Genomic DNA, 139428 nt, shown 5'->3' on the forward strand with positions numbered 1-139428 from the left:
CCTTCGTGTCATTAGTACAGCAGTTGCAAAGTTATGCAAATGCAAAGTTAAAATGAAAGCATTAATGGAAAAGCATAAAATGGTGAAGGCAGAAGTAGACCTCAGTACAAAGAGGGTGTAAAAATGATCACATCCTCATATCCCACAGTCATAGTAGCACTTCCTATTTTGGAATCAACAAATTGATTGACGACATCAATCATAATCATAATCACAGTGAGTAAAAAGTGCACAGAATAATTGCCAAAGGTTTTCTTTGGTACAGTCAGTGTTTTCATGCAGTATGTTTTCAACAATCCTTTTGTTTGCAGATTAGATATCATTTTGTCTGCAATGTTTAGCAAGCTATGTTGTGGTCAGCGTAATGCAGCAACACATAATAGTTTAGTGTTGAAAGGTCATCATACGTGGGGCGCTGTCGTGTAGGCTCAGAGCGGAGACTCAAAGCCACACCACAATAATTTCTAAGTTTTAATTGTGTCAAATTGTTCAGGAAAATCTTCCCTCGAAGTCCAGTAGAATCATCAACAGGAGACAGGATTCTGAGCAGCAAAGACTTTAATGCCGGCAAAAAAGGGAAAAACCGTTCACAAAGCACACTAGGTACACATGAAGGGTCTCTCACAAAATGACTGGTGGCTTCACATTGGGCTTGGACCTTTCCACGCCTATTGTCCATCCCTTTTGCCAACTTTGTTTTTATTACACCAATAGGTTTCTCTTTTTGTCCTGGATTGGGTGGTGACTTTTTACACCATTAGGTAGGCCTGCCCTAGGTTTCCTGGGGACTTTCCACTGGCCTTATTTTGCACCTGTTTATTTATTATTTTATTATTATTTTTTTATGTGCTTCTTAGCACAGTTTACACTGGCCTTATCTTTGCACCTGTTTATTTATTATTTTATTATTATTTTTTATGTGCTTCTTAGCACAGTTTACACCATTAGTTCTCCTCTCTGAGCTGCCTTCAGCTGGCACCAGTCACTATTATCTCCAGGCCTCTTTCTGTGCTATTTTATAAAAATAATTGTTTTATGCAGGATTACAATAAATGTTCTTTTTCAGGTTTACAGCAGTTAAAATGAGATTACATTGACAGTGTATGGCTATCATAGACAGTGTTTCACTACCATAAAACAGTTTCACAATTACAGTTTTACCTTCTATAGCTTACAGGCCCTTAACCAGTTGTATCCTTTTAATACAGCTGTATCTTTCTTTTCTTTCAATCTTAATGGAAACATAACATGACTACTTCATGCTATCATATTGCAGTGCATACTATAACTTTAGCTCATCATAACTTACTTAGAAATATACCACAGCGCCACATATGTTTAGTGCCACTCCGGAAAAAGAGGACTCTGGAGATATTTTATCTGTTGTTGTATGTTTTATTTTGTTAATCTGTCAAAAGAAATACGTGAAAGTCCTGCCTTAACAGAAGACTGAATTAAATTTTATAATAGATCATTCAATAAATTGATCAATAAATAAATAAACCAGTCAATCAACCAATAAATTTATTTACAGAAAATGTCTTGATTTAGATTGATAACTATAAAGCAACAAAGCGAAAATGCTCACTGAATGCAGCTTCTCAAACATGACTGCTTCTTTCTGTCTTATTTGTAAAATACAGACTTAGGTAAGTTTGCATATTTTCCATGCAGTGCTATCTGTGTTCAGGACAAAGAGATATTGTGTTTGTTCATGTACATGTGCATTCCTTCACTGCATGGGTAGCATTCACTTCAGTTCCGTCCACAGGAAGCAAGGAGGCACACCTCCACAGCTTTAATAAGGAAATGGCTGAAGGAACATGTGGACATGAACATAATGAGAGGACAAATATTTCCCTCCAAGTTGTACTTAACTTACATTTTCAGTTTTACGCACAAAGTAAAGACCACAGAAGTCAGTATTAAAATGGGCAACTTCAGGGCAGTTCTAGCAAGAACGAAAGTATCTGATATGGTTTTCTGTGTACTGACACATGTTCAAAAGGATCGAATGTTGAGGTAAATTTTATGTTTTCATGTTTTCATTCACAATATTTTAGTTCATTTTACGCTGTTGGTCTTAATCTGCCCGGTGCCCTAGCATTGACTTTTGAATTGTACAATTATTGTGCAATGTCCCCCTGCCCTATGAAGCGAGTGCCTGTATGACTGACTCTCATTTATCTTGTTTTCAAAAAACATTTCTCAAACGTCTCCCTTAGCTTATCTTTATGACCAGTAGATTATGGTAGCACAAAGTTGTCATTACAGTAATTCAAAACTCTACAGCAGGTCTCAGGTGCTTCTTCCTACCTGGTAATTGTATATTGTACAGTAATATAAACTAAGTTGTGCAGAACGACATTTTTGATGTTTGTTTTGCTACTCCGATATTGGTTATTTGAGCCCCTTTACAACACAGAATTGTACTTCCTGTTGTGTACATGGTGAGGTAACCAGCCTATAATACACTTTAAGGGGAAGTAAAAGATTCAAGAGGTGCTGAAAGAGACAAACAATAGAAAGTTTTAGCACTTGTCCTCATCTGCTTTTGAGTTATCTAGGTATGTGGCTTCACAGCAGCTGACTTAGAATAATAGTAGGTGTGATTAAATGACAATCTTTTTGTTCATCGCTTGGGTTCTTCCTCATCATTTTCCATGTCACTGGTATTTCTTACTATTTTTTTTGTTGCTATTATCTTAACTTGTCATATTGCTTTGGCATTCTGCCCACCGCTGCTTCCTCCTGGCTCGCAGTTTGCAACAGAAGTTTAAGAAGTGCAAGTTTAAGAAGTTAAGAGCTCCTAGTGAAATACGGTTAAACTGCTGTGCGTCTGTGGTGTCTGAATAGATGCAGGAAAGCAGACAATCAGATGTTGAAAGGTCCAGAGGTGAAAAGGTAACCTCATTGAAACCATCAGCTTTATCATTAGTTTCAGTTGTGAGACATATGGAAAAATAGGTGTGGCTGCTCTGTCACTGAGAGTAAAAATGCTGTCAGGTGGAGGCCTCAGGCGCACACATCAAAGGCTTTTCTAAGAACGGTACTTATTTTGAAAAATGAACAACACCTAAAGAAATAGCAAAAAAAAAAAGCAAAGTACCACAAAAACACAAATATAAGGAGCAATCCACCACCAAACACACCCCACCCAAACAAAATCTGGTCTAATGACCCATGACACACTCTTGCAAAATGTGTTATATGCAAAGCCAAATTATCCACAGAAATATTTAGACTGCCAGTTAAATAAATAGCTGAGTTGAATATGTGCACAAATATTGAAGTACAAACACTACAGAACATATTTTCCTTTTAACCCTGTACTATTAAATTTTGTGGCCTGGACAATAAATTCATTCGACACTTTGGCAGATTAAATATTCAGTCAACCCTTTGATATTTACCAGTCGCTCACTGACCAGGAAACAAAAATTCAATAACTCTTGTGTTACTTGTGCGACCAGTGATAAAATCTGATAAAACTTGTTCATCCAAATGTAAATGGGTAATTAAAGAAAAGCGAAGAACCCGACAGCTTCAGGTTGGAGCTTGGCTTAATCACATGGCTCGACTTCATGTGATTACAAAGCAAAAATATATGAATTTGTGAGAAATGATGACAATCACGAGCGGTCTCTCACACTGACTAGAATTCTGAGGCTAAGACGAGGCCTACAGCAGTGAAAAAGATGCGGTTTTGTGTTCCTCAAACTGGCTTTGACTTAAGCAAGACACTAAAAATGAAAATAACACAGCTTTATATAACCCCTATAACAGTATAACCTTATGCTATACTGTAATACTAATGTATTGCTGTTTATTTGATGGCATGAGATTGGCTAAATATTTCTTCAGGTTTCAGTAAAGGTGCTGGCTGTTAAACCTGTTGAACAAAGACTTGCGATTTCCAAGAAAAAGTACTTGGGTTCTTGCAATGAAACTTTTCAACCGTTTGTGCCAGCTAATGTTCGATTGCGTGAGTGAGTTGAACTCAGACAGGACGTCTGCCAAATGAAGGAGCAATTTTCTCTGCCCTTTTACTGACAGTTCTTTCTTTTATCCACGGATGTTTCCTGCAGAACTGATTCTGTTCAGTACTATTTCATATTTGCTCACGGAGCCCTCACTGTTTCACATGGATGAACACTTAGGCTCCTTCACTTGTTCTCTAGCTTTTTACATGCATTCATAAAAAAGGGTTTGATTCAAATGACTGAAAACATCTCATCAGTAATAGAAAAAGCCCCACTTCCTGCATGTTGGAAACTCCTTTTGGTGTGTAATCTGACTGACGCCTGGACTTTATTGTCTCCAGTGCTAAGTTTACTGCTTCCTTATTTTGTTCATGGAATAGGTGAAGTCTGCATTGTCCAACTTTGTATACTAAGTTATTGTTATCAGAAATGGCATAAATGACTCATGCAGTGTCCAAAACAGCTCTGCTTCCTGGATCATCTGGAATTCACTAATTACCAACAGATCTATGAGACATTGTTGGAGCAGCCTGGTATCTGCCAATTTGAATCTGTTATTGCTTAAACAAGTTTTGTTCTTATGGCTGTGCAGAATAATTGGTTGATTGTAAAAGCACAGTTTCCCAACAGCACGCTCCTGTCAAATACAACCGACAGCTCACCCCTTTCTTGCTGAACCCTGTGGTTGGTTGACCAACAATGTTTCAGCCACTGCTGTTAATTTCTGCTTCTTTTTTTTCTTTCTTTTTTTTGTGTTCTGATGAACCGCATATATAGTGCAACTTTCCTGTTAATGTTGCAAACACAATGATTTGAACCCAGCACTCTGTTAAAAAGACAAACTGACGTCTCGCTGAAATTAATGAGTAATAAGTGGTTCAAAATATTCTTTCTCCTGCATGAAAGTGATGAAATGTATAATATGCAATCTGTTCCTCCACTTTTTAACTATGTCTATTGTGGCAAATGAAGCAATATTAAAATTTGTATACTTAAAATTTGTTTATGAATAATATTAAAGCAAAGAGGGATTTTTTGTGCAACTCCAAATCCATTTTTGAAATCTGTGGTTTTTTGTGTCTCACTTTAGTTTAAATGAAAGGCTGATCGAACATTCAAGTCTCTTCCCTTCTAATTCAGCACATTCAGTCAGAAGAGTCATAATTAAATGCTATGATCTGTCTTTCAATACACTATAGACAAAAGCATTCAGACAGACCTCTTTATTGAGCTAGTTGTCAGGGGTTGGGCTCAGTCACTTACTTCCAGTGAAGGGAAATATAAATGCTTCAGCATACCAAGACTTTTTGGACAATGCTATGTCTTTGTAGTAACAGTTTGGGGAAGGCCCCAAATTGGATGAGTTTGGTGTGGAAGAACTTGACTGGCCTGCGCAGAGCCCTGACCTCAACCCCACCAAACACCTTTGGGATGGACTGGAACGAAGATTGTGAGCCAGGCCTTTTGGTCCGACATCAGTGTCTGACCTCACAAATGTTGTGCTGCATGAATGGGCAAAAAATCCCATAGAAACACTCCAAAGTCTTATGTATGGAAAGCCTGCCCAGAAGAGTGGAAGCTGTAAAGCTGTCTATGCATTTAGAATATAATGTCAGGTCAGGTGTCCCAATGCTTTTGGCTATATAGTGTACTTTATGTTGTTTGTTTCTCACAGTTAGTATTTTTAATATTTGTTACTTTTTTTAAAAAAAAAAAATAGTTGTTGTTGTCTAAAAATAGTACATGGCCATATAGGTGATGTAATGTTTTCTCAAACATATTAATCATTATGTCAGTGACAGTCACTTATTTATTGTAAGTTGGGTTCTTCATGGTTCATTGGCCTTTTCTCAACCTTCCCTTGATTTGTTATCAGTGACAATTTTGCTTGACAACAATGAAAAAGCCTTGGTATATGCAGTAACCACAGGATTCCCCACCCAAACACACAGTTTCAAAGTAAACTTATGTCTGACCGTATATCTATCTTTCCTTTTCCTCATTGCACAACGATGTCTCACAAATACAACCTATTACTTATTTACCTACACTGCTCTGTGGTTAACAGCTTTGGTTGGTTAATAAAGCACTGAGTTGAACTAGTAACCTAAATTTGCTAAAAACAAAAAAGATAGAGAGATACACGATTTCTCATTTCATTTAGAGGCTGAACTCAGAGGAATAACTCTTACTTTTATGAAGTGTAAATTTCTTCCTCTTTTCACAATCGTTCTCAAGTTCATCAGTTTCTCTGTGGTAACACCGACGGCCTTCAGCCACAAAATGGCAACACCATTAACAAATCCTGTCATATTGCCGCTCAATCAAAAAAAAAAAAAAATATGCACAAAAATATCAAAAAGCTCAAAATGTCTTCCAACAAATCGGACTCAAAACATTTTATGCAGTGAGAAACAAATGGATCCGGTGAAGTCAAATAATACAATGAAAAGAATGATGTGCATGTGTGATATACACAAAGATCAGGTTTAAATAAAATGTAGACCCAATAATTTCCATCCCTTAAAAACACAGATATCAAAATTTGTAACAAGAAGTTTAATCATTCATTCAATCAATTCATAAAATGCACAAAAAAACAACCACCACAATAATCACAAGTATATTACACTGACTGCTGAAATGACCGATTTTATTAGCGTTACTGATAAAAACCTGTCATGCTACTTATAAATCAAATATAGTAAATAAGAATATCATTCCTATCAGTTAATCGGGAACAATAACTGATAAGAAAAGGATTTCCTTCAGCACAGAAAGAAGGAAGAAGGAAATGGTCTTTACTGTAGCTTCACCTGGACAACCCACAGGGCGAGGCCTGATATCCTCGCACAATATAAGGAGCAGCGAAGATGTTCGACACAGCATCACAACCTCCTGGTAACCAAGAGCATCTGAAACCTTCACAGCTATCTGCACAGACACAGGTAATGAGATTCTGTTTTCTTGTGCTTGGATATCTTTCATGTTACATGGTGCTTCAGAAGTATTTTTTTTGCACGCCATCTGACAAATACAGTGAATATAGTTTTTATATTGACTTTTGTGTGTTGTGTTTTAGAGATGCTTCTCTCTGTCCTTCTTGTGCTGGGCATCAGCCTGGTGCCTACTCACTCCAAACCAGCAGGTAGGCTGCAACCATCAGGCTGTGGACACACTTCTAATTTTATATCTGAATTTTTCTGTTTCCTCACTGGCACAGTTTAAGATAATTCTGATGAATTATATGATGGGTGTGTTGTTTCTTTGCAGGCGAATATCTGGGCAGTCCATTACTTAAAAGATGTTTTCAAGAGGCAAAAAATCTTGTAGATGATGCCTACACATTCTCCAGAGAAGAGTGAGTTGATCTTGTGGGTTATTTCAGATAATAATTATCTCTCAAATGAATTCAACATACACGTTCACTGAAAGGGTTTTTGCTTAGCATGCAAGCAATTTGGTACGGCAATTCTGTAGCTCGGTAATTGTAATAAAACGCTGCAGAAACCAAACCACAATTTGGAATTTATTGTTCAACTGTGTGACTTTTTCTCCACCAGGAGTCTGAGACGAGTCCGCAGGGAGGTGGTGAGCCCTCACGACGCCCTTCGTCTAATGAAGCAGCCTCGTGGTGACACACGCTCAGCTGTGAGATCTGCAGACTACATGGCGCAAACCCTCCGTCTGCTGCACGAGAGGGTGCATCGTGTGCACAAGCGCTCACTCAACGCAACAGGTCAGACATGCAGCACCCAAACAAAGATGTCACATACAGACACAAACACAGTGCCCACAGTGTTCTCTCAGTGTTTTTGTGACAGCATTTCCTGGTCATGTTTGGGTATAGTGGATCACTTCAGGGCTGGGACTACACATAGATGTGCATACACACTGTGAATCCATCAGATGTGTCTTTCCCATTTTTCAGATTTGCTCTCTGCAGAGGACTTGAGAAAGCTCTCTGAAATATCTGGGTGTGCAGGTCGAGTCCGCATTCCACAATGCCGCACCACGCAAAATCTGAACAAGTATCGCACAATCACCAGTCTCTGCAACAACCTGTAAGTAGCAGCTTTTTCTGTATTTTGACTCTTGTAACTCCATCTTTAACATAAAAACATAGATATTAGAACTTTTACATGCATTCTTATTAACATACCGTGACTTTGTGCTTTCCAAAATGACAGTGTCCTGCATATATGTTGTGGGACAGAAAAGCAGTTGTAGGGTTTCTTTCCAAAAGCAAGCTATGTCGAATTGATGGAAACAGGGTCTGTTGGATTGAGAGGTGCTTGCGTTCAGAGAAAATGATTATGAAATACATCTAGACATCTTAGGCCATACACCGCAGAAGATGTGTACACTTCGCTTTCTCAAGCAGTGTTTCCAAATCTGCACATCTCTTCCTTGCTTTTAGACAAAACCCTCGCCTCGGAGCCTCCAACACCCCTTTCACCCGCTGGCTACCATCCGAATATGAGGATGGTGTCTCTGAACCGAAAGGCTTCAGAAACCAAACAGTGAACAACTTCTGGCTCCCACTGGTACAGCCTTGAAATTCCACCCACTTCATTTTGATCAACATACATAAATGCTGATTTAAATTTAAAACTGCACAATTCTCCTTCACCTTCAGGTGCGACAGGTGTCGAACAACATCCTAAGCACAACCGATGCAGGTGTGGTTAACGACGGAGAATTCACTCACATGGTGACCTTGTTTGGCCAATGGAACGATCATGACCTCACCTTCACGCCGTTCTCCCCCAGCATCCGCTCATTCAGCAATGGGCTGAACTGTGACGAGAGCTGTGAGAGAACTGAGCCATGCATCCCCATCAGGGTCGGTCTGAAACTCAAGCCCAAACACTAAAATGCTGTATTCACTGATTCTCTCCATAACCTTTTGGCCTCTCTTTTCATACAAACAGATTCCTCCTGGCGACCCCCGCTTGCCCTCTCGCCCAGACAGCTGCATCCCAGCATTCAGATCTGCTCCTGTTTGCGGAACGGGAAACTCGGCCTATAATTTTGGTGGAGAACCCAACAAGAGAGAGCAGATCAATGCTTTGACAGCCTTCCTGGATCTCAGCCAAGTGTACGGCTCCGAGGATAAACTTGCCCAGTTTCTTCGTGACCTTGAAAACGATAATGGCCTGCTGCGTGTGAACACCGAGTTTAGAGACAATGGGCGTGAGCTGCTGCCCTTCCATCCTCTCCAGGTGAACATGTGTGCCACTCGCAGAAGAGTCACTAACGACACCAACGCCAGAGAGGTACCCTGTTTCATCGCAGGTTAGTCTTCTCATCAATATCATCATAAATGTTAAATACAAAAAGTATATTAACTAAGCCAAACAAAAGAGAAGCTGGCTAGAAGATATATAGCAAATCGAGTCTTCTTGTTATCTTGATGTGTATATTTCTTTCTTTTAGGTGATGTCCGCGTGGACGAGAACATCGCTCTGACATCCATTCACACTTTGTTCATGCGTGAGCATAACCGCCTGGCTCGTGAACTGAAGAGACTGAACCCACACTGGGACAGTGAGACCGTTTACCAAGAGACCCGCAAGATCATGGGTGCCTACACACAGGTAGCTAAACCTGAAAGTCAAAACAGGTCTCTAGTCTCCAAAGCATGAGTCATACACTCCACTCTCTTTTATTTAAAATAAATCTCTCTGTCTCTCTCAGGTGTTTGTGTTCAGGGACTATCTGCCACACATTGTGGGCACTGATGCGATGCGCAGACAGCTTGGTCGTTACCCTGGCTACAACCCCAACACTGACCCCAGCATCTCTAACGTCTTTGCGACAGCAGCTTACCGCTTTGCCCACTTGGCTATCCAGCCAGTCTTATCCCGTCTGGATGCAAACTACAGGGAGAACTCCCAGTTCCCCAGTGTCCCCCTGTTCAAGGCCTTCTTCACCCCCTGGAGAGTTGTCTTTGAGGGTAGGCTGTACATAACGGAGTGGCGCAACTTATTAGTCACTCTATCTTAATAGAGTGACCCTAATCACCCTAATTTTTATTTGAATGTTCAGGTGGCATCGACCCTCTGCTGCGTGGTTTGATCGGCCGTCCAGCTAAACTGAACACTCAGGATCACATGATGGTGGATGCTCTGAGGGAGAGGTTGTTCCAGTTTGTGCAGCATCTGGCTTTGGATCTGGGCTCTCTCAACATGGAGAGAGGACGTGACCACGGCTTGGCTGGTACATCCCTCTCTCTGATTTTCAGCTTTATAAATTTTCCTCCAGTTGTTTCATCTCTTTCTGAATTGCCCTCATTCACTAACTTGTTTCTTTCTCCTCTAGGCTACAATGCCTGGCGCAGGTTCTGTGGCCTCTCACAGCCCAGGAACCAGGCACAGCTTGCTCAGGTCCTGAACAACAGTGACCTGGCTCGCAGGCTGCTGCAGCTCTATGGCACCCCTGAAAACATTGACGTCTGGCTGGGAGGCGTGGCAGAGCCATTTGTCCGTGGTGGCCGCGTGGGGCCTCTGTTTTCCTGCCTCATTGCAACACAGTTCCAGAGGATCCGCCAGGGCGACAGGTCAGTATGCGTGGTGACATATAAAGATGGATGATCTGTGTCTTGCACTGGTGACATCATTTGGAGCTACTGTGTTTTTATTTGTACAGTAGCTGTTTTCACACAATAGATGCATTTTAGATACAGTCTCTGATGGTACAAATCTCTTTCCCTTGTCCTTTTTGCTTGAAACAATCAGGCTGTGGTATGAGAATCCGGGTGTCTTCACCCCAAGTCAGAGAGCCGCTCTGTCCACAGCCTCCCTGTCCAGGATCATCTGTGACAACACCGGTATCACATCTGTCCCCACTGATGCCTTCAGCATCCTCTCAAACAGGAACAGGCTCGTCCGCTGCTCCAGCATCAGGCGCTTGAACCTGTTACCCTGGAGGGAGAGACCCTGTTCAGGTAACTTAGGTGAAACATGGCTGGATTAAAGTTTATGACCTTGGGGGAGGGAGGACTCATCATTTTTCATTCTGAGTTTAACCTGGTGTTTTTTTTTTTTCTCTTCTCCAATGGCTTGTATGGAAATCGTTCTTCACATGGGGTGTTTGGTCTTGCAGGCCCAGGTTATAGCTGTTCTAAAGTAAGTGGAAAAGAAGTGGCTTTTATGTACTAACAAGTGGTAGTCACATTTTAATTGGACTGTTAAGCTATACGCCCTCCTAAAAAGTGCAGATTCAAATAATTTATCACCTGTTATTCTTTACTACATGTCATCTTGGTGAAGGCGTTCTTTACTACAAAAGAAGCCATTCAGGGTTAACTAAAACAAACACATTTAAAAATAACAATCAATAACAATCCTTACATTATGAGGGTAATTAAGTTAAACTAATACATCTTTTTCAAACACAAGAATCAGGAGGATCCCCTGGACCAAGAGGACCAAGAGGACCTAGGGGGTATCGAGGACAACGAGGTAGTATATTCACTTTCAGTCTTTAGTACAGTGTAAGTCCAAATAGCTTAAAAACAATTTTACCACACACACAGCAGTTTAACAAAAACATTATCATAACAATACTTTATTCTGAATGCATTATTTGAAAGGGTAACAAAGCAGGCTATACTCAACACAACAAATATATGAACACAAACAACAAAGTCTTAATTAGTATTGCTCAGCTAGGACGTGTATGCTAATTTATGTGGAAGCCAACAAAAATTAAATATCTTAAATACAAAAATACTTGGTAGTTTAAATATGGGTAAGGGTAACAGTGGAATAAAAAGTACAATATTTCTATATAAAATGTAGCAGAGTAGAAGTATAAAGTAGTAGAAAAAGGAGGGATATACTCAAGTATAGTACAAATATCTCAGAAGTATACAGTCAATGAGTAAATGTGCTAATAATTTCCATTTCTGGATAATTCATAAAAAATAAGGATTAGAGGCCTACAATGTGCTGTGAGTTTTCAAGGTATTCTGAAATAATCTATGCTTTTGTTTCTGTGCAGGTCCAGTAGGACCCCCTGGCCCAAGAGGCCCTCCAGGACTGCCAGCATTCAACTTGACTTCCTCTCAGCCGCAATCTGCCTTCTCTGTCCGCTTGGGCGAGTACAGCTCCTCCTCCGAGAAAATCATTCATTTCCAACAGGTCATCTACAACAAACAGAACCTTTACAGCACTAAGACTGGCCTGTTCACATGCGTCATCCCCGGTGTCTATCAGTTCAGCTTCCTCTGCTCGTCCCTCATCAGTGCCAGAAGTGTGGACCTGTGGCGTAACAAAGAGCTGGTGCTGCGCAGTGGCAGCGTGTATCAGGGAGGACGCCACTTGTCATCAGGGGACACTGTGCTGTGGCTGGAGGCGGGAGACAAAGTGTGGCTGGATGCCGCCGGCGGGACCACCGGCCTGAGCACTGAAAGCTTCTTCTCGGGACACCTGCTCTTCACTGTGTGACACCAAAGCTTCTTCTTCTTCTTTGCTCTGAACTGCCTTCATCTAACGCACCAGCAGTCCCTCTGCTTCAGGTGCTCTCTGCACTTTATGTTACATTAATCAGGTTAATAACAGTATATGTTATTGATAATTCATTTTTCACTGTTTGGGGCAATCAACCAGACTAGGGCACACCATACAACTATACACTTTATGCAGTTTTTTAAAAATATGAACGCATTTTTTTAGCAGCCTTTTACCATGAAATGTGAAAACAAACTGTTACAGTACGCAGTCTACTAGTTAATTCAGTCCGTGGTGCACTGTGATGGTGATATTTGCTCTTATTATGAATATTTTATGCATCGATGAAATTTAAGCATGCCTTGAAAATGTTGTGTGTCGTGCTCGTGCCTGTGAGGCTTGTTTTACTGTAACTTCCAAATCTGTTGTATTCAGAATTCAATCAATAAACTAAAAAAACACTGAGCCACAGCAAAATGATGTGTTCATGTGTTCTTATTTATGACACATAAAGAATTAATTCAGAATAATCTAAAAAGAAAAAAAAAATCCAGTTTAGCCCTGTGCTAACTTAAGGGGATAAAAACTATTTCATCATTTGGCTCTTTTAGACTTCCCAAAAGTTATCGGAACAAGTGGATAGTGAAGTGAGTCATTTTGTGTGGGCTGTGACATTGAAAAAGCTGCATCCACCATTTTACACCAGTTTCCTTTTTGGTGCCGTGATGTTGTGATTACACAGTTTGGCACACTTCCTGGGTGCTTTTTACAAATCAGAAGTTGTCTGAACTTTCAGTACTGCAATATTGGCTGAAAATTAACAATTCATTTTGTTATCAATGACACTGACTTTTAAATGTTGAGGGGGAAGGACTTACTCGTTGTGTATTTGTTAGAAGTTGTTTTTGTATTTGTTTGTACACAACAGCTTTTTTTGAAACAGTTTTGACCCAAGAGAGACTTTTGGTTCTCGTTTTAAATGTCATTACATACTCATATGTACACTCAGTGTACACTCATTCTTGTGAACCTGATATCTCAGGAACACCTTGAGGGAATTTTTTCAGATTTGGCACAAAAAAATGTTTAGATTTTGGTGTTGAAAAAAGTTGAAGTCGCTGTGACCTCAAAAAACACGTTTTAAGCCATAACTCAATAATTCATGCACAAATTATGACAAAATTTGACTCACATAAGTAATAGGATAAAAATGATAAACTGATGACATTTTCTGTCCAAAAGGTCAAAGGTCAATTTCATTGTGACATCTCTGCTAAAACACTTTTTAGCAGCACAATGGGGACCATCTTTCACATTTGGTCAGATGCTGAATTGGTGACACGAATCTGTGGTGTCCACCTTGAAGCTGTGTTGATTGTATAGATCTTCCGTGTCGCTGGGTTGAATATGTGCGTGAAGCATCCATGTTTCAGAATTTGTATCTTCTTCGCGGTAACATCCATATTTGAAGCACTGTAGTCCACTACAAGCTCATTGGTGCTGATGATACCGAGCTTCAGGTGACGACGCTCTCTCCAACCGCACTGCAGTTTTCTGCTTTTTTTTTTGACTGAAGTGAGGCCTTGGTCTAAGCCCTTATATGTTTTTGTTCTTGATCCACTGTTGGAGCATCAGTGCCAAAGTGGGAGACAGATTGTGGCAGATTTAGTTTTCTCCTTTCCTCCTGCCCACTAACTTGTCAAAGAAGCCAGATTCCTTGATGCTCTGTTGCCCTAATTACTGGACTACATGTAAGATGGTAACCGCACTCAGATATGCGTATCTGACCTGGGGCCTCACAGTACACCACAGTGGGTGGCCCTCTCTCCAAATTCCTGGACTCCACTCCTTGGTGCAGCTGCTGTTTTGTTTCTATGTGTTTTGTCTCTGCCTGTTTTCATCCTTGTTGTTTGTTGCCGTACCGCAACTGGTGAAGCTTTGTGGCTCAGCCCAGCTTAGAAGGAACTGAAGATGTCCTTTAGGGTATTGTTTTGCATAGTTTTGTTTTAATGTTTACATCACTAGTCTATATGGAAAAACAAAATGATTATAATGTACTGAATGCCTCCTGTAGATGGAGCCATTGTTCTTTTTAAAACAAAATGAATTATTCACAAGTAGGCCTCGAAAGCACTGCATCTATTCCAATCAAAGTCACACTTTTCATTTCATATGAAGTAGGCTAGCAAGCAGGTTGTCAAAACAAGTTGTGAGCTACATCGAATGCTCTACCTCAGTTTCACAGTTTTATTGTATTCACTATTTTAATCGTGTCACGGTCATTAAAGTTCAGAGAAGGCTGGAACCAACCCACCATGAGCTGAGTATGGAAGTAGGATAGACAAACTAACACACTAACATTTATGCTTGTGGTTCACTTACTGTATATTTTCCAGCCCACCTGGGCTACATGTGTTCACACTGTTAAAGGCGTCCAGAGGAAACGGAGGTGAAATAAACATGCAAATGCAGGATGGCTCAGGGGTGAGTTTTGAAGTCAAAACTCTCTTGCAATGACACTAGTAATCACTGAGTTTGTGTCTTTAAAGCAAATGTTTGACATTTTAGGAAATTGCAGAGAGCTAGATGAGATGGTAGATACCACTCTCATTTCTGTCAGGTTAGCTTAGCTTAGCATTAAGTCTGGAAAGAACAAGTCTAGTTCTTTGCACTGATAACATAACCTGCCTCTGTAGCAAGCACATCTCAGGCTTGCTACTGAACAAAAACCTCAAAAACCTCAGCCAAGAAATAGTCTGAGTAAGGAGATGAAATGTTAATTAGTTAGCATTATAGATGCTGTTAGGTGGATTTTTAAAATGACAGAGTCAAGTTGGTTGTTTCCCCTCACTGCAAGTCTTTTTGCTAAGCTAAGCTAACTGGCTGCTGGCTACAGATCCATGTTTAATGTACACATATGAAACCGATCTCCTCATTTAACTCTGTCAGAAAGTGAATAAGCATGAATAAGCAAGATGACAAACTGATCTGATTTAGTTTGTCATTAAGTTCACAGCTTGTTTCCTGTGTGAGCAAAGAAATCAACTACGGCAGGTTTAAATTTGACTAAAAATCAGATAACTTCACATGGTAATTTTTTAAAACTGCAGTTTTGAGGCTTCAACCAAACAAAGTTGATTTATAGTGTGATTTTTGTTATCCAGGCAGCTTGTTCTGTTATTATCTTGGCAAATACAGAGACATATGAAGCACTGTTAAAAATAATTAATACAACATCACAGTTCATAGAGGAGCAAATAAATCACTTTATCACTGGATTAACTGGAATTTCTCCCTGCACCTCTGGGGTTGTGGGATGAGAGGAGATACTGGGAGTGAAAATAAAAAGAACATCTGCCTGAATCATCGCACAATGTAAAGTTTTCTGGGTTGTGTCTTGATAAAGTGCTCCTCCTCCTACTGGTTGCCGAGTCTGTAGTGCATGTGCAGAGTGCCACGTAGTCCTCCGACTCTGTGTGTGTGTGTGTGCGTGTGCGAGTGTGTGTGTGGTGCAAGCTCTAACTTGGTGCTCCAAGAGTAATGGAAACCCAGTATTTATGAAAGAGGAGAAAATATTTGAATTGTCTGCTTCTGTCATAGAGCTGAGCTGAGTCTGACCTTATTTGAATAGGCAGAGTTTTGCAAATGGGTGGAGGGAAAATCTACTACTAGAAGGAAACAAAAGAGTGTAAAGAGCTGTAAAAGAGATTAACAGAAGCAGAGATGTTATGGGATAGAATGTGTGTGGTTTAAGAAGTAGGATGTGATCGAAGAGTCTTGGTAATAGATTAGAAGAAACAGACCGTGCCATGGACGTTTTGAGAGATGTGTGTGGTCCTGTTTGACCGTGATGAGATCACAATGAGGACATGAAAGTGAATAAATGGGTAAAAAATGAATATTTACTTCTTTTCAAGCTGAGGTTGACATTTTTTCAGCAATCCTTTCGAAGAAACGAAGCCACCAAACCTGAAGTAATGTTGATTTTATGTCAAAGGTGTGATGGATTACATGCTCATAAAAGCATATTTAACATTTATCTCTGCCTTAAATCTAGACACTGGCTGCTGTAAATGCTTAAACGTAGGCTTCATACCCCAAGCAAAGTGCCAAAAGTCTGCCAAATGTTGACTCAGTGATGGCGCTGAATAATTGGTGTTGGTTTTACGGTAAATTTAGCATCATGAAAAGATGGAGATCTTTTTTTTCTCCCCTCTTTACTAAATGATGACGCTCATGCAGGAGGACCTGTCTCTACTTTATTTCCTTTCCTCCTTCTTCTGCAACTCAGACGTAGGTTTATTCCAATTCTTTTAGCTCAGTCTAGTGCCCAAAAATCAGGAATGGGGGTGAATTCCAGCAACGTGGACAAAAGAAGTTGGCTAATTCCTTGCAGATGTGTCTCTGAACTGTGTGAGGGAATGTTGTGCTGCCCGTGCTGGAGCAGAAAAAGGACTCTGCACTGGAGAAAGTTCAGTAAATTACGAGTGAAAAACATCAGTGACCCAGTACAGCTGGATATGACTGTCTGCTTTTAGAAGGAAGAGAAAAGAGGCAGCCCAGGAACACATAGCTTTCACTCTCTGGAGGAACTGTTGGTATGCAGAATCACAGGCGTGCATGTTAGTCATCCTCAAAGCAAAAACAGAATCATGAATTGTTTTTTTTAAAAAAGGGCATTACTGCTGTTTTATACTGGAGACAAATCCTTCCACAGTTGAATGGATGTAACTGCTAGAGGACATCTTTGAGGACACAACAGGAAAAACTTGCTGTGATTCATTTTGGAAAGATTTTTGTGTGCGTCAAAAATCTCTCATTCACTTCTTTTTGCTTTTTAAGCCTCATATAGTAATTATCCCCAGTTTCACAAATGCATCTGCTAGTTTAACTGAATGATGGACCAGCTGGCATCCTCATCCTGTTTCTATATCAGACATCTATGTCTTGAACAACTCATACAGGTCTGCAGGGAGGATTCATTTTCAGCAGCTTGTATAACTCCACTTGGCACTGGTTTGCCCTGACACAAGCTGAAATGTAACCTCACGTGACTGTGAGATGATGTGTGCCCTGTTACCCAAGAACAATTCAACTGCTTTAACTGTAATTTACAGCATGATTTAACTAGTGTATACTCTACCATTAAACAGAACCCATTCTCAGACTATTATGTATTTTTAGTCAGATCTTGGTCCTTGATTTCTTTGTCAGCTTTTGTTTGGGTGGGACAGGGTGGAATCGTAAAGGTTCTTGTTGATTCATACCCTCACCATCACACTGTGTTTTACAGCTTGTGAAAACTTGGTTTCATTTTAAGATTTTCTCAGTAACAAAGAAATATGCAACCACCAAACTTTCACTTAGTGGACGACCTGTTTCACTGAACACTGAATGCAAACACAATTTTGTTTGAAACTGAAATGACCTGTTTCATCTGAGTGTGGTGGGGTGATAATGGCCTGGCGAAACAAGGAAGCAGCCCCAAAATCAGACCTGTACATTTCAAACCCAAGTGAGGAGCAATGAAAAAAAAAACAACTCAGCAGGTGATTATGTGAGATTACACAAATTGTTCTCACTGGACAGCATCACTCATATCACAAAGGTTAACTGAGGAAATATGTTACGCAGGCCTTTAAATAAACTAGTTCATGAGACGTGCTGTCCACCCACGTCCAAAGGAGAAGTGGATAAAGCTGTTCCAAGCAGCTTTGCAGAGGAAGGAGGGAGAATAGAGACGGGGCCTCCTGAAAAGTTGGAGCAAAGCCTGTCATAATAAAAATGCAGTCATTGCTCAAATGAGGATAACAGCACACACTTTAAAGGCAATTATGGTGTTTCACTCCTTTGTATGTGTGAAAAATGTCAGGAGTAGTTGTATGAAGAAGTAAAAGAAAGTTTGAGAGAGAAGTTAAAATCCAGCCTACTTCCTCATCTCGACGCAGTCGGTCAGTGTGCGAAGCGAGTGTGATTGTCAGATTGTTGTTTTCAGAAAGTCACAGAAATGGTCAGATGCTGTTCAGCCACGTTACAAGCACTTCAGCTGAAGCGTATCGAAACATGTTTATTCCCTTTCTGGTGTAGAGAAGATTGTTACAATCTCGCTGTTAAATATGAAGCTACAGCCAGCAGACTTGAAAGATAGAAACAGATTTCTTGGCTCTTGGCTTGCATCTTGTTTGTTGAATCTGTACAAAATTTAAAGTATAAAATCAACAGTTTGTGGTATTATTACATTAGACAGAGCCAGCTGTTTCTCAATTTCCAGAGAATGGTGTCAATGTTCTTGTCTAACTCTCTGCCAGAAAGCAAGTGAGTGGATTTGACAAAATGTCAAACTTTCGCTTTAAACCACAGAGAAGCAGGTTTGTGACCAGAGTAGAAATGACAGGATGAATTTGAGCAGCTAAAGTGAGAAACCACCTCTAGACCCTGCCTCATTAAAACCACTGAGGCCCCTCTGAGGAAGACCTTCAACCCTCAGCAGGTCCAGATTCTCTGCTCAGTTCAGACTGTCATTATACAAGAAACTTTCCAGGAGCACATGTGGGTAAATGTGTGGGAGTGAATGGGACGTTCCACAAAAAAAAAAAAAAAGAAAGCTTTGCTCTCAACTTACTACTTACTTACCCACTACTCTGGATAAATAAAGGTTTATGCCTACTTAAAAAACAACAACAAATTACTCTACATTTCATAATTTTTCACAAGTTTCTAATCAATGCCAGAGCCACTTGACTCCGTCCAGTGTCTCCGCAGGTGCCACCAGTGACTACTTTTTGAGTAAGTGTGATGCTAGACACTACTTCATTCTCAGACACCAGAAACCCCCAAAATCTGGAGAAATAAGATTAGAATGTAGAGTTTGTCAACTTATTCTAAGACAAGACCATAATCTCCCACTTCCTAAACGTCTCCCAAGGGTAAGAAAATGACGTGCAGTATTAATTGCAGTCATCTGCCCCCTAGTGTGAGGATATGGGACACTGTTATTGATCTGTTACTAAATCATAAGGGGGACGGTTATTTCATTTTTGTCTTGCATCCACTATTCTGCATCTGTCACATATTATTGCACAACAGAAGAAGCCTTTGGTGCTTCAGCTAATTTTCCTTTTCTCTTTAGCTCCATTTTGAATCAAGACCCAAAACCTGTAATGCATATTATTTTCTGTTTGGTTTTATAAGGACTACTCATAATTGGTTAAAGGCCTATATATTGCGAAACAATACATTTTTCACATATAATTCTTTTTTTTGTTTGTTTCTAAGCCAATAGCTCTCATAAAACTCTGTGCTCTGAAACACTGTAAAACCCTTCTGACCATTTGCTGTGGTTTAACAGCAGCTACCCAGGGGTCAATTATGTAGATGCTAGAAAGAATTTCCTGGTTTGCTGGACACAATAAAATGAAGGCCTTGGATTAAAATATTCCAAGCTATGCATTATACCTCTGCTGTTAACAGCAGGGCAGTGATTTGACTGGGTTGCAGCAAGTGACTTAGATTTATCAGGAGAGGAGCGTGGGGGTCATCAGTCTGCCAAGGCATGCAGTAACGCTGATATCAAGTATCACCACAGCCTAATTTGGTTTTTGGCTCAGAATAGCTTAATTATGACCTTATAGAAAATTACTATGAGATGCATGTGATGAGGTTTTCATGTTGTCAGCAAAGCTCCAGTACAGACAGGACTGAGGCGCGGCTGGGGTGGAGGGGGGTTTGTGGGAGATGGTTTCCTCGGGGCCATCAAAGAGTCATGTTTAGGTTTCTGAAATCCTCCTATGAGAAAGTGTAGTGTAAAGACTTCTGGCAGAGTGTCTTGCAATTTGGTTGGGAGTTCATCCAACAGTCAGGGAAAAAAACTATTTATCATGAAATTTTGTTGATCTGGCAAAGAAAGAAAAAAAATAAGACAATATAGAGTAGTTTCTAGGGAACTGGTTATTATCCACATGCTATGTCTATATAAGATGGATCTCACAAGAATGTTTGCATCTGTTTTCGATACAATTGTCGTGATTCAAAATATGCATCAGTTTGTGATGAAGAAAATAACTTTTCTTGCTTATTGCGAACACACATTAGCCATATTTGAAATAGCCAGACTCAGCAGTTATCAAACACACTTGGCTGGGCAGGATCAGACATCACGTATCCATCCAGTGGTTATATGAGCAGCAGAACCAGACTTGTGTAACAGATTCAGAAACTCCAAATACTGAACTCCTCCTCCTCATCATCATCATCGTCTCACTGGACGCATCTGCAGGCTGCAGGAGCAGAGCGATATGAGTTTACACGGATGCATTCAAACTTAGATTTTGTCCTCTGCTCATTGAATATCCTTCAAACAGATATGAGGGACATTTAAGATAAAGACAAGCGACAATCCCGGCTCATTTGAAATATTCATCTTGTCACAAAAAAAAAAAATCTCTTTTGAATTCATAATGGGATTACGCATATTTGGCACGCCACTTTACGCATATGCGTGCGCCTATTTCTTTGTTTTCATCCTGCAAGCTGCCCAGTCTCAGAGGGACCCGGGGACACAACAAAGAAGTAACCAAAGAGCGGCTCTCCGGCAGACGCTACAGTGGTCGCACAACGGCAAGGTTTTTAGCATTTTAAGCCAAGGCTCGGAGTATCAACCACCGAGGCGAAGGGGCGCGCCTCAGGAACAAGTGCAGGCGCGACCTGTCACCATCATCCGTGATGCAGACGTGAGACATACAGACACCTCAAACCCGCCGGTGGCCCAGCAGCAGCCTCCCAGGCCAGCATCCAATCCGCGCAGCTCCGTTGGCCTCCCTCCTCCGCTCCAAAGGCTCGTGAGAGGGCACGAGCACCGCCAGCATCACCATGACCGCCCGGGAGAGCGCACGGGGACGCAGAGGAGCAGCCCAGCCAATGAGACCCACGAAAAACCCTTCGTCAGTCCGCCTTTGCCCAGGAGAGAAGACATGATGGTCGGTGATGATCCCTACGACCCATACAAGTCCATTGATGGTGATAATCCATATTACAATTATTATGACGTTTACGAGAGACCGAGGCCCAGGGCGAGACCCGGATATGGCACAAGGAATCATCAGTACGGTGAGAGTGGAGACATTAAACAATATTAAAGTCATTAGTACGATGGATATGGTTCACGTATTAGTGCCTAGGATGCTAAAATGCTGTCAGTGGACCAATTAATCATTTAGTGAGTCCTGCTTGTTTGTATTTGCCATCTCTTGGTTGATGATTGATTTATGCGCTGACATACCTGGCTGTTATCACTGTTATAATGTTGTTGTGTTGTGTTAGGTCTCCCTGATCTCGTACCTGACCCATACTACATTCAAGCCTCTGCTTATGCCCAGAGAGTCCCAATGTACAACCTGAGATGTGCAGCTGAGGAAAACTGTTTGTCAAGGTAGACTGCTGTCAGAATTTACCCACATGAAGTAAAAAAAAAAATAAAATAAAAGGGTTTGCAGCCAAGCCTGGGTGTGATTCAGAGAGCTTTGAGCCATAGCAACCACCTAAAGTGTTTGTGGGTGAGGGCTGCCCAGTGGAATCATGATGTAAAATTAACCGAGTCCTGCCACTGATGGTGAAGAGGGGTGGAATGGTGGATTTCTGTAAAGTTTAATCATAGTTTGTCTGAGGAGAGAAAGCCTGAATGGTAAACACATTATCGAAAACTCACCCAAACAACCACATGCCTTCAAACTATTTTCCACCCACCATTTACACATAGGCACTCAGACACTGAAACTGTGCTCCCCTCAGAGGAGGGGATATAGCAGGAAAAACAATCTCGGTGATGTAATTATCTCCATCTGTGATTTTTTTTTTTTTTTTTTTTTTACTTTGGTTTGTGCCTGCAGCTCAGCCTATAGGTCCGGCATTCGAGACTATGACACCCGCATGCTGCTGAGGTTTCCTCAGAGAGTCAAGAACCAGGGGACAGCTGACTTCCTCCCCAACAGGCCACGTTACTCTTGGGAGTGGCACAGCTGTCACCAGTGAGTATAATGTCATGTCAGCGCTGTCCACCTCACCATCACAAGCGTCTCTCTGACTTGTGGCTGTTCCCCTGCATCATTTGTTCTCTCTGGCCAAAATGCTGGCACCAATTAGAGTCATTTGCACAGAGAGTCACGCATGAATACATATCTGGGCTACTCTGCTCTGAAAGTGGTGTGGGAAGTTTTGAAGAGACATGTCTGGAGACTCAAAGAGTTGAAGCACGGCGTCTGGACTTGTGAAGATTGACTTGAAGACGTTTCACTGCTAACCCAAGCAGCTTCATCAGTTCTGATCAGAACAACCTTCACAAGTCCAGTCGCGTCGCTTCAACTCTTTGAGTGAATATGACCTGGATGACTGAGAATCTCCACAGATATGTCTGGAGACATGTCAGGCTTAAAGCAAAAAAAATCATTGTTTTATTCACATGTGTTTGGGAATGTCAACATTTCTTTGGACATTGCAACTCAAAAGATAGATCCGTGTTGTTGTTTTGTTTATCAAACGTAAAAAACGTATCAAACGTAAGCAATCAATTGTTTCCGAGGTATATTACTGTCCCTACACTATTTGTCTTTTCCAGTGTGCAGTTGTGGCACCCCCTGTTGAACCACAGTTGTTTTACTTTTGGCTGTTGTGTAGTTCTTGTTAGCTGCTTTATTGTTTTATAGAGATTTTGATATCAGGATTGACATCTCAACATGTTTTGTTGTTATATCCACAGGCTTTTAAAGATGTAATTTTCTATTTTACTATCTTAGCATGAAAATTGCAAAACCCACTTTGATCACTCAAAAGATGACAGAGCTCCATTTGACCTTTGAATTTAGGTAATTTACAACTGTGAAGACAGATGCTGTAAAGTGAGCTTGTGTGAAAGGGATAATGTGCCAAAAAAAAGGAAAAAATGCTATTTTTTTTTCTTTACTGAGCAGATGGAAAAGTTCCCAGTTTTCCCCGATTCTACAGAAACGACCTCACTCCATAGTTATGTATTGAAACAACCTGTCCACTGTACTAGTCCCCCAAGATGGAGCATATTTGGCAAGAATCTCATAAACTGTACATGCAGACTGTATAGATTTTTTTTTTTCACTGTTTTGAATGTCAGCTTATGTTAAAATCCAGACTGTTGCTGTCCCACTAAACCAACTCTGTGTTTAAGATAATGGAGTGAAATCGTGTTGTTGAACGCTGCTGCTGCTGCTGCTGCTGACCCACAGGCACTTCCACAGCATGGATGAGTTCAGCCATTACGAGCTGTTGGACGCCAGCACCCACCATTCGGTGGCCGAGGGTCACAAGGCCAGTTTCTGCCTGGAGGACACTTCCTGTGACTATGGCTACTACAGGCGATTCGCCTGCACCGCACATACCCAGGTCTCAATGATACCTGCTGAAGAGATATATAAAAAACTTTAAAAAGCTGTTTGATATTAACCACAGATCACATGACTATTTGTATGTGACAGGGGTTCTTGTACAGCAGGAAAGCAGCATTTTTACATCAGTGTGTTTGTTTTGAAAGAGACCACAATGACCAAAATGACAAGATGCTAATCTATAAAAACACATACTACATGTTCATATTCATGTCGCCTTTTATAGTAGTAATCATCTCCAAAAGCTGTAGCATCTAGTAGGTGGAAAAATAGACCATTTTTCACTTAGGGCCTACTTGCTTTGTTACTAATAACATTAACAAAGGCTCTGTTCTGTTCAAGGCGTGACAGTTAGACAGCAGGAAGGATACCAGGACCACGAAACTGAAGCAGCTAAATGGAATTCAGTGTCACTCATTTTATTATTTACACCTGTGCCTTTCCTATCGTGACATGTCAAAATATCCTCTGTGGAAAAAGAGCCGTTAAAACTGTTGCAAAATGAAAGTCCACCTCAAGAAGTTTAGGTAGAAAGGCAACTGAAAGCTGCAGTGATCCAGTGTTGCACATTCAAACCGCAAATGATTTTGTTTCACTTGGGTGCACAAGAGTTAAGAGTTATAATTGTTCTTATTTTAATTACATGATAATCTAATAAAGCATTGATGTCTTTGTTAAATTTACAGTTTATAAATATAAAAGAGCCTTAATAAGAAGGTTTTTTTGTTTATATAATGTTTTATATGGATGCTGTCCAACGTGCAGGGCCTGAGTCCGGGATGTTATGATACCTACAATGCAGACATTGACTGCCAGTGGATTGACATCACAGATGTGAAACCTGGAAACTATATCCTCAAGGTTCGTTAGAAATACCAGATGAGGCCTCCTGAGACACTAAACCCCTTTAAACGAGTTGTGTAGAAGCACACTGCATTCTTGAACACTTTGGTAGAGTCTTTGCTGTTGAATTGTTTCATTTTTTTCATGTGTATGTTTTGTTGTCCTCATCAGGTCAGTGTAAATCCACAGTATCAGGTCCCAGAGAGTGACTTCAGCAACAACATTGTGCGCTGTGATGTTCGCTACACTGGCAACTACGCCTACGTGTCAGGTTGTCACATGTCGACGTAAGTATCATGCCTCATGTGACAAACGTTTCTTTGATATTCCTCGCGTCTCTCGTTAATCGTTTTGGTGTTTTTGTTCTTTTCTTTCCTGTTTTTCAGGTATTAAGAAATGACAGCATGTTCATTCGCAGCATGTTCTGAAAATGACAATGAAGAGGACTGCATACGAAAGCTTTTAAAACATGAAGAAATAAATCTAAAATAGTTTTAAATTGTTTATAATTTAAAATAATCCCTTTTTTTTGGAAAAAGTAGTATCAATCTGACAACATAGCGCCAGATAATGTTCAATTCTTCTTTGCTTAGTGGGAAAGCAGTTTATTTTCTCCTTACTGATAAATATATTCATATCTCTTCTCCTCTCGTGAGATATTTTTCGTTTCTTACTTCTATGTTAGCGTATGCTTGTATTTTACTTTTTGTTGTTGTTAATTGTTAAAAAATAAAATCCATGAAATTCCTAAGCTCGAATAGCAAAATACAAACATAAAAAAGCTTTTCCTCATTGTTAAGTCAATATCAGTTATATCAAAATTTTAAAATGAACCAGCTCTTTAAAGGAAAATGTATTTGTTATATATTTATAAACAAAAGAAGAAACTCTTTACTAAAGCTTTAATAAAACTCTGTGATAATGTATCACTTTTTAAGTGACCTCACTTCTGTCTTGCCTTTTCTTCTTACTGTGTTCTGTCCTATTGTCATCTCCACATACACACACTGAATCACAAACAAATTTTGATAAATAGTAAATAAAATGTCAGAAAATAGTGAAAAAAGCACACACACACACGTTCCCAGAGTCCAAGAAGAGGAAATCTGCATATGGCCGTAAGTAAATGCTCACGTTGAGAAACTGGAACCTGCTGCTTCAGCCAACAGGAGCTCACTGATTAAATTTGGTAAAAATGTTGAGCTTGCTTAATTAAATTAACTGAGTTTTGATCACCTGTGGGCAGCAGAAACTTCCACATCCAGCACATATGTGGTAACATTTCTAGGTACCAGGTATGAACACCACTCATTGGTTACATCTAAAATGTTGAGTATGGCCCGTAGTCAGCTGGGATAGGCTCCAGCCTATAGTGGAGTTTTAAACAAGTATTTAAATAAATATCAAGTTGTGTATTTGCATAATTTATTTATATGATAATTTGCATAATTATCGGACAACAATTCGGAGCACAACTTTGTGTTTTGTAACCATAAAATTCCAAAGTGGCCACTTGCAGTATTCTCCGCTCCACCAGGGGGCAGCACTGAGACTGTATTCATGTTGTTTGAATCCTGTGATTTTTATCAGGCTGCCAGACAAGCTGGAGTAAACCACCAGCGCCGTGTGGATGAGTGTGTGAGTGAATGAGTGTGTGTGCCATAAGATCAAATATTACCCACAGAACTCTGTGTTTCTAGATCAAAATGCATCCGGTCAGAGTGTCGATTCCGTCGTTTCGGTCAGAAAACAACTCGATGGAGAAAGGATACACGGTAAGCTGCTCAATCATAACCCTGTTTGTGTCTGTCGTCTGCTCTGCTGCTGTCATCGTTTTTCATTTTAACTACGATGTTATTTATGTACCCTTGAAATAGGAAACTGCCCTGCCGTTTAAAGTCCGGCAGCGTAAATGTTAAACGTTAATATAAGTTTTTATACGTGTTTGGTCGTGTGTTCAGATGATTCAAATCAGCGCTGAACTCGCCTTGTTTTATACACTCTCTAAATTCCTGCGTTTTAAATCGGTTGATCAGTGAATCTAAAGAGTAAATACAAACTCCTTAACTCTGGATTTTATCGTATTGACTTGAATGCGTATTTGATTAGAGCCACTGAACATATGAATCAACCCACGTAGTCCTGTAGGTCAGAGGATCCCCGCAGCTGTCTGACATAAATAAACATTTGAATAAATGACATCGTTCATCATTTACGGGAACCTCATATTAACTGCTAATTAGACTTTTAGAGTCATGTGTTACCCCGTAAATCCCTCTTTAAAGTGGTATATTTGGCTTTTATTTCACACTGTCGGTAGAGATCCGAAAAGGTTGGGTCCTACATTTCCCATAATGCACTCAGTAGCTTTTTAGTTAGGCCTAAACCTAAACCCATATTTATATCAAACTTCATACTTCCAGATTTTAAGGCAGGCTTTCATAATTTAGTCCAAACTCCAGTACCTTCACTCAGAGTGTATGCTGATACCGACCCAATCCCTGTGTGCTCTTCACGCCAAATTTAGAAGAATAATTTGGCATTTTGAAAAATGTGCTTATTTTCTTTTGAGTCATTTTGTGACAGTCAGTCAGAGTTTCCCCTTGTTTTCAGTCTTTTTACTGAGCTTAGAAAACCTGCTCCTGATATCGGACTGCTGGGAGGTTGCTAAGTTGCATTAATTCTCTCATCTACCTCATGGCAACAACACAATTAACCCAATTTCCCAAAATGTTTAACTGTCCATTTGAAGTGACGGTGGAATTTTTTTTTTTGTAATGACTCTGACAAAGAAACTGATTTCATGTGGTTTAGTCACGTCATAGCCGGACTCCCTGAGCTGTTGCAAGATTTGTTAATAATTCTTACTTGTTGGCTCTCTGTTTTGGGAAATGCAGTATGTGTTTATGCTGTCCGTCCAAAATTACATGAACAGCACTGACGTCCTGTCAGAATGGATTTCCTCTTTTTCATAATGCAGGCAAGAACAGCTGTGTCTGCAGCTTTTACGGAAGAATCCAGTCGAGTGAGGGGAAGTCTGTTCAGGGATGTTAACAGCAACTCTGACAGATTAAAATCTTTTTCAGCAGTCAGATGCTTCTTGTTGGTTGACTAGCTGACAGAAACGTCACTGACACGATTCTCTCAGCTTACTCCCAACAGCAAAGTCGTGCTAACTTTGTCCTTTCTTCAAGGTCTTCAAAATTGAAGTGCTGATGAATGGCAGACAACATACTGTTGAGAAACGCTACAGTGAATTCCACACGTTGCATAAAATGGTGAGAGTTTATGATTATTTATTTCATGTTCGTGAACACAGTGCGTGAACAAAGTCCATGTTTGTCATGTCTTCAGAATTGGTGTCCTTTACCTTTGATAAGAGAAAATCTTAGCTTCATAGTTAGTTCAGTTAGACAGACCTCTGTAAATTAATCAATTATCACTTTAAGTAATTTCTTAAATGCCGAACACCTTTAGGCATCAGCTTCTTCACTGTGAGATTTTCCTCTCATCTTTATTAACTGAATGCATTTGGGCTTTTTGTCTTTTTCTGTCAAAAGAGATGACACTTTGTCTGAGAGCTTAGAGAGTGAACAAATGATTGGCTATTCAGGAAACAATACATACATTAACTGATAATACTAACCATTGATTGCAGGGAAAATTGTATAAATAAGAAAAACCAAACTTTATTCATGTAGCACATTTCATACAAAAAGATGGAATACAATTTGCTTCACAAAACATGGGGGGAACAAAAGTTAAAAAGTGGAACATGATGACTTTGGTGATCCCTGATTGTTCCTCTACCACCACCAGCAGGTCAGATTTTTCCATTTTCATGTGAAAAGAAAACACTACACGGTTGGATAACACATTATTTAATAGTGACATCTTGACAAATAAATAGTTAAATTAAAGTTAATGACAAAATTAAAGACACTCCTTAAGCCTCAGCTCAAGTTTGTGTTTATTGCCAATTAGCAAAACTTAGCATGCTAACATGCTACAGTGAGATGTGTTAGTGTTTAAATCAAAGCACTGCTGTGCCTAAATACAGCGTCAATGTTTTTTTTCATAGTGTGTTTAAATTCTTTCAGCTAAAGAAGTGCATTAAACCACCTGAGATCCCATCAAAACATGTTAGGAACTGGGTTCCCAAAGTCCTGGAGCAAAGGAGGCAGGGCCTGGAGCTCTACCTGCAGGTACTCTGACACATCTTCACTCCACGTTGCTTAAGATAAAGAAACAAAATACTTCTTTATTTATATGAAGTCACTTTCCTGTCTGTTTTTACCTAATACAGATTTTGTCGTACCCAAAGTTAACACACAAACTGCAGTGCAGATGTACGGGAGACTAAACACATTCAAACTGTTCACCAGAGAACGGTCACGCAGGTCACTTTAGTTGTGTACCAAATGCTTCATGTGCACGTTGTAATTTGCCTTTTGTTTTGTTTGTTTTGCCAGACTATAATTATGGAAAATGGGGTCCTTCCAAAGATATTCCTGGATTTCCTGAATATCCGCCATTTTCCTTCAGTGCCAAAAACAGAAAGCTGTGGGTGAGTTAAAAATGCAGGTTTTCTATGAAATAAAAGAGCAGTTTGTGGCATTTTTTTTAAACTCTGCGGGCGAGTTTGTTCCCAGGCTGCTGGAAATCTATGTGGCTTAACTTCTATTTTTCCTCTCCAAGGTCATTCGATACAGAATCAGAGGAATCGAGGTGAGTCGTTTTTTTTCTGTTTCATTCAATATTTTTTAAAAAATTGGATGAACCAGCAGCTTCTGTTTCTTTGCTTTGCACCGCTTTGAACCAATTAAAACTTGCATCACTGTTTGCACTGCACTTGAACTTCACCCGGCATGTCAGTGACACCACCTACATTTCTTCATCCTGTTAATTTATATGCAGCATGTAGCCACCCACAATCCCTCTGACTTCTCCTTTTTGGCCTCTTCTCAGTAAACTTTCACACCAGCCAGTCTTGCTGTTTCTGAGGGACCCGTACCTGCTGCCATCTGCACACGGTGAGTCCAGGCTACTTATGCATAATATAATAATATCCCCATCTAACGCAACTTCATCGCTCTGATAACACAGTTGAAAAGATGAATCATTTATGGTAAATTAATATAAAAAGGTGGGCATGAACTTCATACTAATGTAAAATTTTGGTTTCTTGATTTCAGACACATTTTCAAATGTTGTGATTGAAGGTGTGATACATGGAGTTTTCTACCCAGATCTTCAGCCAAGGTAGATCTGCAGAGCCAAAGCCGAGAGCATGTCACTACAAACAGATGCTCCTTATTTCACACCATTTTAGGTGTGCATCAAGAAGAACATAACATGTTACACTGAGCCTCATTTACAATTTCCAAAGCATAAAACAAACAAAACAATGATGCCTAATCTCTCAATAAATCACTGGCACTACATTTTAAGACATCCATTAACTTTACGCCAGCAAGCGGGTTGTTCTTAAAATAAACAATACTGACCCACATTTCTATGGATTTCAACCCTTTGAATCCAGCTTGACAGCAATAAATTGCAATGATATGTGAAACATTCTGGCAGGTTAATGTAGAGATTAGATATAGAGATTAATAGATTGTAATAAATAAGCGTATAATTTACTTTTTTCTTAAGACATTAATAAGTGAAATAAGCATACTGGATTTGTCACACACAGAAAGGGGCCTGTAGTGACAAAGTGCAGGGCTGGATCATGGCCTGTAAACAGGGAGGTGCCCCTGCCTTTGTAGGACCAGTACTGTGGGTTTTGAATTTGTTCTGCGCTGCCAAATCGAGCCGTCTGAGGGAGAGCTGTGTAGAAGAATTTCGAGGCTGCATTCTGGTGGGATTGACATCCATGTGCCACATGTTAGCGTGGAAATGATTAGAGCTTTTTCACAAGCCTGGGGCAGTGATGTGGACTTTCACTGAGCTTCAGATGTGTAGGACGACGGTGGGTTTTACACACACGCTTGTGAAGAGCTGCCGCATTAGCAGCCCAGTCTGGTCAGATGATGAGCTTGAGGTTTGGGGCACAAAACTTATTTGAAATGTATTGTGGCTGACAGAAATATGTGGCACGACCGAGCAGTGCAATTAAAAGAGCACTCCACCGATTTAGCAAGTTTACCAATTTCACACATCCTTCCTTTAACCTGGCACCTACATTTACCCACAGTGCAATTGGACCATAGTCATAGATTTAGGTGGGCCTCAAGTTGCAAGCTTCAGGCTGAGAGTAGGAGTTTTCTACATCATTTCACTTCTTTCTAACTCCACTCTCCCTTTTCTTTCACCTTTTTTTAAAATCAGATTTCGTACAGCTCCTTCTGGAGCCACAAAAAGATTTACACAACTTTTGCACATATGCAGAAATACTCTCCAAAACCTGTAAACAGACTTTGATGTGTAAAATTGGTGGTGTCCCCCTTTAATTTGCATCTTCTCCTCCCTCTAAAGCTCTTGCCATGTGTAAGGAAAGATGTAGTCATGAAATATGAGGGCTGATAACAAAGCTGGCCAAAGGGCCTGTTTGAACAAATCACAAGGTTTAACCTTTTTTGTTGCTGTCCCACACGACTTGCATGGCCTCTCACCTAATTAGAGGACAAAGAACAGCCCCACATTTGAAAATAGCTCCAGTTTGTCATTGTCATCAAATCAGAGCAGAAATCCCTCTAATTGTCTTATTGTGCAAGAATCACGCTTGATTTGCATATACCAGTAGGAAAAAAGGCTTCTCATAACACTTACTAGGCCAGTATCTAAAACTAATATCAATCATGTTACATATAATGTTGAATTTACACGTAATATAGAAGGCCAGTTTTTCACTTGTGGTGATTAGAGGCATAGAGCCATCATATAAAGGGATGCAATGTGTGTTTTGTTTTGCAGAGTATTTTTAGACAGAGAGATGATGATTTAAAAGACCTACAACCAGTAAAACTGTGCAAAATCGCAGAAAACACGACTTGTCTTTACGTGGATCCCTGCAAACGGATGTATGTGAACCAATGAAATGACCTGTAGCTTTTGTGAAACTAAATAATATTTAATAAATATTACATTATAAATATTTACTAATAATTTCGCTTGTTACTTCCTGGGCAGTAACTGATGAATTAACACTCCATTTGTGACTGGACCACCACTACAGCACAGTGACAACTGCACATTTATACTGAATGAACCGATTCCTGAGTAATTAACTTGAACTAAACCAATCATATTTTTATGTTTTAACAAAGTAAATCATTTCATAGACATCCGTGTAGATTTATACGTATTTATACCGTGTAACATTGTACTGTGTGTGCTCTGACTATGTGAAACGTGTCATTTATGTGCCATAATGTCAGCCTACAGTGAACACTGGAATTCTACTGTAGCACTTTAAGATGGGCGATATGTAAAATACTGACACCAATAAAATTAATTATTTCCACAAAGTTCATTTGTCACACTGATTGATTTTTTAATTCAGATAACAGGAAATTTATTGACACCAAAAGTTCTTTATTAGAAAAGTGAATAGAAAAGGCTGTCAACTGACAAGGTAACAGTTTTTTTTGTTTGTTTTGTTTTTTTTGCATTTCTGTCAGTCACTTTTTCTCACATTATAGGGTTAGCATAAAAGTTCAGAGAAGTATATTCCCGGAAAACAAGAGTAAACCTCCACGTATCCTACTGAACCTGTGAAAATGATTCAGTTAAAACCACTGACATTAGAATTAATTACCAACAGGAGGAGGAATCATCTTGATCCTGTTCATGTCAGTATGTTTGCTGAAATCTGTCCCTGGAAAATTAAAACCGTTCAGTAACATCCTTGTTCCTTGGGCATTTTCATCCAAAACAAAAAAACAAATTTAAGTGTAATAGTTTAGCGTGATCTCATAGCAGATCAATGTAGACTCCATCTATCGTAGAGCATTTTTCATTAACTGTCTTGATATTTCTTTTTGGTCAGGACTTCAGCTTTGATCAGGTTATTTTTAGTTGGGTAATCTTGCACAGCCAAGCAGTGCCTGTCTGTTAACATGGGGTATTCTTGTGTGCTGTAACAGAAACATGTCCTCTGTGTGAATTCATATTCAGAATCATCGCAAAATACTAACCTTAATCTGAAATGCACATTATTTCAGAAGCGTGCAAAGTTAAAAATCCGTTGATTTCTTGGCAGCAATGCCGCAGTAAAAGTCAAGTAGTATCGTCACACACACACACACACACACACATCAGTTAGGCGTGTGTGATCCAGCACCTGCAGGCAGTCAACCAGAGTATCTTTGGTCCCAACAGCAGCTTTAAAGTTCTCCATGACCAACTTCATCTTTCAGCCTTTCGTCCTGGCTGCCATCTGCCTGGGGTGCTTTCATATTGGCGAAGGCAACTTCTCTTGTCAGCTGTTCGAGAGGCGGAAGACCCACCGCAAGGTTTCTCATAGCAATGGCTGCCATCAAGAATCTGAAGGAGATAACATCATTTAATTTCACGTTTTTAGCGTAAATTCAACCTACCTGGCAAAATACCGAGCTGTTAGAGGACAACACTCACCCTCTCCGTATTGTATAGTACTTTTTCACTGCAAAGCGTTCCAGTCGCTCCAGCACACCGGCCTCCCTGCGTTTCTTCACCTCCTTCATGCGGCGCTGCCTCTTCAGGAACAGCTGCACAATGGGGTCCGTGGCGTTGACCTCTGCATCCTCTGCAGCAATAAGAGGCTGCAGCTCAGGAGGAAGCGGCTCAGTTTCTGCGGGATTAGACTGTCCTGTCAGCATCTGATGAATGTTTTTGAGCTCTTGAGCAAACAGGACTTTTTTGCATTTGGATGAAAACTGTTCTATAAAACAATATCCCCACAGTGAGTGGTACCCTTCCTGTTGTTAACTGCCTTATGAGAACACGTTTTCACCTGTCCCGTTGCGAACACGCTCCTGGAGTTCGAACAGCTTGGTGAAGTTCTCCTGTAGTGCCGCTTCTGTGGTGTTGACGTAGATGTACATGTAGCAAGACGGGTCCTCAGACACTGTGTACACCTTATGGTAAGCCCCAGCAGGCACCTACACACGTGCACATTACGGTAAATGCTTAAGCGTGCGCGGGTCAAACTGTATAATCATAGTGATAGCATGTTCACGTACCTTGATCTGCTCACCAGGTTGAAGAGTGTAGTTCTTTTTCTCCTCCACCACCTCAATGTTCACTTTGCCCTGCAGTACATGGATGCTGGTGTTGCCCAGATCTTCACTAACAAAATTTTCTAAGTGGAGACCTAAAAGGTAACATTTGGTCAGTTAGCACAAAGCCAGCCTGAGAATCAGTAACACTAAGCAAAACAACAAACTGTAGACAGAGCTATACTTTTCTATCTAAACCAAAGACAGAACATGGAGAAGCCTGTAACCTGGGAAATCAGCGATAAAGACGATCTCGGTCTGATTGTCCAAAGTGCCCTCAATCTCCTGGAACTTGGTCCTCCAAGGTGAGAGGTCCACCAGCAGAGGCATCAGCCAAGAGTTGGGCCGGAAAGGTGACCAAACAGCTTTCACAATGTCCACACGGGGATCAAAGATCCTTAGAGAAAAGTCCAGAGCGAATTTAAAAATGCTCACTCTCACCGTGTTTATGCTGAGAGTGACTGTATTTATTTATTTATAACATCACATACCTTTGCTGGAAGCGTTCATTGATGGACACCCAGATGTCAAAGTAGATTTCAGGATCAGAGATGTTATAACGAGGCAGGAACTGACTGAGGCACGTGGCGTACTGTTTCAGCATGTCTCCATGGTCTTTCCAGCGGCGGCTTTGTGCGAACACCTTTCATACACAGACAGTGTAATTACATTTGTAGAAATAAAGAGAATATCACAATCTCAAATGTAAAGTCAGAAAGTGGAATGAACAACTATAACAATGACAAGTAAAAGGCAAAAATGAGATCATTTAAAATTTTTCTGTCAATATTTACTATTTTTGATGTCAATTTTTCCTTTTCCTCAGACAAACCTTAACAGTTCAACTTAAAAAACTAAATCTCTGCAGAAATACTCTACACAATGATTGCCATTGTGCTACACTGATATACCATTAAGATAAAGTCAATAAATAGATCTCACATACTGTATTCTTTGTAACTCACCCCTGGGTTCAGATATCCAATTTCTCCAGTTTTCCCATCTTTGTAGGTGATCTTTACATGCTGATGGCTGCGGGAGTGAACCATCATGTCCCACGAGTAGCCGTACAAGCCATTAGTCCAATTGTTGTAACCCTGCATGAGAGCTAAATATGAGGACGACTTCACGCTAATAAAAATCACAGTGTAAAGAAAAACGTAACATTTCCACCTGTTTTTTCTTTTTTTTTTTTAAATTCAATCTCTATGTGAATGAAGACTTTGAATTCATGAAGAAGAAGACAAATGTTCATATTAGAGGCTGATGATGATGATGATGATGAGTATCTACTTCTTCAGAGCTTTTGACAAAAGTCTGGGCTGTTGTTTGCTGTCGATTAATGACTGACCCTGATTGATTGGTGACTCAAAGGCTTTTGCTGACATCAAAGCTAACTTAACTTTCAACTTAATAAACAGAATAACATTATGCAACAATTTAGTTGAGAGATGTACCTGTGTGATGAAGTGGGAGTAAGGCATGAAGAACTGTTCAATTATGTAGAGAATTGTAAAAATGGCTCCCAGCTTGTGCTTAAGTCTCAGTTTGGGAGCTCTGGTGATAGGCGGGGTCTCCTGGCGTTCGGTGCTGGTGCTAGAGACCTCACTGTAAACACAGGAGGTACTGGGCTGAGGGTCCACTGAGGTGAGTGGCAGGACAACCCTGAGGAATTCTGGGAAACGTGCAAAAAATCTTCTTGGCCAGTCAGGGTAGAAGAACAGAAGACTGGTGGCCAGCATCGTGTAGGGAAACATCCCTGTGGAGGATTAATATTCCTGATAAGATGAAGGTACAAGTGATACGGCAGCATTAAAATAAAGTGTTTTCAAGGAAACAAGACAACACACTTACCAATGCTGAAGAGCTGAGAGTTCATACAGTGGAAGTAGGAGACAAAGAAAAATCCATATGGTCGTGTGACATCAAAAAACAGCAGGTAACCAGCAGTCAGATCCAGAACAAGACCGCCTCCATGCACCACCAGCAGGCTTACTAACTCCACAGGAAGGATCGCTCTGAAAAATAATGAGTAAGATCAGAGTGGGAGTACCAACTTACAGCTGTCTGTGATTCAAGGCTAAAACATCTTTGAACTAAGCAGCTGGACAAAACCTACTTGAAAGGATCAAATAGCCAATGGTGGGCCAAGTATGACATTGAGTATCCCTCCACCCAATCAGCATCCAGCTTTTTGATTCCAGCGATGAAGTATACAATAAATATCTAGAACGAGCAAAATAAAATGACATTATCAGATCACCTGCAACCAATTCATGTTCACAAATAAACCAAGTTGGGAAATATACAACGTTAGCTGTTAAATGTCACAAACCTGTGTCCTCAACACAGTGTAATTCCACAGAGGCACATGAGCGTTTCTTATAGAAGGCCGCCGCAATCCATCGATTGACCTACAGAAAGACACTTGCTTAGAATCTCTGTTATCTGGTTTAGATGTATGTGGCCATATAAAAACATAGATGTGGTGCACATAGAAGCACGCTGTATAAGCAGGAGCGTGTATGGTGAGTATACACGTGAATAAGTGTGTATATGTGACTGCTATGTGTAAACTGACTGAGCTGTTGGGATAAGTAAGGGCATGGGTTCATATGTCTGTATATGGCTACTATATCCAGGCTGATTCTGCTGTCTTTTCCAACACTCAGATACTCCCCATGTTATGTTTTGTGCCCAGTTGGCCCATGTATGTCACATGCTTAATGGTCTTCTTCTGCTGAGCTCACAAACAGAGCTGTAAACTTCCTCTCACCAGTATCTGTTGCCATCCATGAGTATGAACTGAAATCCGATGAGGCCATAGAGGTACGAGTGATTGTTCCAAGCCGTTTTGTCCAGAAAGAAGATGTACCAGTACGTGGAGATGAACATGAGGCAGGAGAGGCGGTAGAAACAGCCAAGCATGATGCCCAAGGCCCCTTCGAAGAGAAAACACAACTTCGGTAAGTAATAATAATATTAATAACAATGATGGGTATAATGTTACAGTATTGCTTTATGGGAAGTATAGCTTGGAGTTTGACAAGGGACCAGTCAGGAAGCCTCTTCTGCTTCAGCATTCTGTTTCTTAGAAGATTGGTGAGAATAATTTACACTGTAACATGTAAAATTACATGCCTTATAATAATTGAGATTATTGCCTTATTGAATGTGTTGTAGTTTTAGTTGAAAAGACAAATCTGTACAAATGTAGCACATACAAACAATATTATTGTAGCTACAATATTCTAATAGTTATATTTGAAGTTTCTATCTGGTATGAAATCAGGGTGAATTTTCAGGAGAAACGAAACATGTTAACTAACACTGGTGATGCTGAGAATCAGAGTAGAACGTGGATTTGTACCCAGGCTTCTATACTACTCGGTTTGTAGCCCTAATGATTTCTTTATCAGTATTTATTTACTTATTCTCATTGTGTTCTGCTTTTCTGTTTGCATTCTTGCACAAGCTACAGTGAATGCTCTACTTGCATTAGTTGTCTGAAATTTTGCAAGACTCAAAACCTTGCATGAGTTAGTTGGCTTGTGGCAACAATATAAGTGAGGAGTTGCAGGTCTGGTGTATGTGCTTTAACCTTAACCATAGACAGCACCCCACAGTGACAGTCTCCTATAAAATCTTTGCATCCGGTAAGACTCAAAAAGAAGGGGGGCGGGCTGGGGGCTTTCCTTAAGAGCCTTTAAACCTGTCACCTTCTGAACATAAGTCTCTAACATTAAAAAGGGGAACGTGACCCACCGAGAAACATCACCACATACACCAGGTACATCCAATCCAGTGGCAGTGGCTTTAGAAAATTGAAGAGCGGAAAGCGGCACACAGGGGCACCATCCAGGTACTTATAGTCCAGGTGACTGAGGCCACGTTCCTGTGTGACATCGATAGCCATCAGCAAACCTGCACGGAAGACACATGATGAGGCGGCACACGGATTTGCTGCAGAATCACTTAATCGAAGTACACAGTCTGAGCAAATGGCGGCTTAACTTACCAAACAAGCAGCGAAAGATGCCCAGCGACGCAGGGTCAGTGGGACGATTCAAGAGGGCCACCAGGTTACGCCAGGAGGACAGGTCCTCTTTCCTGAACCCAAAGATCGTCTCCATCTTGCTTTTGATTTGTGGTTTATCATTCTTAGGAGTCGCATCCTTCTTTGCCGTTTGTTCCTCTCCATCACTGCCCACAAGAGCACCTGGAGATCGAACAGGACCATGAAAGTACCACGGTGTAGTATTATTTACGAGCGAGAGCAAAACACGAACACTATTTTACGAACTTGTATTTTATTTATAAAGCATGGAAATCCGTGCCTGATTTACAAAACATTCACTTCCTAATAACACAGCAATGGTTTAGATAACACCGTGTCCTCTAAATGCTGTTTTAAGTTAACATACCAACAGACTGTCACTGCTAACCACAACCTCACCTGCAGTCGCGTCTCTCGCTTCCATGCTGCCAAAATGTTCAGAATAAAACGGATCTTGGTCGGCAACAGGGGGTCAGAAAAGTCCTCTCTCTGCTCTCCCTGTCCCAGGTGGAGGTGTCCTGCCTGGTCACGTCAACGAAACGGACAAAGTTACGTGTCACTGTCCACACACACATACACACACAGGCTAGTCAGGGTAGGGAGAGGAGGAGGATGGTTTGGGAGGGATTGGAATGTTGTGAAAGAGCAACTCGTCGATTATTGGCTGCTTCTGCGAATGACCACGCCCACTAAGGGAAACTCCTCATGCGTCACTTCCTGCCATAGGTCCAGGTAAACGCCGAAAGTCTCTGGTGCTCTTTGTCTTAAAGGATGTTTAAAATATTTTTCCTTACACGACCATTTCAACAAAAGCAAGTGCACCAAAAATATATGAAATAATACAAATAGCAGTAATGAAAAAAATAAACAAAACAAATAAGATAACACAAATACAAACAACTATGATATGCAAAAGGTGAACCGTTTGGTCCTATGTGTATTTCTACATAATTTATATTGGATTTGGCAAAAAAGTCTGTGCGGGTAAATTACATATTCCATGCCACATTTATCATCCCTTTAAATCTCACTTTCCTCTGTAAAGAACAAAAATAAACATCTAAACCGAAAAAAATGTCACTTTTTATGTCCCTGATGTCAACATTTATGTGTTTTATAAAATACTAAATAATGCAGTGAAATGCTTTGAAGGTGATAAAGTCCTTTATGAATAGTGCATTTAGCTTGTTTTTATTTCACTGTTTCCACAAAAAGCACAATTTCATTTAATAAATTAAGAAAAAGTAATTGCTCTCTCTCCAAGCAGAACACCACACATACCACTAGAGGGCAGTCAAGTATTGTATGTTCGTATCTGTTTGCCACTACTTTGCTTATTGATTCAGAGTAAAGGTCATGCTGTCAGGGATTTGATATCAGAATTTTAGGAAGTGGACAGTCACATGTGTAGGATTGGTCATTCGGTTTTGAATTTTCTGGGATAATAAATGTCTTTTTTAAAGACTTATGGTAAATGTAAGATATGGGTGCAGTATGAAGAAGTGATTAAACCAGACATATTAGGAACAAAGTGCAAAGAAACAAAACGATTTGTGATTGTACTGTCCTTGTGTAACGCGTCCGTCTCACAGCAGGTGGCGACGGTGAGCAAAGGAACCCTTTTTTGACGTTCAAACGACACACGAAACCATCGAGAGAAGAAGAATAACAAAAGCAGCCACAGATTTTCAGGGAAGTTACACATCTTCTCCTGTCTCTAGGTCTACATTTGCTTTAATTTAGAAAAATGTAACTGGAAAGATATTTCTGCGGTGTGGAGGCTTGTGTGGAGTAGTAGCTTCTCAAGACTAACGCTGCTCTTATTTCCGTACTCGTTTTCGTTTGTAAATTCGGCAGCTAAGCTAGTTTTGAGGTTAACCTAGCTCCTCTCCAGCTGGCTCGTCTGAGATAATCCGCCGGTGTTTATCGTCCAAATTGAACTGATACCTCACCCTCACCTTGTCCGGTGCTAGTCATCAGGTAAATGAGCTCAGTCCTTGTTTTCGTTAGACAGACTGAACATCTGCTTTGCATATGCAGGGAGCCACTGCATCAAACTCTGTTATGCACAAGTGTAGCCGTTTCTGTTGTTGTAAATATTAAGTCCTTTTTAGACAAATTTAGCCACATTGTAACAGCACCACATTTACCAAATTTGCTCTACTTTCATTGATTTTATTCTGTAACATTTAATTGAATAATGCCGTGCTTGATGAAGATATTTACCACAACACATTTTTGAAAAATTTGGAATATTTTGCCTAACACTGTGTGAATTTGCTGCATTTTTTGTCTTATATATGATATTGGGTTGCTGTTTAGACAAATAATTTGAAGATGTGAGAAATAGAGGTGGGCATTTTTCATTATTTATATTATTTTCTGACAGTTTAGAGGCTAAATAATCAGTTAATCAGAAAAGTGAATCAAAAGATTAACCAGCACTGAAATTCATTGTTAGCTGAAGCCCCAAGAAAAGTAACAAAAAACTCATCTTTATCATGAGACTGCAAAAGCCAAAGTCCCTAACAGTATCTGTTCTCAGGATTCCGATTCTTTATTGATTCAGCACTTCTAGAAGCTCTGTTGCAATACAGCACAGCTGACATGTTATATTGGCGATTGTTTGTTTGTGTTTTAACTCTTAGAAAGTGTAGAGATGGGGAATCTGAGCAGCAGGTTCCGATACCCCTCACAGGGACCAGATGAGGTTGCAGAGGGCACAAGTAGTAAGCATGGATGTGAGTGTAAGAAGAGGAAACGAAATGCCCAGTGTGACTGCGAAAGTGAACAAGAGGAGGATGATGCCATATTAGACACACCTCGCAGGCAAGTCTGATTCAACAGAAACACACTGTGTGTCAGTTTAGTGGCAAGCTTCTTTAAGTCGTTGTTATTTAGTCTTACATTTGTTTTTGTCTCTCTTCTGTTGTTTGTTTGTATTTTCCGAACTTGAGCAGGAAGAAACTGAAAAGCACGTCACGATATATTTATCAGACCTTGTTCCTGAATGGTGAAAACAGTGACATTCGCATCTGCGCTCTGGGACAGGAATGGAACCTCCACAAAGTGTACCTGTGTCAGGTAAAACAATGCAAATACAAAAAAGATTCATTCAAGGGCTTATCATTGTCTGTCATTTAACCCTCTTCCTTCTTCTCTTTCTTTTTTCTCTTCATCCGTCATGTGTCTTGCAGTCAGGATATTTCTCCAGCATGTTCAGTGGCTCTTGGAAGGAATCCAACATGATGGAAATCAACTTGGAGATCCCAGACCAGAACATCGATACTGAAGGTGAGGGGGCCTCAGTCTTAGCAGCAGTCGACTGTGTTTCCGTATGTGTTTTACTGACAGAACTTTCCTGTTTTGTATGTGCAGCTCTGCAAGTCGTGTTTGGATCCCTGTACCGGGATGATGTTCTGATCAAGCCCAGCAGGGTTGTCAGTATTCTTGCTGCCGCTTGTATGCTACAGCTGGTCAGTACACTGAATGGTGTCAGCTATTGTCTAAAATTTGTAATTACCATGTTGATTTTTGCCTGTGCGGTCATATGATACAAAACCTAATCAAGTCTCGTGGTTTGTTGTCATCTACAGGATGGTTTGATCCAGCAGTGCGGCGAGACCATGAAGGAAAACATCAGTGCGAAGACTGTGCGTGACTATTTTGCTTATGCCAGTATCTATGGCTTGGAGTCGGTCACGAAAAAGTCAGATTTTAATTCATTTCAGTAATTTCAAATCACAGTAATTAATGGCTAAATTCATCTTTCATGTTACTTGCATCACACTGTGTATTTCTGTATGGATTTCTTTCTGCAGGTGTCTTGAGTGGCTTCTTAACAACCTGATGACCCACCAAAATGTTGAACTGATGAAAGAGCTTGGGTATGTGTCCTCAGCAGAGTTACAGAGATATACCGTGGTATTAAAATTCAGTTATCATACCATGTACATTCACTTATCTACTGCTTTGAATTTTACAGGATTAGTGACATTGAAAGATACAGAAATATAGGGCATAATATTTTGTTAAATTATGAGAAAGGGTTTGTTCAACCAAAAACAAAACAAAACTCTTCTGTTTTCATTCCTGTATTGGTCATTGTTACAGACAATAATAACACTAATAATCTTCAAGCTTATACCTTTAATGAGGTTTTTTAACTTTTCTGATAATGAAGCCGTCAGCTCTTAGTGAATCAAATGGCTGTTTTGAGCAGTATTATGTTTCAGTAATGTAAAAATATTACCTATGACTATACTCACCATTTACAGAGTGGAAGTGATGGAGCAGCTCATCCAGTCCTCGGACCTGTTTGTCATGCAGGTGGAGATGGATGTATACACTGCTCTGAAAAAGGTACATGCTAAATTCTATATTTTATGCGATACGCTCGCTGTACCCTCAGGCCTGTTTCTAAGAGCTCTCTTTGTAATTTTCTCTCTCTGCAGTGGATGTTTCTGCAGCTCAATCCTTTGTGGGACGGCCCAATCAAGCAGCTTCTGGCTGACGCTGATGCCTGGCTTTGCAAACGCAGAACAGGTACAGTAAGGCCAGGTCTTGGAAGCACTAATCTTCATATGCTGTTTTTTGTCTTTGTTTGACTCACTTTTCGACTGGCTTTGCTCTACAGACCTGTGTGAGAAAGAACCCTTCTTGAACACAGAGGAGGGTGCAGCTTTTCGCTCAGTGTTCAAGCATGTTCGTCTCCAGTATATCATCAACGATTTGGCATCCGCACGCATCCTGGAGAGAGACAATATTTTGCCCCCTGGTAAGCTGTTGCTCTGTCTGCCATAATTGAATCATGAATTTGCTTCTTCTGTGCTCTGGAAATTGAAATCTTTAGTTTCACTGCCTAGTGTTAAAATGAATTATTTTATTCAAATTCAGTATTCATGAATTTTTTGGTTTATTATTCTAGAAAAAATTAGCGCAGTTATGTAGACAAATATTTGATTTCCATCTTTGCGCTTAATTCAGTTTTTCATCTTGTCTTATTTCGTTCTAAGTGGTGTAAAGACTTTGACAGACTTGCTTAGATTTTACTTAGAATTTACAAAAACCTGATGAGAAATTGTAAAGCAGAACATTTTTGATGTTTATGTGTCGATCATTTCCACATATTTATGTGCTGTTAATATATTATTTTCAAACTTATTCCAGATTGGTTAACATCCGTGTACAAAAACCAGTGGTTCGCTATGCTCCGGACAGAATTTGACAACGACAATGGGTGAGAACCAGCAACTGAACAACTGGAATGTCACTGTTTGATGTAACCACAAAAATGTGTAGAATAAGATTTTAATGTGCCTGTCTGTCATTAGTCCCCATGAAGCTAACAAAGAGGAGTTTGAGCTGAGCAGCATGAGGTGTGGCAGGAAACTGACTAAAGATGGAGACGTGAGTGAGACAATCTCGCTGCTTCAGTAAATTGTGCTCCTGTTCAACTTGTTGTGTTTAATTTCTACATTTTAAAAACTGGTATTTTCCTCTCATTAGTACTGCTGGCGGTGGACGGGCTTTAACTTCGGTTTTGACCTGCTGGTAACCTACACTAACCGTTTCATAGTCTTCAAAAGAAATACTCTGAGTCAGCCATGTGGGGGTGCTGTGAGTCTGCAACCTCGAAGGCATCTGGCATACAGGTCTGTAGTGCAGTCACCTTTCAGCATGTAAAGTTGAGTCTATTTTATGGACTTAAGGGTTTAGAGCAATCTAACAGGATCATTTTGCAAACTAGGCAATAAAGTTTACAAGTATGAAAAAAATCTTGTCTGTAAGAAGAGTCTCAAAACAAATATTTAGTGTCACTGTGTACATGTTTCATCTGATTTTAAAATGATGGGTAGTTGTCGTATGTGTTTAGTAATTAAGTGATAATCAAGTGACTGTAATAGAATTTGAATGTTGTTCTCTGGAATTACACAATAGAAACATGCTACTGCTTTTTGACCACAGGCAGTTTTGCATGACTGAGCTTATTTGGTTGTTATAATACTTATATACTGAAGCCAGGTATTTGTTTGTTTGTTTAAAGGAATAGTGCAACATTTTGGGAAATGGATTTAGCGAGAGTTGGATGTTAGCCCCCCCCCCTTCCAGTATTTATGTTAAGCTATGTTAATGTTAATCAACTGCTGGCGGTAGCTTCATATTTACCTTACAGACACGAGAGTGGTGTCTCTCTTCAAGAAAGCAAATATCGACTTTTTTTTTATTTGTTCAGGTTACGCCTCGCCTCCTTTGACAGCCGCGGAAAACTGGTCTGCAGCCGTTCAACAGGTTACCAGCTTCTCACACTTGAAAAAGACCAGGTCAGTGAACAGCGTTAACCTGCTGAAGTAGATCTCTCAACTGTCAGTTCAATTATCTTGTATGAAATGAGGATCTTGACTCACTTAACATTCCTCCTCAGGAGTATGTGGTGATGAACCTGGACAGCCGGTTGTTATCATTCCCACTCTACGTGTGCTGTAACTTCCTGTATACGTCGCCTCATTCGGACCACCGTCCAGATTTGTCAGAACAAGAGAGCACTGCTCAAACCGTGTCTTGATACACACTTCAGCAGCCAGTAACAGCTGCTGTTCCTCTGGTAATACTGAGACACTGACAAGTTTGTATGTACAATCCACTGACACGTTTATCATCACTTTGACTTCAGGCATATCATGTGCATGCCGTGTAACTCAGTGAAATGTTTAGGGAAAATGTTTTGTATCCACGTATTCAGTGTTTTGGCACATTCAGAGTTAGCAGCTTATACTCTACCATGACCAGGAAGGATTAGGTCACCCTTGACCTTCAGAGCAGCTTCAAACCTGGTACTCTGTCATGACCTCTCTGCGCTGTAGTGTCGGACTTTTTCTCGAGATGGGAAAACCTGCAAGTCTCTGGACTCTTTCAGATCTGACGACTGTGTGACCTTGGAAGAGTTACACTTTCATATGAAAACCTCTGTGGAGGTGGTTTATCTGTGTTGTCTGGGCACATATTCACTCTGGAATGTGGAAACATCATGAGAACAGTACCAGAAGGTGTATGGGAAGTGTCATATCTGTTACTCCTTCTAACCATATAACAATGGACTGTGGGTTGATGGTCAGAGGTGTGGCCCTTGGCTTGACTGATGGATGCACTCAAAAACTCCACCAGCACAAGTTTTCCACTTGATTCCTAATCGTCATGCAAAGCAGCACCCATAGTTTGCACTGCCTTGAATCGATGGCTCCATGTAGGAAGTGAACAAAATACCACATATACCGACAGTGTCATAAACCATATAGACTGATAATTGTATTACAACATTTCTCATGACTCCGTTTGGCTGAGTCCAAAGGAAAAGGCACTGTCCAATCTCTACCAAGACTTAAAAGTTGTTTAAAAAAAAAAAAGACCAAAGTCTGACACAGCATTTCTACCACCTGTTGCTTTTTGATTATCAACTATCAGACTACAGTCAACAGTTACCACTTGTGAATGTTGAAAGATGCAGTAAAAGCAGGATCCACTTCTTTAGTGAACTGGAGAAATCTGGTATCACCTCTGCCAACGTTAAATTTATGAACGAAAACATTGCTTCAAGTAATAAAAGTAAACTAGCGAAGCCCAGTAATCATGCTGAGTGTGTGCAGCGGTGTACAGCTGGGGGATTTTCACCCATGTAAAGCAGACATGTACTGCCAACTCATTCTAATCAGCCTGTATAGCTGTGCCGTAACTGTCATTGAGTTCAAAATCTAAGGTGTTTTTTTTGTTTGGCATTTATTTATTTTTTACTTCATTTGTATGAATTTATTTTTGCAAAAGGAAATTGTAAACAATTCTTGACAGCCAATAAAAGTGCCCGTTCATATGGGCTGTGGTGCTATCACATGATCAGTTTTTCCAGCATAGGTCTTCGCTACAGATAGTTACACATGTATTTATGCGTCTATAGATGAAATAGCTACAGTGTATTATTATTTTTACTCCTAAAGATGGTGACTCAATTTGGTGCTCAACCTCATTGTTGCCTTTCCCCTGTGCTGAGGCCTGATTTTGTACTTAATGGTGTTCATTCGGACATTGTTACAGTTGGAGCTGCCCAGCTATTTAATTCTTGTTCTGTCAGTGATTGCGTTCTGTAAAATCCCACATGAAATAACCGATCACTTAAGACTATTCTCACAGCTCGTAATTAACACCCTGTCATGATGACTGCTTGTATTGCTCCTTTGCTCATTTATTGTCTCATTCTCAACCACCCACACATGTTCTCTCAAATGTTGCAGATTCAGTTTGATTTCCCCCGTTCTAACAGGCAGATCTGTTTGAATATAATTCAGCAGTCTTAATTCTCAGCTTTGCTTGTCTATGTTCCTATGCTGTTCTTTACTGGCTGTACATTGATTCTCTTCAAAAAGTGGCTTGTCATTACTGCAGAAATTTATTACTTTTCGTCCATCAGATTAGCTGCATAATTAAAATGGCTTCGCTAAATGTTTTACTTAAATTCAGATATTTTCTAAAAGCCCATCGACAGTACATTAGAGTTGGACCAAGTAAATGGGTTGTGGGATTTACATCACACCAACAATGTGTTTACTGTGTGCTGCATTTTGTTCATGTACAAAGTTCCCCTGCAGTTACTCAGATTGCCACCTTTCAGTGCTGCCTTTCTTGTACAATTATTTGTATATAATTGAGAATATTCTCATTAAAAGTAAAACTAAATTAAAACTGTAACAAACGCATTACTGGCATTGTCATTTGTCAGCTCGTGTTGTAATTATAGAAGTAATACAGTCCAAAAACAGGTATGTGTACAGTACTTTTAATCCAGATATATAAACATATCTTGCATTAGGAGGTCAGAAAATCACAGAACAACTCGCAGTAATAAGAATGAGGGATCAGCGGGCTCATACTGGACAAACTTCAGAAATTTATTACGGCTAAGAGGAGTTGACCGTGAAGGACACTCACAAATTTATACATGAGTAGGTGCACAACTGAATTAGGATGCTCCTCCGTGTTTTAAAATTTGATTTGCACCGAATGACCACTGTTAAAAATACTTAACAGGTCTCTTGAAAGCTGTTCTGAGCCGATCTTCACACGCAATGACGTGAATCCAGGTGCATCCCCAGAGACACCAGATCACACGTAGTACAATTACAAATCTCACAGTGAGCAGTTTTAAATGTCGACGACAACATCAATGTTCAGGGTCTCAGCCTCTTAACACAAAAATAGCACAAACCATTTTGAACTTTGCTCCCCCCACTCTTGCATGGTGTTCCAGCCCTCTATTCTTCAGGTGTTACTGGTCAAACTGGCTGAGTTGACTAACCCTGCGCTGCTGTATGTATGCTTGTGATGAGCTCAGGCTGTCACCAGGACGGGACTACAGCTGCACATCCCGCTGCTCACTGCTGTATAGAGTCCAAATTCTCTTTGAGTCTGCGGGTCATGCTGGGGATCAGGTTAATGTGGTCGTCCACACAGCTGCCTACACAGCGGTCCATCAGTGATCGAACAGCTGGCTCCTTGGCGCCGGAGTCAAAGAGATCTTTGGCCTTATCGTTACAGTGCATCGTGCATCTGGTGAGACGGTCCTGAGAGGGCAAGGAGATGAGAGAGAAAATATTTTAGACAAAAAACACAATGAGGGAAGCCCTGTAGGCATACTTCGAAATAAAGGTGAAAGGTGACTAAGCATTTTAATTTATATGGATGCAGGGGAACTAGTACACACATTGTGGATATTTACTATAGTATTCTGTCCAAAACCTTACCTCATCTTATGGTGTATCTTGTAGAAGGGACCGTTATGAAAAAGTAGTTTCAGTATCTACATTACTCAGTCTGTTATTGTGCTCACATGGTGCATATAAATTGTTTATATTGACTGATATTTTTTTTTTTTATCTCAGGAACCCCAAGTGGGTTAAACTGATGGGTTTGTGGAGTTAATTATAACACCTCTGATCTAAATGCCACTGGAAAACATAATCTTGTCGTTGAAAGGATGCTTTTGAAAATGCCACACTCTCAAATGTGGGCAGGGAGGAAGAGCTTGCACGGTGGTGAAAGTGGATATCATCCTCCTCACCTGAAACTTCTCCAGCTCTGAAGTGACCAGTCCCTGAGCTTGGGCCAGAGGAGTGTGACACCTCTCGATACACTGATGCACCTGGGACATGGAGTCTGAGGGACGACTACAACACTCTGCACTGCAGCTGAACATGCGACCCTGCAGCACAAACATACATGTAAGACATGTGATTGACAAGATGCTACAGAGATCAGACTGGTGGAAAGAAACGAAGCTCTGTACGCGCAGTTATACACAGACAAGACACTTACCTGCATTTTACGGATGTGGTCCCTCTCCAAGCTTTGGACCATTTCTTCCACCACAGTCTGCATGCGTGCTTGGTGTGCTTCTGCCATCTCTGTTTGTCCCGCGCTCTCCACAAAAGTCTTCACTGATATCCAAGAGGAGTTCAATTTATAAACTAGGCCTGACTGGCTGTATCTGTGGTATATACGGCAAAACTGTCGCCAAGTTGCTTTACTTTGTAATAACTAAGGTCACCTCCATTCAAGCATGGTCCAAGGCGAGATTACACCACTTCCGCTTTACTTCCGCGTTAGGTTTCATCAAAAACAAAATCCTCTTCCGTTTTGTATGAGCAGAGTTAAATTTTTCTCCAAGCAGGGTTGGAAGATAAACAAGCTGAATGATACAGTATACTCTCGCATTCATACATATATTTTTCATCACTATTGTAAATGAACTATTTTTAATATTTCTTTATCTTTTCGCGAGATGATGACAACTTCCGTCCGCTCAATTGTATTTGTAATGCTTTTATCGTGAAACTCGAACGTAAACGTGCCCGGAAGTGTGTCTTAATATTTAAAGACTTTCACGGTTCTACGACGTGATTCAATTGTTAAACAAGTTAAGTTAGTTATCGTCAGTTTCTAGTTTCATTATAGTTCTTGTTAACAGCTCAGTTTTAGTTTCAAGCAGACCGGTGGAGGTTTTACTGACCTTTGAAGTTATCGTTTAGTGTAGCAGAGAGGTTAACTCTGTGAAAGCTACGTCTGGACCAACAGCAACCTTCCTGTAGTGACTTGAAATGGTGAGTCCACACCAGTTTATTGAACGCTTTCTCTTTATAAAGTTTAAAATGTTAGACTAACATGATAGGGTTTGCTTCGGCTATACAGTAAGTTTTATTACTTTTTCATTTGGTTGTGTTTTCATGAACGTGAAGCCCTGTAACCTTTGACCAAGACTGATAGAGACTGTTGACTTGAATTTATTAGCTTGCTTAACTTATCATAGGTCGTGTTTATTCCTCCTGTATAGATGCTCCGTAGTGCAGAGTATTAGATGCCCACGATGAATGCACAAACCATGTCACTGAGAGCGCTGCTTTTTCTGGGGCTTTGGCACACTGGGAGAAGAAGTCTCGCCTCAGCCCCAGAGCTGCAGGATCAGCCCAAAAAGATAGGTAAGCAAGTCCTAGGGGTTCATGAATAAAACAAACAAAAAAACCCACCAGTCATCCTTTCTGCAAATACTTCCTCTGTTTGTTCTGATGCTCACGTCCTCTTTCTAAAGTCTGTTTTACTGGAAGATAGCCAAGCGCCTTATTATGCACATGGAGGTTTGATTTCATATCAGATTTCTGTGTGGAGATCTCACCCAGAATAGACAGTCATGGGATGGGTTTTTCATGGCATGATGCAAAGATATTAGACAGTAGTCAGTCGTTTTTTTAAATAAAAAAACCCTTTAATTTGACTGAATAAGGATCACAGCTCACTTCTACGATCAGCTTGCCTTTAGCAAAACTATAAGGCCTCCTGAGAGGGAACTTGATTTTGAGAAAATGACAAACCGTCATTATAACAGATTAATCAAAACTATTTGGTAGGAGAAATGCCAAACATTTGCAGGTTCCAGTGTTTCCAATGTGTGGATTTTTTTTTCTTCATTTAAAAGAATCATAAATTGAATATCTCTGGCCTGTTGTTCATTATTTAAATAAACAAAACTATTTGAAGATGTCAAATTGAGCTCTAGGAAAATGTGATAGACATTTTGTAGATTAAATGATGATAATCTATACAGTTTGTATTTAGCTGTAGTTTAAAGAGGACACAGTGTGATGTGACAAAAGTAAAGTTGAATGTCAAATAAAATAGAACTGGGGAAAGAAGATTATTTTGTAAATTTGGCTGTGGACCTACAGCATAAAAAGTTTTTATGAATCAATTAAATGCACAGGTGAAATCTAAAAATGTTCACTCATATACACTTACACACGCAGTAATCTCAAGAGAACAATTTCAGCCAAGAGTAGAGTTGGAGAGTGGTTTGATTCTGCTATCACTGCTCCTTTAAAGCTGTGGTCGGAGCAGGCATCGGTGGCACAGCTGCAGCATATTACCTCAGGCAGGAGTTTGGAGCCAGCGTGAAGATCGACGTGTTTGAACCTGCCGATGTCGGTGGGCGACTGGCGACGGTGACGATTGGAGATTATGAGTATGAGACGGGAGGTTCAGCCATCCATCCTCTGAACCTACACATGAAGCACTTCATTGAAAAATTAGGTAAAATCTGTCAACATTTGTTGAATAAACAGACTCAGAACAAATACATGAATAAATGAAACCATAATTGATATGTAGTTCATTGTATTTGAAACTTGAACCCATCTTATTTGTCCTATTTGTTTCAGGTATTTCTTCGCGGAAAGATGTCTCCTCTAAAATGGCAATCTTTGATGGAAAGGAGCTCACATATGAAGAGAGTGACTGGTTTATAGTCAATTTTTTTCGCATGCTCTGGCGATATGGCTTCAGCTTCCTCCGAATGCAGATGTGGGTGGAGAGTATTTTGGACAAATTTATGAGGTGAGGAGGAGAAAAGCAATTGTCCCTTAAATCTCGTTTGTTTCGCTTTAGATATGGGAATGTCAAAACAGAATCACTGTTCTTTTTACTGCTGGCTGTCTTAATGATCATATAAATCCTTTCTCTTCAAAGGATCTACCAGTATCAGCAGTATGGTTACTCATTCTCCAGTGTGGAGAGGCTCTTGCATGCCATGGGCGGCGATAGTTTTCTTACCCTGATGAATCAGACTCTGGAGGAAGCAATGATGGGCGAAGGATTTTCACAGGTCTTCCTCAATGATATTGTTACACCCATCACACGTGTCAACTATGGCCAAAGTGTCCGCATCAATGGCTTTGTGGGTATGTTTTCCAGTGTAAGAGGTTGAATTGGTTCATCACATATTTAATAAAACAATTCTTTTGTAAAAAGCTGTAAAATAGAATTAATTAAAATTTGCATGCTTTGTCATCCAGGGGCCGTGTCACTAGCAGGAGCAGATTCAGGCCTGTGGGCAGTGGATGGAGGCAATAAGAGAGTTTGCTCAGGACTATTGTACCACAGCAAAAGTGAGCTTATCTCTGCCAGAGTGACCTCCATTTCAGTCAAAGTTCGACCATCCAAGAAGGGTACCTATCACGTTCTTTCATTTTGGTCATTCTCTCTCACTGATGGATTTCTCATCTTGTCATCTTAACTTCCCTTCACTTCCCATTTCCAGGCGCCACGACCAGTTATTATGAGGTCAGTTACGTTGGAGAATCAGGCTCAGCGCACTCACTGTATGACATAGTGATAATAGCAACACCACTTCACCAGGGAAAGTCTGACATCACCTTCTCAGGGTTCTCTCCTCCAATTCCGTCTCACTATCCGGGGCACTACCACCAGACTGTCTCCACTCTGATCCACGGCATGGTGAACATATCCTACCTCGGGACCACAGAGCCAGCCTCGGAGTTCACTGTATCTGATGTCTTAACCACAGAGGGCTGTGCCATCCACAGCCTGAGCTCTCTTGACCCTGTGCACATCCCTCAGGGTTACAAGCGACCCCCTGCCAGCCAGACCAAAGTCTGGAAGGTGTTCTCCCAACAGCCACTGTCCCAGGAGCAGCTGCGGGACATCTTCCTCTCCTGGGATTCGGTGTCTGAGACCCGGTGGCTAGCTTATCCCTCTTATCGCCCGCCGCAACGCAAGACCCCTCCCTTCATCCTGCACAACCGGCTGTACTACCTCAACGCTGTGGAGTGGGCGGCCAGCGCCATGGAGATGAGTGCCATCTCTGCCCGCAACGTGGCCCTGCTGGCACACCACCGCTGGCACCAACAGGTCAGCAAGATTGACCAGGAAGACCTGCACACCCGACTAAGAGGTGAACTCTGAATAGGTAGAACTAAAAACAATAAAATAATTTCAATCAAGTACAGTATACAGTAAAGCCACAGGCTTGGTGCACTTAATAACACTCCTGTCAGGGCAAATCCCAACTCTCTTTCAGGTATCTGGGGTGCTCTGAGCTCTTTTAACTTAAAGGGCCATTCCAGTTTTTTAAAACTTGGATCTTACTGTTGTGGTTTTTAATAATAATTTCTAATAATTTCTACCTTGTACCCAAAAATTACAGCTGAAGACGGCAACATAGCTACAATGAAGTCTGACAGGGCAACAAACATGACCTGCTGTAAACGATCAGCAGTTTAACCAGATTATCTAGACTGCTGTATTCTGAAGTAAAACCCTCAATGCACATGAAAACTGTTTCTGAACACACATATACTTTTAAATATGGGATTTTAGAGCTTAACCAGAAAGTCGTTTCTCTTTGTCTTCATTTTCTCTTCAAATTAAGAAGCTAACCTGCAGGGTTTGTTTAAAACCTGTCTGATCATTTGATTATTCATGTTTCTTGTCCTGTCTGACTTATATTGTCTTTTTAGTCTTCCCAGATCTCAGTAGTTAACTTGGTGAGTACAACAATATTATTACCAATAGTATGCTTGAAACAGAGAATAAATCCTTAAATCACGGGCACAGTTCATTGTTCACCAGCAACAGCAACACAAATCACACTAAAAGGCGGCTTAAACTTGTGCTGTGCTGAATTTTGTAATCACTGTGAAAATGCTGCACTGCAGGTAGACACATACTCTCATTCAGTAAGTGGTCCTCACATGGGTGTCTCAAACAAATCTATTTTATTTTTTTTATGTGCGTTCCTGCTGTTATGAACACGGTACAACTAACATACAGGAAATGTTTGCTAATATAAAGAGGTCCTTTTCAAGTGATGGATTTATGTGTCTTCCAGTGATCTCTCAGTCTCTCTACCTCCTCGGCAGGCTACTGTATACGTTGCTAGTGAGTGCAGGTAGCTGTCAGCGAGGGAGTTGTGTCACCACAACATTTTTCTTTGTAAATTGGATATTGTTGATGTCACTTATGATCAAACTATTGCAGTAACAGAGTATAAATTCCGCTTTTGATGATTATTTAACGATTGCGCCTTAACGATAGAACAATTGGCTCATGTCCTTATTAAATAATAACCCGGTTTTAATGTTACAAATCATTTCTTGTTCCTATGTCATTTTTAATGATATGAAAATAGCCATCAGTCAGTACACCAAGACCTCACTGAAAAAGATGCATTTTTTTGTATTTTGATGTCACATACAGAGGAGAATCTGTTCTGAAGTATTATGTACTTGTGATTTATCAGATGTTGGGTCACTTACACCACTTTCATGCTCTTTAGCCACTTGGGGAACAAATTTGTAGGTTGCTTCCTGTTTCTTAAGCACTTTTAGAGGTGTATTTTTCTAGATTTTTGAAAGATGTTTTCTGGTTGTGAAGACATACTGTAACACAAATATTAATAGTTTAAGTTTAAGTGACAGAAACGTTTTGCACTGAAGTCCATTTGCGAAGGCTAAAAACGACCATGTGGAGTATTTACACTGGCTTCTTCTGCACAAATAAAATTAGGCTTTTAATGACAAATCTGAACTTTTGATTTCGAACGGCTACTGGATCAGACTGTATTTTGCAGGTGTTTACAATCACAATAAAGTGATGAGGCCTTGTCTCGTCTCTGCTCCTATTCACTTACTTGTACTCTTACTTATTTATTATTTTATTCCAAAGCCTTCAGCTAAAAAGTATGAAAGCTATGATGTCAGCTGTGAAAGGCAAACATATATTGTTTGCACAGACTGAAAGCTCCATCAAATGAATTTAACAAAAATCAAGTCCACAAGTGAACTTTATTTTTTTTTACATTATTTATAGATTTGCTTTTATTCTTGTCTTTATACGAGAAACTCTCACCCAACTTGTACTTGTTTTTTATTTCTTTCTGCCTCATATCACTTTTAAAATCCAGTTTAATCTCGCTCCATCAGCATCTTAAATTCAGTTTTATCTAATTTAAGGATGAGAAGAATAAAATGTTCTCCAGTCTTTGCAACAAAAGATCAAAGACTGAGGAGACAAGAAAAAAAACAGTAACGGCGGCGGCTGTTTGAATTTTCTCTTTGATCTGCTTGATTAATTGAGGAATTGTCTTCCTGAGCGACACTGTGACCCATCATTCCAAAGCCAAGGATGTAAAGCATTGTTTTCAGCTCAGTTTGCAAGGACTCCCTTTTTTTAAAAAAAAACAAACAAAACAAAACAAATCAAACAGACACAGTAACATCCTAAATAAAGGCCCGCGTGACTGAAGCGCCAACAATGGACAGCATTGATGGCCTGAATAAGGATACGTCTGTGTGGTGATGTGCCACCCAGCTGTCCTCTCAGGTAGGGAGGGACAATGGTACCAGAGCCGCTTGTCCATGCAAAACATGTGATGTGGCCGAAGATATAAGAGGCTGGAAACTGACAACAACAGTCAAAAGTTGAGAGGGACATCCAGAATCCTCAGTCCACAGCCAGACCAGCAGCCAAGATGAGATTTCTAGTGCCAATATTTGTTTTCGTCACTGTGGCAGCATTTCAGTCTGGTAAGAATGATTAACTATTTATGATTGTCAACAGAATCAGAGCGTGACTGATTTAAAATGTCATCATCTCCATTGATGGAGGCTGGGAGGTCAAAATCTTGAAACAAAAGTCAATGTGTTTTACTTGTTTTTATATATTTACTTGACAATGTGCCTCTACAGAAAACCAATTCCTGCTTAGCTGCGAATAAGACAAGATGTATTTAGTTGTATTTAACTGAAGTCTGATTGAAGTACTTGTGATGAATTCTAGCTTTCTCAGCATCTCTGGAATCTGCAGAGAAAGAGGAAGCAGTTGCTCAGCACGGTGAGGAATTATCAATAATAATTATCATCAATAATAATTATGTGAATGTGATGATGCTTACATGCCTTAAAATAGATGTAATTCAGTGCAATTGTCTTGTTTTTCATGCAGATGGGTTGACTGAACTGCAGAAAATAGGTATTGGTCCAAATGTTTGATGTTTGGTATGTTTTATTTTGTGTTTACGTCAGTGTGTTAATCCACCAGGATGCAAGTGAGGCAGCCTTCTCATTTGCTTTATAATCACACAAGGAGACCAGACAGATTCATTTCTCCATTTGTTTTCTGTAACACTACATTTCTTCATGTCATTTGTTCTCTTCGGCTCTTGTAGTTTTGCTTCAGTTTATCTGTCTGTTTCTCTCCTCAGATCAGATGGAGTTTGAAGCCGCTCAGAAGAATGAGGCCGCTCACACGAATGGTAAGTTTGTTCGTTTCAGCCACCGTACGTAAATAAGCCTTTCATCCATTGTGTTAAATGCAGTATACGAAACAAGTCATAATAATTTGTATTCTTTCCTTTCAAGTCACAGAGGAACAGAGTGAGGACATCTGCTGTGTTGGTAAGGGGAACCGTACGACCTTTTGACATTCAAAACTAATAACAGCTGATTCAGGTGCAGTTTGTGATGAACTCTTTCACATATTCTACACGCAGAGGCTTTTGAGGATGGATCTGGTAAGTTAAAATTGATGATGAATTGATGAATACACTCAATACTGATGGTGTGTTGGATGTCAGAATCACCTGTTGAAATGTTTCCCACAGTGGAGGAGCATGTTGAAGCTGAAGGTGACAGCACAGGTGTGTAAAAAAAATAAATAAAAAAATAACAGACTACATATCTTTGTTTACGTGGAGAGCGTTAGATAACTTTAAAAATCCTCCTCTGGCAGAGGGAGGTCAAAGCACCAACTGGTTTTACTGTTTGAGTATCAGCCTGTAGATGGCAATAAAAGACTTGTACTAACTTGGACACTGATGGTCTTTGTTCACCACAGAATCAGAGTCCTCTGAGGAAGCAGATGGTGAGTTTGGGATGTTAGATTTTTTTTTTTTTTAACATTAGAGCTGTAATTTCAGCTTTGTGACAATTTTTTGTCTCATTTCTGACAGGGAGACAGAGGAGGGGTAAGTGTTGAAAGTCTACACTGAAGTCAATTACTACTAAAGCAAATACTACATTACCAAGACTCTTCAAACAAAATCATCAAAATCAAATATTTACAGTTTTGAGCAATTTTTAAATAAGCGGAAGAAAGAAAACACTCCAGTCTTGCAAAGCTTTTTACTGTATCTACCGGTAGTTATTTTTTGCTTGAACTCTGAGTCCATTTTAATGTCTTCCCAGATCACCATGAGGCAACAACCAGTGTGGGTAAGATCTAGTAAACTGGTCACTGTACTGAATCTCAAACTATAACAACTAGCCGTAATGCTCCTTTTCCCATTTCTCCTCTGCAGATGGATTCAGTCAAGGCTCAACCACCCAGCAAGGTGAAAATGTCTAAATGACACACACACACACACACACACACACACACACACACAAGATCTCTGTCTAAGTCTGAGTGTACCCCTATCTGTTTACTGTCATTATCCCATTAGCTACTGGTCTGAGTTCAGATGGTAAAAAACACTTTTTTTAAGACAGAGTCACAGTACCTGCCGATCAAGCTTGTGGTAAACTGTTTTGAACAACACAGTGAGAGTTAAATTGTAGGTTATGCAATACAACGAAAAAAAAAAAACAAAACCAGTCTCAACCAGTCTCAGACAGATTTAAATGGTGTTATAAAGCTTTATAGGTTGGGTTGAGAATAAAGTAGACAATAAAATGTTGCAAGACCAATTATAAATTTATAACTTGTCAGCTTGTAAAAGCTCCAGAGATGGTATTTTTTCCCAGTTCCGTGCATCCAAACGTTCAAAACAAAAGTCCTAGAGCTATATTTTAGTTGCCACAGATTTGACAAAGTCTATTTACTGCTTGACCTCAAAAATAAGATGCCAGCGTTGTTTATTTGCACCCGGTCCACCTTGTGAGTAAATCTAGGACAAGAATCCAGGGCACTCCGAGACGTCTGTCCCCAGGTGCTTATTGTGCTTGATTTATACTGTATCATCTGATTCAGGTTATTTTAGGACCAAGGATGCACTGTCCCTGCCCTGAAAGACGCTGAAGGGATCATTTTAAAATTGATCCAGAGATATCAATGCAGTGATAAAGGTTGTCTTTATGATTATTTAATGTTAGATAAGTCCAAAATTTCCCAGAAGGAAAACCTTCATCCTGTGGTGTAAAAAAAAAAAGAAGAGAGAATCAGCCTGAAGCAGTAAATGCTAATCCTTTTAGTATAGAGCAGGCCTCGCTTTATGCCTTACAGCAGTAAAACCACACACTGGTGCAGTCATTCATCAGTACGTGGACAGGAGCGAGTCATATTAGAAAAACCTAGAGCTATTGTTCATAAACACACTTGGAGAGCCCTGGAAAATTACTGAATTTACTGGTGTGTTTGCAATGTATAACTAGCGTAAAGGAATCCTCTCTGTCTGCCCCTGTGTCACAGATGTACTGGAGTGAGAAAGCACAGAAGCATGCAGGTCCTAACGCACATTCGTCACCCAGTGCCTGAATAGCGCAATAGAATTTACTGACAATAAAAAAGGGAACTATTCCACCTACGTGTACAACCTGTCTTCTTGTGTTTCATTTTATATGCACTTAAGTTACACATAATTTTGGAACTGCTTTTTGAAAGTCCTTGGGTAATATAGGATTATTTTAAAGTTCCTCTGAAATTAGAAACAAAAACAAGTTGAACACCAGTAATTCACTTTTTTCTTTTTTTTTTATTTATTTATTTTTTTAATCCAACACTGTGGAGTAGAGTATGTTGATGTGCATTTAAAAAAAAAAACAAAAACAAAAGAACTCTTTTCTTTGGTACCTAACGGAAAATAAAACAGTTAAGGCAGCTATAGCATCTATAGGTCTAAATGCATTTAGTACTGCAGCCAAATAACCACACGCTGGTGGCATGCAACTTGTCTGTCCTCGTTCAAACGAGACCAGATCAGCTCCAACCCAAACCACCACATAACTTCCAGTTTTAAAGAATCCCCACCCCCCGATTTACAACCTTATCCAGCTCTTCAGGGCCAGGGCAGAAAGAGGAAAACTAGAGCAACCCAAATGTCTATATAGGTGCAAATTCCACTGAAGAAAAATCATACTGGGAAGTAGATGATACAAGGTGAATCAGAAAAACATGGCTGAAGCAGTCCTAAAGCATTTCACCTCCAAGGATGATGCAGTCAAGTTTTAGCAGGAGACTTAAGGTCTTGTTTGAGAGAATATGCTCATGGTAGTTGACATTCTGTTACATTTCTCAAATTCAAGTAACCAAGTTATTTCAGGCAGTTACTTCTGCACTGATCAAGAACATAGAGCCTCAGGAGATCCGGATGAAAGAAGTTGAATCGCAGGTTGGCCATCGATTTAAACCATTTGGGTTTTGTCATTTCCGGCCAGATGTGTGCTGACTTTTTAAATAATAATGAAACTGTATTTTGTATGTATCGTTCTGCATGTGGTTATCCAGTGTGTACAATTAGAGCTTCTACCATAGTAAATTATTCTGCTAGTAGTGTGTCATAAAGACAAAACTGCAGTGCTGTGAACATGATTACATAATTTGTATGTATGGTAGAACACCAACCACGATGAATTTACATTTTAAGGTCAATGTTGTTCTAACAAGAGAAAGGAAGATAGATACCCCATTTTAAGGGATACCAGGAAGCCAGATACAATATTAATTCATCAGTAACAAATACTTTGAATTGGAGGAAAAAACAAAAACAAAACACAGATACACACCAATAACCTTATTTTCACTTAAAAATACTCCTTTTGCATCTACATTACTTTCAGCATGTGTTATGACTGAAGTTACATCTGGAAAAGGCTAATTGTTCATTTCTTTCAAATGTAAAACAAAATTAAAACGGCATGGTTTTATATACATAACTGTAAATTAAAAAAAAAAAAAAAAAAAAAAAGTATTAGGAAAAAACAAAAACAAAACAGTTGATGCTTTTAGTTGATAGATATGAAATATGAAAAAGTAAGTCAAAACAAAGAAATGCAAGATTCCCAATGGAAATAATGTGGCCCAACTGGAACAAAGAGCAAATTCTAGGTTGAAATTGATGCAGCCAAGAACCACAGGCCCATATCACAAAACCTTCCAAACATTTCTATTTTTTTCCTTTTTCTTTCAAAAGTTGTTGGCTTGAGGTAAGCGATATATTTTGGCCTTCCAACTTTACTCCCTTTCTCCTGGAGCGGTTTTTCGTTCTCCTCCCCTTCTTGGGGTGCACCCAGATGCTCACAGGATGCCATAGATGAAGATGGCCATGATGGCGGCACTGATCAGGCCCGAAATGGGCACAGTCACAAACCACGCCATGAAGATGTTTCTGAACAGACGCCAGTCTACTGCCTTCCTTGAACGCAGCCATCCTACTGCAACCACAGACCCCACCTGGAAACACAGCAGTTGTCAGATAAATCCTGTCATCTTCCTTAAACTCGTGAATTTGAAGTATCCATCTGCATGCCTGAAATGTTAGGTTTTATTTATGTTGCTCCACGTTTGGACTGTCTACCAGACTGGTACTATGTTTGCTGTAGCCTCCCCCATACTAAATGGTCTCTTTCCCCATGTCTCAGTCTAGTTCCCAGACCACAGTGTTGATCAGCTTACCTTGCAGTGGGTGGTGGAGACAGGCAGGCCAATGTTAGAGGCTACCACGACAGTCAGGGCTGAGGCCAGTTCAATGCTGAAACCACTGCAGGGGAATAAAAACAACACTTGTATGTCTAAATTCAAAGACTGATGAGGTCTGAGGAGGATGTGGTTTTAGGGCTTAAGGGAAACAGGTTCAACACTGTCTGAAGTCTATACCTTGACGGGGTAATGGGGGTAAGGTCCCTGCCCATAGTCTGAATCACTCGGCGACCCCACACCCAGAGTCCAGCGCAGATGCCCACACCACCATACAGCAGCAGCCAAATGGGTGTGGGTTCATTTGAAGTCACACTGCTAGTTGTGTAAACCAGCCACAGAGCTACTAATGGTCCGATGGCATTACTGCAGAGGAAAGAATGAGGTTATTTCAACACTGGTCAAAGATTCTGACTTTGAATGGAGTTGACAAGTTAAACAGAGAAACAAAAGTGTCATCTATCTGCCGGATTACTCATAATAACATGGGATCAGCCTGATGACTACAAACAATCAACTTGATAATAACAAGATCTCCGTTAAGGAGTTTGCATACCTAACGTCGTTTCCTCCGTGGGCAAAGGATCCGAAGCAGGCAGTGAGAATTTGGAGGAACTGGAAGAGAGTTGAGACTTCTGGCTTGTCTGACTCAAGCCTGTCTTCATCCAGTGAGCTTTGGCTACTGTCGTCTTTCCCCATTTCTAGTGTCACATCACCCTCTCCCAGACCTTCAGGGGTTGTGTGCTCTGCCACTGCATTGCAGTAACTAGTGTAACTGTCCATGCGCACACGCTTTCGGTCCTGACCACCTGACCCTGCACCTTTGTCACCATCCTCACTGGCACGGAAGTCCCCTTCTTTGTGTCTGAAGTCTCCATGCATGCCGATGATGGCCATGGTGTAGGAGGTGTAGCTGTTATTGCGCCTGATAGGTCGGTCACCCCCCTCACCCATGCAGTCACCAACTTTGGCCAGGTGGAGCTTGTGCAGTAGGTCCTTGTAGAGGCCGGAGTCCTTGTGGACCGTGTGGTACTGGCTGTAGCCATTACTTGGTATCTGCGCTGGCCTGTTGTTGAACTGAACCTGGTTATTAAAGTGGACCTGATTGGAAGAATTTGTTGAACCATTGCTGTGCAGGACCTGCTGGTTGTTGTCCTGGACCTGACTGTTTGATAGAACCTGTTTGGGGGCTGCAGGAAAAATATATAATAATATGTAAATATAATCTTTTAAGTCTTAGGTTGCATCAATCTCGTGTATGTGTGGATTTTATATATTTATATATATATATATATATATAGAGACAGATTTTAGCACAAAAATCAAATAACATTAAAGCTACATTTTAACCAAATAATTATATTTATTTCTTGGTATACTTACCACCATTTGCAATGCTGTAGTCTGTGTCATCGGAATCTCCAATGTCAAACGCCACCCTGCGTTCCTTGACATTGTCAATATCATCAGAATCTCCGATGTCAAATGCCACCCTGCGCTCCTCAGGGGCAGCCTGGGACTGAGCAGAAGGGTTTTGATTGGCAGCTGGTGTGGTAGGCGGTGCAGTCTGTTTCAGGATTGGACAGTGAGCCTCTCTCAACTCTCTCTTCTCCATCAGGGGGCTCTCAGAGGGGCTGGAAGACTTGATATCTCCTAGTTTGGGGATGGTGGGAGAGATATTGCTTGGATCATGCCCAAACATACACAGTACAGCAGAGGAATACTAGCACAGCACACAGGTTTCCTTTCAACCTAAGCTGTAGGGAGTTATAAGAATTGCATAACCAGAGAGTCAAAAAAACCTTTGACCTATAAATGCAACATTACCTGTGTTCAAAAGCAAGCTGCTGTGTTGACAGGATCAGATAAATGGATTATGACCTTGCAAGGAACATATTTACACTACAGCATGCGGCTCGACTAATGAAAGACGATAAGACTTGACACAGCCTGTGGCTCACATGACATTTGTTTATGGTTTTGAAGACAATGAGACATTTTGTACCAATATTTTCTATGAGATAAGCCAGGGAGTATTCTGACCAGCTGGCTACATTGCATCACTCAAACTAGCCAAAGAGATCAAAGAGTCAGTCACCCTGAGCCTTCTCCCCACATATGCAGTGCAAATGCCATGTGTCAACACCTTAAGTCAATGTGGGCTTATTTTAGTCAAGGAGGTAAAGACCAATTAGTGGATCACTATGACCCAATTAGGCTGCTTGTCTGCTGGATGGTGACGGATTTAGACAAATCATAATTGGTCGGTTAAATCTGTCGCCTCTCAGTTTAAGAGACAAAATTTGACAATCTGACGACTCAAAAAAAAAAAAAAAACAACAAAAAAAACACAACCACACTATTGGTGTGTAAATGCAGATGGAGTTTTACTTTAATCCAGGATTATACAACAAAAACTGCTGACAACCTTTTTGGATGATTTTCATCAAAGCAATTCTGTTATGAGGGGGAAAAAAAAAAACCATCATTGAGCTCTATTTGCTGGATTAATTTGAGCTGCAGTGCAACTATGCTGACATTACATGTGCAATGCTCAATCCCTCTCTTGTCCACTGGCTCAGGTGACCACCGCTGACCACCACTGCAGTGGTCTGCAGCACCGAGTAACTGAGTCACGAGGTAGCCAAAAATAAAATGGATGCAACTTACGTTCGATCTTCTTCTTGAGGCGAGGGCAGACGAAAAACCAGACCATAATGGCAGTCAGCAGAGAAAAGCCCAACGAGATGAGCAGGGTGCCCCACCAAGGGATCTTGTCAAATCCCAGCACTGAAGGGCCACCAGATGCCACACAATCACATACACACAAAAGGCAAACAGAGAAAGGCAGTTTTTAAAAAACAAGGCAGCGGGGGCTACCTTTCTTAGTAGACAACAGAAAGTTGACTGAAATACCATGCTAAAAATTGAGCAGTTGTTTTAACTTAAGTTAAAACTTAACTGCATAAAATGTAAGAAAAATACCATTTACAAGTCATCCTAACATAAAAGGAGGAACTTTTCTCATTTAAAACATGAAAACTAACAATGACTTGAAAATTAACTTAATCATTTGTTTGAGATTGTGGCTCTAATTGTTAACATTACAGGGATGACTGACTTGCCTCATTGTGTCACATCCTATTTAAGTATGGAAAGCATGTTGTGAACCCCTAGTTGTGAACAGTTACATAACACCGAAAAAGGTGAAAGAGTAAAAATGTCACCATGACCCCAAAATGCCCTGCTAACATTGCACATAGACAATAAGTTCCTTAAAAGGCAACACTAAAGAAGGAAAAGGAAAAGAAAGAGGGAGTCATTCACTGGAGCTGTTTGCTGTAGCAATAAAAGCACACTCTTGCCAAGACTGCAGCAAAGCCGGTGCAGCAGAGGTACATATAATGCAGCACATGCTGGCAGAAAGCAACTGTTTAAATTTCCCTGGTGAAGCAGTCATCTTTATCATACAGGGAGGATGCAAGACAGTGGTGTGGTCAAGAGAAAACAAAAACAAGAGCTGCTGAAAATTCCAACACCATCGCCTCTGGTGAAGTGACCTTCACCAGGCGTAATTTAAAAAAAAAAAAAAAACAAACAAAAAAAACCAAACACTTACACTGACTGGGGACTGTTTGAGAAGATAAACAAAAGGAAATGAGGGCCAAGGCTAAGCGATAAGTGTCTCGGTCGCCGTGTTCGTTTGAGGGCAGAGTCCACAGTGCACTCTCTCCACTGAGTCACACTGCAGCATGAGACTGCAGAGCACCTAACTGATGTTTATTTAGTTACGCAATGGAAGCTCACTCCCTTCAGGACAGAGGAGGAAGAGGAGGAAAAACCGGCAGATAGCACTGTAAAAGCTGAAGCCTGTGTCTACCACTGGAGTACGTCAGCACACATGCAGTGCGAGACATCCACAGACAGGTGTGATTCAGCTAGACATTACAGTTAAGTGACACTTCAGGGCAGGGAATTCAAAAAATTAAAGGGACAAAGACAACCCTGTAAAATGACAACAGGGGCCTGACAGCATTCACATGAATACTCTTTGTCATAGTGACTTGTAGGCAACTTCTTACAAAATATAAGAGGATTTAAAAACTAGCCTAGGTCAAGCAGTCTGAAAACACTCCCACACAAAAGGGGAGAGTTTTACCACAGCCACGCACTAAGATGAATAACACTGCGTAGGAAATTTAACTTAACCACAGCTGCATTCCAAAAACCTCCCTGAAACTTCTGTATCCCATGGCCAACATCACACAATAACATGGGTTTGTTGGGGGTTTTTCCACTACTATATGTATGCATCTCACCACTAACCTAACAGTTAAAATGGCAACATATGACTCACTTCCTAAAGAACCTTTGGTTATTTGTCCTCACTTGTCTAGGACCCAATGTGGCACTTACCAAGAGTATTAGGATTACGTAGCAGCTGCACTGAGAATCAGCAGTGAGGGATCTTTAAGACTAGTATTCCTTATTATATGCATCTATCCATGACAATAGCAGCATTTGAAGACACTTAGGATTTTGTTTCCGGACTATGGTTCAGGTTAAAAATAAGTCATGTATACAGAGATGTGAGTATCAGGTTTATGTTGTTGAATGTCTGTCCCCAGAGCAACCAATGCCAGCAGGTGTTTGTTTTTTAGAAGCTAACCCAGGCAGAAAATCTGTATCCAGCTAAATGCTTTGAAGTCAATTGAGGCTGTTGTGTGGAGGGTCAAAATACACTGTCACTATGACAAACAGCACTCTGAAACATACACTGGGTTGCTTTAAAAAACTGTTTGGAGCTGCATGTCAAACAAGCTGTGACATTTCAGAGGACCTGAACAGAATCCAGGGTAAATGCAGCAGATGGGAATAGTTCCTGCTAGTACATATGAGGTGCCTATTTGGCAAACATTTGTGGATCATTTTAAGAGGGTAGGAATTATCAGTCTGTTTCTGGGCAGATTTTCAATTTACAATGAATGGAGCTTCACTGGAGTGATAGCAGAGTGATTTATGAGGTGTTAATAACCCAAGTCACACCAAGCCTCATCTGTAAAGGATCAACAGCTGACACTCAAAATTCTTAGCCCCAAATTGCACACTAATGCTGACTTGAGGTCTCTAGCATTGGTGCATATTTTGAGTATAGGAATGTGCTATGGCATGCCTGGTGTCCAATCACACCACTATGAGAGGATCTAGATCAGGGGAACATCGAGTCCTATCACAGGAAACCAAACATACTGTACTCATTTGGCTGCAGATACCATTGTGGCATTAGACTGCATATATCAGCAATAAGCTTTTGTTGTCCTGTGTGGCACTGTAGAACACCATGTAAAACTGAGCCGAAATTGAACATGTCAGACTTTGAGGATTGAATAATCATTAAACTTAATATTAAATGACGGATACTGACTGAGTGATTCATGCCTGTCTCACTATGGGAATAATGTCTGTGCGAGTATGGTGACGATTTATCTACATCTACAGAACCGATGGATACTTTGATGTCTATGTGAATTTAGAAATAAAAAATGAAATTCTAAATCAGAACTTAAATTTACATTCAACGTAACAGAATATGCAGTGAGATTGTTCAGGTGTCTGAAATGTAATGTCACACCTTTCTTATGTGAGGTACCTCAGTATAGGTCCTCATGTACAGTCTGTTGTGGTGCGAGGGACTTCACACAACTGTACAGAATGTGCCTGACTAAGCAGGGGTTTGCTCTATGGTGGATCTGCAAGTGATCTCCCCTCTGAGTGTGCTGCTGATGTGCACGCACACATCAGCACACCATATCTGGTCAAACTCTGGCCTGTAGCAGCCATTTAATGGCCCAGGCCAGCTAACATCTTGAACTGTTAGGCCCTGTAGAGAGAAGAGAACAAAGGAGCAAAAAAAATGCTCATTTAATGAAGAGACTCTGAAAGATGAAAAAGCCAACAAGTATTCAGAGTATTACTACACACATTAAGTGCAGCAATAAAACTATGGGCAGAGTAAAACTGTGACCATCTTGAACACTCTTTACTTCTCTTTTCCTCCTTTATGTCTGAAGGACACAGACAATGACGTCAAGAGTTAAGTGAAATCTTATTTCCATGTCCCTGTTGTGCTCCACTCTAACACTTCTTTCCAGCTATGACCCACATAGAACCACAAGCAAGAGAGCCTCAAAAAACATGTTAAAATAAACACAGCCTCTGTGAAAATGGTAAACAGTCTGGTTCAGTCTGGAATACATGTGGGCATCCGGCTGTCTGAGGGAGCAGTTTATTTTTAAGCTGTGGCTTTGGGCAGGCATGCAGAGCAAAATGACTCAAACAATGATACTCACTCGGCGCTCCAGTGAACATGATGGAGAACAGGTTGATTCCCATAGTCATGGCATAAAAGACAGGCAGGGCCCTCAATCCATTAGGCACAGGGTCTTTCTACAGATACAAAACAGAACACCGAGTTGGAAATACAAATTGCACTGTATGAATAGAAATGCTGCATATTGCTGCCAGGTTACAGCTGGTGCCAAAACAAGGGCAAGGGGGTAATATGAACCTTGCTGCATGATATGAATAAGGAACTACTTCAGAAAACAATAGCTTTATTCTTGCTACATAACATGCATTTCCTCAATTTAATTTTGAGCCTGGACCACAGTTGTTAACCTCTGTCACTTCAGAAGGTTCTTGTCTCACTCACAAATACACATACAATAAACAATCTGATAACCAACTTACCTTGTGCAAGATGAACATGCGCACAAAGTAGAAAACAATGCCTGACATTATTCCAGACAGCAGGGGACTCAAGAACCAGGAACCAACTGAAAATTAAACAAACATAATCATTGCCATTTAGTGGGAATGTAATATCTGTAATTATGTGACAAGACCATCCTCCAAGACCTGCTTAAAGATGTGACTTTTCTTCTAGGAAAGACACTGCTGTATTTTGAACAAACATGATTCTAATCAAGAAATAATCTTGACAAGTAATTTCCTTGGTAAAGTGGACAATCTTTGGCTATTTTGGTAACATGGCTGCCTGTCACATGAACAGGCAAGGTGGCTATTTATAGACTTCATTTAGCCCAAATTTTAGATGCTTCCTGTAACTGAATGATGCAAACATATCATTATTTGTGATTCAGTCTTGTTGCTTTTCTAAAAAATATCAAACAGTTTATATCAGCTGTAGGCTTTCTGTACAGGAACACATGCTGGAAATCCACCACCTAATGCAACAAATGCAACTTGTGACATTAGTCCTGCTGCTGTACATTCGAGTGAGTAATGCTGACTTCTGAGGCTCTCTGACACGCCTTCAGAGCTTATCAAGTATCTTGTCTTTTCTACTTGGACAGCCCACACACATTCCATATTGACTGTTCTGTGGATTTAGCTCAGAACCTGGAAAAGTCATTCATAAATTTCTAACACTGGACTGTTGACCTGGATATTGAAGGTACTCAGCACTGACCAACCACTGCCTAATTCACTATGAGAACATTGCATTACTGGTCACACCCTCCCATTACATTATATAGTCTGTGATGCAATTCAACCAAACACTGAAATCATTTATAGGTCATTTGGTAAGAGTGCCCGACTTACCAATACGAAGGAGTTCAAGCCACTTGACTCCCTGCTGCCCTCTGGCAACCAACGAGAAGCCGATAGTAGCACCAACAATGCAGTGTGTTCCAGAGATAGGGAGCTTAAGGAAGGAGGCGGCCAGCTGCCACACAGCAGAACCTAATGAGAATAAATAAATAGATCACATTAGACTAGATGTGCTGACATCATTTGAGCTTTTTCATACAACTTTTCAGCCAACTTTGGGGGAAAAAGTAATTTAAAAAATAAAGTAAAATCAGAAAATGTCTTACCAAAGTAATTTGGACAATATTTCAATTAAACAATAAAATCAAAAACTATGTGAATGATTACGTAGTGTACACAATTAGTTACACCCCAGGTATGGATTTGATATTGACATTTTATAGTTGTAAGAACCAAACAGTGCCAGGCCGTACACAGGGTTCAATGACCGCAGGTCTAACTGACAATTTACATACAAGATAAGCAGGCTAATACTCACCAAACATGGAACTGATGGATCCAGCCATCAACACATACTCCGTGCCATTGTACATGCCGACGTCTATAATACCCTTACGGATGGTTTCGCTCACTTTGGCCCCAAGGAGCACAGATCCCAGTGTTTCAAACACTGTGGCTAGAATGCATGCCTGTCGCAAGGTGACCACTCCAGAGCCCACAGCGGTACCAAATGAGTTGGCAACATCATTGGCACCCACAGAAAAGGCTAAGATGAAGGCGATGATAAAGCCGATGATCAGCAGCCACATGTACTCTGTCAGAGCAGTACTCTGTGTTGATGCTACTGCAGTGGTGGCCAATATCATTGCAGACACAGTAGTTGTTGAAACCATGATTGCAGACTACAGAGAACTTGTTTCACAATCTTAAAAGAGAATGAATGCCTGTCAAAATACTACTTATACTGTATAATGCTATTTCTAAGCAGCAATTGGTAAAATAAAGAGGTAAATTGTAAAATAAATAAATTTTCTTTAGGCCAACCTGTTTTAACAGGATTTCTGAGATTTAGCAGTGCAAACTTGTATTGTGTTTAACTGGCCCTGACCAGAAAACAAAAGGTAAACAGAGGTATAGTGTGGGCTTATTGCTATCCTGTAATTATACTAGATCTGATGCTGTTCCTTTGGCGCTGAGCTATCAGGCAGAGTGAACAGACAGCCATTGTGCAACTCTAACTGCAGATGAACAGGGGTACATCCTGAAAAGACAAAAGGACAGAGAAGTTCTGCTTTATTTACAGTTTCTCCTCATTCATTTTCAAGGAAAAGCAGACAGAAAGGAAACTTACAACGCACTAAGGAAACGAAAGGAGGTTGGGGGGGGGGGGGGCTTTATAAACGTAAATGAGCTTCTTTAAAGGTTGTACAAGTTAAACAACATAACTAGCGTACAAACAACAGTGATAAATGTTTGTCGGGGAAGGACATCTAATAGGTGCCTTCCCGAAAAAACACGATGGGAAGCCATATTTGGTAAATGTCGCAGAAAGGAAATGAAGGTTAACGTTATATTACTATAGTGTCCTAATTTTACATGAACGCTTACATCATTTTACTGTTTATTGTCGTTTTCTTGCGCATTCTTAACCATAATGGCAGCTACGAGATAAGTACCATCTTATCTAAGGGAGACATAATTCTTTCCTGCGTGGACACGTGTCGTCATCCATTCATAGACCGGCCGTGAACACGAGCCTCGTCTGTTCTTCGGGTCAATGTAGGACAGAAACAGCTCGACCGGACAAGACTAAACATTTGAGTCCTCAAATTTCATTCTAACCGATAAAATAAGGTACCGGTGCAAATTATCTCCAATTTCATTCAGGCTTGACGTGGTTTATCGTAAAAGGGGAGGCAACCGGATGTAGCGCAATTTAAGGAACACAACCGCTACCTCCGGCTGACCGGGTGGGCAGTCACCGTTGTGGGTATCTCGAGCCAACTTTAATGACCTGCCAAGTGTGTGCTGGACAGATGGTCAATACTGCTAACCTTAGCTTATGATTAACGTAAATATCGGGTTTAATTGCGCCTTTATTCGACCCAGACGTTATACAAGTATACGTTTAACATTAAAGACATATCACAATCTAACAATTTCATGTATCTATCCTAGGTCAAATATATCTTATGTTCGACCTACAATGTCGGCCTACGGCTTATACTAGCTAACGTTATCGAGTGGGTCACTTGTATTATTTGTACTGCGTATGTACAATGGTTTCTTACTATGTTTTATATTAGTATAAAATATACGTTAACATCGGATGCGGGGTGTTAACCTGGTTTAGGGTGTTCAAATAAACCACAAGAAGCTCGTTATTTTGATAGAAAGTCGAAACTGTACGACTTACCACACGTTGCACTTTTCACTCGAGCGAAGAACGGTGCTTGTTAGCCACTAAGCTAATTAGCGCGCACAGACAAACGGATAGCGCGCGCGGGATAATGAAAAAAAAAAGATTATCGAAAAATATCCTTTCAAAAAGCTGCCTCACGTTAAAAATAAAATGACTGCACAGAGCTAATTACGAATATCTGATTCGATGTAAAAAGATTAATCCGTCTTTTCAGATCTGGAAATGTCGCCCTTTGAATGAGACCTTCGCTACCTCATGTGTAGAACTTGCTCGTGCCGGTTTACAGAACAGGGGTTCCTTTTTTATTGGATACACCCTTCAGGAAGCGCCGCCCAGCTGTCAGCAAGACTTGTTTTTTTTGTTTTTTTGTTTTTACTCATGACGCGTTCAGTGGGTGGGCGTTGTACTCGTCACGAGGATCCACCTCTCAGCGAAGACTCCTTATAGGCTACACCATTACTTTTCTCTTTCCGATATTCTTCTTTGATTTATAATTGGGCACAAACGCCTGTAATAGCACACCACTCACTACACTACACTGCTGAAATAACCGTTACATGATAGGCGGCTATCGATTTCTGTAGTATTTGGATGCTTCACTCACATACATAGCCATCACCTACACATACATTACAGTACACCTACGTACTGTAACTACCTAGAGCTGTAAGATGTTCACACACCGGTGGAATGTACTTAAGGACATTCATTTAATTACTGTACTTCCAAGTATTTTCATGATGTCCTACATTATGAAGAGAGTATAAACTGTGTACAATTATATACAAAACCTATGGTGAGCTTTTAAAATAAAATGTATTGTTATAGGTTAATCCACAGCATTTAAGTTAAATTCTACCTCAGCCAGCTGCAACATGCAACAAAATGTCACACACACATTAATGTACCACTTAACAAAAATATATAGACAATATAACACTTGACAAGAGATATTTTTCTGCATAATGAGTACTCTTATTTTTAACATTTTAAGTGTATTGTATTGTTAATACTTAAGCTATATAATGAACATTTTGAAAGCAGCACGTTTGATTGTAAAGAACCGTTTTTACACTGTGGTGTGGTTTATCCAACTCGAGACTCGTAACTCGTGACCACATTTCAGACATAACCTGGCAGGGAAATCAGTGACATTAGTATATTATTTAACAGGATTTCTGAGATTTAGCAGTGCAAACTTGTATTGTGTTTTCTGACCAGAAAACAAAAGGTAAACAGAGGTATAGTGTGGGCTTATTGCTATCCTGTAATTATACTAGATCTGATGCTGTTCCTTTGGCGCTGAGCTATCAGGCAGAGTGAACAGACAGCCATTGTGCAACTCTAACTGCAGATGAACAGGGGTACATCCTGAAAAGACAAAAGGACAGAGAAGTTCTGCTTTATTTACAGTTTCTCCTCATTCATTTTTAAGGAAAAGCAGACAGAAAGGAAACTTACAACGCACTAAGGAAACGAAAGGAGGTTGGGGGGGACTTTATAAACATAAATGAGCTTCTTTAAAGGTTGTACAAGTTAAACAACATAACTAGCGTACAAACAACAGTGATAAATGCTTGTCGGGGAAGGACATCTTTGGTGACATTAGTATATTAGATAGAAACCACTGCTTTAAAATGAGAACCAAATATCCCATGTTGTCACATTGCAACACAATGTCAAATGTCAGTGTCAAACAATGTCACATCAAAACAGTGCATTAAAACAAAAAACACCCAGATGTGGTGATGTTAACTGCATCACTGAAGACTTGTCTTCATTCAAGTGCATGCGACCGAAAATAATATTCACATTCACTCTCTAACAAAAGTTGTTTTCTTTGGTGACGTTTGTTTTATTATGTCCAAATGAGACGTGGTTTGCTGAATAGAAGAAGTGCTCAATAAGCAGAGCAAATTACGTTTGGCTGATTAATTGTTTAGCCATTTTGTATATGAATGACAGAAACGAATCTATCCGTGGGAATTAGCTGAACAGGCGCACACCACAAAAGGGTATTTATTACATGGGATCATGTTGTAGTAACAGCACATATAATTATTATTTTATTCACTTCCTTCATTTTATCTCTGCACTTGACGTCGCTCTTGGATCATGGAAAATTTCCCCATTCCCCAGTCGGCCACGATCTCTTATAATTACGATTCTCGTCATAGCTCCTGAAGGCAGCACTTCACAAACGAGGGAGTGGCGACTGCATCTGTTTCAGAACCAGTCGTTGTGGGGGGTTCAAACCCAATTTTCCAGAAGTGTATTCATAATTTAAAAAGGTCTTCTTAAACTCTCTCTTCAGTGAAACATAGAAGTCACTCACATTATTAATAAGCCTCCCTTTTTCTCTCATGGCAGGATTCAGAAAGGTGACCTTGAATTAATAAAATATTATAGGGAACTGTCAATGTCAGAAGAGAATTTATTATGAATTCATGTTTCTGATATTTGTTTTTCTGGTTCCATACAACATAGACCCAATTCAACCGCGCTCGAAAATACAGTTTAGGCTGCTTATTTATTTATTTATTTATTTATTTATTTATTTTTAAATACCCTTTAAGTTCAGTGGTTAAACGTCAGATGACAGAAGGGACGTCTGATTGGATATAATCATTTCATTTAATGCAGAGCAGCCTAAGTTCTGTTGGCAAATCAAGGGATCAAGGTCATTCTTTTGTCATTTTACAGCATGGGGTTGTCCAATGAAATGTAAGCTATTAGGCCCACCATTGCTACAGAGAGAGAGAACATACAAATAAATTCATTAGGAATAGAATAGAATAAAATAAAACATTTTTATACAGTCGTTTATATACATTGTTATTTATATACACCTATATATATATATACATGTATATAAATATACATAAATAATATAAACATATAAACAACTCTATGTGTGCATAAACACTTTAGAAGTTCCTGGAGCAGAACCAACTGATGATTGGGCGGATTTGTTTGCTTTGGAAATAACCAAACTGTGATAGAAGCACATGATTGTTGCTCAGCTTTCAAGAGCTTTCATGAGTAATACACATGTGACTTCAAAGAAAAGATGATGAATCCAGCTAACACAGGGCTTCTTAGGCTATTATTATATTATATTAGGCTGCACAAGATAAATGAATGAATGGCTGGATGCACAAACGGAAATCCAATACATGCTGCTTGCACTGTTTGTCTTGGGAGCTTAATGATACCATACAACGTTTTCAGTGTTAAGTGCAGTCCATACAGTACATATGTTGATCAAAAGCAATGATGCCAGGTCACTGATCTATCTATGTTTAAGCTTTATTTGTGTTGTTTTTAACTATGAACAAAGACCTCAGGCTCAGATTAATATTCTAGACGATTCTAGAGTTAGTTATTCGAGGCCACGTCTATGTTCTCTACGTGGTTAAATAGCGCCATCTGGTGTATATTAAATTAATAACGAATTTAATAACGTTTTTGTACCGTCATCTCCGGACACTTTCAGAGATGTATATAAAATACTTTACTTTGAATAATAATTTGTGTCTGACCTGGTTTTTCCACAAAGGGTGAAATGATCTTTTTAAAATCCTTAACATTACATGTACTCCCTTCTCCTTCATTTATAATTCAAGAATATATGATTATGTAATTATTATGTAATTATGTATTAACTGTCGCACACAACATGTTTCTTACTTCACTAAAAAGTCAGTTCTCAGTGCATGTGCTCTGGAGGCTTCAAGTTTCCACGTCACCCTTGCTGCATATTGGACCAGGCTGGCTTCCACACTAGTTGTAATGTCGCAAATCATTTTTGTGGGCCAATAACTCAAAGTTGTATTTTCTGTGACACAGACTAACTTCACGCTTTCAAAAGATAAGGTAAAAACATCATGCTAGTGCCAAACTCTGCGCCTACAGAATTCTGCACACTGAAGTTCAAACACAGAACTGTGGGAACAAGAAGCAAAAATGTGTTTTTGAAGGGGCCATTCAGGTGAGAGAACAAATACAAAGTAATTCAGAAAGAACTATTTATCACGAAAGTATTATCAGGTCACATGCATTTTGAAATTGTAATCTATCAGCAAGGTCAGTATAAAAACAAACTAATTAATGTTTTTAGCCAGTAGCACACATATACATACTTCCTGCCATTAAAATGTGATAATTTTGCCAAAAAAAAACTGCGACCCCTGTGTCGTGAAATTGTGCCTGCTGAAACAGTTCTGCTCAACTACAATAAAATACACGCGGTGAGTCCTTGCTCAATATTTGTGACTTTGGACTTTAATGTTGAACCTCGCCGCTGGGGGGCGAATCTAACTTCCTGTATAGGTTCAGCCACAGCCCTGTGTCGGGACTATGAATGGACGAAACTGACCCCAGACGAGAGTTGAAACTTTTTCCTACTGAACTACTACAGCTAACCTAAGTAGATGTGACGCAAAATCTGATCCCAGTTGATGGAGAAGCTTGGTAGACACGTAAAATTGGACAAGCGCACATGCTGGTACCGGAGCAGTTAAAATTTAGACAGGCTTCCGTTAGAACCAATCAAAATGCGCGCTCGAAAAAATTATGTCCAATTAACGCCCGTTTTGCAATTTGTAAGGCGGGCTTCCCGAGTGGGCGTGTGAGAGACAGTACCAAGCGGAGGTCAAATCCACTGGCGGAGTTGGAAATACGCGTGGCTGTCTCCGGGATAGAGACAAGTAACGTTAGATAATTCAGTTAGCGATACGGTAGATTATATACTTTACAGTGCAGTTATTAGAGATTCGATTCAGAAAGAAGTCTAGCGGTGTCGACGTGTAGTTTGTCCGTGTCGTGCTAGCAGGCAGTAAACAGACATCACGTTAGCTAACACTAATGCTAACACATGTCGCGTGCACAGCTCGTTAAGTAGCATTACAACCAGAGTAAAATGATGACTTTTGCTCGTCAAAAGTCCATATTATCATCTCTCTAAATCTAATGCATGGTGCATCTTCGCAGAACGATAGCGTTGGCTGCTAATACGTTAGCTAGCTTCTGATCTTCGCTGTCATCTATTTTGTCTTTGGAAACTTGTCACGGTCACAGCTGTCATGTTTCACTCCGTTCCTCGTCGCCCGATCTGTGAGATCGGTGTAAATACAATAAGGCTTCAAAGCAGCAGATCATTCAAGCGGACCGTCGAGGAGGGCAGAGGAAAGCTTGAAAGCGTTCCGTGGCTGGGCAGAGGCATGGGCCTGCTGTTGGCCTGGCTTCAGAGGGCAAGTGTTGGTGTTAGTGAAGCTGCGGGATCTGGCCCAAAGAGGAAGGGCTTGCTCTCCATTTTGGCGGACCACTGCAGCTTTGTGACAGGACAGAGGCTCCGACGTGCTTGTCAGATCGGGGAGCTTTACTCAAACCTGTACTCTGAGCGGACCAGGCGGACCCTTGTTGGGAACATATGGCGCAGATTTCAGAGCAAGCACGCCCCGACAGGGAGACTTATCGCAGCCATGGCTGGTATCTTCATGTGGGACAAGGAGAAGATTCAGGATGAGGAAATTCGCAGGTTTGAATTTTTTTTAAATACTCATTTGAATGTATTTGTTTTTATAAGTACGGTTGGATGACAAATTACGAGCCTAAGAACCTGGAAATAAAAAACCTGGATAAAAGACAAAGGCAGATGCTTCTATTCAGGAAATCACTGAATGGTGCTTCACCACCTTACTAAAACACCAAATATAGGGTTTCTATGAAATTGTCACCCTTTTACATGTGTAATGTAGCATGTCATTGATGTGACACTATGATCTGTGATGTTATCTGTGCAGTATGCTGAACATCTTGCCCTCTTGCTTGTATATCCGACGTAGATGTGGACTTGAACTGCAGGCACTGGATGCTGTGAAAAATATAAGCACAGCTTCAGGGACAGTGGTTGGACAGCTCGAACCTGGCTGGGAAGTGGTGATGGAGAAGAAGAACTTCAAAGTGTGGAAGCGCCCTATACCCAACAGTCACCTTTATGAATACAGAGGTCAGCCAGCTCACAATCTCACATGTGTAACTACATGTCTGAAACACAAATATAGAACACATTCAGCTTTCTCTGAGTTACTGTTGTGCTTTGGGGTTTCCCCTGTCACTTTGGTGGTGACGGTAATGGTATGATTTGACTGAACACTCATCATTCTTTTATTTATCTTTTAATTGCAGTTTTGGGCTCCTATGATGATGTCACCCCAAGACAGTTCTTCAATGTACAGGTACAGACTTTCAAATCTTCTAAGGTGATGCTTTGAATATGTCAGTCTGTGGCACTCTCAATTGATGTTCAGAGTTTTGGGTGTGCTGCAGACTCTCATGAACTATAGAAAGTCTTTGCATTGCTGAAATAAAATTGTTACTAAATGCAAATGGTATTGATAGTAATTTGGCTTAAAATTTAATGTTTTTATTTTTATGGATCGTGTTTTTGGTATGTTTATGGAAGCTTCCTTTGCCTTTCCATTACCAAGCCAGTCTTGCACAACTAATTTGTTTGTCCTGTATGTGTCCTGCACAGACGCAACTGTAAAACTCACTCTAGGTGCTATATTAGGCACCTTACCCTTGACTTGTACTTTCCCCTTTCCCCTAGTTGGACACAGAGTACAGGAAGAAGTGGGATTCTCTGGTTATCAAGCTTGAAGTGGTGGACAGAGATGCCAGTACAGGCTCTGAAGTTGTGCACTGGGCTACACACTTTCCTGTGAGTTTCTGTTTCCTGTTTTGCCTAAATAGACGAGACTGTTTGTGTATACATAAAGAGCTTCTCCTTTTTCCTCCTTCTTTTTGTATTAGCAAAATATAACCTTGGCTTATCATAGGGTCAAGTGCAACTATTAGCCAAGTTATAGTTTATTTAGCAGTTTTTATTTTAGGCTGTCAGCTGTTATTTAATCTCTACCTGTTACTTAATCTTTGTTTACAGTATCCCATGTACTCAAGGGACTATGTGTACGTGCGTCGCTATGATGTTGACCTTGAAAACAACCTAATGATCCTGGTATCCAGGTAAGACTTCAAAATAATTTGTTTCTGGTGTCAGATATGGTTTGTTTTTTGACAAATTACTTGTAAATGAGTAATATGTCTGTATACATTTTCCTTTCTTATCTCTGTTGTATAGAGCTGTGCAGCATCCCAGAATCCCAGAGACCCAGGAATTTGTGAGAGTCCATTCATACCAGTCAAAGATGGTCATCCGCCCTCACAAGTCCTTTGATGAGGTTTGTGATTATTGTTTTGCTGCATAGATCAATGCAATTGATGGTGTCCTGGGTTTTGTAGCCGCTGAGTGAGACTTGTGTGTTTTCATTTACAGAATGGATTTGATTACCTTCTGACCTACAGTGACAACCCTCAGACTGTCTTTCCCCGGTACTGTGTGAGCTGGATGGTGTCAAGTGGTGAGTTTTTTTCACTGGTTGAAATAGTTAGAGCTGAATTTAAAAATAATCATGTTTCATTTTTTCATTTCAAATTTATTTATTTATTTTTTTGAGTCCAACATTCAGAGATGTTCAATTTACAACAACATTAGGCAGCAAATTCTTTATGCTTAAGCTGGATCAGGCAAATGTTACATTTTTGCTTGCTGTTACAATCACATTTATGTGCATTTATATACTTTGCAAATGTGTTTTTCCTTGAATGTGTCATTTTTTCCTACCAAGTATGTGTATTCTGCCCTGATGATAAGGAGGCTCTCTCTCCCTTTGCACCTGGCAGGTATGCCTGATTTCCTGGACAAGCTGCATAATGCTGCTTTGAGGGCCAAGAACTTAGAAATGGGTATACACGACTACGCAGGTGTCATTAAACCCAGCGATAGCAACCGCCAGCCGAGCCAGGAGCGCCTCAGTGGAGAAAACCCACATGCGGGTGGTCCTGGACAGATCTACGCTTGAGATGGATGTTTCATAGACCAGGGGTTTAATTGGTGTGTTGTCATTTGCCCTTGAGCCCCAGATAAACCCTCCAGCCCAACTTTTTTTGGGTACATTGCGTGATCTGCAAATGGAAGTTGCAACCTGCTTTGGTAGAAATATTGTGTCCATCGACAGACATGGCTATATTGGTTGTAGATGATGTGAGACAAGAACAATGGACTATTTTGATGACAGCATTTCCTTTTTTTGGAGAAAATGTTGCCATGGATGTTTTCATCCAGACTTGCTGACAGTGGCATTACTTTTCCTTAGCCAGGCAATGCCACGTGAAATTTTTTGCCTCCTTTGGTAACTGCTGTATGTATGTCTTTGAACTGTTGGTAAGATTCAGCCAAAATTCCCAACTGTAGAGACGCTTTTGCCAAAGCACGGTTTCTCCCAGTTTAATGTTCCGTGTCCTGTCTTTATTGTTTGACAAGACTTCATTTCAAAGGCTTTGCAAACTATGGTTGGCCATGTCACTATATTGGTGTCTGTCTTGATTTCAGCAAGATGTTGTGGAAATGGTTGTTCAGTATTTGACCGAACTGTAGGTGTAACTGGCTTCTGGTTGATATTTTTACTGAAACCTAAAACTGCAGCCAAGATTCCTGCACTGACGGATGAAGAATTGAAGCCTCTGTGGGGAACACTTTCTAATGATTTTCTTCATTTTCATGGATTTAAAGCAAGTGGTTTCCTCTCTGCTTGCAGCTTGAGTGATTGATCTTCAGATGATCGGACGGGAAGGATTAAAATGTTTTCAGAAAATTTGTCTGCAGAATTTAAAATGATAACTTGAAGGCTGGTGGCATTGTTTCGCTGTCAGCACAGTTGACTTTTTACACTGTCTATGTCGCTGTGCTTATTTGAAACTGCTAGCCTTGACAAAACGGCCTTCTGATGATAAACCAGTCCTTCAGCATTAGGAGTATAGTGTCTTATAACAACCACATAAATCCTCAGATATACAAAGGTACTAATGCACTTCATTTAGTTTAACTAGCAAGGCAACTCTAAAGAGGCAGATTTTAATAAACCAGTGTCCTTTTTAGAGGAATGTAGATTACTTGTGCCACATCACAATCCATTTATGTTTGACAAGAAGGATCGTCCCATTTCAGCTCAGAAATTCTTTCATTGTACTGGTATTCACAACTGTTTTAGCAATCTTCACTAAAGTTTGCACTGTTGGAGTGGGTGTATGTGTTTTCTACATTACTTTTGATCTTGTACATTTGCGAAAACATGACTGGAAACTCTCTGTTCTCACGAGTAATGACAAGCTCTTTAACGTGTATGTCCTTCATAGTAGTTCTTTTTTTTGTTGTTATTATTAATGTAAGTCCTACTGATACTCCAAAGAATTCATCCTTCCGAGTCATCCTTTTTTTTTTGTTAAATGTAAGCAGGGGGTGTTACGAATGTACAGGGAGCATCACATGCTGTGTAATAAAACATCTAACGAAGAACACTGTTTACAGCCGACAATTTGGCACGAATATCTTGAAATCCATTAGTGTTCAAAAACATCTCACCTTGTACTGATGTTTAGTGTCATATTTGTTGTGGGTGATCACCTGCAATTACTGTCTCAAGATAAAGCACTAAAGTGAGATCCACGTTTGTGACATTTTTCTCACTTGTATCAAGTATTAATGTCCCAACTTTGTCAAACGTATAATTCTATAGCGAAGTACTTTTAAATTTTAAACAAAGCCAATGTAGTAGATGTATTGAAAGTGTGAGAGAGGAAATTAAATGCTTGATTTTGATATTTACCTCTTGTGTGGTCGAACAAAATGGAGACTTTAGGGAGGTCACGATAACCCAACTAAACATTATGCAATGCTTGCTTATGTTGAGCTTGTGATTGTAACATTTTTAGTGCTCTGTCATTTGAAGACACCTGTGTGCTGCCTGCAGGAGTCTAAAGTAGTGGTCACATACTGTTTTTGTTTTCAATCTGCAGGCAGTAGAACTGATTTGTTGTGATTAGCTACCACATGTGAATTACATTAGCAACAGAAAAGTTAATTGTGTGAATATGAGCTGATGCACTTGTTACCCTGTGATTTCAATAATTATTCAAATGGATGAGCAACTAAACTGTTCAAATAAACAGATTTTCATGCGTGTCTTACAGTGTTGAATTGTTGATTGCAGGGCGTTTTTGGTTGTGCCCTTGTTTTGTTGGCGGATGGGGTGATTAACATTGTTTATGTGCAAAGCAGACGCCGTAGTCCAGTCTAATGGGATAATTGGTAAACCCTGTATTCCCTGTCTGGGCATAAGGTCAGTGACAGACAGATGGAGAGGCTCCACAGTTTACTCAAAGCATTTGTCTGCTCAACTGATGAGCTTGGAACAAGACTAAGTCCACAAGACTGGAACTGTATTCCAGAATCAGTAGAGTATTTCAAAGATACTAAGTGTACTGTTTTAGTTGGCAGTATGCAAAACATACTACATTTTATGAGAAGGAAATGATTCGGTGTATGTGACACTGGTTGTCATTCAAGCTCCAGCTTGTAACGCTGCTGCCAATTTATTTTTAATTACATTCTTTTTGTTTTTCAGTTCCAACATTTCCTTTGCGTGTAGGATTCTGAGAGAATAGTGTCCATTGTCAGCACATCAACCGCACACACTGCACACTCAAAACCTGCTTAGAATCAGTATGTACATGTGGTGCGTGCTGTAAACTAAAATGCGGTTAGAATCTAACATTTTTAGCTTAAACTTTGTTCGCATAATATCCTGGTATTAAATTTTAATGATGTGAACAGGCATAGGTAAATGCTAAATCTGATTTCTACTTTGTCGGCTATGCAGAAATTTCAACTCAGAGTACTGTGTATCTAACTCTGCTTGTAGGGTTTACTGAATATTGTTCCTTGCAAGGTCCTGCCTGCATCTCTAATTCTGGTTACTGTGGCCTCTCAGGCTCACAAGAGAATGTCCCATATGCTTTTTCATGCAAGACATTTTGACATGTGAAAGCAGGGAAAGCACAGGAGTAAATATTAAAGTGAATGATGGACGAATTCAATTTAGTTAATTCATTTCAGTTCTGGTATTATGAATGCTGGCTCACACTATCATCGTTTATTGGGACACGTGAATAGAATGGAGCAATAACGTAATTTGCCCAGTACGGTAATTCATACTGTCTGCTGTAAAAAGAGCTATTGTTATTTTTAATTAAATACATTTAATAAATTGTATTAGAAACACTTATAATAACTCCATTCCTTTGCACCAAACTCTGCCAAGCAACTGAGTAATTACATCACTTCATCCATGGTGACATTGCAGTCCTGTAAAGGTATAACTGGCACATAATGTATGCTGACAATATAAAAGTACCCAAACAAAGAAGGATGTTTTTTTCTGGGCATATGTAGTATAGGCCAAATGCATTAATAAATATTTCTGTTGGAGACAGCACATTTACTCAAAGAATCTTAACAAGACAAGGCTCTTAGTATAGCCAATTGCTGTAATGGCGCCTCTGACAATGATTTAAACCCAAAAGACTTACGTCAGTGTTTTACAGTGTACATTATCATCCAGTCCCTACAGACATGTTCATAGAGACTGCATCAATTAAATAAAAACCTAATTGAGAAAGAGGTCTGAATTAATCCCTTAAAATTTATTGGCTAAATGCACTAGTTGTGATTTGACTTATGGGACAACATAAAACTGAAATCTAAGTAGTTGAGCACTGTATAGAAACTAAACTCACATAATTTAGTCATCATTTAAAGAACATAACACTATCTGAATGCATGGGCTTGTATGACTCAGGATTTGATTTATGGATCTGCGATGTGTCTGCAGTCTTAACAAAATGACCTCCACTGGCTGAAATTATTAGCCATAGTTAAAAGCCACTGGGCACTTACAGTAATTGATTGTTTCCACAAATCTGCCATGTTGACACTGACCAGGTTGTAGAAAACGAGTGCTTTATCTATATGGATGCTGTAAAACCCTTTGAGTCCCATTCTCCATTCCGCATTAAAAAATGTTGCTAATAAAATACACATGATGTTTGGATGATATTTATTGGTCACAGTCCTACAACTTCAAGTACATCATGAGATAAAACGACAGAATAATAATAATAAGAGGAAGAAGAAGAACAAGAAGAACAAAATCAAGTAACCGAAAGTTTCTATTTCCTCCAAATGCTGAAGTTTTATTGTCCTATTTCAGAGTTCATTTCATTTATATTTATAAATTTTAAAAATGCACAAGTACCTTACTGACTTGAAAATGGAAATCAGATTTTTTGAATTGCTTGGGAGTTCCTAACAGAAAGAAGATAATGGTCACAAGTCTCCAAGGTGCTTGGCACAACCATGGACAGAGGACACACTGCATGGTTAGATCAAGCACAATGGGGTCCTGGACAAAGAACGAAACATCCAACGCAGATCATCCAGCTCAAAATAAGGTGTCCGAGGGACTCAAAAGTGTTATAACTTAAATAATTTAAATTAACAGTAGAAAATCAGTAAAACAGCCACCTAAGCCACCCCATTTTTGGTAAACGTAGTGAAGTATCAAAACTTCTAAAAGAAATACATTGTTGTCAAAGTATTTTCTCGCAGACGTAGGACGATCCTGTGGCTCAGTTTGTATCTGCGCTCCAAGAGTCGAAAATGTCCCAAGTTGTGAGGGAAGGGAACAGGGGCTCATGAATCGATTAACAAAAATGAATCACAAATCACAACATTGGTGACGATTAGAAAAGAATTGCTGCAGTTACAAACATCTGCAGAAAAAAAAAAAAGAAGAAAAAAAAAGATTAGTCATAGGTCACACCCACTGCGGAAAAAAACGTCTGCGCACGAACTGCGTCAAACCCCACCCTTCTGTCCTTCGCGCCCAACTCTGTCAGACATGACTGAAAAAAATTCTAAAAATTCTGGTACCGTTTTATGATACAAACAGTCAAATGTGAAACATTTTCAAGAAAAGATTTTGAGCAGGCCTGAGGAACGGCGCCATAATCAAATTAGTTGTCCATCACTCTATTGGGTGTACTTCAACTGATCAATGGAAACACAGTTTGGGTAACTCATCAGCGATCTTGCTAGGAAAGACAGCATCTCAAAGAGTCCACTCTATGAAATTTTACAAGTTACTGACTGGAAGACAAGTCTTGCGTTGGCTCTCAGACTCTTGACTTTTACTTATTTCTGAGGACATTTGAGGACATTTGCCATCCTCTCAGAGTAAAAGACAGATCCCCCTTACGTTTTAGTTCTAACTATGTTAACGGTCACTGAGTGTAATGTCAAGAGTCATGATATGATCAGGCTAAGAGAGGCGGTTCTCCAAAAGGTTTGACAATCTTGTTACCTTGTGTCTCTTTCAGCTCCCCTGGGACATCTTGCTAAAATGAGAAGGCATTGGTGCGATAATCAACTTAGAGCTCTGGCAACTGAACCACTTTGTGTGATGAAATTACCCCACAATACACACTAATGCACCAAAGAGAAACCCTGCATTTGTTGTGACCAAATGGCACGAAAATGGGAGTACTTTGGATGAAAATGGTGGGCGGTGGTGGTGAAACAGACTTCTGTTTTTCAGAACAATGAGGATGTTTCAAAGGGATGTGGTGTGGCTGATGGAATGGTGTGATGGCTTTTATGCATAGATGATTGTGATACGTAAATGTGTGTCCTTACCTTGTTTATTCTTTCGTCAAAAATTGACACCAAAGTCAGGGGCTGCGGTTCAAATACATCTCAGGATCTAAATTTGACTAAATGTTCTTCACCATTTATCTTTCAAAGTGCTTGACTTGAAGCAAAAAAAAGTACATCAAATGTTCCTCAGACTATGGATTATAGTAACCAACCTGACAAATTATCAATACAACGCTACAAATATGAGACTTAGTCATAACTTACTCTCTATTTATCTGACAAACTCCAGCTGCCATCTTTGGAAAGTCACTTCTACACATCTGGTCTTTTCAAGGAACCCACCTTTCCATCTTCTGGCCCCAAAGTCGATGTTAGGTGCAGCTGGTTGACTGAGGCAAGTGGGTGCTCTGAGCTGTGTCTTTGGGTCCTCTAGCTTGCTCTACTGAAGGCAGACTGTCCTGACTGCGTCCTCACCACCCTTCAAGTCCCCATCTCCTGCCCCTCCTTCGAGCTAGGAGGGGTTGGTGATGTTCTCTTGGGATAGGTGCACTGGCAAGGAGGACTTGGTCAGGATAGGATTGGATGTGGGTTGGGGAGTTTGGGGGGGCCAGTGGTTCCGCATTTCATAAATATTAATATAGAGTCCTCCCTCTCCAAATGGGTAGATTCTTTAATTTTGTTAGAGGGGGAAGTGCTTTATTCACTTAATGGCTTTTATTAGTGCCCGGTCTTCAACTCTTTCATTAGCTAAAGTGCTGCTATAATTTACAGGGTAAAAGGGGGTGGGGAAGAGGTGGTGTCTGAGGAGGGTTGATCCTGCTGCTGTGGGACAAGCAGACAGTACCATCAAGCACTGCAGCTCTTCCTAAAATGTGTCTTTTCTTCAGTAAGAACTGTATTCTATAACACCAAATACACTGCAAAGCATCCTCTTTGACCATTAGTCTCTCTCATGCACATCTGCTTTTTATAGCTCCATTAAGTTGAATCCCGTTGCACATATAATTTGCTGTTAAACATCCAATGCTAACATTGTTCGGAATAGACTATATGGACAATACTGATAGCACCTCTGACAATTGACTTATACATGAATGAATAAAGATGGTTACTATGGTCTTGCAAAGCAGTTTCTCTCCTTGACCAGACTGGATTCATTTCAATGGGGAGCAAATATTGAGACGGTTTGCTTTTGCTATTGCATATTGTATGATTTCATACTCTTTTGTTAAATGCTGATAAGCATTATTGTTAAAATTCCTCTATTGTATACTGGCCTTTTACAGTTTGATAAATTTTATGTATATTAGATGAAATGCATGGGTCAGTTTATTTAACCAAAGCTCAAATTAGTAAGGGCAACAATGCATCTTTGCAGCATATTAAATTTGCTTTGAAACAAGCTCATAGGCCTTTGGGAACATGGAGGCTGAATTTGTATGTAGCCTTATTGTTTTGTTTGATGAATCCTTATTCTTCAAATTTAAAGTCTGATTGTACAATACTGTAGTCTACACACTTGCATGCAGTGTATGTTCTGGCGCCATCCACAGCAATCACTGACTAGTATCAGGTACTCAGACACAAAATGGCTGCTGCACTTCATGCAGGTTGCAATGTAATGACATTAGATAATGCAGGCTTCCAGAAGTGCTCCCGGCTCTGATGAAATGCTCTTTATTTTGCTCTGTGGAGTCTTGTTAGTTGTGAACAGCTGGTGTATGATGTCCCCAGACTGCGTCTGAGTGAATGAACTGATTAACCTGAGTGGCCGTCCCTACCAAAGAGAGAGGGGGTGGGCCACCAGCCTGAATAACTGCCTTCATCATCAATGTCACATAAATCACTTAGCTGAAGAAGTCTTTCAAATGAGACTTTTCTTTTCATCTGAGCCAGACTGTAATGGTCGCAGTAACGCTGTGTTTCTGAGGGAAACCATGTAAGTGTGATGGAGCAAAGGATTCAATGGTGCAACATTTCTGTGACACTTCAGTAACAGACCACATGTAGCTATCTTATCGTATCATCTTGATTTACACAGAAGAAAAAAAGTGTGTCTAGCTGCTAACATTCATGTGGAAGGCTGAAAGAAATAGGAAAAAAAAAATAAAAAGCAAGATTCCTTAATGGTTTTTAACTGTACACATTTTATTTTGATTTTATTGCAAGCCTTAACCAATATTCAATATGAACTATTCATGGTGTTAAGTACTGTAGGTTCTTTTAAACGTGACACTTACATTCATGCCATTTTGTTTTTAAATTAGAGCACTTAATTGGGAACCACATGAAACAGGTGCTCTCATGGATATGTTTGGTGATTTTATGAGAAACTGTACAGAACATTTTGTGATAGAGGCCATGCGCTTATGACTCCTTTTACTTTTTCACCAGCTGGATAACGTCTTCATCCTCCAACACATGGTCCTTGCCCACCTTTTGGGGATTGTGTTTCACAGATGCTCCCCAAACCAGCGCACTGAAAGAGGAACAGTTATAAAATTACTGAAATTACTGCGTTCAAATTATTCCTTTATGGCAGTAAACAGGCTGCAAGTTTCATTTTACACCATGTTATAGAACCACAAAAAAGGATGAATTAGCTCAACAAGAATCAATCCACACCTTAATTACAAAAGAAAATTATTTATATAGATCTTAGTATTCTTTCTTTGCTACAGCAACAATTGTTCTGTAACCTACAGGGTACAAAGACGCCCTTTAGTTAGCAAGGCTTTCTAATCACGTGTGTCACCGTTTGACCCAGTCATTCCCTGGAGGATGGGTAATGCTCAGCAGCATTAACATAGCGACTGATTGATGGTCTTAGCTCCCCTTTTAGAGATGGTGGTGCAACACATCATCTCAATTCCTAATCCAGAGTCTCAGATTAATGCTTATCTGGCATACCTCGCCACACCAAGGGCAATGGCTGTAATTAACGCAACCATGTCATTTTAAATGATTTGAAGACCACTTTGAGTGTGGAATAAAGCAGATAAATAGCATTGTTATCATTACAGATCTAAATGATACTTGCCATGTAAGTGAATAAAAATTCCTAATGCCAAACAGAAACATGTTTGTGGCTGACTCTGCTTCTTATTCCAATTATGAACTACAAAGAAACTGCAGCTATGCAGATAGTATTCGTTACCTTTTTGGAATATAACAAGGAGAGGACATAGAAGAAAAAAAATGTTATTTTAAATGGAGTAATGTCCAAGATTGCACACATGATCAAATCTAAATGCTAAGGGATAAAATTCCCTTCAAGCTAGTATACAGTACTCACTACTTAAATTCTTTGATGAGGTTCTTGTGAATCTTTAAGCAGAAATCCTCGACTGAAGTCCGTCCGTTAGGGAGTACAACAGGAGATGTGTAATCAGGAAGCTGGCCTTTGGGTTTAGTGTAGCTGCAAATGACAGATGATCCGTTCAAATCCTGCAGTCTGAACCAACAATTTAAATTTCACAGTTTTCTTGCTGTACATCATTTACATCCCCAGCTATCTTTCACCTCCATTCACATCCCCTTGTGGTGACTACATAACAACTCTTACATGCGCACAAGTTGTAGGTAGTCCCATATCTTCTCTAGCAGGTCATCAAAGTTCCAGCGGTGGTGGGCTGAGATGGGTACACAGTGAGGCACCTTGTAGATAATATCAAGTTCCTCGATGGAGATCTGATCAATTTTGTTGAGCACATAAATGCACGGAATGTAGACCCTGTTGTGACAAGAGACAGTGAGTGGCTGTTGTCCACGAAATTGCTGCATAAACAACAACTATTAATGAAAAGAAGTCTTGAACTCACACCTCTGTGTCGTCTTTTATAAATTACTATAATTAAAAAATAATAATAATGATTACCAACTGCAACAACTGTAAACCAAATGTCATTTTCCTTGAATTTCTAATGCATGTGTAGCAGAGTGGTAAATCATGAACAGGGCATCATAAACTCCTGTAGAATCCTTGTTGGATTTTGCAAAGACCTTCATTTTGAAATGTAAGTATTGACATAAGTAAATGTAAGTAAGTACATAAATGTAAGCATTGTTAAAATTATTTTTCCCATGCTTCCCCCATGCTTGGTAATGTATTTTTATTGGAGAAATTTAATTTAATTAATTATTTCTGGAGGCTTTACTTCCTCTTTTTGTTGAAGACCTTTCCCCCGAGGAAGGTAGAAATGTTTCTCACTTTTATTTTATAAATCTGTTCATTAGAATAGAACCTTGTCAAGGCATGTGTCTACTGTTTCATACCAAACAGACCCTGTGAATGCTTTGTTTTCCTTCAAGTACAGTGAGATTTTGCTGTTGCTCTGAAATGCTGAAAGGCACTTCTAGAAAGTGATATCGTTGTCTAACTACAACCCACTACACATGCTCCACCTTCATTATCTTTTGTTGAGTTTTTATAATACATAATACATTACACACAAGTGCAAAAAATGGTAAGTGATCTGAAAAGTGTGAGCTGCAACAGTATTTTCAAATGTATCTGCATCGGTGTAACAGGAATTGAAATGGAGTCGAAGATTTCAACAGACCACACCCACTGGGAATGACTAAGGAGGGCCCATTCTGGCACTTCTGCAGCTTACCGATTTCCCTCCACCACATCAATGAGGTCATCAGCTGTGGCGTCGCTGCGCAGAGTGATATCGGCATTGTGGATCTTGTACTCTGCCAGGATAGTCTTAACAGTTTCAGCATCCAACTCACTCTGTGCACACTGGAAAGAGAGAGAGGGAGGACAGGCATGATGTTAATTGACAACAAGATAAAGAAAAAGAAATTATTTAAATTATATATCAAACAGTCATAATAATGGATGACTTTTCACATTATACGATTTACATAATGCGTTAAGTGAAACAAAATGAAAATCTATAAGACAATAACTATGAAGGAGCAATGTCGACATGTGTAATCTTATGCATATCCACCAGAGGGCAGCATTGAAAAATGTTTCAGCGTGAGACAAAATTATGTAAAAATGTGTTTTATTACAGTTGGCTCTGCAGGTGAGTTGAAACCTTTAAACATACACACATGCACGAGTTATTAAAGGCTTTTACAAGTTTGCATAAACTAATGACATGCCAGAAAATTCCCATAATCAAACTGAGCTCACAATCAACTATAGACATCCATGACAGCTAAAATCCCCCATGCCAGAATAATGACAGTATTAACAACAGGCCACCAGTTTATAGAGTGACGGTTCTCGTTACGATAATCTTACTTTCCATCTCATCAGCTTGTTGAACGACAAGTCGACAACCAGTATTTACACATACACGCCGCCTCTAAAACTATGTAGAAGCTCTTATAAGCATTAAACTATTCATTTTGCTGACTCATTTAGAGGTGATATTTGTGAGAATTTTTCATTTGTGTTTTTTAAATTGCTATTGTTCTGTGTGAGACATACTGTAGCTGTGAAATTGATGCCTCCTTTGTCCTTTTTCTTGAAGCCAATGTTGGGTGGTTGTTTGTTAAGTCGGATGCCAAAGCCCTCCAGCTCGTGCTCTATCAGCTTCTTGTGACCAAGAGGTTTCAACACATCGAGCACTATCAGGATTAGGTTGCAAGTTCGAGCCACTAAAACAAAGGGAGGAGGGAGACCGTGGTTAGAGCAGGAGGAATCACATTCCCTCTATAGTGGATTCATTATGTACCCATTTAATAATAGCAACACTCATAGGGTTTTCCTTTTTTCTGCACACAAAATATCTATATGCATATACCGCACTGTATAAAGTCTTTGATCTCCTATAGTGATCAAAGCATCCTTCAGGCAGAAATGAATTAAATCATCTAAAAATCGCTTTCCACTCTTTATTAAACCTTGTTTAGCCTATTTGCTGATAGCAGCAGCACATAACAGAACATGGTAATGACTAAGTGTAAGTGAAAAATGTCTGTTTATGGAACAACTGGAAAAGCATTCCACTTGTGCATTAATGTCATAAGGGAAAGACTAAATATAACTGATCATTTGTTTTACAATTTTATGTTGTTGATTAAAACCTATTTCACTCTCAGCAGAAACCTCACAGAAGACATATTTTACCTGCGATGACCTGTCTGCCTCTGCCCTTGCCATCCTTGGCCCCCTCAATGATTCCTGGGAGATCCAGGAGCTAAGAAGGAAGAAACCAGAAAGAGAATGAGCATCCTATTGAAAAAACTTTTATGGAAGCTGAATTAAAAAGAAATTCTTGTACCTGAATTTTGGCACCTTTGTAGCGAATGACTCCAGGTACCGTTGTCAGAGTGGTGAATTCATAGGCAGCAACCTCAGAGTACACACCTGCAAGGTTACTTAGCAGTGTAGACTTTCCCACTGATGGGAAACCGACAAAGCCAATACGAGCATCACCAGTTTTTGCCACATCAAAACCTGAAAAGACAAAAAAAAAAGGAATGGAAACTCAAATCAGCCAAATATCCATATATGGATATTCATCTATGATGCTTTAAGTGACAGAAAAGGCTTAAGACTATGCTTTTATAAAACCTACATACGCGTAGAAAGTGGACAAACGACCTAAAAAACTATGATCTTACCTTCTCCTGTTGCACCACCGCTGCCTCCTTTTGGCGTGATGAGTTCCCTCCTCAGTTTGGCAAGACGTGCTTTGAGCAGACCCAAGTGGTGAGCTGTGGCCTTGTTCTTCTGTGTCCTGGCCATCTACAATTGACAGTAACAACACCAGCATAAGGTATTATTCTTTGCAAGAGAGTACTGTAGTAACCTGTGAGTTGTAAGAAGAAGTATAGATTACACAACTAGAAGGAGCTAAAATTATCTTTGGACAGTACCCACTTTATTTGATTACCACAGATTACTTTATTTGAAGACCACAGAAAATTCATATTAACTATAGATACACTTTAGAAACTATTTTTGATTTTAAAGAGGACTGGAGATTTTGTCTCTCCATCCCTTAAACTAGACAGAAAATTGTATTTTAATGCACAGGAAGTTTCAGTGTTGATATGGACACCTGACCAACGTTTTAAGACAGACTTGAAAAACCGTGAACTCATCCTGTAAGGTAATACGCAAGTGGGATAAACACAATGACACCTACGGGCCATGGATGTGATACTATCTTAAGTGATTAGTATTACAATACTTCTCCTTTACTTGCCCCTCTGTATCACCACTTACTAAGCTGACCAATTTCAAGACAGCAACACGGTCTAAAATAAAAGATTTAACCTTTTGTAAGGTGTTACCACTAACCCTAAAGGATCACAATTATCTGTACTATCTCCGAGGAGGCACAACATACGAAAGAAAAGTTTTGATGTTAAGGAAAAATCTGTCACACACACACACACACTGCATCTAATGTACTGCGAGAAAACACGCCGAAAACGCCGGATTCCAATAGATGTTTGCTTCATGTTACGTTATTTTAGGACTACGTTGGGATGTTTTGTGAGCTACGAGAAGCAGGCGACGTGTGAATTTGAAGTTTAACACAACACCAACGCTGTACACGGTTGCTAACTTGATTGCCAGCCACTCAAACCGAATCTGGAGTCAGCACTATCTATGCTCCTGACATAGCCAAGTGATGGCAACACCGTGTAAATTCTAATATGTGAGCCATAATTCATTTGTAAGTTTAATTAGAACGTAAAGCAACTTTACAGGTAACTTTTTCAATACACACTGTAATCTGTCAGTGTACTACGCGGCCCAGTTGTGGGGTTGAGGCTAGCATTTGCTAGCGTTAACAGCTAGCTTAAACGTGACTGATTCATTGGGTTAGCAAGCTGTTCACTGATACCTTACCTCATTTTCAATTTCTGCTATTTTGGCGAGTATACTCATAGTGACGGAAATTCCTGTGGGCAAGCAACGTTACCAAAAAAATCAGAAAGATCTTACATGGAAGTTGATAAAGTTAACGTTGACGTTAGTAATTTAGCAAGCACACTAGCCTACACCACGCAAGTACCGCTGTGCGCTGCTTCGCGGAAAATCTCGCGAGGACAAAGGTCGGGAGGGAATGTTTTGCCTCAAGCGTTGACTAACAGGTTATTAGAAATATATAGGAGGATAGAAATAGCGTACTTTACCTGCCTTATATAAGAAGGTGTTGCGAAGCGGCCTATGCCTCATTCATGAGACAAATATTGTAGTGCTTTGTACTGTGCTGTAACAGTTACACCAAAGAGACATATCCACTCTAAACCTTGTAATGGTTTCATCTGAACAACCATTCAAAGTCCAAGAACTCCCATTCTCACTTCACAACCCTCCAGATTTATCTGTCATATTTAAAATAAATTTATCTATTTATCTAGCTAACTGTATAATATACAGTGTGTGTGGTTAAAACTAGCTACTTATGTATGTATGTATGTACCCTATGCAGGACTTTTGATGTAGGACTTTCACTTGTAATAGAGTATTTTTATATTGTGATATTGGTACATTCATGTACGTCAAGAATTTGAGTTGTTCTTCCACCACTGATGATCAGTATCTTCAGAGTCCACAATGCCTACAACTTGCTGTCTAGTGCAAAATTTACACTGCATATACATATTCCAATGCTACACAATACTAAATTGAATTATATTACATTTAAAAGTGATCTGGGCCACAAAGCACACAGTTCTATGTTGATGTCTTAGCTGTTAATGCAGGGACACACACAAACACACATCTTTATGAGTTATATTTAATACAAATGATCACACAATAAAAAAGGCACACACAGGCCTGTCAAACTGTATATTTTTATTGTTTAATTGTTGTTTAAGTCGCATACAGTATAATCTCTCATTGGTTTCTATGTTGCTGAAGTTTGTGGACTGAACATCTGTCATTTTGTCGACCATCTTATTGACTTAGTGGTTAGTGGGTGGTGGCCTTGTTGATCAAAGTCAGTGCTGCTGATTTTACCAGATCTCCTCTGACCCTCTCCTCTGAACCTTAAAAAGGTTACATTTACAACTATAGTATATTCATATAGTGAATATTAATGTTTAGAGGGTATATTGTCCACATCATGGCTTTTCACACAGTTAATATGGAGACAGATTGTGCAAAAGGCCAAGGAGGATATTTCAATCAAATTTAAATATCTTAATTTGATTTTGATATTATAACTTAATCTAAAAACCTAATAACTGACAGTCACAGTAGGTAGATTTACCAATTCTGCTCTTGAATATTGCTCTCTCAGCTCAGCCAACAGTGTCATCTAAATCAAAAAAATAAATACAATCTGAGGAATAATGCAATTTTCAAATAGTCTACAATTAAGTCCAGGAAAGAATCTAATAGACAACTTCATTGTCTGTGCCTTAACTCCAGTCCAAGAAATATTAAGCCATATGCTAGATATGCTGAATCTGTCACATCTTGCATCCCCTTTGTTGGTTGTTCAGTTGTAGGAGGTGTGCTTGTCCTCATCAAAATATATAAAAATAGGCTTTTTCTTTTAAAAGGTAGATATGGTTTTAACGACATGTTGTTCAGCATTTGTTGTTGCCCAGCTAGGGTGACAGCGAGCATAAATAGCACAGCACGAAAGGACAGGAGGTGAGACACAGCAAGACAAGGGTAATTACTGAGTTGGACCCACGATACATCTCTGTAGACCTTTGCAGGTCTAAGTAAAAGCTTCTTTTTGAAAAACAGACAACCGGCTTTCACTTGATTCATCAACACTAGCCACAACTTCGAGAATTAACAATAATAGACCCATGCCCAAACATCTGAAATCTTCTTCTTTTAATGAGCAATGCATCTTTATATCATACTTCAGTCAGCATTGAAGTGCATTGATTAAAAAGTAAGTGCAAGTACAGATTCTGATGCATTCATTTTGACTAGAGGATTAAATTATTTGCAACGTCGCCCCAAAAATAGTCATTCTACAGGGGCACTCTGCAAAAGAAAACTGCTATAGTTGATGCTGTTTCTAACCTAAAAGATATATGCTTTTTTCTCATTTCAAGCTTTTAAAGTTATCTCTGAGTGACAGTGTGTAGGAGCGATTTTCATCTGCCGTTTGGTGTCAGTTCACTCCAGTCCATCAAACACAGCACTTTTCCTCAATATCACTGTCATGCTCCCTGACTAATATCTTAGTGGTTTCTCAGTTTGCTTTGAGGATCACGGCAACTGAATCAAGCCAGCAGAAGCACAAAGTCTGTGAGAAGCACTATTTTAGTGCAATAGTTTCACACATGATGACCTTGCCACCTAAAACTGGCTATCTCTGCATAGAGATGGAGTAGAGCTCTTATCATACCCCCATCGACAGGCCTTTAAGTTTTTACTGAGGGAAGCGCCATTATCTGTGGTCAAGTCACCAGAGCAAGGATAACATCTTTTGAGGTAATAAAAAACAAATAACAGCATGAAGTTATCCGTTAAAATGCATTGTCCCCAGTATCTCGGATTCTGTCATCAGAATTTGGATAATACTTGTTGAAACCATAAGGCTTTACGATAAATGCAACTTGGCCATATGATGGCAAAAGTCTTCATTGGAGGCATTCCCCTTGGACTCTAGCTGCTCTCGGAGGAGGTGGGTGGTGCTGTGGAGGACGACCGTCGTCGGGAGACTGACTGTGAGCGCTCAGGGCTGTGTTTGTCATAAGGCTGGAGCTGCACCTCCAGGAAGTCCCTGTGCTGCTGGCTGATGACCTGACTGATGAGTCCTGGCAGAGCCTGCAAGTTACTCAGTAGAGTCTCCAGCTTTGTCTCCAACAGGGCAATCCTTTTCTCCATGTCTTCTCCTCTCTCATTCAAGTCTGATATCATGTCATACATGATGTTCTGAGTCTGGAACAGGGGAGAGGAAACACACTCAGAGTGATTATTTTCCTATTTGATGGACAATAGAGTATGTGCCCATTATTGACACACAGGTTTACAGATAAAAACAAAACTTCAATAAATACACAAGAAAAAGTGTTATGACTTCATTCTATAAAGGAGAGGAAGGGAAATAGAAAAGATTAACTTTCTTTTAATGTCCCATCTCTTCAGACTGCAGACTGGCTTTAAATAAAAGAAAAACCCCATATGAATAGAGCAGTCATTACCAACTGTTAATTGTCTTCCACAAAATTAAGGGATATAATCACATATTTTTTCCAAGTCTGTCTGAAAGCAATACTCACATGCACATGTGCACACTGCACAAGCTTCATACTGTATACTGTGTAGTAATGTATGTTAAAGTACAGCTGAAGTCAATATGCTGTTTCAGCAATCTGAGTTACACCGAACAGGTGGGCATCTTCCAAAATCAGTCTTTTTACTTCTTTTCTTGTGCTTTAATTTACGGTACGTGCCAACTGAGGTAACAGCAGAGAGACAGTAACACAAAGATGGAATTAGATGAGAATTAACTACAGAAGACAAAAACCCATTCAATGCACATGTGGGCATGTAGGTATTGATTTAAGAAAAATATCTTGTGAGAACATGAAAATCCAGCTGAATTAACATATCATATTTTACAGTTAAGTAAATGTTTATTTTTACTGTACTGTCATGGAATTTCCTCAATTTTCCAATGACTGCCCCACTTTAAAATCTTGGGGGGAGCAGAGATTGAAAGCAAGAAAGTAAATTCCACATTTAAAAAAGGTCAGGAGGATATCAAGTTTTTTTATGACAAGGTACAACCTTGAGACCTCCTACTTTTTTGTTACAGGCTGTCTGAAAAGGGCAGATTTTATAAGACCAGTTTACAAGAGTTCATGTTTCCATGCGGGCTAGAGTACATTAGCCCATGACCTTGAGTAGACAGGAAAGGTGCCTGCTGATGATGCTTTCTGCTCTTTTGAATGCATCAGTCATCTGTTCACAGACCTTTAAAAATATACTGTAGCTGAGGCATTTTAACTCCAGGGTTCTGTACTTAGAAAACAGTCAACAACACGCTAAGAAATTCATGTCACATTTTGGATGAGGTGGGGGAGTGATGCTCCTGGAGGGCGGTTTCTGAGGTATTATTCAGTGGAGGACTAATAATCCCTGGCAGCCTACAGGCAATGCCATCTATCACTTACCTTGTCCTCTTCTGATTTGAGGCGGGAATAATGGGATCGGTTGTTTATGTGAATCAGTGAGCACTCAAGTTGCACTGACAGCTCTCAACCTGACAGCTAGTGGAGACAAGGGCTTCACTGTGTTGTATTCCTTACATAAACACATTACAACATTTAATCTTTAATTTGTTGTCATGTGCAAATTTTTTAGGGGATCACAATCGCATTTTGAAAGTTAAACAGTTCATGTGATGTTAATCAAATAGCTGAATGTATGGGGATAATATCTTATACAGGTATAATTCTTCTTCTGTCTGAGAAATGAATGGCACCAAGGCACAGACCTGCATGAGGACTGAACTAACTAAATCATGAAATCTAGCAAGAACACATTAAATAATGATGGCATAAAATGCTGGAGACCAAGAACAGAAGCCCATTAAACCATGAGGCAACAAATATCATAAATAGAGGATGAAACTGCTGCAGCAAGTCTATACGGTTATTAGAGATGCACTTCAACCATGAATCGACACAACCCACTAGAGAATTAGGAGAGAGGAGAGTGGCAGAGACTGTTTCAAAAGGCAGTTTTGCAATTGACATGTATTTTTGCCTTATTGGCAAAGTGAAAGAAATGCTGTGGAAAAAAAAACAACATTCGACCAAACAGTGCACCACTTAAGTCACATTAAATAAATAAATTAAAAAAAAAAATGCTGTATTAGACTGTAGCAGAGATAATGAGTTGAGGGGATACATCGTGATCTGAGGAATTTCTCATTGCACTGCAGTGGCAATGCAGCTGCCAATGATATGTTCAGCTCTATTTAGCTCCATCTTTCCACTGGGAGCATGAAGGGACTGGAGCTACACTGCCCTCCTATGGCAACAGGCTTTTACAACAGGTTCCAGCTTAGTGCCACTGGCTATAAGCCACCTTATCCAATGTCACATCCCAACTCTTTTTGCTGCTGTTTTACAGCACGAGGTGACTGGGCAGTATTAACTAATACCGTTCATGACATGCTGGCCCAGCTCCAGTTTGACTGTGGTGTACTTTTGAATGTCAAAGCGCTCTGTCTTTCTCTCCTCTCTTTCTCTGCCTTTATTTCTGGCTGAATCATCAGATCACAGTGTGTCTCCCTTCCCAGGTTACAGTTTCTGCTGTGTCAGGCTGGCGCGCTGCCTGGTCTTTCCCTAAGGTTTGTCAGCTTCTGTTTAGTGCATCTGGAGGCAAACATCAGAGAATGCATAAAGTGAAAAAACAGCACAGACACAAACAGGGGGGTTTCTTGTTATTTTCATTCAGGTATTCTCAGGCGAAGATGTCCTGAGGATAGTAGTTTACACTGTGAAATAAAATGTTATTATTTCAAACCCAAATGATGAGAATCTCAGGTGAGCGCAAACAACCAGAATCATCACAGATTTATTTTTAATCACCTTGTGAAAAGCCTGTCTGTTTATTTGACACCTGTAGACTTTGATTATATTAGAAAACACAACTAATTCAGCGAGTGAGCTAGCATGCATTGAATTTAGTCACACAAGGGAGAGAAACTTATCAGGATAGTGGTCTATCCTCATGTACAATGCAGCAGTAGACTGTTCAGTCTATAGCTTACCTTAGCAAGGTCCACTAGTGAGTTTGCTTGGTCATTCAGCTTGCGTTGCTCCATTTTAACACTTCTCAATCTGAACACAAGACCATTCAGAACCCAATAAATTAACGCTATCAGAGTTTTGTCATTAAATTTGTGCACACACAAGGCATACACACGGAGAGCACTCCTAGGACATGCACAGGATGTGTGTAGAAAATGCAGGGGTCAGTCTGTTTGGTTGAGTTGCATGCAAGTGGAAAGGAGACCACAGAGGTGGGGAGAGAGCTGCCACTGAGGAGAATGAAAACAGCTCTGCATCCTACTCAACCAATACATACAACCATACTCAAGGAATGACGAGGACTCATAGTATCAGAGCACCTAAGTGTAAACATGATTCATCGTGCTACTTGACACACACTAAAAATACCCACTGTTGTATCTTTAAAGTTCTCCTTCTGGTTATTGCTCTCTGTTTAAGATTGTGAATTATTTAGTCACTCAAAAGTGACAGATATCAAACATTGTTTTAACATGTTTGAACATAGAGGCTAATATTTAACTTGTGATTATGAGCTAACTTCACATACTTTCCTTTCGGCACTTTCTCGTACAAACATTTAAAAAAATGAGACACAAAAATTGAGAAAAATCTGGTCTTCACAATTAGGAGCTTGAAGGAAACCTGTTAGCCTTGCATCATGAATAGAAAATACCTCACTAGCTTTAAAAACAACACTTAAAACATTTCTTTTTCATCAATCAAAAATCATCCTGTTAAAGTCTTAACCCACCTACTCCGTACAACATGCGTAAATAATTCACATCTCCTGTTTAATTGGCTTCTAAAGCCCGTTTTTACTCATCCTCTCAGGGGGCTCCAAACAGCAAGTGTGCAGTATTGTAGCTTGTCAACCACACGTGGTTTGAAGATATTAAACAGTTTTTTTTTTTGTCCTGAATCACCCACGCATTTTAAATTAAACTGGGCACAATACACAGGCCAACATCAAGAAGGCAAGTTTGCCAACGTTTGATATTTTGATTAAATAATTACAATAATAATAATAATAATAATAAATCCTATAACTGAGACATGAATGCAGTGTGAGGTGATCATTAGGTTGTGTGTAAAACAGTAATGAAGATCGAGACGGGATTTAAGGGGCCCTTGGGGAGCTTGATAATTAGCTGAGATATGCCCATTCTCATGCAAGGCAGGAATTTCTCTGTTTCCTGCAGACAGGCAGATGTGGAGAGAAGATGACAGGTCAGACCAACAGAGGGGGCCACAGGCGTCACCAAAGGAAACTACAGGCAAGGGAAGACGTCCTGACAACTGAGGACTGAAATGCTTCATACAGAGTAGACTCTAAAGACAAGTACAGGATGCTATTACAATTTTTTTATTATTCAACTCATTGATTAAATTAAAGGAAAAGAAGGTCTCTAAAATGATGGAAGATAACAGATATTCAATGTTATATGACCTTGCAGTTGATGTAAGACCTGTTAAAATTAGACATTTCACAGTTGGATGACCAATAGCTGTCAGATGGGGTCGAAGCACTGGGCGGCTAAGAGGTCAAGATGAGGAGGCCCTGTCTTTTACATTCAATGTGTCTCTTTGCCTCAGTCAATCAATCCTCACGGGCAGTTCTCTTTGTGAATGGGCTCTCTAGACCTGCTTGCTATTCATCAGGGGAAAATGGCTATGCTAAGCTTTTCAATACCCTACTAAATCAAAGGCAATCTCAGTTAGTGCTGCGCCATATTTTTTTTCAACCGCTCCCGACTTGCTTTCTTTGTCATGACCTCTGTTTACCTCATTGTGGAGAGAAATGTTAATGTTTCAGTGGACAGGGTCGTTTTTTTTTCTTTCTATCCCTACTGACAGCTTCACGCTGTCGGTCACAGTTGCAGCCTCTCGGGCTGAAACAGGATTGCTCTGAGGCTTTACCTTGACCTTCATCTTAGGTCACTTTGCTGTTTCTCCAATCCACTGATCTCTGAGCTAACAAGCACTTACTGTCCTGCTTCTTGCTATGACTCCCACTTCAACCTTGTAGATGGAAAGGGACAGCATTCCCAATGGGGATTTACTGAGACGCTCCACTTAACAGATGTTATGACCTGAAACACACTGTAAAATATTTGGTTGCCTGTGTGCAACATCGTGCCTGGTGGATAAAATGCACAATACGAATGACCTCGGGAGTGTTTGAACAGTCTCTGTCGCAAACTGTGCTAATTCTTCTTAGTGCAGAGATGCATGACAGCATAACATAGCTGTATGTCTATGTTAATTATGCTGCTTACCAGCCATGATAACATCGCATCAGCGTCTTTTCTACTGTGTCATCCAACAGAGAAATGGAGGAAATGCTGCTGCAAATGTAGTAACAGGCGTTAACAATGGTTCCACACGCCGAAAGATGACCCCGAGCCCTCATCTGTACAAGCACGACTGCTAAATTGTATAACATGACTTGAGGGGCATTTTAAATTATATACTTGTGCTACTGCAGGTCTTTCTCCTGTAGAGCTCTGGTCGTCATCCTTCGGTAAGTGAAAGCACAGTTGATTGGAGTTTTAATCAGTAGCTTTCTGATTAAAGATCAAATTCTCATCACATCCATGCAGAAATGGAAAGAAAAACACCCTCCATCACCGATAACTGAAATTCACTTCATATGCTTCTATGGGTGTGTTTACAATGTGCTGCATGTGTCCATAATAAGTTATATGATGTGTTGGGCTGATTGATTAAAGCAGGTTGCATCACAAAATGTTGAAGATTGAGTGAATAATGCGAGACTGATGCGTACGATGTGTATCAAATTGACAAGCTACTTCGTCGAACAGACGTCTAATACCTTAAATGAAACAATCTGGTGACATTATGGTTTGTGTCATGTGAAACAATCGCAACCATTGCAAACAACAACTTTTTTTGCGGCATGAATTTCACTTATCAAATGAGGGGGTGCAATTTTTTTTTAGTCACATTATTGGGTTCAAGGGCAAGCTCTCGTTAGCATGCAAACAACAGGTCTGTATCTACGTGTGAGGCGAAGACTTACTTTCGAGCTCTATTGCATTGTGTCGACACAAACAGGAAAAAAAGGAAACATGAAGTAGACAAATGAATTATTACAACATCAGATAAACATATTCAGATGGCAAAATCTGTTTGCTCAAGTCTGGCTGCTGTAACCCTCATCTCTACACTGTCACTTCACCTCCGAACAGCAGCAACAATTTATTCTTGACTTTCTTCTTTCTGCAACCAATGTGTTATCATTCCCTGCTTCTGGCAGCTGCAGCTCTGCTTGCTCTCTAACTCTAATCCCTTTTTTTCCCCTTCACACTAGTCCTGGTTATCAGGAACAAAGTAAATAAAAAACAACCTTCCTGCTAACTTCAGTAAACATTCACCAAAGCAGACAGTGCCTCAAAGCGTCTATGGCTCCATTTAACAACTGTTTACACCTCACATCCTTTACAGTGACTGATGAGGACCGCAGAGAAAGGTTTTCGCACTGACTTGTAGCTTTGACCAGAGGAAACAGGCACGATGATATCTGACTTGATGTTTACTATTGCCTCATGACAGGTCAAGGATGGCTGTAGGCCTTTTCCAACCCTCCACTTGAGCAATCAGATCACTGTCATGGTGCTTCCTGTCCTATATTCATCTCAATCCAGAGTTTGTGTATTACATCCTGCACCACGGCTACGGGCAATGCCTTAAACTCACCAAGATAAGGCCTGTATACACACTACATCCTGAACAAAACAGAATCTTTAAAAGATGTAAGTGTGACGGGAGGATATCGACACCATGCTGAGTAGTTGTCCTTGCACACAGAGCTGTGAGTGACTTTTTTCCCATCCAGTCTGGTTCTATATAGATTTAGCTTTAGCTCAGAGGGATTTCCATTATTAGGCTGTCCTAAAGAACAGGAGGTGGACATGAGATGTTGTCATCACCGCTGCAAATTGCCTGAATGTGACAGCAAGGACATAATGACTCAACAAAGCAACCAACCAAAATGCTATGAAATAGCACAAATCTGGATGCGGGTTGCAGCAGCAGCAGACGGCTTGTGTATTTCTTGACCTTGTAATTAAACATCCTAATGTCTTTAAAACATAAACGCGTGTACAAAAGATTCATGAGCAAATAAAAGTCACACACAGGAGATCACAAAGACCCATATACATACATAAAACCACAGGAAGCAAATAAATATATAAAGAGATGACATTTTACCTGAGCATAAAGCTGCATAATAACAAAATAATTGTACATGTTGTTGTTCATAAAGCACTGAGTTGTTTGCCAGTTATTGAAAGAAGCCACAGACTGGATGTGCTTGTAAGCACCGTAGGTTGAAGAAAAACAAAAGCAAGGTGAGGCTAAAATCAATACTGTTTTGGAGTTAGATAGCACTTTGGGAGTCCTGGGGGACCCACTAAAAGACTAGCTGACAGGTAAGTGTCTGACCAGTTGCTGGAAAAGTAGAAACCTAGATGTGTCAGCCCCCGAAGTCAGCATGCAAACTGACATACAGCGAGAGACACAACACACAAGAGTTAGTCTGACAGCAAAAGGTGAGAGAGACGGCGAGAGATCAATATCATACTGCTGTGAATTCTGTACTTCAAGGTAGAATTCATTTTTCTTTTACAGGAATACTTCTGCAAAACTGAGGCTGCTGCAAGATGGACTTTGTCCACAATATACCCAGATCTTATGGGAAGTTTTCAAATTCTCACACAGAGAAAATACCATTTTACCAAGATAAAATATGCAACTTTCATTCAGCTCTTACTCTGTAATATAAATAGACTACAAGAACCACTAGTGCATCAGTGAACACTATGTACATACATTTTATTCCCTTGCATATTTTCCCACTATTTATGATCCAGAATCAACAGGCCAACTCATTATCACATCTGCAAATTTAAAGTTAGCCAAGTCGGGTGAACCTTGGTCAAGATCCTTCAATAATATGAGCAGATATATTTGCTACAGGTGTCAAACAATTCAGATTTCAGGTTGATGTTGCATTGGTGAACCCAGTGAACACACTGCAGGATAAAAGGCATTAGATCAGCATAAGCAGCAGGGATCAGGGCTCAGAGCGTGGTACCTACTGGTGAATGGCTTGGAGAAATTTCCTCTGGTGCTTCCTGACTCTGGCGTGGTCCATCTTCCTCACCAGTTTGGTGTTCTTATAGATGAGCCACGTCTCCCTGAGAACATTCGCAGCTGTGTTTTTCACCTGAAGTGCAGAAAAAGTCAAACATCTGGTCAAGAACGCAGAAAGCGGAAGCATCTGTTATGTCCGAATGACCAAATGCAGAGTTTTTCCTTACTCTTTTTGTCAGCTGGGTGTCCATCATAAAATTGTGGACATGTTTTTCAGCTTTGGTTAATTCCAGTTTCTTTGCCACCACAGCCACCACCAAGGCAGTGCAGCCAGCACCCTGTCAAATAAAAAGAATAGACGCGTAAATACACAACACAGATTTTCACTTGCTTGCCAACTATTTGTTTCCAGTCACGAAACATTAGTAGCATTAGTAGTAGTATCAGATATTTTCTGTCAGTTTTTCAAACATGCTGAGAAATACGGACTGGCAAAAAAAAAAAATATATATTAAATAATAAACTCTCTGTGTGCTACTCTGGTTTTCTCACCATAATGCCAGTCAGGAGGCACACTCCTTTCCCACAGTATGTGTTCGGGACCATATCCCCATATCCAATGGTAAGAAACGTGATTGAGATCAACCACATGGCTCCTAGAAAGTTGCTGGTTATGTCCTGGTTGTCATGGTACCTGCAATAAATAATAAATGTGACAGGTTGACTAAAGTTAATGCACCTGAAAAAAAAAAAAAAAAAAAAAAAAAGCAGATGAACTCCAGCTCTGCCTCATGACTAATTCTCCTTTTAAACAAGAAGAAAAAAACATCCAGTGTAGCATTGACCATGAGATTAAATACTCAGAATACAGAGGGGCTATAATCTTTTCATGTAACTCTTTCTATCTTGATGCTCAGACACAGAGTGAGCTCACTAAGAAGTATGTACATTATCTATTTTTATGCCTTATCTATGTTTCATGCAGAGCAGAGCAGCATAGCGTGAGAAACTGATCCAGGCACCTCTCGCAAGCTCTCACAGTCCACGCAGCGATGATCCACAGCGAGATGGTGAAGACCAGCAGCACAGTGCCGGGACAGATGGTCATGAGGGTCTTCATCACAAAGCGTGTGTTAAAGTTAATCTTGTTGAGTGCACCGATGCTGCGGGACGAGGCGTCTGTGAAGAGCTTGCTGTGCAGCAGCATGACACGAGCGATGAGGTACAGCCGCAGGAACATGGGGATGGACAGGATGATGTCCACATCTGCATCCGTCTTGGATGGCACATAGGAGTAGGCCAGACGTGCTGTCCAGGTGAAGGTGTAGTTTCCTGGGATGGGGTGGATGGCGCACACGAGGATCTCCAGGCAGATAAAGAAGATGCGCTCATATGTCATGGCTATCCTCCAGTCATCAGCTGCGTTGTCCACCATAAATAACTGCAAGGAAAGGGCAAGGTGAGGCCGATGGAGGGTCAAAACACAGGGAACAATTTCATCATGGTGAAACAGCAATCTACAGGAAATCATTAAACAATAAGTCACAAATAGCCTTGAGTCATGAAATCACTTTTTTTCAGTCACATTTTTTAAAGCCCTCAGCAGCTTTTTTCATATTGATGCCCATTAAAGACAAATAATATACTATACATACTAAATAATTGCATTTTCAAAAGAGCAAAATTGATCCAAAACAGCAGCTGGAGGAGGTGCAGCTAAAGAAAAAATATCTGTTATAATAATGTGACGAAGGCTGCAACGCTGAAATACCACGACTTTGTTTTTCTGAATACATTATCCAAAGAATCCCATGGTGTTGTAGATGCTTTCATGTTTTTTTTATCCTGCTCTGTCCTTGTAGACATTTGTTTCTATTCATTTCTGCACGCTCTTAATTACCTATCTCAAGCTACATGCATTCTCAAGTTTGATTTTAATATTAAAGTGACAATGGCTGTCTAGAAGGTGAGAGTTTATATAACACAGTATAATAACAATAATAATAATAGTAAAAATTATTCAATCGTTTCTTATTTTATCTTATAATTGTTGTTGTTCTAGCTTCTGCAATAAGGGGATTTAACACAAAGATATTTGAAGACATCAACTTGAACTCAGATATATAAAATTCTTCAATAATTGACAAGAATTACACGCAGTAATATGTGACTGTAGTAAGAGTAGAAGTTGTAAGATAAGCCAAATAGTCTCTCCACCACTCCAGGACACTGAATTGTGCTATAAATGTCCTCCCTACTCTGTTTTTCTCTCACAAAAAAGTGTTACATTAGCAGCATGCAGTAAGCATTTTCAACTTCAAAGCCTTATACTGATGAGAACATCTGCCGCCTCCACATTAGCATTAGGTTTTGGTCGCCTGGCCACCCCGACCAGAAGGCAGGACGTTCCACTGGGGACTTTGGTGTGGGTGGATTTCAACACTGCTCATCACTCTTCTCCGCCCTGTCCTCTGTCATATACAGCAGCCTCCTCACATGGCCTCACATGGCTGCTTCTGCTATTTCGTCCTCTTGTTCATCCCCTCCCTCCTCTTCATCACTTTCAGTCCAATTTGCGCTTATCTTCGACTGGGAGATAAACTGCTCAGTGTATTCACCCCGAACTAACGGCTGAGCCCGTGATCGCCATCGCCGACTCATTCACAGTGATCCCTGATCTTGCTTACAGTCGTAGATATGTTATCTCCATCTTACTCCTTTCATCTCATTTTATATTTGCAGGTGTAAGTTGAGGATTAAAAGCTATCAAACTGCATTAATTAATATCTACTTGTCAAACAATTCCTCTTTTTTGACACGGCACACTGATATTCCTCCACAGCTGCTCGTGCTCTATCCACTCAATCACCTCAAGGTCCTCCGCCTGTGTACAGACGGTCACAACTGGCAGTAGATATTTCACAAAACATGGCTGTCAGCAAATACAAGCGAGGATTCCTGGTGGCTGTTTTTTTTTTTTTTTGCCATGAGAGCAGAAGCCGCTTGAAAGGAGAGAAAAGAAAAACTGCACATGATTACATTTTGTCGAGAAGCTTCTCATTATGCTTCGTAATGAATTATAGCATGTCCAGCTAAGTCTCAGGATTTTAAATCAAAATATGCACATACAGTACAATGTTGCTGCTTAGAGTTTAGCTTCTTTCAGAACAGGACTGCACACAGGTCAATTCAGTATGTGAGAGGGCATGAATTAGTGTTTGAATTTTCAGTGACTTTTTTCCCCCACTCCATAAATACATGCCAACTATAAGAATTTAACATAAAATTCCAAGTTTAGGGACAAAAATTATTAGTAGGATTAAGTGGTGTCAGGAAAGGGGAAGGGTTATCAATTTTTTTTCTTTTTGCTGAGAGGAGGATGGTCTAAAACCTTCTGGGACAACAAAAGAATATCTTAAATTCTTAAATGATTTATATTTAATTTATACTGCAGGAATTACTGCAAAAACGTTATGACAAAAACATGATGTCTGTGCAGCATGGATCTGGGCTTTATTCTCTAGTTTCTAGAAAGGTCAATATGCCAATATATATCAGAAAGAATAGTAGTTTACAATAATTTTGGAAAATCTTAATTCCACTGCTAATGTATAACATGGGCTTTATGCAAATTATCGTGTCATTATGTTAAGCTTATATTAAGCTAACTGATATTTGGTTTCTCTTAACGGTTCAGGTCTGAAACATGCTGGATATAGTGATTTACATTCAAAACTACAATTTTAATTCTCTGAGAAATAAAGCATTCATAATATTCAACACACACTGGTGGCACACACCACAACTAGGCATCTAGCCAAATACTCTCCATTTAGTATCATTTGAAATTTCTCATTATAGAAGTAAAACACTGTCCCACTCCTGGAGGGCTAATGGGATCAGTGACCTAGATTGTAAATTTAGCAGCGATGTTACATAAAAATTGAATTGCTGAAACAGTCACATTTTTCACATCAAAAAAAAAAAAAAAAGCTCTTTTCGACATGTTCAAGGATAAAGAGAGAACATAGAAAAAAATCAATATTACTGCCCCTTTTCTCACAGACATACATGAATGCTCCACATACTGCTGTTTGACAGCTTCAAAGGCACTCCGACACTACAGCTGCCCATTAAGCTTTAACACACAAACTGCACTGAACCACAGTGCACACTTATTACAGCTTCTGAGCCAATTGCATGTCGAACAGCTACTGTAGAAGAAATATCATCTGTCAACAAGCTGGCACATTACAGTCAAAACAATTTACAACTAACACATGTCCCCAAACAAACGGTACAACAGTCTCACAAAGCCTCATTTGTATTTATTTAAAAGCTACAATCAAAGTTTCCCTCAAACACAGAAAGCACATGAATTAAATTTTTAGAGGCAATTGTTCATATCAAATGAATGACGCTGCGCTCCTTTAACAAACTGACATCTGTCAGAGAAGTGTGTAACTCTAACCACAGCTCGTCTTGTTCGGCTTTCCAAGTGAGTGTAATGTAGACATGGAAACACAAGCTGTGACTCCAGTCTGCTACAGTTTCTTACTTACAGAATTAGGGCTTTGAAAGCAGCTAAATCTATTGTTTGCACACAGCACAAGCAGCGTTTTATTTTACGTTTTAAACAACAAACCCGTCCTGTCAAAAGCAGTTACAAAGTTTGTTACCTCAAAACAATGTAATTAAACATTTAAGCGCAGGTTGCATAAGGAAAGCCTACTTGGTAGGTAAAAGCAATTATGGTAATGGATGACCTGAAACACAATACTCAAGGGCCCTTTACCTCAGAGCATCAAATATTCCATGCCAGAGGCAAAACCAACGGTTATGACAGAGAGGTGGAGGAAACTATATCTGCAGTGGAAAAACCTGAGTGTTTTAAATCATGTCAAAAGTATAATAGAAAGGAAGACACTGAGAGTCAGCCACGATAACACACAGTTCACAAGACAGGGCACATTAGTTATAGGAGGCTGACAAAATAAACATAGCAACTAAAAGGATTTTAAATTTGAGTAACTTCATTGCAGTTAAAATTGTGGGTGTTATTTAGACAGCAACATAGAAGACTGTAGACTTTCAGTCAGCACTATGATATTTGAGTTTTTAAAACAACATGAAGTAACTAATAGAGGTTTACAATAGGAAACTACCTCTGCCCAAATTCAATCATGTCATGTACATTTTTTCTTAGTAATTGTTTTAAGATAAAATAAGATAAACCTTTGTTAGTCCTGTAGTGGGGAAATTCTCATATTCATAGACATACAGAAGAAATCATGCAAATGGGTGTACAGAGAAACAGTTATTTTCTAAAATGTCAGAAAGGACGATTATTATTTTGACCTAAATATTAGTGAGGTGAATCAGACACATCTAACAGCAAGGAGGGGATAATCATAAAGGAGAAACAATATCGAACTCACGCAAGCTGCATCAACAAAGAGGAAAATCAGTTCACACGGAAGTTACAAAATTCAGTTACTTCACCCAAACAACAAATACAAACAAGGGCCTCTCACTAAACTTTAGTGGGAAACTGGCAGAGACTTCTGCCTTTAAACCAATTTTATTGGCAACGTTAAAATATATTTTAATTATAGCCTCTGAATTGTACAACAGATCTCAGACAACAGACAGCCAATACGACGAGCAAATCCAGTTGTCACTGGTTTCTCTCAGATTGTTTTCTGATGGACAGTTGAATCACGAAGAGAGAGACAACACAGCAGAATATGTCCTGAGATGCATGTCCTGCATCTACACTGGGCAGTTTCAGGGGGCCTCACCTGCGATGCTAGCTGGGTTGGTTACTAGTTTCACTACGCTCAATATAACTAATGGAATCCAGCTCAATATTTAATCTGTGTAATGTGGAGATGGGAACGTATATCTTGTCACTGAGAATGAAATCGCTCAATCTCATTAGTGAATTAGGTTGAGAGGTTCAGCCCAATTAGACATTAATGTAATACTTTATTTATGATATCAAAGCGAGCCACTAAGAGACCACTTTGCAGAGTAAATCTGAAGCCAGTGCAGTTTCAGTTGGCTTTTGTTTGTGAAATTAAATCTCACATTTGCATATACACTCTTCTATACAAGCGAAGTAAAGCCTCTCTGAGCCAAACTAAAAGCTTGTATAAATCTTTCTTTAAAGTGATGCTGCTGTGGCCAAACAGCACACATTAATAATCTAAAATTCACCCGCATGTTTAAAGTCACATGCAGAGCACAATTTAGTAAATGATATCAATAAATAATCTTTAGGATTCTCAACTCTTTGTGAGGCTGGGTATCTCTGGCCTTAAAAGCCTGAGCGTTCAGTGAAAACACTGAGGTCACCAGCCAGTGGTGGTTATCTGACTCCAGTCTGCAGTCTCAGGTAGAGGACAGATTTCACTGTGAGAAATGCAGAACGTCTCCTGCAGTTACACCGTATCTCTGACACATACACACCACCCAGGGGTAGTCGGACAAGCACGGCCAAGTTTGAGTTTGGCAGGATTTGCTGGCACAGTTTGGGCGATGTGTTGTTATTTTATCTTTTCTGCAGATTGTAGAATGTAATGCTGTGTGACTGTGAAACATCAGTGCTGACTTTTATCACCAAAGTACACATCAAAGACAGAACAGCCCCCAAAGCGTTTTGCATTAGTTTAAGAAAACTCAGCAGAACTGTCATCACAAGGTACAACGACATAGCAATGGCCTTAACACAAATGCCCCTCGGCAAAGCGCCTTTGATGTGAGAAGAAGAGAAAACTTTCAAAATGTCAGCTTCTGTCTGTTTGGGAATAAGGTGAACTCATCAACCATCCCAGCAGCAAGAGCAGGAAAGATGCTCCCAGCTCATAGTTCATATTAGACTTTGACAATGACAAATCAAAGTCATGAAGCAGCTGCAGACTCTAACCTCTCCATTTCCACTTGTACTCTACAATAAGTCGCAGCCTGCCAACACAGCAAACTCAACTGAACTAAAAAGCCTAAAGATTTCTCGGGCAGATTGCCAGCTGTCAACAAAAGACATCTCTGGGACTCAATCAAGCCTATATCACTTCAAGGAGAAGTATAAAACGATCCTGAATGACATCAGTGTGTGCACAGTAGGTTTAAACATTGATATTGTTTCTCCCATTTGCAGATGCTGGGACTAATTTGAGGACATTTATCAGGACACATTGTCTCTGTCTGTTAATGAACTTGGCTCAGTAGGTCAGACATCACTGCCACTGCAGCACAGCAGATGTATCCTTAAACAATTCAAATGACAGCTGATGTCTAACATCTATGCTGTCTGACCTGACCTTCTGAGTTTTCAGTCAGTCTGAGGTGAAAAAACCTTCCTGTTGTTATGCCCTATAAGAGATGAGAGGGCATGGTCTTCAATAAGTTTGACAAGTAAATCAGTTTTAAGGGGCTCAAAGTGGTGTGGAAATATTTCATCATCCTGCCTTATGCTTCTTCATCTGACAGGCATCTGTGAGTACACATGGATGTGCATGCATAATCTATTTCACTGCAGGAGCAAAATTTCCCACATGGAAAAATGTGCACCAAAAACAGCACTCTACTGATATTCCAAACACATCAGGCTCAACAATTGAACCACAAACCAAAGACATTACACAGAATAACACAACTGAAGAACTGAAGAACACGAAGGTGATAATATGCTACATATGGTGTCAATTAGTCAAAAGGTTTGCCATCTGAAATTCTTGTACATGTCAGATTCAATTTACTAGTCATACAGGCAGTACAGCACAGCCTATGAAGATAGATGTACAATATCTGTGACTCTGGACGAGCTTTGAAAAGTCTGACAAAGTTACTCATGTGGGATCAAGCTTGGGTCTAAAGACTGCAGAGTTTCAGAAATGGTAACTCCACCAGTTTTACACATCAAAGTCTGTCTACCAGTCTTGGCTAGTACTGCTCCATATGAGAAAAAGTTAAAGCCCCAGACAGAGCTGGGCGAAGTCTCACAAATGTCCTCAAATTAGAAAGATGTGAACTTAACAGACGAGAGGTTACCAGAGACTTGTGGCTCCAGGCTACATTAACAGCTACTAGCAAAGCATTCCCAAAGCTCTGACCCAACTGTTAGTTGCTGAGCTGGATTGTGGGTAATGTAAATGCCCGGTTTTGACAAGAGAGAAGAAAACATTGGATAAAAAAGACAAAATATATGTTTCTTCAGATTTTTTTTGGAAACTCTCCATTGTGAGTCTGACTGAGATGAGATCAGTAGAGAACTCTTTTAACAGCAGGCGTCTGTTACAAACTCACATTATGAAAACAAGCAGAATCTGATAAGCATCAGAGCTGAAACAATTAATCTGCCTGTTGAACAGTGAAACACACATGAAACTGAATCACATTTCTACCAAATGCAAGTCAAAGAAATAAAGAAAAAAATTAGGAAGGAAACACATCCAGCGTCAATGTGTGTGTCATTAGCGAGACGGATTTAGAATTAATTTGTATGTGTGTGTGCATGTGTGTGCATGCACATAATGTATGTCAGTCTGTGAGAACCAAGTAATGAAAGGCTAGCAACAAGAGGCACAAAAGCCCCTCAGGCGGGGAAGGAAAGGAGCAGCTGGTGCGGTGGAACTGGAAATAAAAACACTGGATGTAAATAGTAAGATAAAGTCAGTTTCCAGGAACTGACTGATAAGTTGTTCCAAAAAGGAATCGATGAATTACAAAACAGACCTTATAATCAACTCATACACTGAGAGAGAAGCAGAAGGGAGTGAGTGAGACTGCAGTGACGTGATGATGTTTTCTGATTCGTTTAAGTGTTCAGGCCTTGAGTGTCTGAATAAATTGTATATAAATCTTTGTGGAGAGGGGATATGTGGTGAAAAGTGCAGTGCGGTAATCAACTCTGAGGCAAACAATTGCCTTAATAAAGTTTTCTAGGTCAGCAAAAGAGGAAATGTCTTTATTGTGAAGACAGCGCTATCTACGGTGAAAAATGTTTTGGATATTGACGTGACTGTCAGAGGAGTCTGGATCAAAGAGGCCTGAAACAGCCTTCCTGTGGAGTAAATGTGCAGCTACTGATGATTAAACATGGGAAGAAGAGTTCATTTTTAGAGCTAAAATGAAACAATCAGCTCATCTGTAGTGAGGGAAAGAATACTGCTTCACAGTCATTTTTAATGTGCAATATAGAGGTATCAAATGTTTAAATACTGCTGTCAGGACCATATTTGTGAATACAAACATGTTGCTAGAATATATAGAAAATGCTTCAGACTTTTCAGAGAGAAGCTTACAAGCATTTCCCAAAATCAGTGTGCAACCCATAACACCTAACCATATGCATCATTTATCTACTGAACAAGAAATATGATCCTTTATTCCTTATGGAAGGAATACATTTCAGCAACTGGAAGTATTTACAATTCATTGCTTAAGTATTTCACTGGTTTATTGTTAACACGGAGCACAGACTTACAGCTGAGTAATGACTACCAGTTTAACACAATCACTAGGCGGAATCCTGCTGTGATGAAGTATGCACCTTTGCAACACATTACTTACACCTAAATCGTTACATATTTTGGCATCAAGGAAAGTTTGCACAAGCAAGAGGTGCAAAAAGCTCCACTTGTGAATTAAATAATTTACACAGGATTAGAGCAAGAAGGTGCAGAGGCCGAGAGGGGGAAGGATGAATGTGACACTGTGGTTCAAACGTACAGTATGCTTTCTAATTTATAACCAGCTACTGAGAACTGTCTGTAGGGGAAATGAAACCACTTCTGTTATGCACTGAAATATGGTAATGATGTCTGTGCATTTCTATCATCCCTCATAAAGAAAGGTTTACAATGACACATCTGAAGGGAGCAACACATTTTACTGTTGGGCTATTTCAATAACTGATACTCCCCTGGGACCTGTAAGTACTAAATCTACCAACAAGGCTGATGAATATAGTGCAGCTAATGCAAACTATAAGAGCCTAATGTTTTGTCCTAATGTAATATGTTTTACTAAAACCTATTCTACATTTTAGAGCATATAAAAACAGCTGGATCAGCTCCTACAATTTAACTAAAGGCATTAAAAAGAAAAATCACCATCTTGTTTAAAAGTAAGGAAATCCATTAACATGATTAGACATGGTGTTGTTCAAGATTGGAGAAAATGCTTAAGCTGATGTTTTCCTTTTAACTTGATTTAATTTAAAAAAAAAAAAAAAAAAGAAAAAGATAAGAAAGTATCTAATACATGAAAGCTTTCTGGCAACGTATGTCAACCGTGCAGAAAGTGGCCTCGTTAATTTTGTGGCCGCAACGTGAGACACGAGTGCTGAAGCGCAGGAAGAACTGTAAGTAATGCAACAGTGCTCTGAGGCAAGGTCATAAAGCTGTCCGAGTGCTGGAACATCTCAGTGGAGGCTGACAATCTACATTCATCCACGAGTCCAGTGAGGAGTTCCCAGGTCTTATCAAAGTGTATAATGAAGTGTTAAATGGCTTTAAAAGCTGATGGCCAGTCTTCTGTTGTCATCCATGCAGTCACAGGGCTGTGGATTTTCATATTTTTAGTAAATAATAATAAAGTTGTTAAAGCCTTCCACAAATTTCATTTTGGAAATTAATTTTATCCCATGCTGCAGAGAAACTGAAATTCAACACTTCACTCGCTTTCACAAGAAGTTATTTGCTTTGGTAGATTTGTAAATCAATAAAGAACATCTTTTCCACATGCTCAGAGCAATTTTTCAGACCTATTTGTGACATCCTGTAAAGTGCAGGTGATCATAAATATTCACATTAAATTGGACATCATTAAATGTGACGAGACATTCACTGTTAGAGCAGACTACAGACCCTTCAACACCAACATTCAAAGAAGAAAAAAAAGGGTGTTTCAACATTACCTGTATCTCTCTTGCATGGTATATGATAATCAGCCCCAGGAGAATGATTGTAGAAAGGCTTATCAGGCATTTTAGAGCTAATGAATACAGGGACTCCTGGAAAAGAGCAACAACACTAAAGCCAAACAAGACACAACATCATGACATGAAATCACATTCCTACATGGTAAACCAGCTGTTGTCTGGGGGGGAAAAAAGAATACATTTATGTAATAATTCAGCTTGTTAAGGTCTGCTGCACCAAAATCTCACATGTGATATCTTTTTGTATTATTGGGATTCTCCTTAATGGTTGGGCAGCAGTGGGCCTTCTGGCCTTTGTGGAACAATGTGACTACATGGGACACTTTGCAGTGAGCCCAGACCCTTGTTGCTATTTGTTATTTAAAGTGGCTGCTGTTCTATAACACTTTTTGCCACAAGTTTTGGTTTTTCCAAATTAAAGGGCTCGCTCCGTCAGTCTCATGCCACCAAATTAACTCCGGGCGGCATGGGCTTTGAGAAAATACGCACCTTTCCATAGGCTCCCCATGAGAGTTCAGTCTCTATAACCATAACAACGATCCCAAACATCCCAAAGATTAAAGCATAGTCGCTGAGTCGCTTCCTTTTCTCAAACAGGGCCCTCCTGTGCCCGAGCTTTTCCCCAATGTTCTGGTTCTTCTTTTTACCCGATTTACCGCCGCTGTGGCTGCAGCCGCCCCCTCCGTCTCCCGATGCGTAAGGCATCAGGGTGGTGGAATTATTCTCCGGCTTGGATACTAAAGTGTCCGACGCATCTGCGGCTGAGATGGGCTGCAAAGGCTGGGACTCGGAATCAAACTCGTGTATGTTTCTGCGGGACGAGCTCAAGTTGCTCAGCGGCCGCATTACGCCGCCGTTGTATCTGCAGCTGCTCATGGCTATTTCATTGTAGGAGTTACTGTCTTTGTGGCTGCTGCCCAGGCTGCCCCGCTGCCTATCGCGGCAATGCTGCTGCTGATGGTGAGGATGATGATGCCTGGATGAACTACCATGACTAGAGGGTGTGAACTCGCAGACGCTGTACTGGCAACCTTGCCTCGAAGACGTTTCCGAAGGTGTCCTTAAAGTTCCCACAGTGGTCGGCGACGTCCCGCGAAAGACGAGGCTTTTTCTCGCATCACAGGTGCAGTTATTGCAGGTGCAGCATTGGTCGTGCTGCTTGCCGAGCCGATCCTCCCGTCCGCAGTAGTGCTGGTACTTACAGTGCTGGAACTGCTGCTCTGAAAAGAAATCGTTCTGCAGCTGCAATGGGGTTTCCATGTCAGTGCTGCTGTTTAAAGCAGCAGTCGGGTACCACAGAGCACCCGTCGAAGGGCGTTAAGGTACTTACGGGACGACAGAGCGGTTGCTTGAATAGACCCATTTCGGCTCCGGTAGAATGTGAGCGGAGCTTCCGATTGGGCAGAGGGGGGGACCAAAACAACTGGCTCGACGTCATGAACAGGTTGCCCACCCTTGTTTCGTTAGGATCAACAGAAAATAAACTGAATTTTTGATTTTTGACATTTTTTGGGAGCTCAACCCGCACTTTTACACGCCATTACAGAGTTGAGCTAATAATAAATATGCAGCAAAAGGAGAGTAAAAAAGTACCAAACAAAACATAATTTTTTGCTTTTTTAGTGGTTTTAAATGTCACACCTCTACCCTGCAACACCCATCAGCCTGGCCTATCCATAAATTCCTGACTGAGTCCCCATTTATTGACTTCATAGGAAACACATGCTGTCACCGCTGATTTACAAACTGCTGGTTTCTTTCAGCCCATTGGCCGCTGACCACGTGACCGTGCGGGGCCTGTAGCACCTATACACGGCCGTGGCTCGCGTCTGCAGCCACAGATTGATGTGACCGCTGGTGCTTGCGTTATTAATGGAGTAGAAGAGTTATATCACCCTGAGGAAATACAGCCAACTGCCCGAGATTGAGCAGCTATAGAGGCATAAACCAAAGACTGAAAACCCAATCATCCACACGTCCTGGCGTTGCAGCAGCAACAAATTTAGTCTTAAGGCTGTTAGGCTGTATTGGAGTTATGTTTTTGTATTTGTGGTGGGATTTTAGCCAGAGCTGTTCACAAGGCTTTGCCTGCTTCAGCTGCATTGGAGTCGTTAAGTTGTCTCTCTGTTTCTACGTATATCATCTGATCATCGTAGCGGCAAACAACATTAGAGAAAAGAAACATCTGCAAAGTTGCAAAGGATGAGTTTAACTTAAAGAAATGCGGTATAACACGACATGTGAATGTGTGTTGGGGTTTTTTTAAACAGGAACCTGGAGCTGGCCGCGGTGCTGAAAGTTACTTCATGACGGACCGACTTTGAGCACCGTGGACAGCCCCACTCGCTCATTGATCACTACCATCCCTCTAATAAAACAATCATTCTGCACAGGATCGCAATGCGCACTTACTCCTGATTGGCTGGATCCACATGCCACGTGACACCTCCCACCTTCTCGAGGCAGAGGGTTAACCCCCCCCCCCGACACCTCTGTGTGTGGAAACCAGTGAATGAAAACAGTCTGCATAAATCCAAGCCTCTGGATGGACACAGTATCCTATCCGGGTAACATTCGAGCTGCGTTATTATCCTGTAAGGGCACATCATGGGACAGCTGTGATGGAGGATGCGGTGATCTTTCTATACGTATCTTGGTAAAAGATGTATCTTGGTAAAATTCCACCCAAAGTACTCTGTATATTTTCTTCATTCAGCCCTGTACGTTCCCACCCTGTTCTGGTTTTGCCTGCAATTTAATCAGAAACTCCCTAATCACTGCCTCAGCAGTTTTACCCCCATCACAGTTATGAAATTTGTTTCATGAATCTGAAAGTTAATGGAACTTTACCGAATATAGCCTCAGAGATGCCGTCTATCTAATTTTAAAGTCAAGTTTCTCATAAGTATTGTTTAATCTGGTAGGTCCCATTGAGACTGGGAGCTCAATCTCAAAGATGACATGTAAAAACATATAAGAGGATACCGAAGAACAAAAATATAAAAATACACCTAAACATAAAATAAAATAATAAAGATCTATAATTATTCATATACGTGCACACACACCAGGGTCCTGCTCAGGATCTGTGATGAGTCTTGTGATAAGTTCAACGAGGGTTCTGAAAGCCAGTTATTTATTCAGTTAGAGATTTATTGTCAAGGAACTGTAATTAGTAGAAGTGAATTCATATTAGTCATCAACAGATTAGTCATTCATATTCTGTGTTATTTCCTGTGGAACTAGTTGTTACACCCCCTAGTGGTGAAAATAACAGTGCACTTGAGAAGAAAGAAACAGTCAACAGAAACATAATCTAACATGCTGGTTCACAAAAGCCACACCTAAGAACTTTATTAATTAATCTACAAACTGACATTTCACCATTTTCAGGATAAAACCATGTTTCATTCAGATGATATGTACACTGCAGACTGGGGTTTCAAATCACATCTAAATAGAAGGTGTAGACAGCTCATTCACAGTCCAGGAAAGGCTTTTAACATTCACAGCTTGCATTGTAATAAGTCTGCAGGATAATTCAATAATGTATCCTAAACAAGATTACTAACTCAAATCCCTCATGCAAATAAATGAAAATCCGTAAATATAAATGTATAATACAGAGAATAAAATAATTTGAAACACATATTCATTTTAACTCTGTTGTCTGATTCCTACTGAATATATAATGTAGACATATGGATGTTAGCTGCCTTTCTTTATTGTAAATCACTACTAGCTCTTATTACTTTCATCCTGCAGCAGACCAAGCAGTAGTGAGCCATTTCGCCAAAGGTTCATGAATAAAAAGTTTGCGCCATAGTTGTTACTGTTCAGCCTTGTAGTGCTTTGTGCTGCTCTCTCCAGTCTCCTTCTGATGTACCATAAAAGGAAACATAATGCCGCCTCACACAATTACAGAGTCAGCACCACTTCACTCCCCAACACCATGTGTTTACTTACTGGACTGTGTTTTGATCATCTTGACAAGTAGGCAGAAAAATGCAAAGTGAGGCGAGAAGCAAAGTGAACAGCCTGCTTACATTGACAATAACAGCCACTCAGATGCCCAGCTGCCATTTCCCTGTTTCCTACTGGTCCATTAAGACCAACAACATCAAGAACACCCTTGACCTGAATAGCCCCTTTCTGAGAGCTGTGTAGATTCTTTACAAACCTTTTCACTAGGAGTCTCCTCTCTAAGAAACATTTGTGCAAGAGTATTACTATTATCATCACCATGTGTTTTCCTACACTTTCTGTACATTCATGTATACTGGGAGCAGGCACATCACATGTAACAGAACATAATGACAGGCTATCCAAATAAACAAATAATTAAGAAAGGGCAACCCTGGTCTAAACCATGGCAAGGATGTTGATGACATAGGACAGAAGTGAAGGCGAGGGCTCTCCAAGAGTCCAGTGGCGGTGGGTGGTGTAACAGGCAGGACTGCTCTGGAAAGTGACAAGGCTGGAGATCAGAATTGGAGTCTGGCAGCTGGAGTGTTGGACCAGAGAACAGCAACTGGGGATCTGAGCCAGAGGCAGGTAACAGGGCTACGGAACTGATGACTGGCGATAGGACTGCAGGACTGGAGGCTGGTGGCTGGGAGACTACCAGTGGAGACAGAGAAAAAGGAAGCTGCTGAAACAAATCCACAGGGAACTGCTGCAGCACAGGAACGGGTGAATAAAGAGTTGTGACAGATACAAGATGATCATGAGAAATTAAACGAGTTTTGTAATCTTAAGAAAGATTCTTACTTTTGGTTTTATGTAAACCCTTCTGAACTTTCTGGAGTTTGACCTCATGGCCTAATAATCAGGTTTTTGGTGTCTTAAAAAGCTAGCAAAACCTTTTGATTGCAGAAACTGTAGTTCTTGTTTGAAGTTAGTGAATTCAGTCTAATTAAATTTTAATGGTCACGTAGTTGCTTGACAGTTTGAAAGTCCTATTCCACAATGCAACCGAATTATAAATTATTAAAACACAGAGAAAGCACCTGAAAGTGTTGATTTCTTGCATCATCATGAGGAAATGAATGTACATATTGTATCAAAACAGAGTGTATTCCTCAGCGATTTGGTTCACTATATTAGTATGATTTTTCTAGTGAGGACAGTCAAAAGACTTAGCTTTCCGAGACTCCTCCAGGTGTTTGCTTTGGAGACCACTGAACCTGTAGCCTCTCTGGTCCTGTCTGCTGCTCCGAAATAGAAGCCAGCCTTCTGGAAAGCCAACATTTTCTCATCCATTTCATGCTTTCTTAGTCAAAGAAGCCATTTTAACTGGTGCTGCAACTTTCAGCCAATGGAAGGCACGCCAAGGATTTATAAAAATAAATTATAACAGAAATTAATGGAAGCAAATGTAACTGAATTATCAACTGAATGAATGACAACTACAAGGGACTTGTACTCATATTAATCTACTAGTATGCATCAAAAAACAGACTAGCAGAGCTCATTCATAGGTCATTTTTGCATGTTAATGTGTGTGTAAGTTAATTAAATGCTTTATTTTGATAGCAGTTTAGAAAACAAGCCCAAAATTATCTTCACAGTCATAATATAAAAATACATATGAAGGACAGATGACTAAAACAAAAACATCACTGAGGTAAAATAAATTCACACGGAAAATGTTTGAAGCATAGCAAAAAGACAAAAAAGACAGCACAAGCACAGCAATGAAAAACAAGCAACAGGGAAAAATAGTTAAATCAGAAAAAAGAGTTTGATAAGTGTAACTGTGAAATCGCATTGTGAGATCCATCCTTTTCCCCTTGTTTTAACTAAAAATCTAATGTCACTATTGTGCCTGAAATTAACTGAACATGATTTATTTAGCTTTGAACCGTATGGACACTGGATACCTGACCTGAGTGAAAAACCTGCCTGCCAGTATCATTCTGCACCTATTTTCATTCCAAATCCTCCTCTAATGTCCCTGATACCTGAATCCAGGGGCTTTAAGACACATCACGCCTGACAGAAGAGCCATTTGTGTTGAGCTGGAGATTCACTGGCAATCTGGTTTAAGTGCCACACTCAAGGGCATGATGGCATGATATACAACATGGGATTTTGACTCTCAGGTTTCAAGCGCATTTCTGTCAGCAAAGTGATATACAGTCACGATGGAGGTTCATTTGAAATTTTGTCATTTGTAACACGGAGAATGGGTAACAAGCCTGCATGCACAAGCAGGAATTCACACTCTAATTGGTCTATCCGTCTTGTCATTTCATCCATGAGTGTTTTATGGCTGGATGAATCGATGGTCGACTGAGGATAAATGCATCATATAAAGTGAGATGTGTGTGTACAGACTGGTGTCACACTGAAAACGTTGCAAGGACAAGACAGTTTCTTTACAAAAACATGTTTCAGATTTCTGTTATTAGCATCAATATTCACAAAATTCTTTTATTAAACTTGTTCTGTCTTCAGCTGTCTGTTTCCTGCCACTGAAGATTAGAAAATTGATCCATTCTGACTGGCACTTTGAGGACAAATCTGACAAGCCCTGAACAGTTTATCCTCGATGTAGAACAGTCCAAAACATACACAGAATGCAAAAATGAAAAGTTGTGGTTTAACAGAACGTTATATGTTGCAGTATTTCCTGACTAAGATGTTGTTGCTGACTTGTTGTTCCCAAAATTTCAAATTATTCCTTGACTTAAGATAGATTAAAAACACAGTACTAATTAGTTCTAAGTTTGTAATGCTCATGGACAACAGACTTGGCTTTTGCTTTACTTCACACATCTTAATTAGCTGTGGTGAGTTCTCGCAGTGGCAAACTTCAAAAAAATACAGTTTAACTGTACATCTAAGAGTTAAAAACATTTCTGGAGAAGCTGCTTAAAGTCTGATTGCTCTGACTGATTCTGGAAATATTCAGCAGAGGTAGAGGAGAGGTTGTAAAAACATCACTTGGTATAAGTCACCCTGCCTGGACTGCAGTTCACACAGATAATGAGAATATAGTGAGTGGGTGTCTAAACCTGAAAAGCTCCTTGTAAAGTGAACCTGTGAGCCATTTATTATTCATTGTGATCAAGCGTTGCCATGACTCTGTGTCTACTTGGGAGGACCTTACAAGTTTGGCACGACTTCTTGAGTGTCTGTTTCTGCTGCCAAGTGTTTCCCTGACGGGCTAAGAAAAAAACAAAAGAAGGAGTTAGACTCAGAGATACATAGCGACAGAGTTTAAGAGACACGCGCAGAGAATAGCAGATGTGCTACTGCCAGCACATGGCAAATTTATAGTCAGTTCAACAAACTCAGGGAGTGACAGGGGGATGATGTTTTTTGGCAAGCTTGATTTATAATGTGCTTTGCAAATTAGTCACAGCAACAATTTTGGTAGCCAAGTTGTTCATGTAGAACTTTGCAATACTTGACTGAGCAATCTAAAGCTTTTCACTGATGGACAAAAGCAACCGAATACAAGGCAAGATGTAGAAATATCACACAGAAAGGTGAAGGTACTGCTGGTCTTAACTAGAGTGCATTGCATATGAATATAATCACTGCCCTGCATAAAAATGTCCAAATGCTTGGATAATAAAGCCATTGTGATAACTTTAATGAAAATAATGAACAACAGCTCCCATGAAAATGCTGATCGCTGCTGTCTCAAGGAAGAAAGTTATGAAACGGTTTAGCAGGATGACCTCAGCAATATTGTACAATGTTGATTAATGTCACACCTCCATTAATTTCAGAGGCTCAACATCCATCCATCTATCCATTTTCAATACCGCTCTTTCATCAGGGTTATAGGGGGCTGGAGCCTATCCCAGCTAACTACGGGCAAGAGGCGGGGTTCACCCTGGACTGGTAGCCAGTCAATCGCAGGGCTTTTTCAGCATATATACTTGTATGGCATTTTAGAGCAATCTTTCAAAGTGGTAGACTGCATGTTAGCATGCTCAAGTTTCAGCTCGTTACAGTCCCTGTCACTACAGAAAACCAATGTTGGGTGAATATGTAACGGCAGAACAAGCAGAGTCATAAAGTCTGTGACTCAGTAATAGCATTCTCACTGTGCTATCTGTAGTGTGCTAACCTTATTAAACATTAGCTTTGACAGCTGAGTGTTTTTTTTGGGTTCACTTTTTTGAATTCACTTTTTCATTTGGAGAATAAGAATGTGTTACTGCTTCTTCTTTAAAAAATGACAACATTTTATAATTTTAAGTATGTGATCTTCTTCTGTGTCATTTGTTTGTAGTGGGCTATGAAAAGAGGAGCACACACGTGTTTGTGCTTTGCTCAAAGTGGGAAACCTGACAAACTGACTTTCAGATGCTCAAAATAACTTCAATCCTTCAATAAAACTGGCGAAGTTTGGTTTGATTTGCTTTTGAGCAGCTGGTCTTTGTGCACGACGCTGTTACTGAAATGATCCAGACCTTCATAAAATGCACAGTGCAGGAAGTTTGATACCAGTGCTGTCAGTTTATCCTGCATTAGCAAGTGGCTGAACAATTTTATCTACTTCGATTAGAGATTGTTTTGTATATGCAACTTGTGGTAGCTGAGGTTTTCATGTGTTACAGTTTCCCAACTTAAGAACTTTATTGGCAGCATATATATTTTTACATACACGCACTGAATTTGTCTTCTGCATTTAACCCATCCTTAGCTGAACACACATGCAAATTACATGCAGTGAAACACACAGGAGCAGTGGGCTGCCACTGTCAGGCGTCCAGGGAGCAAATTGGGGGTTTAGTGCCTTGCTCAAGGACACATCAGCAAGCTAATGGGGGGATTGATTCGCATCAATCACTCCACCACACGCAAATTCTTCCTTCCCGTCCGGTGGGGAATCAAACCAGCGACCCTCAGATCACAAGCCGCTTCTCCAACCTCTAGGCCACGGCGTTTATGATCCAATCTCAGGCTTTTCCATTTCCTCTCAGTGGCCATAAAACCAACCATCCTTCTCTGTCTTTGTCAGGTGCAGCATATCCACCACATCCCATTTTTAATCAGTATCTGGTCTCACTTTTTCCTCCTCAAACACAATGATGTATTTCTCAGTCTGATCTCAGTGCCCCAGTTTCTTCTCTTCCTCCTCTGTCATTTCTCTCACTGAAGGAACAGGGTGAAAATTTTTAGTTCATTCCCTAGGATGTCTTTCATGTGCCTTATCAGACACCTTCAGGAATTCAACCAGTCTGGCACTTTTAGCATAGTTTACACAGTGAGAACAAGTCAGTCTAGAGCTCAGTTGAGTAGGGATCTACATGTGATTCTCCATAATGTTGACCCCTTAAGTTTTACAGTTTTACAACCAACAGCTTGTTATAAACATATCACAGAAATACTTTTTAGGGATGGCAAGACTAAAATATCTTAACATTTACCGGAAGGATTGCCATGAGATTCATGGTCCTCAGAAGACAAACCCCACTGACTTTGGTTTGATCTCTTGACTTTTCTAAAGCTGCCATGAGGTTGATGTTTTTAATGAAGTTTGTCAGTAACTAACGAAAGAATTGCCTTGATATCTGGCAAGGACATTCATGGTGCTTGAAGGATGAGTCCTTATGACTTTGATGAACTCCTGATACTTCCTCTAGTGCTAACAGTGTCAAAAGTTTCACTTACCTGGTGAAATATTTCAGTATCTATATTTGAATATTTGGTCATGGTTCTCAGACAATGTATCCAACATATGATTTTGGTGATCGCCTGACTTTTCCTCTACCATCATGAGATTGATATTTGCAATTGTTAATGAAATCTGACAATTTCAAATATATGTTAGGACTGTAGTGTTTATCCTTATTACTGTCAAACTAATCTGTTGTCAAATCTGCCAAATCAGTGTCTTGAATTATCTTTAACACACAGAAACATCGCTTAAACATGATGCAAGTTTTAAGTTCATAAGAGGTAAACAGTGATACCTTTGCACATGCATCAGTGATTACTCATTATTCCAATAACTTTGTGCAGTGCACTTTTGTTTGTTCAGCATCAGTCATTTTCATTTGTGTACAGGTTGTGTATAAATTGCTGGGAATAATATGTAAAAATGTTTTTTAAAAAGTATGAGTCATTTCTACCTGTGCCAAGCTATAAAGGCTGCGAGGGCTTTCACCTCCTCCAGAAAACCGTCCTCCTGACAGCCTTTTAGAAGCTTCAGTATCTCAGTGGTCTGTCTGGAGTTTGTTTTTGTTTGTTTTTGGGTTTTTTTTAAGTTCTAAGGCCAAATACCCCCCAACCCCATATTGGAAGTCATTTAATAACTTCGTTTAGCACTATCTTGCAAATGTTTGTCACCTCACCATCCTCAAGATGACACACACAGTTAGCGAACCAAAAATCACTTCTTCCTGAATAGTAAGTTAATCATTTCAGTGCAGAGTTAAATGTCTGCTCTGCCAGTTTAACGTGTCACTGATTTCAGAAGACTACAGAGATGACAAGAACCAAACTCCAGCTATGACACAGTACTTAACACTCCTGGTAGGTAATATTTAAAATTATTTTATGCATCTATTTACCCGTTTTTTTTCTTTTAGGATGATGGTTTGAAGTAAGCTAATAAAATGTCAAATTTACTCAAATAATTATGAAACGCTCTGGGTATTTGCTGTAGCTTGCAGAGGCAACACAGCCAATGTAAATAATTCAACAATGATGCTGACAAATGTAAACTTTAGGAAATGTGTTAATGTAAAAATGTACTTACATTTGTCGCTAAAACTGTTCACCTGCTCAATTTCTGCAGTTAGAATGTCCTGTTGTAATTGCTGCCATTTTTATCGCTGGGATTGGTGGAACATTTCAATTTGGATTCAGTGTATCTGTGATGACATCTCCCTCTGGCGTAAGTAGGACAGAAAAATCAGGGTAAAATGTCAAATAAAAAATGATTTTCATTTTGTAACTACATTAATACTTTAAACATTAGCTTTAAAACAACTATATGGCATTTCTATGAAAATTAAACATGCAAACTTGTCATGCTGTGATAAAGAAGTTAAAAATGAGACTAACCGTACATGTGATAATTGCAGTTTATAAAGGAGCTGGTGAACAAAACATGTCTGCACAGATACAACATTTCCTTGGAGCAGTGGCAGGTTTCTCTTATCTGGTCCTTCACTGTGTCCATTTTCTGCATCGGGGGGTTACTGGCTTCACTGGTGGCAGGTCCACTGATCACAAAATTTGGAAGGTAAATTTGAACAGAAAAGCACAGCTTCAAAAGAGCACAACTTCAAAATTAAAACATTTATCTGTTGTTTCCTGTGTTTTAATGATGACTTCAGGCTTTAACACAGAGAAGTCTCTGTCTCCCTCTCCCTGCAGAAAACGGTGCCTTTTGTTCAACAATTTTGTGGCTATAAGTGGGGCTGTGTTGATGCTCTTGAGCCAAACAGCCATGTCCTTTGAGATGGTCATGGTGGGACGATTTCTCTACGGCATCAATTCAGGTGAACCTACTGTATGAGGAAACCCATTTCATCCTTGTGTTTTAATTACTTTCATCACTGCTGCTCCATCACGCTTGGCTCCTCATTTAATCCTACAGACAATTGATTACTATTGATTCTTGTCACTATTATATTCCTAAGTTCGCTAGGCCATTTGGCTCACAGTTATTGATCTTTATTGACTCTACTATGATTCCCTTGTGAACACCTTTAGGGGTCTCTTTATCAGCTCACACCATGTACCTGGTTGAATGCTCCCCCAAGATGTTGCGAGGGATGGTGGGTGTGACCATTGCTACCTTCATCTCCTTGGGGAAGTTCTGTGGCCAACTGCTGGGGATCAGGTAAGGTGGCTGGTGGCTGGTGTCATAGATATTGTGGAGAGTCAAGAAAGGGGTCAGCTGGTGTTAGATTCAAATGACAGCCCACATGTGGACTGAAATGTCCTCAAGGCCCATGGTGTCCTCTGTGGGAGGAACTTTCATCTTGTGCCATTATCAGGTCAAAGTTTAATTGGTCCAGTACTTTGGTTTATGACAATCCCATCAGCCTTTGTTCATCTTTTAGTATGCTAACATACTAAACAAAAAGGGCGAACATAATCACAAACACCTGCTAAAAATCAGCAACTTAATCCTAAAAGCCTCATTCCACTAGAAAGTCTTAATTTTAAAGTTTTGGTTATTACTTTAATGAATTATGATAACACTGTAATCATCAAAGTAACAGGTCACTTCTGACAATGTGGCAACATTGCTAAAAATAAGTCTTAAAACTGCAGAGCACTTGGACTTTCACCACTTCTGACTTCTTTAAAATCCTCTTCCCATGTTCCTGTATCTCAGCAATTAATGTGCAGTGCTAATAGAAGTGAACTAGAAATAAAATAGAACTGCAGAAATAAGACTGTAATTGTAACAAACCCTTACAACATGGATCCCTGTACAAAAAACAGCACTTAAGCAGTTTGTGTGCATGCTGTTACACTGCAGTGGGACAGCTCCACTGTTACATGATGTTGATGTCAATGTTGCCCTCGCAGAGAGTTGCTTGGTACACAGGAGAGGTGGCCCTGGCTGCTTGGTTTCAATGCTTTCACAGCGTTACTCCAGCTCTCCACGCTGCCCTTCCTGCCAGAGTCTCCCAGGTTCCTGCTGCTTGACAGAGGAGACCGTCAGGCCTGCGAGAAAGGTGTGAGAAAGCGTTTTTGCTCTCAAGGAATCCTTTCTACAAATAAATCCTCTTTTCAAGTTTGTTTTAATGACGGTGTTATCACCTCCTTCATCTCCTGCTTTGTCACGCTCCCTAAGCTTTTAGGAAGCTTTGGGGCAACAAAGACTATGGCACTGAGGTGGAGGAGATGCTGGAGGAGAAAGCTGCCTTGCAGAGCGTTCGCAGCCACTCAGTGATGGAGCTGATTCAGAGCCAGACTCTCCGCTGGCAGCTCCTCACCATCTTTGTTACCTTCACTGCACTGCAGCTCTGTGGCATCAATGCCGTGAGTGATATGAAATACTCCTGACACTCATTTGCACAAGAGTAGTAAAATGTTAACTGCACTTTAGGACACAGTAAATTCCTCTGCTTAATGTGACATTTCACCTGCTTTTAGGTAATGCAGTGTGCAGAGCTAATGATCAGCATAATGATCACAATTGATTGCTAACACCAATATTTTAGCTGTATTATCTAAGCAGACCTGTAAATAGAAACTTGCAAGAAAACAAGTATTACTGAATGTGCACATGTTGAAGTAATACACAAAAATGCTTCTTTTACAGTATTTACATCTGAAAACATTAAAGTCAAGTGGATAAGTCCAAAAAGATTCGACAGGAGCACTGACATTTTGAAAAATATGCTTATCAACTTGCTTTCATGGAGTTAGAAAAAGATAAAACTCTCATATCTGTCTGTTGAATATGAGGCTAAATGCAGGAGAAGATTAGCTTAGTTTATTAGCAGGTGGGAAACAGAGAAAAACAGCTCACCAAAACTTTTTGGTTTTTTACATTCTGGATATTTTGGATTATTTGCAGGTGTATTGGATGACTTTTGACGAGGGACATTTTCATAACAGTAAAACAAACAATTAATGTTTCACTTTCTCCGAAAGCCACTTTCTTCCAAAACACACCAGACATTTACATAATATTGCCAACCAAAATAAAAAGAGTATATTAACTGTGAAACAACAACATTTCTTTAACCACTTGTCACTGCGCTGCTGCACTGAAGTCCACCCTGCATGTTAAACTCAAAACATTTAATTTAATCATTAAATGCCTTTAATTTGGGGACTTCATAAAAAATATTTTGCTTTGTATCCAAATTCTTCTCCACAGGTGTACTTTTATTCTTTTGATGTGTTTCGTGCGGCAGGAATCCAAGAAAACCAGTTAAACTACGCGGCGCTGGGAACAGGGCTGTGTGAGCTGTCCACCTCTGTAGCCTGTGTAAGTTCCTTTTCACCTCTCCACTAACATTATATCATGCTTTATATCAGTTTTGTGACCTCTAACAGCGAATTGTGATTGTAACATCCCTTACACATGATAACATAGATGTCTATTATTTCTACTTTTATTGATCTAGAAAAACATTTATGGAAAAAAGAAAAACTTTCCTCTGCTCTTGTGGTCCTAATGTATGGTTAGTGCTCCCCCTTGTGGTTAACTGCTGAAAATATGTTTTGATGCAGTTCATGATTATTGAGAATACAGGAAAAAAGGTCCTGATCTTCAGAGGATACATGGGAATGTCCGTGACACTGATCCTCCTCACCATCACCTTGTACTTTCAAGTAAGTCATCAATAAAACTAGACTCCGTCTCTACAAAGTTAATTATGTGATGATAGCAACTAAAATCACTCCTTTTCCTCTCAGAAACAGGTCTCCTGGATGCCGTACTGCAGCATGGTCCTCATTTTCATCTTCATTTTCTTTTTTGCCAGTGGACCAGGTACATTTATCACTTCAGATCTTTATAAATGATTTCAATAGCATTCCCTCTTTGAAACAACGATTACATCATACTGCAGATTATAAAACCCTTCATGTGTTCTTGACTCTCAGCTGGAGTAACAGCTCCTCTTCCTGGGGAATTATTTACTCAGTCATTCAAATCAGCTGGATATACAATCGCCTGCACTCTGAACTGGACGGGCCTGTTTGTGCTGGGGATGCTCTTCCCTATCATAGTGGTAATCATATTAATATCTTGGTCAAATCTGGCATATTTTTAAGTACAGGCCAGTAGACACATAAGAGAGATAAAATGCATCACATGTGCTCCAAACTGCTTCCTTTCCAGGAGAATCTGGATTACTTTTGTTTTCTCGTCTTCCTGTTTTTCTCTGCCGGCTGCGGGCTGTATGTGAGGTTCAACGTGCCTGAGACCAAGAATCAGACAGCGCTGGAGATCGCTGCAGAGTTTCAAAAGATGCACAGCAAGTCTGAAGAATCACAGAAGAAAAACGACACTGACCACAAACTAAATGGAATCAAAACATATGAGACTAAATTGTGATTATATTCGCCAAGGTAATAAGGTGTCAAACAGCTAACATCTGAAAAGACGTTACTTACACCCTTTTCTGGGACAAAATATTCACTGTAGCCACTAAGCTAAAAGCAAACAAATCAGACATAACATTGCGATGGTTTACATGTCAGTGTACTTGTAGATCCAGTTCTTTTTCAGAGATTTTCTAGGCTGTCTACAGACTAATAATTGAACAATGAAACCAGTTAATACTTTTATGAGCTTCAGCCTCCTGGAGCTGCTACCTCCCTCTGCTGGAGGAGAATTTCACAGTTACATAATTGTTCTCAGGTAAAGAAAAATCACATGCTGAAATGTTTCTAACAGTGGAGGAACATACTGGAGCTGAGGGTGACGGCACAACCCATCCTGATGGTTTTGACAGACAACATGTGATCAATGCACCTGAATCAACCATTATTAATGTCAAAAGGTCATATAGTTCCTCCCACCAAGACAGCTAACATCCTCACTCTGTTCCTCTGTAACTCTCTAACAAATGATTAAGACTTGTTTCACATACTGCATTTAACGCAGTGGATGAAAGGTTTATTTGCTTATGATCTCTGAAATGGACTTTGGTCACTTATCAATCATGTGAACAGCCTCATTGTCCTGAGTGGCCTCAAACTCTGAAAGAGCAACAAAAGTCAAAGAGATGGACAGTATTTGTAATATTGAAATGAAGAAATGTAGAGCTGCTGCCTCTAAAATTAACACAGACATGAAGTAAAACATGCTAAAACACATTAAACATTTCAAACATGAAACTGGACTAATGCCTATTTCTACTATTGTCAGCCGATCAGCCTGACAAAAACAAGAGATTTGCATTGAATGAAATCTGTTTTGAGGCAAGTATTGTCACTTCTACTTAATTATTATTATTGGTGTAGCTTATTATTGGAGGATTATTTTCCATAATCCTTCACTGTGCTGAGCAACTGCTTCCTCTTTCCCTGCAGATTCCAGAGATACTAGAATTCATCAGAAGTACTTCAGTCAGATTTCAAATACATACAAACTGAACATCTCATCTTACTCGTAAATAAGTATAAATTGTTTTGCCCAAGGTTGATGCCTGCATGGGTGAAGGGGGTGGCTGAAGAAGATTCACCGAGACTGAGACAAGTAGCTGAAGGGATAAAAGTGCGAGGCGTGAATTATTTGAGGACTAAGCACTAGTTGAAAGTTAAGGATGTTAAAGGCTCAGGTTACAAAGGTGATTTTATTATCAATCAGTCACCAGGTTGGCAGATGATACTTTTGATTCTCTGGCACGTTTTAACTTCAACTCAAGATTAGGATCTCTGGCCTCTGTTGAAATAACCTCATTCTTTCCGCTGCAGTAATGCCACTCGGTTGTTAGTGGCTCTGTGGCTGGACTCTGGGTGTGGGGTGACCGAGTGATCCTGAATATGAGCAAAGACCTTATCTCCATTACCCCTCAAGGTCGAGACTCCAGACAGTGCAGAACCTGTTTCTCTTTAAGCCTTTAAACCACATCCTCCTCAAACATTACCAGTCATTGAAACGTGCACAGGCACATCCACCTGAGACACACAACTGTTGTTTTTATTCCCCTGCAGTGGTTTCAGCATTGAACTGGCCTCAGCCCTGACTGTCGTGGTAGCCTCTAACATTGGCCTGCCTGTCTCCACCACCCACTGCAAGGTAAGCTGGTCAAAACTGTGGTCTGGGAACTAGACTGAGACATGGGGAAAGAGACCATTTAGTGTGGGGGAGGCTACAGCAAACACAGTACCAGTCTGGTAGACAGTCCAAACGTGGAGCAACATAAATAAAACGTAACATTTCAGGCATGCAGATGGATACTTCAAATTCACAAGTTTAAGGAAGATGACAGGATTTGACAACTGCTGTGTTTCCAGGTGGGGTCTGTGGTTGCAGTAGGATGGCTGCGTTCAAGGAAGGCAGTAGACTGGCGTCTGTTCAGAAACATCTTCATGGCGTGGTTTGTGACTGTGCCCATTTCGGGCCTGATCAGTGCCGCCATCATGGCCATCTTCATCTATGGCATCCTGTGAGCATCTGGGTGCACCCCAAGAAGGGGAGGAGAAAGAAAAACCGCTCCAGGAGAAAGGGAGTAAAGTTGGAAGGCCAAAATATATCGCTTACCTCAAGCCAACAACTTTTGAAAGAAAAAGGAAAAAAATAGAAATGTTTGGAAGGTTTTGTGATATGGGCCTGTGGTTCTTGGCTGCATCAATTTCAACCTAGAATTTGCTCTTTGTTCCAGTTGGGCCACATTATTTCCATTGGGAATCTTGCATTTATTACTAACCTGCGATTCAAGTTTTTTCATCTGAATCTCCTGAGGCTCGCTGTTCTTGATCAGTGCAGAAGTAACTGCCTGAAATAACTTGGTTAGTTGAATTTGAGAAAAGCAACAGCAGAATGTCAACTACCATGAACATCATCATCTCAAACCATCATCCTTGAAGGTTCAGGCCTGCTTCAGTCTGATGTTTGTAACTCACCTTGTAGCAGCTACCACTTCCCATTTGTTATACATGACAACTTAGCACAGTCAGGAGAGTTCCTGCCTGAACAATAATGCTGGTTAGTCATTACATTTTTAGATCATGCAAATACAAGTCCCAGACCACAGAAACTCAGCCTAGGACACCCACTATTCTGATGAAGTGGTGAACTGATGAACACAGACATGAAGTAAAACATGCTAAAACACATTAAATTAAAAATCTGTCACAGAAAAGGTTCCCATCATTTGACTATGTCCTTTTTTTCTTTAGGAAGACCATTCCTGTTTCTATATCTACATTTAACTCTTGCCTCACATCTATTTCTACGCTGCAGATATTTTACTCAATTTAAGTTTTTGTTTTTTATTACTTTAAGCACATGTTGCTGAGAGTTCCTCTCTGCTGGCACTCGTTCAAATATGTAAAATGTTTTGCACTGAATGGATACGCAATATTTCGGGTCACAGCGGGACGCAGTCATCAGGAAACTCCTACCAGTTACGCAGGCGTGCAGCCCGAGGCCATGTGCACGACTCTGATAACACAATCTACACGTTCAAAGCTGGATGTCTTGCAGGATGACTGAGACCAATGCCCAAGAGGACAGGCTGAATGCGCGTGTCCCGCAGGCGTTGACATCACCAACACAAAAACACTCGTAGGGAGGAGACTCAGCCTGCGTACGATATGTAAAATCATACGCCACGCCTCCAAAAATTTGGGTAGATTTGGTGATTTAAATCCCTCTTCACTGACCAACAGCAAAAAGTGCTTACAGCAGAGCAGTTGCACGTGAATGCAACAGCAGGCTTCGGATTCAAGTTTGTAGCAATGGACGCAATGGACACAGATCTCAGCATCTCCTCTGATGGGCTCCTGGTGAAGAGCGGCGTTGAACAAAAGTGAGTTCGTTTGATTAAAGTTAATATCACATCAAGGTCAAATATACTCTTCAATTACAACAGCACCAATGCTTCGTGCTGAACTGGTATTTACATGGTCAGAGTAGGTTAAGATTTGTAATTTTGTTTTGTTTGTTTTTAAATTCTGTTTCACTGGTCATTCTGTATTTATTAAGAATCAGTATATTGAAATTTAAAATAATTGGCCATAATATCGACTGGTCCACCCTCACCTGCCTTTGCACCCTGTCACTAAATATTTTAATCAGCAGATTCTGATACGAGTAGCTGACCCCTCTACAGTAAGTGATCACAAACTCTCTACAGCTGATCTCAGGAGAGAAAAATCGCCAGCAGAAACATGCTTACAAAACAAGAGCTTGCAGATAAATTATTTACAGCAACCCTATAAGTATGAACTGTCAGGGAGGGTCGAGTCGGGCTGGAGGTGCTGCAGATAGGCCTCTTTCTGTCAGCCTGTCACTGATAAAGAGGAGCATCTTGTGGCAAGCGACACGCGAAGCCATGTACAGTTACACCAGTGAACACAACAGTCTGTTAAACACACATCATGGATCCTTCTTCTTTACTCTGCTGGTATTTGGTAGTCACTTGAAACACTTGTGAAGATAGTTGAAGATAATGATAACATCTCCACCCCCCACCCAGCTCCACCTCTGCTGTAGGCACTTGCAGCAGGACTAGGAGCTTAAACTAAAAAGTAACAGAGATTGAAATGTAGATGAAGTTCCTGAATTTCTAAAAAATAAGAATTTTCCATTCATGGAAAACTGCAGTTGAATTACAACACAGAAAAATTTCACAAGCTTGAAAACAAAAGATAGCTTCTTCCACTTGGAGACTGTATGAACTCAGACTCCAGTTAGAGCTGATGCAAACATGCTGATTGCCAGCCTGATTGTGTCTGCTGAAACCTAATGAACCTTAAGAGACCCCACAAATCCACCACAGACAAGGGAATGTGCAACCCAAAGCATAACATCCTTGAGGTCCTGTTCTCAGATGTCTTGTCCTGGTCATGTGTCCGCTGACTTCAGCCGTTGTTGTTGTTGTGTTTCATCACAGGGTGTTTGTCAACAGAAGTCTGACTCTGGAAAACATCAAATGTTATGGTTTTGACATGGACTACACGATGGCAAGTATGTAAAGGCGTGGAGGTTATAAATCTGAGCTCTGCTGTATTTCTTTGAGTTTCTATTGAACTGCAGATACAAGACTGGCAGCTTAATGTGTTATTGTTTTGCTGTGTGTGTGTGTGTGTGTGTGTGTGTGTGTGTGTAGTGTATAAGTCCCCTGACTACGAGAGCCTGGGCTTTGAGCTGATAAGAGACAGAATGGTGTCTATTGGATACCCACACGAGCTTCTACGCTACACTTATGACCCCAGCTTTCCCACACGGTTAGTTTAACTCTGAACCTGAGGATTCATGCAACAGTAATTAATTTATCTGACATGCAATGGAAACAGAAGGTTAAATACAAGAAAAAGGTTTGGTGGAGCAAACCACCAAAGGAGGCATTTTTCTTGATTTGGCAACACAATTAGGAAAAGACACACAAACATAAGCTATTATTTAAGATATAATCAGAAACCCACTGATTTTTTTATGCCATCTTGTTTTCATTGTGAGGTCCTTCATTTACAATACTGTACGTCAATCAAGAACAAAAAAAAAAAACAACACAACCTGATAATAGATTGATCATTAAATAACTGCTAGCCCAGATATAAATGTCACTTCCTCTTGTGTATCTTCATATCAACTCTCAGGTTATGTCATGTCTTATGTTAAAATGTCATAACTGTGTTCATACCAACTTGTCTTTTGTTTTCCACTGTCAGCGGTTTAGTGATCGACACCACATACGGAAACCTTCTGAAGGTGGACTCAAATGGGAATATTTTAGTCTGCAGTCATGGCTTCCACTTCCTCAAAGGGTAAAGTCAAAACCTTTATGTGATCCAGAACAAAAATGTTGGCAAATGCTTTGTTGAATTGCTGTTCTCAACGATGGATATCTCTACCTGTCATCTCTGGAGCTTTTTAGGCACCAAACTTAATACAATTCCAGCTTAATTAAGCTAATTAAACTATTAATCTAAACCTACATAATAACAGCATGATGGTTTAATTGTTTTCTGGTTAGAAACCACAGCAGCAGATAAGTGAGTGCATCGAATTTGTTTTTTTGCAAGATTTCACTTTCATTTGTAGCCCTGAAACGTCAGTTTATGCACACTTGTTTTTCAGCTTTACAGTCATGTGTCATTGCAATTGTGCATTTTTTAAGTGACCTCTGTTACGTTTGTGTTGCACAGGGCAGACATTCACAAATACTACCCCAACAAGTTCATTCAAAGAGATGACACCGAACGTTTCTACATCCTTAACACGCTCTTCAATCTTTCAGGTATAAAATTAACCTTTAGAGTCAATAAAAATATTTTGAATTTGACAGTTATGTTATGTAATATTTTGTTGCCAGTTTGCTATGAATGACCCATAAGGATGACAAATAAATACTTTGTCTAAATTCAAAACCATATCAGCAACTGAAGGGTATTAGCTGAGCTGTGTTTCTATACACCCTGCAGAAACTTATCTTTACTCCTGCCTTGTGGACTTCTTCACCAGATGCACCAGATACACAAAGTAAGTGAACTCCCCTCCTATGTGATACGACTGTTCCTCTCTGCTTGTTTTCTTTTTTTTTTTTTACCACTCTTTCTCTGCTGATAAATTTTAAATTTCTTCCAGCATCCTGAAAGGTTACCAGCACGGTGACTTGTTTATGTCCTACAGAAGCATGTTCCAAGATGTTCGAGACGCTATGGACTTCATTCACGATACGGTGAATTTACAGATTTAAAAAAAATGTACTATTGTGTCCCGTTGTTGTGATGGGAAATGATTCTTTGCCTCTGTTGTATAGTAACTGGTATACTATATTTGTGTGCTGTGCAGGGGATCCTGAAAGAACGAACTCTCAAGAATTTGGAGAAATATGTTGTCAATGATGTGAGTAAACTGACAAAATTATGCACCAAAATGTCTCATTTTTGGGATAGAAAAATGGTTAAATATATCAACAAACAAATGTATTCTTTACAGCCAAATCTCCCAGTACTCTTGACTCGAATTAAAGAGGTGGCCAAGGTCTTCCTCGCCACCAACAGTGACTATAACTACACAGAGGTGAGCTTCTAAACTTATAGTGTGCTTAGAATAAACATCAACTATGAGAATACAAAGAGACCTTAGAATGAGACCCTAGAATGATCAGTTACTGTAACGGTTTGTTTTTCTCCTTCATTAGGCCATTATGAAATACCTGCTTGAAAGTAATGCTAAGGTAAGACAATTTTAGCTTTTATTTGAACATTCAGAAATTGTCCATTTTATTGAATCACATGAAATAAAACACTGGTTTTCATTCTAGTCTGGAAGTCCAAAAAAGTCCTGGCGGAGCTTCTTTGATCTGATCGTTGTGGACACCAGAAAGCCACTGTTTTTTGCAGAGGGGACAGTGCTGAGACAAGTGGATACAGTATAAAAAAAATCTTTTCTGCTGAAGATTTACAGTATTCACAATATTTAGTACTTACAGCTTGAGTAACGGTGTTAAATTTTGGACACAGGACACAGGAAAGCTTCGGATCGGGACTTACACAGGTGACCTCCAGCATGGGACTGTTTACTCAGGAGGTGAGGGTCATTCACGTGTGTAATTTTGGAGGTGCAGAAGTTCAAACCACAAAGGTGTTTTTTTAAACGTAAAATATTTCAGTTCTATAAATTCAGTGGGTCAACTATTCAGTAGTGATTTAATTCACTGTCAGTTCTTCAGTTGCTTGTAAATTTCTGATTATTACAGCCTTTGCCTCCATATTCATGTGTTTTTATGTGTGCCTGTGCTATGGATGCTCTTGCACATCATTATAACTGAGTGCCTCTTCATGTTTAGCATTTTAAGAAAAGTTTGTCTTAATTTTTGCTTGCAGGATCTTCTGACATCGTCTGCGATCTGCTGGGTGTCAAAGGTAAGGACATCCTCTACGTCGGCGACCACATTTTTGGCGACATCCTCAAATCTAAGAAACGTCAGGGATGGAAGACTTTTCTGGTTGTGCCGGAGCTCGCTAAGGAGCTGCAAGTGTGGGAGGAGAAGAAAAGTAAGAACAAGTAGACAGTGTTGGGTATTTGTTGCAGTATTATGATATTTTGTTGATGTTCAAAGTCTCGATGTTTTTTTTTCTTAGATCTGTTTGAAGAGCTGAAATGTCTTGACATCTTCTTAGCTGAGCAATACAAGTGAGTTGGTGCCCACCTGAACTTGTTTTGCACTTGCTTTAGTGAAAGTAAAAATGCCATAAAACTAAGTTTTCCAACAAAGTTCCAACGAACAATGTTAATCAAACATTTACAATATTTGAAAAAAATTGTTGCCATGACGTTAACCTTTTGTTCAATGGAGGATTAAGGGTTGAAGAAGCTGTGCATTGTTTTCTGTGTTTGTCATCTGAAGGCACATGGACAGCAGCAGTCGAGTGAGTATCGACATCGGCACCATTCAGATGAGGATGAAGGTGAGCTCCACACGTCAACTTCATTTGGCAAAGGTTTTTTAACAGGGGACACAACACATTGTCAAATAAGTTCCAGTTTTAACTTCATTGGAGGTACTAAGGATGTTTCTTGTTTTATTTTCGGTTCGATTCCCCCACCGGACGGGCAGGAAAAATTTGGGTGTGGTGGAGTGATTAATAAAGCCCCCCCCCCCCCCAAACTGGCTGGCTGATGTCCCCTTAAGAAAGGCACTTAACCCCCAGTTTGCTCCCCAGGCACTTGATAGGTGCAGCCCAATGCTCCTGTGTGTTTCACTGCATTTTGCATGTGTGTGTGTTTCAATCACGTTAAATGCAGAGAAGTAATTTGCCAGCTTGGGATTAAGAAAGCAAATAAAATCAAAAAATTATAAAAGTATAAAAATATTAAGTATATACGGTAATCTATTATTATGAGGTGGGTCCACAGTGTGTTGGGATTGTTTAGTTTTCATTTGAAGACTGGAATAATAATTTTTTAAAAAAAGAAAAAGACACATTACCGCAACAGAAACTGAAAACAGGATGTCTGCGAAACTAACCAGCTGTGTTTCAAGTGTTTCTCTTGTTTTATCACACTCTATCCAGGATTTTTCTCCCCCTGTGTTTACAGGTGCTGACCTACAGAATGGACATGTCCTATGGCCAGATGGGCAGCCTCCTGCGAAGCGGCTCGAGACAGACTCTGTTTGCCAGCCAGCTGATGCGTTATGCAGACCTGTACTCGTCCACCTGCATGAACCTGCTGCATTACCCCTTCAATTACCTCTTCATGGCTCCCCCAGTCCTGGTCAGTCCCCTCCCTCATCCATACATCTGCAGAAAACAAAAACAAATGCTTTCACAACAGTCATGTCTCATCTCACTCATCGACTCTTTCAGATGCCCCACGAGGCAGTGTCTCAGAACACGGCTGACTTCGCCTCATCAGAGCTCACTGTCGCCAACAATATTATCACAACGAAGAGAAACTGAGGTTGTTATCGTTATAATACAGTATATAAATTAGACGCAACATCGACTGATTTCAGCTAATAATTTTTCTCTCTTGCGGTGAACACAGCTGTCCCAGATGTTTTCGAAGAGAAGACATGACAAGATGCTGCAGGGAAGTCTTATGATGTGTCATGTGGACAGTTCTCACTGATGAAGGTCTTTGCACCTGTGCTTGTATAAAGGCTTTGATGCGGACTTGATGAAACTAACTAACTATTGTTATGCCATTTAACGTTTACTCAATAAACTTATAAAGTATTTTGAAATTTAGGATTCATAACAGACTCAGGGTTACTGTATAGGATTGCAAATTTGTCTTAATGAATTACATGCAGTGGTGCGTATGCACTGTTAATCTCAGGTTTGTCTAATGGTTTTTAAGTTTTATTTATTTGTTGTTTGTGCAATTTCTGTTGACATTCAATAAACAATATGATTTGTTTTAATTATTTACTGAAGAAGAAATAACTCAGTGTGTCTGTGTTCATGGCATTAGAGGATTTCATTTAATATTAAAGACCTTAAAAAGACTTACTTACATCATTTTACACAGAGTGATCAGGGCACAGTTTTTGACAAGTGGAAAAAGAAATTAAGGTGGAGGCACAAATCACAGGGGAAAATAATTTAAAACCTGGTCCTTTAAAACCAGAACTTCAGTATGAGAAATTACCAGAAACACATTAGGTGATAACTTGTCTGTCCTCTACCGGATGGCAGTGAATCAACTTTGCAACAGACCCACAGGTCAATCTTATTATTAGTACTGCTATTCGTATTGATTATGCACATTCCATTACTATTATCACTTGCCAGTTTAGTCTGACGAAAATCACATAAAGATCTGTGTGTGTGTGTGTGCAACACAATGATTGTTATGCTGCACTATAGCATTGTTCTGTGGCTCTGAGATCACTGGACTCAGGCACCAAACCACCTATAACTCTATTGCATCTTAACAATAAAGTACAGTGGCTGTTTTTGTCTTTGGCCAAAGTTTTTCTTTGGTGCTCAGAGTGAGAAACTTTGGGCTCCGTTTTACTTAAATCTACAACTGCTCTATGTAGGAACAGCTGAGCAACTGTGAGTGTATACAGAGATGTCAGACGTGTTGTTTAGCAGTGTAAACATCTGATGCTCAGGTTGATTCGTTTCTGTTTTTGGCTACCAAAGGTATAGCCTAATTAGAGAGGACTGGAGATTATACAAAAAAGGAGTTTTATTGTGACATGAAATTTCCTTTTAATATCAAAAGTGGTGGGTCTGTATTAAATCACACACACAGACAGAAAAGATATGGCAAAAAGAGATTACTTTTTAATTTACTTAACTTAAACATCTTAACTATCCTTAATTAGCAACTCAAACTCTGAGCAAAGAGTAATAGTCAAACACAAAGCCATTGTTCATAGTCATAAGGAATTAAACAAATACTTACTTAGCAAGCACAAACTACATCAGGTCTGGCAGCAGAGTGTTTCTGCTTCCAGTTACAGGAGCACTGATTCAGGGCAGATTGTGTCCACCTGTCTCTAGCTGACTCAGGACAGCACAGGTGTGACCATTGCTCCTCCCAGACCTCAAATGGGTCACGGTAGACTCATATAGCTTTAAATTAAAACTCACAGATTAAAGTTTCAAGAGGCAGCTGATTTTAAAGCTGACAAGTATTGTTGAGTGCTGTTTGACATTGGTGACACATTTGTGATTACAAGTTCTGGTGTTTCTTTATCTACCAGCTGTACATGTTAGTTCATGCAAAGTTCCACCAAACTCCCCCCATATTCACATACAACCGAGAGCTGTTTGGTGGAGGTTGTTTTTCAATGACTGGGCATAACCAGGAGGGGGTGATGTTGTTTTATATATGCATACATATGTCACACAGTTTCAATACATGCACACGCATTTAAAAGACACAAATAGTACACAACAGATCCTTCCTCACTCCTGTGTCGTCTGTTTCCATTCTAACTTTCTACTCTCTGCTTATGTTTCGCTTTTTATTCATTACAGCGTATA

General features: G+C 40.0%; 13 protein-coding genes and 1 long non-coding RNA gene across 21 annotated transcripts; 9 read left to right on the top strand and 5 right to left on the bottom strand.

Moving 5' to 3' along the window:
* Window positions 1-6820: 6820 nt before the first annotated feature.
* On the top strand, window positions 6821-12916 carry mpx (myeloid-specific peroxidase). Of its 2 annotated transcripts, XM_046375788.1 has the most exons (16): window positions 6822-6931; window positions 7066-7131; window positions 7257-7344; window positions 7547-7722; window positions 7915-8047; window positions 8404-8530; window positions 8623-8829; window positions 8918-9281; window positions 9423-9583; window positions 9684-9942; window positions 10035-10205; window positions 10308-10545; window positions 10724-10932; window positions 11091-11113; window positions 11387-11449; window positions 11991-12271. In XM_046375788.1, the coding sequence occupies exons 2-16, from the start codon at window positions 7068-7070 to the stop codon at window positions 11997-11999; spliced, it is 2292 nt and encodes a 763-aa protein (XP_046231744.1). In that variant the 5' UTR covers window positions 6822-6931; window positions 7066-7067; the 3' UTR covers window positions 12000-12271. The 2 variants fall into 2 exon arrangements, with proteins under 2 accessions (XP_046231743.1, XP_046231744.1); XM_046375787.1 differs by lacking the exon at window positions 11091-11113 and having other exon boundaries at window positions 6821-6931; window positions 11991-12916.
* Window positions 12917-20644: 7728 nt separating this feature from the next.
* On the top strand, window positions 20645-25630 carry loxa (lysyl oxidase a). The gene is made up of 7 exons (XM_046375938.1): window positions 20645-21544; window positions 21758-21866; window positions 22324-22461; window positions 23689-23845; window positions 24613-24708; window positions 24862-24977; window positions 25077-25630. The coding sequence occupies exons 1-7, from the start codon at window positions 20896-20898 to the stop codon at window positions 25081-25083; spliced, it is 1272 nt and encodes a 423-aa protein (XP_046231894.1). The 5' UTR covers window positions 20645-20895; the 3' UTR covers window positions 25084-25630.
* Window positions 25631-26257: 627 nt separating this feature from the next.
* snx24 (sorting nexin 24) lies at window positions 26258-31036 on the top strand. The gene is made up of 7 exons (XM_046375365.1): window positions 26258-26465; window positions 27885-27968; window positions 28791-28895; window positions 29163-29257; window positions 29389-29418; window positions 29659-29723; window positions 29886-31036. Exons 1-7 carry the CDS (start codon window positions 26397-26399, stop codon window positions 29954-29956), a joined length of 519 nt encoding a protein of 172 aa, XP_046231321.1. The 5' UTR covers window positions 26258-26396; the 3' UTR covers window positions 29957-31036.
* A 1130-nt stretch (window positions 31037-32166) lies between these two features.
* Window positions 32167-38568, bottom strand: ggcx (gamma-glutamyl carboxylase). The gene is made up of 15 exons (XM_046375364.1): window positions 38353-38568; window positions 37915-38115; window positions 37662-37820; window positions 36673-36838; window positions 36232-36310; window positions 36016-36122; window positions 35751-35914; window positions 35354-35655; window positions 34862-34993; window positions 34388-34539; window positions 34124-34293; window positions 33861-33991; window positions 33632-33779; window positions 33274-33469; window positions 32167-33183 (listed from the first exon to the last, which is right to left on the bottom strand). The coding sequence occupies exons 1-15, from the start codon at window positions 38375-38377 to the stop codon at window positions 33024-33026; spliced, it is 2292 nt and encodes a 763-aa protein (XP_046231320.1). The 5' UTR covers window positions 38378-38568; the 3' UTR covers window positions 32167-33023.
* A 1021-nt stretch (window positions 38569-39589) lies between these two features.
* gmcl1 (germ cell-less, spermatogenesis associated) lies at window positions 39590-45832 on the top strand. Of its 2 annotated transcripts, none has more exons than XM_046375449.1 (15): window positions 39590-39933; window positions 40602-40782; window positions 40914-41037; window positions 41151-41247; window positions 41332-41429; window positions 41550-41662; window positions 41775-41840; window positions 42231-42315; window positions 42408-42498; window positions 42590-42730; window positions 43123-43192; window positions 43287-43362; window positions 43462-43607; window positions 44189-44276; window positions 44378-45832. In XM_046375449.1, exons 2-15 carry the CDS (start codon window positions 40613-40615, stop codon window positions 44516-44518), a joined length of 1506 nt encoding a protein of 501 aa, XP_046231405.1. In that variant the 5' UTR covers window positions 39590-39933; window positions 40602-40612; the 3' UTR covers window positions 44519-45832. The 2 variants fall into 2 exon arrangements, with proteins under 2 accessions (XP_046231405.1, XP_046231406.1); XM_046375450.1 differs by lacking the exon at window positions 39590-39933 and adding an exon at window positions 40291-40305.
* Window positions 45833-46761: 929 nt separating this feature from the next.
* fam136a (family with sequence similarity 136 member A) lies at window positions 46762-48596 on the bottom strand. Its single transcript, XM_046375453.1, has 3 exons — window positions 48313-48596; window positions 48059-48199; window positions 46762-47561 (listed from the first exon to the last, which is right to left on the bottom strand). Exons 1-3 carry the CDS (start codon window positions 48397-48399, stop codon window positions 47373-47375), a joined length of 417 nt encoding a protein of 138 aa, XP_046231409.1. The 5' UTR covers window positions 48400-48596; the 3' UTR covers window positions 46762-47372.
* A 105-nt stretch (window positions 48597-48701) lies between these two features.
* On the top strand, window positions 48702-53969 carry pcyox1 (prenylcysteine oxidase 1). 3 transcript variants are annotated; one of them, XM_046375447.1, is made up of 9 exons: window positions 48703-49097; window positions 49328-49472; window positions 50371-50577; window positions 50706-50880; window positions 51013-51224; window positions 51339-51491; window positions 51584-52237; window positions 52803-52829; window positions 53174-53969. In XM_046375447.1, the coding sequence occupies exons 2-8, from the start codon at window positions 49352-49354 to the stop codon at window positions 52823-52825; spliced, it is 1545 nt and encodes a 514-aa protein (XP_046231403.1). In that variant the 5' UTR covers window positions 48703-49097; window positions 49328-49351; the 3' UTR covers window positions 52826-52829; window positions 53174-53969. The 3 variants fall into 3 exon arrangements, with proteins under 3 accessions (XP_046231402.1, XP_046231403.1, XP_046231404.1); XM_046375446.1 differs by having other exon boundaries at window positions 48702-49097; window positions 52803-53969; XM_046375448.1 differs by having other exon boundaries at window positions 48706-49097; window positions 51584-53969.
* Window positions 53970-58024: 4055 nt separating this feature from the next.
* slc20a1b (solute carrier family 20 member 1b) lies at window positions 58025-68508 on the bottom strand. Its single transcript, XM_046375445.1, has 10 exons — window positions 68087-68508; window positions 67600-67740; window positions 66724-66809; window positions 66324-66420; window positions 62644-62763; window positions 61357-61626; window positions 60530-61163; window positions 60154-60339; window positions 59953-60037; window positions 58025-59730 (listed from the first exon to the last, which is right to left on the bottom strand). Exons 1-10 carry the CDS (start codon window positions 68439-68441, stop codon window positions 59575-59577), a joined length of 2130 nt encoding a protein of 709 aa, XP_046231401.1. The 5' UTR covers window positions 68442-68508; the 3' UTR covers window positions 58025-59574.
* A 6078-nt stretch (window positions 68509-74586) lies between these two features.
* Window positions 74587-80059, top strand: stard7 (StAR-related lipid transfer (START) domain containing 7). Its single transcript, XM_046375451.1, has 8 exons — window positions 74587-75509; window positions 75817-75980; window positions 76160-76209; window positions 76584-76694; window positions 76917-76999; window positions 77115-77214; window positions 77310-77394; window positions 77717-80059. Exons 1-8 carry the CDS (start codon window positions 75055-75057, stop codon window positions 77893-77895), a joined length of 1227 nt encoding a protein of 408 aa, XP_046231407.1. The 5' UTR covers window positions 74587-75054; the 3' UTR covers window positions 77896-80059.
* Window positions 80060-85712: 5653 nt separating this feature from the next.
* Window positions 85713-91621, bottom strand: drg1 (developmentally regulated GTP binding protein 1). Its single transcript, XM_046375862.1, has 9 exons — window positions 91414-91621; window positions 90174-90297; window positions 89831-90006; window positions 89677-89746; window positions 89035-89204; window positions 88202-88332; window positions 87151-87318; window positions 86881-87003; window positions 85713-86064 (listed from the first exon to the last, which is right to left on the bottom strand). Exons 1-9 carry the CDS (start codon window positions 91450-91452, stop codon window positions 85965-85967), a joined length of 1101 nt encoding a protein of 366 aa, XP_046231818.1. The 5' UTR covers window positions 91453-91621; the 3' UTR covers window positions 85713-85964.
* A 748-nt stretch (window positions 91622-92369) lies between these two features.
* On the bottom strand, window positions 92370-115004 carry kcnn2 (potassium calcium-activated channel subfamily N member 2). 2 transcript variants are annotated; one of them, XM_046375771.1, is made up of 9 exons: window positions 113845-115004; window positions 113332-113427; window positions 103433-103851; window positions 102963-103104; window positions 102638-102748; window positions 102416-102543; window positions 100333-100341; window positions 97271-97340; window positions 92370-94425 (listed from the first exon to the last, which is right to left on the bottom strand). In XM_046375771.1, exons 1-9 carry the CDS (start codon window positions 114613-114615, stop codon window positions 94150-94152), a joined length of 2022 nt encoding a protein of 673 aa, XP_046231727.1. In that variant the 5' UTR covers window positions 114616-115004; the 3' UTR covers window positions 92370-94149. The 2 variants fall into 2 exon arrangements, with proteins under 2 accessions (XP_046231727.1, XP_046231728.1); XM_046375772.1 differs by lacking the exons at window positions 97271-97340; window positions 100333-100341 and having other exon boundaries at window positions 94255-94425.
* Window positions 115005-123718: 8714 nt separating this feature from the next.
* Window positions 123719-129357, top strand: slc2a11l (solute carrier family 2 member 11, like). Of its 2 annotated transcripts, none has more exons than XM_046375576.1 (12): window positions 123719-123855; window positions 124121-124219; window positions 124410-124570; window positions 124705-124829; window positions 125059-125173; window positions 125872-126020; window positions 126140-126327; window positions 127175-127285; window positions 127531-127632; window positions 127717-127792; window positions 127906-128033; window positions 128144-129357. In XM_046375576.1, exons 1-12 carry the CDS (start codon window positions 123832-123834, stop codon window positions 128357-128359), a joined length of 1494 nt encoding a protein of 497 aa, XP_046231532.1. In that variant the 5' UTR covers window positions 123719-123831; the 3' UTR covers window positions 128360-129357. The 2 variants fall into 2 exon arrangements, with proteins under 2 accessions (XP_046231532.1, XP_046231531.1); XM_046375575.1 differs by having other exon boundaries at window positions 125044-125173; window positions 128144-129355.
* Window positions 129358-129404: 47 nt separating this feature from the next.
* LOC124051845 lies at window positions 129405-130478 on the top strand. The gene is made up of 2 exons (XR_006841882.1): window positions 129405-130048; window positions 130267-130478. It is a non-coding gene; the product is annotated as an uncharacterized LOC124051845 (long non-coding RNA).
* A 1113-nt stretch (window positions 130479-131591) lies between these two features.
* Window positions 131592-137864, top strand: nt5c2l1 (5'-nucleotidase, cytosolic II, like 1). Of its 2 annotated transcripts, none has more exons than XR_006841881.1 (18): window positions 131592-131783; window positions 132870-132943; window positions 133086-133203; window positions 133648-133743; window positions 134125-134216; window positions 134401-134458; window positions 134564-134657; window positions 134771-134824; window positions 134918-135001; window positions 135123-135158; window positions 135246-135353; window positions 135445-135511; window positions 135808-135978; window positions 136066-136117; window positions 136332-136392; window positions 136999-137200; window positions 137293-137386; window positions 137474-137864. XR_006841881.1 is itself a non-coding variant. In XM_046375577.1 (18 exons), the coding sequence occupies exons 1-17, from the start codon at window positions 131713-131715 to the stop codon at window positions 137383-137385; spliced, it is 1506 nt and encodes a 501-aa protein (XP_046231533.1). In that variant the 5' UTR covers window positions 131596-131712; the 3' UTR covers window position 137386; window positions 137474-137864. The 2 variants fall into 2 exon arrangements, 1 of the variants encoding a protein (XP_046231533.1); XM_046375577.1 differs by having other exon boundaries at window positions 131596-131783; window positions 137024-137200.
* The last annotated feature ends 1564 nt before the right edge of the window (window positions 137865-139428 follow it).

Source organism: Scatophagus argus, chromosome 20 (genome assembly GCF_020382885.2).
Source record: "Scatophagus argus isolate fScaArg1 chromosome 20, fScaArg1.pri, whole genome shotgun sequence".
NCBI classification, from domain to species: domain Eukaryota; kingdom Metazoa; phylum Chordata; class Actinopteri; family Scatophagidae; genus Scatophagus; species Scatophagus argus.

Bases quoted from the DNA above. Each gene is read 5' to 3' on its own strand.
- slc2a11l (XM_046375575.1), top strand. From the start codon at position 123,832: ATGACACAGTACTTAACACTCCTG. The intron at 124,220-124,409 runs GTAAGTAGGACA...TGATAATTGCAG, and splicing joins TGATGACATCTCCCTCTGGC to TTTATAAAGGAGCTGGTGAA. The intron at 128,034-128,143 runs GTAATCATATTA...CTTCCTTTCCAG, and splicing joins TGCTCTTCCCTATCATAGTG to GAGAATCTGGATTACTTTTG.
- nt5c2l1 (XM_046375577.1), top strand. From the start codon at position 131,713: ATGGACGCAATGGACACAGATCTCAGCATCTCCTCTGATGGGCTCCTG. The intron at 134,658-134,770 runs GTGAATTTACAG...TGTGCTGTGCAG, and splicing joins TGGACTTCATTCACGATACG to GGGATCCTGAAAGAACGAAC. The intron at 135,159-135,245 runs GTAAGACAATTT...TTTTCATTCTAG, and splicing joins TGCTTGAAAGTAATGCTAAG to TCTGGAAGTCCAAAAAAGTC.
- slc20a1b (XM_046375445.1), bottom strand. From the start codon at position 68,441: ATGGTTTCAACAACTACTGTGTCTGCAATGATATTGGCCACCACTGCA. The intron at 61,164-61,356 runs GTAAGTATACCA...TTTTTCCTGCAG, and splicing joins CTACAGCATTGCAAATGGTG to CCCCCAAACAGGTTCTATCA. The intron at 60,340-60,529 runs GTATGCAAACTC...TTTCCTCTGCAG, and splicing joins CACGGAGGAAACGACGTTAG to TAATGCCATCGGACCATTAG.
- snx24 (XM_046375365.1), top strand. From the start codon at position 26,397: ATGCATCCGGTCAGAGTGTCGATTCCGTCGTTTCGGTCAGAAAACAAC. The intron at 28,896-29,162 runs GTACTCTGACAC...TTGTTTTGCCAG, and splicing joins GCCTGGAGCTCTACCTGCAG to ACTATAATTATGGAAAATGG. The intron at 29,419-29,658 runs GTGAGTCGTTTT...GCCTCTTCTCAG, and splicing joins ACAGAATCAGAGGAATCGAG to TAAACTTTCACACCAGCCAG.
- mpx (XM_046375787.1), top strand. From the start codon at position 7,068: ATGCTTCTCTCTGTCCTTCTTGTGCTGGGCATCAGCCTGGTGCCTACT. The intron at 10,206-10,307 runs GTACATCCCTCT...TTTCTCCTCTAG, and splicing joins ACGTGACCACGGCTTGGCTG to GCTACAATGCCTGGCGCAGG. The intron at 11,450-11,990 runs GTAGTATATTCA...GTTTCTGTGCAG, and splicing joins GGGGTATCGAGGACAACGAG to GTCCAGTAGGACCCCCTGGC.
- drg1 (XM_046375862.1), bottom strand. From the start codon at position 91,452: ATGAGTATACTCGCCAAAATAGCAGAAATTGAAAATGAG. The intron at 90,007-90,173 runs GTAAGATCATAG...TTGTCTTTTCAG, and splicing joins CGGTGGTGCAACAGGAGAAG to GTTTTGATGTGGCAAAAACT. The intron at 89,747-89,830 runs GTACAAGAATTT...CTTCCTTCTTAG, and splicing joins ACAAAGGTGCCAAAATTCAG to CTCCTGGATCTCCCAGGAAT.
- kcnn2 (XM_046375771.1), bottom strand. From the start codon at position 114,615: ATGGAAACCCCATTGCAGCTGCAGAACGATTTCTTTTCAGAGCAGCAG. The intron at 113,428-113,844 runs GTGCGTATTTTC...GCTCTTTTCCAG, and splicing joins CATGGGGAGCCTATGGAAAG to GAGTCCCTGTATTCATTAGC. The intron at 103,105-103,432 runs GTGCCTGGATCA...TATTTATTGCAG, and splicing joins ACTGTGAGAGCTTGCGAGAG to GTACCATGACAACCAGGACA.
- gmcl1 (XM_046375449.1), top strand. From the start codon at position 40,613: ATGGGGAATCTGAGCAGCAGGTTCCGATACCCCTCACAGGGACCAGAT. The intron at 42,316-42,407 runs GTACATGCTAAA...CTCTCTCTGCAG, and splicing joins TATACACTGCTCTGAAAAAG to TGGATGTTTCTGCAGCTCAA. The intron at 43,608-44,188 runs GTCTGTAGTGCA...TTATTTGTTCAG, and splicing joins CGAAGGCATCTGGCATACAG to GTTACGCCTCGCCTCCTTTG.
- loxa (XM_046375938.1), top strand. From the start codon at position 20,896: ATGGGATTACGCATATTTGGCACGCCACTTTACGCATATGCGTGCGCC. The intron at 21,545-21,757 runs GTGAGAGTGGAG...GTGTTGTGTTAG, and splicing joins CACAAGGAATCATCAGTACG to GTCTCCCTGATCTCGTACCT. The intron at 24,709-24,861 runs GTTCGTTAGAAA...TGTCCTCATCAG, and splicing joins CTGGAAACTATATCCTCAAG to GTCAGTGTAAATCCACAGTA.
- ggcx (XM_046375364.1), bottom strand. From the start codon at position 38,377: ATGGAAGCGAGAGACGCGACTGCAG. The intron at 36,123-36,231 runs GTTTGTGACATT...TGCTCGTTCTAG, and splicing joins ACACTGTGTTGAGGACACAG to ATATTTATTGTATACTTCAT. The intron at 33,470-33,631 runs GTGAAAACGTGT...CTAATCCCGCAG, and splicing joins GCGTGTTCGCAACGGGACAG to AAACTGAGCCGCTTCCTCCT.
- fam136a (XM_046375453.1), bottom strand. From the start codon at position 48,399: ATGGCAGAAGCACACCAAGCACGCATGCAGACTGTGGTGGAAGAAATG. The intron at 48,200-48,312 runs GTAAGTGTCTTG...TTTGTGCTGCAG, and splicing joins ACCACATCCGTAAAATGCAG to GGTCGCATGTTCAGCTGCAG. The intron at 47,562-48,058 runs GTGAGGAGGATG...TTGCCCTCTCAG, and splicing joins CAGAGCTGGAGAAGTTTCAG to GACCGTCTCACCAGATGCAC.
- stard7 (XM_046375451.1), top strand. From the start codon at position 75,055: ATGTTTCACTCCGTTCCTCGTCGCCCGATCTGTGAGATCGGTGTAAAT. The intron at 75,510-75,816 runs GTTTGAATTTTT...TATCCGACGTAG, and splicing joins CAGGATGAGGAAATTCGCAG to ATGTGGACTTGAACTGCAGG. The intron at 77,000-77,114 runs GTAAGACTTCAA...TCTGTTGTATAG, and splicing joins CTAATGATCCTGGTATCCAG to AGCTGTGCAGCATCCCAGAA.
- pcyox1 (XM_046375446.1), top strand. From the start codon at position 49,352: ATGCCCACGATGAATGCACAAACCATGTCACTGAGAGCGCTGCTTTTT. The intron at 50,578-50,705 runs GTAAAATCTGTC...TATTTGTTTCAG, and splicing joins GCACTTCATTGAAAAATTAG to GTATTTCTTCGCGGAAAGAT. The intron at 51,225-51,338 runs GTATGTTTTCCA...TTTGTCATCCAG, and splicing joins CCGCATCAATGGCTTTGTGG to GGGCCGTGTCACTAGCAGGA.